This window comes from Magnolia sinica, chromosome 7, assembly GCF_029962835.1.
Source record: "Magnolia sinica isolate HGM2019 chromosome 7, MsV1, whole genome shotgun sequence".
In the NCBI taxonomy this organism is placed as follows: Eukaryota; Viridiplantae; Streptophyta; class Magnoliopsida; order Magnoliales; family Magnoliaceae; genus Magnolia; species Magnolia sinica.
Genome location: NC_080579.1, coordinates 61591873 through 61736051, shown reverse-complemented (window position 1 = coordinate 61736051; position 144179 = coordinate 61591873). Strand labels below are relative to the sequence as shown.

General features: G+C 38.4%; 1 long non-coding RNA gene, 1 other non-coding gene and 1 pseudogene across 3 annotated transcripts; 2 read left to right on the top strand and 1 right to left on the bottom strand.

Moving 5' to 3' along the window:
• Positions 1-43084: 43084 nt before the first annotated feature.
• LOC131252399 (small nucleolar RNA R71) lies at positions 43085-43191 on the top strand. The gene has a single exon (XR_009174421.1). It is a non-coding gene; the product is annotated as a small nucleolar RNA R71 (small nucleolar RNA).
• A 3003-nt stretch (positions 43192-46194) lies between these two features.
• Positions 46195-120322, bottom strand: LOC131250644 (phosphoinositide phosphatase SAC3-like; annotated as a pseudogene).
• On the top strand, positions 105672-109362 carry LOC131251375 (uncharacterized). 2 transcript variants are annotated; one of them, XR_009173789.1, is made up of 4 exons: positions 105672-107368; positions 107978-108110; positions 109118-109170; positions 109284-109362. It is a non-coding gene; the product is annotated as an uncharacterized LOC131251375 (long non-coding RNA). The 2 variants fall into 2 exon arrangements; XR_009173790.1 differs by lacking the exons at positions 109118-109170; positions 109284-109362 and adding an exon at positions 108845-108943.
• Positions 120323-144179: the final 23857 nt, after the last annotated feature.

The following is a 144179-nucleotide window of genomic DNA, read 5'->3' as shown; positions in this document are numbered from 1 at the left end:
GTGAGAGAAAGAGAGGACCGAGAGAGACAAAGAGAGAGAGGGGATGCACGAGAGAGAGAGAGAGAGCACCGAGAGAGACAGAGAGACAGAGAGAGAGGGCGCAATGGAGAGAGGATAGAGAGTGAGAGAGTGAGAGAGGGCGCGAGAGCGAGAGAGAGAGGACAGAGCGAGAGAGACTTCAAGTCTCTCTCACGGTCTCACGAGCGGGTCACGTGGTTAGTGCTCTGTGGGCCCCACCATGATGTATGTGTTTCATCATTGCCATCCATCTATTTTTACATTTCATTTTACGGTATGAGACAAAAAATGAGGTATATCCCAATCTCAACTAGACCACATTATAGGAAACGGTGTTGAAGAAGCATCGACCATTAAAAACCTTTTGGGGGGTGAAAACCAATCTTCGCGATCTTGTGCATTTCTGCCACCCAAGCATAGGTTGTTGCTGCCCCATGGGACACATTGGTTGGTCCAGATCATGAAAAGTGATGATGTGTGGGGCCCACTGTTAAAACCTAGTAGTAAGCACGTTCGTCACTAGACGTTTTTCACCAGAAGGGAACTGTTTGGATGCTTTCTTCAAAAAATAGGTAGGGCCTACTTCTGATGATATTCTCGGGGATCTACTCCATTCATCATTTTCTCAGTAATGTGTAAGCGCATGGGTCAAAGTATGAACTATATCTGAACTCTATGTGGGCCACACTATCCACCTGTGATGAGGCACTACCCACCATTGAAGTAACCGTATGTTATCCTTTATGTGCATGCATATGGAATGGAATTTTGTTTATTTACAACTTTGCCACTCCCCCTGTTAGAATAGTCTATTGTTCATTCCTCCCTACTGCACCGTCCAAAAGAAGTGAAATTTGGCAAATATCCACCGTTTTTCATGCTCTTTCCATCAGTTTAGTTTGGGTCCCAATCGCCCAAGGATGTCCAAGATGCTTTCTTAATGGTTATTATCTGATCTTGCCCATTGGGTCACTTATGCACTGATCTAAGAGATGAATTTTGACGTGTACGGTTAATTTATGGTCCTCGGGCCATATATATAGTTTCAAGTCAAACGGATGGTGGGAACCTTATGATCTTATGTACTGGATGACTTTAAGGCCTCTTTAATGTGAACGACTTGATTTCCTAGGATATCTGACGTGTAAATCCTTCGATCTTAGTCCCCTAGGATCTATCCCTTTCCTTTGGTGTCATCAGAGTGTTAAATCCATGCTTTAAGCATCCTTTTCAGTCCTACGCTTGTGAATGCACCTTGTATCACAAACACGATTAAATAGGGCATTAAACAGTATCATGTTCGTAAAATATAAGTAATAACTAGGGTCTAATATGCAATATTCGACCCTCAACAGGGGGCCATATAAAGTTTTGGATCAATCTGATATTTTTTCCCTTCATCTGGGCCTATATGACATAATCAACAGATTGGATGTCAAATAAAAAGTACAATGGGCCTTAGGAGTGTTTTAATGGTGGATATCCAATCACTATTGTTTTCATGTGGTGTGGTCCACCTGAGATTTATATCCCTCTCATTTTTGGCATCAAGCCCTAATATGATTTGTAAAAATGGATGGACGGCATGGATGAAACACATACGTCATGGTGGGACCCATAGAGCACCGACCAACATCCACCAAATTTTGTGGGCCCTACTATGATGTATTTGTTATATCCACACTGTCCATCCATTTTAAGATATCATTTTACGTCATGAGCTAAAAAATGAGGCAAATAAAAATTTGTAGTGGACCTCACCACATAAATCTTAGGTGCACCACACCACATGAAATCAATAGTAATTGAATATCCATCATTAAAATCCTCGTAAGGCTTACTGCACTGTTTATTTGACATCCAATATGTTGATTAGGTCATACAAGGCCAGATGAAGGGAAAAATAAAAAAAGCTTGATCCAAAACTTTTGTGGCCCCAAAATGGTATGACATCCAATATTGCACTGTTTATATTTTTTTAGATGTCTTCACATAGTTTTAGATGATAATCAACACCTGAGTTTCATATAAGAATGATTTTTGAGATATCTCATAAGCTAAAGGGGAGACATCAAATGCACGGTGTTGATGTTCGACACACATCATGATGGGCCCATTTTACATGTCTAGTCCATTCACTCTATTTTACTGAATCATTACCCTCAATTTGACTAGTTACTCGCCTCGATCAATTTTGATTTAAACATCTGACTTAAATGTAGTGGAGAAAGGTTTCCTTAAAACATTCATAATCATATATTGGGCCTGCCTAAATGTGATTCACATATCCAACCCACTCATTATGTGTGTCCCACTTGGACGAGGGGTCAAACCAAGTTTCAACCGCATCCAAAACTCATGTGGGCCCCACTAAGTGCTTTGATATTTTTTAAGATGTCTTCACATAGTTTTAAATGGTATGGCCCACTTGAGTTTCGTTTACCGATGATTTTTGAGATATCTCATAACCTAAAGGGGACAAATCAAATCCACGGTGTTAATGTTCAACACACATCATGATGGGGCCCACAAAACTTACTAACATCAATTCTTAGGTTCTCATGAGGTCAGTAAGTTGGGTCACAATTTTAACCAGAATATTTGGCACATTTTACATGTCTGGTCCATTCACTCTATTTAATGAGCAATACTGTCAATTTGACTGGTTACTCGCCTCAATCAGGCTACATATAAGAAAGATATTGTGAGACCCGACCCGAGTTCGCAGGTGTGCATATGTGTGTGTGAGTATGCATTCCGTCCATCTTGATCCCGCGATCCTACCGGTCAAATCCCGACGACCCGTAACCCTTGGATAGTGTTTGCGGTCATCCGTGAGCCTAGTCGTGAAGACCCGACTCGGATCGAGTTGATACCTATGCCATTGTGACCGCATCGTCGCCGCGGTTCCAACGATGCATCTTGTGTGTCCATCCGATGTGTGGATCATAAGTTATGTGCATCTCATTTGTAGCCTTTGAGCATGATCATGTGGCCCACCTAGTGTGGAGGGTACATTTTTCAAGGTGGCCACCCTCTTTTGTGCAAATGCCAACACACACTACCCATACACTACCTAAACCCCCAAATCCTACACCAACCACCACCCACACACTACCCATCCCTACTCTAGCCTAGCAACATAGTTTATATCACCATAGGCTATGATGATTTTTCTCTTATCTAGGAGAGAGAGTGATGATTACTTTTCCTCTCTCTCTTTTCTAGTAAATTTTCATACTCTCCCTCTCATTTCTCTCTACTCTCTTCTCTCTTTCTTTCTCTCTTAGAAAAAAATCCAGCCCCATTTTCTCTCTTCTCCAGCCCCTTCTCCCTCAAATCCCCTCCCATCTAACCTTCAATAATCTATCTCACTCATTGAAACATGTCCCTTGGAGCATAAAGAGAAGATTGATGTAACTTTGGAGTGGGATCCATTAAGGTGGGTGATTGTAATTGCTGATCTTCTTTTCTACCATTTGATCTTATTTTTATTTCTAGATGGATCATATGAGACCCACCAATCAATGGTGGGGATCCCATTTGATCCCATGGATGTGGCCCTTTGGCCCATCCTACGTGTATGTAATGATCCATGATGGGGCAATTCTCTATGGACCCCATCATGATGTATTTAATGATCCACTCCATCTTAAGGTCATCTAGACCCTAAAGATCATGTTGGAATGGCATCCCAACTATCCATAGCAATTATAGATCATGCATATAGTGATTTTATGTTGTATGTACAATTAATGTAGTTGTATGGGTATGATTCACTCTTGGGAGGGCCCACTAGTGGCGGGGCCCTACCCCCATGGCCGGATTACTCTCTTTCTTTCTTCTCTTTTCTCTGATGTATGGATTATAATGTGTGTATGGCCCATTTATAATGGGCCTTGGATGTCCCAAAATAAATAAAAATAAAAATCCAGCAAGGTGGGATGCTCTTACCACCTAACTCTATGATCATTGGACACCTTAATCAATGCATGCAAGTGTCCTAGTCCTAGTATGTGATTTGGACTTATGTGGGGCTCACTGAGGAAGGCCACACACCCTTTTTATGGCTGAGATTATTGAGATATAGGCTGATGTGTCCAGCCATATATTGCTGTCCAAAAACCTGGACTGTTGCATGGACTGTCATTTCAATCTTTGGCATGGATTTTTGGATCATGATTGCCATTATTTTCTTTATAATTATGGGGTATAATGAGAAGGTGTGGACCCCACCGTGAGGTGTGATGTTCATACCTCAGATGGCCTATGAAATGGTACCCAAAAAGGAGGCCCATAGGAGTGGGCGGTCCACTTTGTTAGGCTGTCCAGCCCACATGTATGGAAGGAAAACATACACTTCAGCTTGGTTTCTCTGAGGGATGGGCCACTTTTATGGACCCCACCTTACTTTATTTTATGAATAAAATACTAAACCTCCGTTTTCCCCCTCTTGGATGAAGGTTGGGCCCACCTTATTGGGTAAACAATGCATGGACAGCAACATCTCTTCCTGGTCAGATTGAAATTCCTAATTTAATTAAAATATTTATGAGTATTCAAAAATTATAAAATTTTTTAGAGAGGTGTTTCACTCATGCTAGGACCTACCTACAAAATTTTGGGGCCAATGGACACCTGTACATACCATGGTGGTGGCTGGACTGGCCCATTACAATATGGTGTCCAGATCAGTCCGAATTTCTGGACAGTCTGTGTCATTTAAATAAATTAAAATATTTTTAAATGTTTAAAAATTCTAAAATTTTGTGGGAGTGTGACTCACCTATAGAAGTGTCACTCTGCAAAATTTTAGGCCCAACGGACAATCGAGCTGACTGTGGTACGGCCTGCAAATTTGGGTTAGTTTGGGCCAAATACCCAGGCCCATATGGGACGCCCCATGTGGGCTACCTGCTGGACTTTGGTCTAGCAGTGTGGCCCACCTACTCCCTTCTGTAGTATGATATAACCCTATGTGGTGGGGCCCTCTGACTTGATAACTGGATCACTTGGGCTGATGTCCTAATCAAATGAAACAATTACTGGACTCCAATAAGCCCATAAACCTGTTGGGTTAAAAAAAATTCAGCAACTTGTTATAATTATGATTGGCCTTTGGGCTGAAATTTTGAGGAGTGGGGCCCACCACATTGTGAAGATCTTAGAGAGAATAATTTATACCTTTGGTTCCTTAAATGTTGGGCTTGATAAATGCACTTTTGAGGCCCACCACAGTTGAATTTAATCGGGTCCATGAATGTAGCTAGTTGTTGAACTCTTTAGGCCCAATTAGGCTAGAACTTTCCAGATAGGCTCATTGAACTCTTGGGCCATTTTTACCATACTATTGTGTTGGATTAGTGGGCCGGATTACACAAGTATATGGGCCCTTGGTTGCCCACCAAATCAACTTTAATACTTGGGCCGGGTTGTAGGCCCAACTTACTTGACTAAGAGCATGACATTTGCCCATGTGGTTTGAGCAATGGGCTGCCCACTAGGCCATCACAATATATGGGATCAGTGGCCTTTATGTTGGGCCCTAACCTTTCCCTTATGGGCCCATAGCGGTATATATGGGTTGGGCTATGTGTGTTTCCCTTGGACCCATGTTGTAGATAGGCCTTGGGCCGCCTTTCTGAAGCCCAACATGAGTATTTGTGATATGATTATGGCTGCCCGTTTCTTATTTCTGATGTTGCGTGGGCCTTGGGCCTTGATCCATGATCAATTAGAGATGAGCTAACTCTTGGGGACCAATTGTGGTTGGATGTCCACATTGGTGGCTCTACGGTAGGCCTATGGGCTTCTATAGGTAGTAAAAGACCCACCATAGACCCTTGCTAGGCCTGTTTCATCTATTTAGGCCTATGCCATTAGTCTCGTGGTCCTTAGTCTAGGTCCTTAGTCTCGTGGGCTACCTCAGGTATATGGGCCCCCACTAGAGGTTGTATTCCTTATGAGGAATTGGTTAAGTACCTAGACCCTTCATAGTTAGGAAGAGAGTTCATCTTCACTTCATCGGCACTCCTATTCATCTTCATGGGCCACTCCCATACGCATCATATGCATGCTTGGTTGAGGTATGATTGGCCATGGCTGTGTTATTGTGTAGGACATGTTGCTATCTCCCCAAGAGATGGATGCTTGGAATTGATGCATGGGTGATTGTGTGATTCATGCATCTGGCATTGCATAGCTTGTGGATATCCGCCCTTACTTCATCAGGGCCTTGCCTCCACAGGGGTATTCGTGGATGGCCGTATGTCTGGACACCGAAAATATTAGTTGAGCATACCGGGTGCATAGGATGCCCATGGGTGAAATTTCTAAAACTTCCATGGTACCAAGGATCTGCTCCAACGCCGTGACCGGGTGGAATACATGAGCGCACGAGGGCCTTGTACCGTTAAGCCGCGACTCCCACTGTCGTGTAGTCGGTTGGATAGGGGTGTGGCCTTACCTGCCTGGTGTGAGGAGGCATTGCTAGGCTGAGTCTGACTAGCTCGTAAATGGGTCCGCTACCTTCAGGCCTTGTTAGTGATTGGTTGTCCACAAGCGGGTAGTGAGGTCTCTTACGCTCGTTTGACTGTGCGGGGTCTGCAGAGCGGCAGTCATTCAGCAGTGTAATGGACCTTGGTAATTTCCTTATGATTGAAAATGTACTTGACTTATGGCTTGGATATGAGCACTGACATTACTTGCATCGCATTAGCATTGGCTGTACAAGCCTCCCGTTCATACATTGCCTTGGTATGGCACCCATTACTTATTGCATCGCATTCATGGTAAGCCTTGGTAAGACTAGTGATATGTTCATTGATCATGCTTCTCTCCTTATACCTCTTACTATTCTTCTATGCACCATTGTCACACACTTACACCACCCTCTAAGCTTCTATAAGCTTATGCACGATTGATGCATGCAAGAGACTCTAGGTAGGAGCTATAGCAGTAGAGCGTGGAGTAGAGTTGAACAGTGAGGACTCCAGTGTTGCTGATTTCTCTCTTTTCCTTTTATTCTCATGTATGTCCTTTTGGACCTTTTGGATGATTGTAAAAGTTCAAATTTTTAGTAGATTTTGTGATGTGTGCCTTTGTTATTCTCAGATGTACTTGTTGTGATCTTGGGTATGCTCGCATTGGAAGTGATTATACTGTTATGAAAATCCTCCTTGTAGGATCCCAGGATCGGAACCTACCTCAAGAGCCGAGAATGGGGTACTACGGAGGCTGTTGCGGCCAAAACCGGCCATTGGGTTCCTTGTGAGTCCGATTACCGAGTCTGGGGCGTGACAGATATTGGGCATACAAGATTGATCAACAATTTCAGTGAAATTTGATTTAAACATTTGAAGTTATATACTCTTCAATTTGAACTGATTAGATTGTCCAAAAATGATTAAAGGTTCAATTAGTGGATGTGCCTAATAATTTAGTAATTTTACTTTTCACAAATAAATTTAACATTTTTTATTCAAAATGTATATTTTTTTTACTCTTTTAACTAAATATCATTTTTATTATAAATAAATTTAACATTTTTTCTACAAAATCTAGTTTTGTTTTTTTCACAATTTTGTTTAATTTCTTAAATTTTCTTTTTCAAAATATCATTTTTTAATCTCACTTTTATTATATAACTTTTCAATTTTTCTTGTTAAAATACAAAATCTAGTTTTCTTTTTTTAAAAATATATATTTTTTTTCAATTTGTCAATTTTTTCACAATTTTGTTTAATTTTTTAAATTTTCTTTTTCAAAATATCAATTTTTTATCGAAATCTTTTTTTTTTTCAAAATTATGAACAGTTTTTTTTTTTTTCAAAATTTAAATTTTTCTTAAACATTGTTAATTATTTTTCTAAGCTTCTCAAATATTTTCTTTTTTCGAAATTCATAATTTTTTTGAGCTTCTTAATTTTTGACCAGAGCATTAGAGACGGTGTAGGACTGTCTCTAATAGAGACGGTCTATGACAGGGCTATAAGACGGCTAAGGACTATCTCTAATAGAGACGGTCTTTGACAGTCTCAGATTACAAGTAAAAGATGGTCAATAACAGTCTCTAATGCGAATGGCCAATAACTGTCTCAAATGATCGCATATAAGATAGTCAAAGACCGTCTCTAATGTGGACGGTCTTTGACCGTCTTAGATGACTGCATATAAGATGGTCTTCGACCGTCTTAAATGATCTGTGGACGCTCAACATTTCAAGACAATATTAGGGATGGTCAAGAGCCGTCTAAAATTTTAGAGACGGCTTACGGCTGTCTCTAAACTATCTTTAAACTAAGAAATTTTAGAGACGATCCTGGACCGTCTCAAAATCCATCCTTTTTCTTTTCCATTTTTCATGTAGTGTATCTAACCATATGAAAACTCTAGATGCAAATCTCCACTATAGCTACCCAACTCAAATTCAATGAACAACATCCTTCTCAATATCTAGTTTTCATAAATTATAGTCCAACATATCAGACAGTCGCTATGGGGTAGTTGTCCATCAACCTTAACTAATTTCTCATTTCCGCTCCCATTGTCATCAAAATTACATTCCATATACTATGTTTGCTACAGTTAGCACACAGTAAGCACATGTAAGCGAGGAAGGGTGACTTTTCTCAAAATTAGTCATAGACAATATTTCATTTTCTGTGGCACTCGACATTAAGGTACTAACCTAGGCTGAGACAAGTATCCACACTTCTACTCATGGAGAGGAGTCATACTTCTAGTCAGACTCATAAACATCCACCTCAACTCCATTCAAGAAGCCAGTCATATTCCAAAATCTTTCCCTTGAATTCAAGAAGGGAAGAATACTTTTGATGAAATTGTGAACCATATCCATAGCTTCCTACGAAGCTCAAGGACATCCCCATCAACCCCATTCAGGATGCTCATTAGATTCCCAAGGCTACTTATCTTGCGGTGCCTTTAGTTTCAACAACATGTAATGTTTCAAAACCACAATTCCCATGATGAGTACATAGTGTGGGTGCCTTCTCTTATGAAATGAGATCATTCTCAATCCAAATATCATTCTAAAATTGTGACCAAGATATGGATACTCCCACTCATTAGTACTTCCACCCTTTCAAAATCCCATAATGAGGAATCTAATTTGCTTATATCCAAATGATAAACCCTCTGCCTTGAGAAGCCATTTACAAAAACTAATCCCTATCTGCGTAGACATATTTTTCAACATTAGCTGATGAGGAGTTTACTTCTCTTCGTTGAACCTATGCCACCATTTGCTTAGAAGTGCCTAATCCTTTCCTTCCAATTACGATCCCCAATTCCCTTCCTCTTTGGTTTTCAATCATCAAAGATTTAATAATCGAATTGCATGAGTAACTCACTCTATACAGGAAAGGGAATGACAGAAATTAGCATCTGTGATTAGGTTATTATAGAGAAATATCTGGACAGAGTAGGTAGGCTAGAGAAAATGTCGTTGCATACAATGGTAATTCATATAAATTTTGTGCCTATAGAAACTTTTTAGGGTGATCTTTAATCATAAGCATATTGAGAGATTTATTAACCCCCAATTTGGACATAAATCAAAACGAGAACTCTCTTAGACTAAGACCTAAAAGACAACCTTATAAATAAGATATTTACACTTTCCAATAATGGTCATTCCTTAAACATTTAGATTGATCGGACTACGGAATTACGGAAGTATACATCTGCGAAGTATTCGCGGCTTGACCCAATTCTCAATCCTGGATGACTACCAATGGACTCACTGCTTTGACCAAGCAGAAGACCAGGATCCACCGGGATGAAGGAGGGATACGATGAGCCTTCTACCCTGGTCAGGTAGATGATCGACGTATCGGGTTCAAGCCCACTACAACCGTCTCTCCGTATTGGTCTAACATTGAAAACAAATATTTTTACTCTAAATAGAGGAAAATCGTCGTCATGAATCCAAATCTTTAAAAATAATAGGTAATTAAATAAATTGTAGTAAAACATCAGGGTGAAGACTTTTAAGGGGAGTAAATCATGATGAGCTAGGTTAGCGTATTTATTATGTACCCTAAAACGTATATAAACCCAAAACCAACAAAACTTAAGCAAATGAAATGATAATATCTTTACTTATTACCCTTAGGCAATTTCGGGGATGAAATTATTTTTAAGGGGGGTAGATTGTAACATCCTGGATTTTTACTATTTTGGATTTCGAAAAATCCTTGAAATTTTTTTTATTAATTAACTTATAATATCACTTAATGACCATTAGCACTCAATGTTAGTTTATACAGTGGTGGTACCAGCAAAAAACCTCACAAGTCGGTTTAATCAGCTGTAGGAAGCCAATGAATCCGCCCGATCACTTGAACAACAGGTGTAACCTCATGATTTACTTGCATAGGACCCAAATCTAACCGACCCATTGCTAACTAATCAAGACAAGTATAACTAAATTAAAGATCTAACCGAGGCTGAGTCAGATAGGGCCCGGATCTTAACTAATAGACTAAATCAACCCCGTTGCTCTTTTAGCCTAAAACCGATGATTTAGAGTAATTATGACCAAATCTCCACTTTCACTAGTTATAAATAGGCCACACTATGAACATAGTTAATACAAACCCTAATCATTGCCCATGAGAAATCTTAATACTAATTCATTTCAGAAATGTCCCGATTTCCTAAACAAGCTCAAGACCGCTCGTTGGTGGGCCCAAGGGAACCCAATCTTATAACTCCCTACCTCTCCTCCAAGAAGAAACCCTACACCACGATTGCCCGTTCTTTCCATTGATCATTTAGGTAAAAGCCCCCATCCCTTTTCTTGAAACCCTTGAGTTGAGAAAGGTTTTGCATGGAATTCTAACATGCGAATGGTTGTTTTAGGTATTCCGGCTGTTCGACTCCAAAAATCCAAATTCCTAGATCATTTTCCATGCCTCCAATGATCAATAGGTGTGGACTATTATCCTTAGGTGGCCTAGCACCAATTGTAGTATGAGTATAATGATTTTGATTGTTTGGATGATGCATTTGGAGAATCTAGAGAAAAACTTAGGAATTGTTGGTTTGTTTGGAATTGTTTGGAATTGTATGTCTTATTTGAGTTTCTCATATGATGTTGTTCTTGCCTCTCACATGATTTGGTACAAATTGATGATCGCATGTTTGTATTGTTTAATTTATCATATGATGTTGCCGTATAGCATGTATGCCTTATTAATCCTTGTGCAAATTGGCTCTATGAGATGTAGGAAGTGCTTAACTTTCACACTAACCCACACAACACACATGCACCTTTATTCATGATATTGTTAGTCTCTCCTGCTAGGAGATTCTGAATTGTATGTTGAGGAGTATGAGAACATGATGTTGTTTATGCTAGTTGATAATCTTGTTAGTTGGCATGCTATGAATCACCACCCACACCCTTGGGTTGGTCAGGAATACGAGGAGAGTGAAGGCAGCCCCATTGGTAGGACCATCTTAAGGCTAAACCCATAGATTTGGGCAAGTGTGTGTGGGCGACAGGAGTTAGACTACATGGGTCACTTGTACCCGATGTGGTTCCGCCACGTACTTGCCTGAACTCATGCAGCCTAGTCTACTGGTTGACCAGCCTTATTTTGTTAACCTTATTTTCTCATACATGTATGGAACCTAGCACACCCTACAACCGTTGTAGCCCATCGATAACCACCTGAAGCAGATCCATCGTCTTGTGGGCTAGGCATGGTGGAACGCGACATTGTGTTCAAGCTGTCGGCCTAGGCTGGGGTGACAAACCTCCCTGTAGTGACTGCGAGCGATCCCAGTTCTTAGCACTCCCCATGTGCTTGAAGTCAGAGATGGGAAACCCAATGGGATCAAGGATCGCAGTGCCCTGGCCTTGCGTGTTGAGGGGCCTTGGCATCACAACTAGTTGAGGCATTGATATGTGGGGTGTATCAGATTCCCCAACCTGTTGGATGAATGGACTTAACTAAAAACTTGGCTAACACGATCATTGCATTGCACTAGTTAGCGTGGTGACTCGGCAGTCGAGGTCGCTCTGAGGGAGTGTTGGTCATATGCGATCGTTAGATGGAGTCGCTCGAGAGAGTGTTGTGGCAAGGGCATACATCATATCATCCATCATGCATGCACATTAATAAGATTAGTTAGGTGTTTATGACGCGATCGTTAGATGGAGTTGCTCAAGGGAGTGTTGTGGCGAGGGCATACATCATATCATCCATCATGCATGCGCATTAATAAGATTAGTTAGGTGTTTATGAATGATTGTTTTTCGTTAAATTCATAATATAATTGATGCTTATTACAACTTAAGACTAATAGCACCCGCTAAGTTGATCACTCACTCCCACTTTGGAACGGTGTTTTAAAATGCCAACCAGACTCTCCCGTAGATGCAGGTGATGCAGAGTATGAGAAGCCTAATGTCGCGAGCCTCGACGAGGAGAATGAGCTGTCTTACTTCCAGCTAACGGGCGGCTCTCCATCGGCTTGACAGGCAGGACTTGGATCGCTGAGCAGTGGGCTCAACTCTATTCTTTTTGGACATATCAATCTTTTTGTGGTTTTTGTTGGGCAACGCCTTGTGTGACCCATTTATATTTTTAGACTTGTATATATACTAGATCTCTTTCATTTCAGTAGACTGGTATGGTTGTGCTTCATGTTTCAGGAAATTCCAGGCAGCGCAATTAAACCTGATTAAACGCAAAATAATAAAAATCGGATATAAGTGATGTCCTAGAACTTAGGAGTCGAGCCTATGCATGACCCCTAATTTCTAGGTCGTTACAACTTTGAATCCGTAAGAGAATAAGAAACCAAAATATTTTAGTAAAGTCCACTTTGAATATGAAGTCATAGAGTCTTAAGTAATGAAACTAAACCCTACTTAAGAAGTCTAATTCGTTTATGTTATAAATTATTTTAAATAATAAAATATACTAAAAATAAGAATTTAATTTAATTACCCAGGATAATTCCTAGGATCCTTGAAAGAAATTCTTAATTATACTTTGAATCCTAAAACTCTATTATGAAGGAGATACATCTAGTCCATTGACAACTTTTAGTTGTAGAAACTTTCGGTTTCAATACATCTTTTGTTCATAATGTATTTATCACTTCTAATTAATGGATATTTTTTTTATAATTTTTATGATAATTCATCATTAATTTAACCCTTTTCATACAAACTTTTAATCTATTTAAAGTTCCATAAAAAATTAAAAAATAAAATAAAATTTAGAAGCATAAGTTATTCGGAACTAACGATTTTCTGTAAGATACTAAAACGTCTCTAATTCTTGTAACATTTCTTATAGTTTTAGTAATTGAATTATTTTTAAAATATTTACAATAATTTATCATTAAGTTTAAAGCCATCCTACAAAATTTCATCTTATTTGGAGTTGTAGATAAATTATTAAAATTCTAGAAGTAACCACTGCCTGATGATTTTTGGACCATTGTCAAATCACCCTAAATTTAACTATATTATCATTTTTATTTTATTTTTTAATTATTTTCATATGAAACTAAAGTTATTAAGTTTCAATCTAGCTTTTAAATCACCCCAATCGGAGTTATATTGAAGGAGATATGACCTTTTGAAGCTGGTCTAAAAAGGCATAAAAAAATCACAGAAAATCTAGCGAGCTGGGGTAGCCGGCAGCGCACCGCCAACTGGGCGGTTGCACCACCCCTTTTGGTGTTAGAACGGTGTGCCACCGATCTTGTGGTGCCACTGTGGTCCTCTGAAGGTTCTGGCGGCGGTGCGCTGCCGGTTTGACGGTGGCTTTACCACTCAATATTTGAAATCGATGTATTTCTCAATCTAAAATGAGTAACACGACGTGCCATATATGAATTTGGGGAAGGAGAATCTTTTAAATCCATATAGCCTAATTATTTTATGAAATTACATAATTTTAATGGTCAGAATTCTATTTTATTTATATTTTTACTAATTATAGTAAATTTTAGTTTAATTATAACTCTTTATCCATTAAGCTTTAGGATTTGTGTCTAATATAAAAGTACTTAGAAAGATTTAAAGAATAAAGTGGTTAAGCAAGATACGACACTATAAATAAGAAATTTACTATTTATATTAAGTTATGAATTTTAGGGACTTTGAGTTGGAGTTTGATTTTGAAACTTCTTACAAGGTTTGGTATGACTATTTAAAGGGTTGTAAATTTATTTTTATTATCTACCAATGGGATTTCAAATTTTTAAGAATTTATTTCTATTTCCTTATTTTTCCTAGTGGATTCTAGGTATCTCTGTAAGGAGTATAGAGAAGCTCCGTGGATGCAGAGTAGTTGTCTCCTTGTGGAAGACGGTGATCGGCCTCATTACTTGTCACGCCTCGAAATCTAGCACCTGGGTATATCCGACCCCGATTCTGTACCCTCAGGCATGACTTATGTTTTGTATGTTTACATTTCATATTCCACACATATATTGACAAAATAATCTCATTCATAAAATATAACAATCCAAAAATTAAATAATTAAACATTTATTTAAAGAAAAATATCAATGTTTCGACTATTCAAGATTATCATCAAACACATGTAATCGTAATGTTGTCATACTAAATGTTCATTACACTTATTTAGAAAATGGTAAAGAAACAAAAATAAATAAAAGAAAATCTCTTTAAGCTCCTTTATGTGATCCCGATCCTGAAATTTTAAAATCCCAATAGGGTAAGCTACGAAGCCTAGTGAGTAATCTCAACACAGGTTTCAAAATAATCTCATGTAATATGAATAAAAATATACAAAAAATACAATACATATTTAGGAAAAATAATAAATGAGGATATTTAATAAACAAAATTTTTCAATGTAAATTTCAAAGAAAAATGGATGAATGAAATCAACATATGTTATACTCCATAATAACATGTGCGGTTTATTCTTTTTAACACCAGGGCCAGTTTACATTGGTTGGCCAACACCCGTGCCAATACAACACCTAGCTTGGCAATGGGAACCTCTTGCATGATATGCTCACTCATCCAAAGGGTACTTGGTGAGGGACCCATTTGTACGTTAACTGGTCAGACTACTATCCTACCGAACCTAGCAGTGGAAACCTTTTGCAATCCTGACATGCTCACCCACTCAAAGGGTACAGTAGAGGTTCCAAGAGGTACTAGTTGGGTTTCTGGGACTTTCAACCCAAGGGTTTTGATCGCCCCACCTATTTATGCTTTAGGGATTTTCAACCCAGAGGACTTGATCGCCCCACCTATTTTCAGGTGTTCCAAAAATTGTTCGCAGGATATATAATTTTAATATTTCATGAGCAAAATATTTCTAAAGATAAATTATTGTTAATCATTGTAGACTATTCATACCTGATTTAAAGTTCTACGTAAAAATATATTTATGCAATGCAATCCATTAGATCTGATCCGATAGTCTGGAAAAGTATATTGAACTTGAAGTTTCTAAAAAGATGCTCTAAATTCTGATTACAAAAAATAATAATAATAAAAGAATTATTAATACGTGGGTAAATAATAATCTAAATTTAAAGTTGATTCAAGGCTTACTAGCTAAAAGAAAGAGAACTATAAGAAAAAATCATGTTAAATAAACACAACAACTATGAATCAAATGAATAAATTAATAAGAGAAAAATGCACCATTAATGAATTATGTGCATAATAATAAAAATAAAAGGAAGAAAAGTGGAATTTATTATAAGAAAATTAAATAAACAAATAAAAATATCAAGTGAGAGAAACTCTCTTCCTTTTTCTCTCTCCTCTTTTCTTTCTTCCTTTTTCTCTCTCTTCTCTCTCTCCCTCTCTTTCCAACGTGAATGTCCAACAATACTTTTTTTTTCTTTCTCTCTCTCTCTCCTTACTCTTCTCACGTCACAGCACCTCACCTCACCTCACCTCACGTTTCACCACCTACCACCCTACTCCTATTTATAGTGATTCATTTCACTGGCTATTAAACACGTGGGGAGAAGGCAACGGTTGTTGCTTCGGTTTTCATCTCATTTGGTCACATTTTTTCTTTTCTTTTCTTTTAGATTTAAACAACGTGCACCATTAATATAGTGTAAGGTGCCATGCATGCCACGTGTGTGGCACATGTGTCACATGTGTGTGGTCCATGTATGTGATGTATATAATGCATGTATGCCACGTGTGAAAGGTATGTGTGCATGCTGTGTTTGGTCCATTGTGTGTGGTTGTGATGTATTTGATGATACATGGATGATGTAGATGGATGGATGGATCAATGTATAATAGATGGACGGATGGATGTATGGATAGATGGATGGATAAATGAATGGCTAGATGAGATCGGGGAGTAGACTTTGTGATGTACCTGTGGATTAGTGGTGAGATGGACGGTCAGTTTAGATAGATGGACAAGTATTCCGATGGTTTCAGTATATGGACGGTTTGATGGTTGTATCGTTGGATGAATTTATTAGTTAATGAACGGTTGAATCGGATATGTCCAAATCAATGGTTGAAATTGAACCAATTGATCACGTAGATCGATGGTCACATCGGACTAATTGGGTACATCGATCATTGGTTAAAATTCGAAGGTCAATATTTATTTGGGTTATTACATTCTACCCTCCTTAAAAGAAATTTCGTCCTCGAAATTTACGTACCTATAATGCGAACAGGTGAGGGTATTTCTCTTGGATCTCGACCTCTCGTTCCCAAGAAGCCTCTTCCTCGATATGGTTACTCCACTAAACCTTGACTAATGGTATAACTCTCGATCGTAGCACTTGGTCTTTCCGATCAAGAATACATACTGGTTGTTCGATATTTGAAGTGCCTTCCCGGATCTCTAATGGTTGCCAGTCTATAACATGAGAAACGTCCTGCTCATATTTTCTTAATATCGACACATGGAAAACATCATGAATACTAGACAATTAAGGCGGTAAAGCAAGCCTATACGCGACAACACCAACCCTCTCTAGAATCTCAAACGGACCTATATACCTTGGAGCCAACTTTCTCTTTTTACCGAACCTCATAATGCCCTTCATAGGAGAAATCTTTAAGAAGACGTGATCTCCAACTGCAAACTCTAGATCTCTTCTGCGATTGTTTGCATAACTCTTCTGACGACTTTGGGCTACGCGCAAATAGTTTCTAATGATAAAAATCTTCTCCATTGTCTCTTGCACAATCTCTAGTCCAAGCAAACTACCTTCTCCAACTTCTGTCCAACAATTTGGAGATCTACAAGGCCTCCCGTACAAAGCCTCATATGGCGCCATGCCAATACTTGTCTGGTAGCTATTATTATAAGAAAACTCGATCAATGGTAAATGATCATCCCAACTCCCTTTGAAATTAAGCACGCAAGCTCGGAGCATGTCTTCAAGGATCTGATTCACTCTTTCAGTCTGTCCGTCAGTCTAAGGGTGAAAAGCGGTGCTAAAATCAAGAGTGGTTCCCAGTGCCTTCTGTAAACTTCTCCAAAAATGAGACGTAAACCTAGAATCCTGATCGGATACGATAGACACAGGCACTTCGTGCAGTCTAACTATTTCTTTAATATGTAGTTTACATAATTCCACTAGGGGATAGGCAGCACGTATAGGAAGAAAATACGTGGACTTAGTTAACCGGTCGACGACGACCCAAACTGCATCATGATTATAACGTGTCCATGGCAATCCCATAATGAAATCCATGGATATGTGCTCCCACTTCCACTCGAAAATCGGTAGTGGCTGTAACATCCCTAATGGCTTTTGATGCTCTGCTTTCACCTGTTGACATGTGAGACATTTGGCCACAAAATCAGTGATCTCCCTCTTTATATTATTCCACCAATATTGCCTACACATATCATGATATATCTTTGTACCTCCAGGGTGGATTGTGAATTTAGTGCGGTGTGCCTCGTCCATAATTTTCTTCTTTAATTCAGCCACATTTGGTATACATAATCTTCCTTGGAACCTTAATCCACCATCAGTACCAAATTTTCATTCCAACTTACCACCTTTTTCAGCTTCTATTACCTTAGCTTGTATCCATGAATCTTGTTGTTGAGCTTCTATAACCTTACTAATTAAGGAAGGTTGAATGGCTAGGTTAAAGAGACAAGCTACAGACGTTTGCAGATTCAATTGGATGTTAAAATCCTTCACTATATCTAACATTTTCCATCGCTGAATCATGAGGTGAGCGATTACTCCGTGTGGCTTACGACTTAAGGCATCTGCTACTACATTGGCTTTACCTGGATGATATTGAAGTGTGAAGTCATAGTCCTTCAAGAATTCCATCCACCGACGCTGCCTCATATTCAATTTTTTCTGAGAGAAAAGATACTTCAGATTCTTATGGTCTGAAAATAGCTCGAACTTCTCCCCATATAGATAATGCCTCCATACTTTTAGAGCAAAAACCACAGCTGCTAACTCCAAGTCATGAGTAGGGTAATTCTGCTCATGTACTGTTGAGGGTTAAATTTTGCATATCAGACCCAGTTATTGCATGAATTTACAAGCATGATACCGTTTAATGGCCTGATTTAATTGTATTTGTGATGCAGAGTGTATTTACAAGCATGAACTGAAAAAGGGTGTTTAAACCATGGATTTAACGCTCTGATAACACCCAAGGCAAGGGACGGACTCCAGGGGATGAAGATCGATGGAATTATGCATCAAGGATCCGAGGAAATCAGGCCATTCACGTTAAAGAGGCCCGAAATTGGTGAAAAATGCAAGATCACATAGTTCTTGCCATCTGATTGGCTCAAAACTTCATACATGGCCTGAGGGCCATAAATTAACCATACATATCAAATTTCAGCCCTCGGATCACTATGGAAGTGCCCCAACTGACAGATCAGCCCATAAACCGTTGATTCTGGGCCCACCTGATATCTGGAACTATCCAACTTTGGTCTTGACGGTTTAAATAAGATGGGAAAATGAATGGATGGATCAGATTGTTGAAACACATCACAGTGGGGCCCATATGTGATGTGCATGTGCACAGCACACGTAGACCCGAGCCGCACCGAGCCAACAAACGCGGGTCAGCGCTGCTGACCCGCTTCTTCTTCCTAAAACGGCAACTGCCATATTGGCACAGGAAACGGACGGACGCTGTCCGTTTTGCGGACGCTTCTGGGCCCCACACATTATCCTAGTGGACAATCCAAACCGTCCATCTTGTAGAGGGCCATGAAATCTTTAAACCCATGCTGAAATTTTAGACCCATGCAATCACACGTGCGCGATACAGAGGCCACAAACAGGCGGTCCTGCGACGTTCAAAACGATTTTTGAGGTGATTTCTTCTCTGGGCCGCGTCAATGGACATTCAAAACCACCCATTCTTGACCGAAATTTCGTTCTGAATCCAATGGATGGGGTGGATTTTCCAGAAAATACCTCTGTTGGGCCCACCGATCACGTCAGCGCCGGACATACGAAAGGCTACGCACGTCCGCGAAATCGGACTTTCCATGCAGTTGTGGCCCACCATCTTTGATCATATGGTAGATCTGAACCGTCCATCGTGTAGGCCAGCCAAAACACTTCCAAGAGACGCTGATTTTATAGAAATAATGCAAGGAACGCGAGAGTTATGAAGCCCCGAACTTGGTTGCGAAAAGGCTTTCGCTGCGCGTGCGATAGCTTCCCAAATCCGATTTCCACCACTCCAAAAGGTATAAAAAGAGTTCCAAACGTGGAGAAGAGGTCATGCTTGAATAGGGGACGTCAGATAGAGAGAGAGAGAGGTAACAGGAGGGCTCGTTTTGGAAGGCTTCAACGTGGGATGTTCGACAGGGAGCTAGGAAAGTAATTTTTATTTTTTTTTCTTTTTTCTATTCTTTTCTTTCTATTGTATTTGTTTTGGATCCAGCCCATTCATGTTGGGCTGAACCTCTTAGCTAGGGCTAAGAGGTGAAGCTTGCAGTGTGATGGGGGACCTTTTTGCTTGTGCCTTTTGTTTAGACTGAACTGATGTTGATTTTAGTTGATTATTAAAGGAATATTTTTCTTAGTCTTTAATAGTCTGTTGTGACTGAAATTACAATGGGTCTGCAATGGCTTTGAATATTTCTTTTCCCCTTTTAATGTTTATGACGTCAGGAAGCCCTGTTGTTCACCATCGTCTCATGGGCATGGTCGGATGGCGATACCCTTCCTAATCTTCATACATTATTGATTGGTTGGTAATTAGTTTAATCCTGTTGTTTGCTTTGTCTCCTGGGCATGGTTAGATGATGGAATCCATTCTAATTCATATACCTTTCATCTTGTGAAGACTAGATCAAGTAGGTTCAGTTTGATTTCCATGATTCTTGATGCAGGCAAAAGATCTCCCTGATCCCTACAAGTGGATCCTCTGAATCCCTAGTTTCTTTCCTTTAAATTCCTTAAAGTTTTAGATAATTATTCCACAATTATTCCTTAAAATTCCATTTGGTTAGATCGCATCTTAGTCTAGTTCTAGTTCTACTTGGTTTCAGATAACGTACAGGTATCAGTCCCTGTGGATTCGACCTCGGTCTTACCGAGTTTATTACTACATCACAACCCTATACTTGGGGAGTGAACAAGTTTTTGGCGCCGTTGCCGGGGACTGATGGTTACGTTTTTCTGAAATTAATTAGTTTTAGAATTAGGATAAGATTAGGATTTTACTAACTTTAGGTTAAATGTTTTTATTTTATTTTATTTTTAGAAACTATTATTTTATTTTTAGAAACTAACCTGTTTTCCTGTTTTGTAGGATCCTGAAATAACTTCTAAACTGGTAATCCCTTTCTAATTCCTGTACTTTTCTATTTTTAGAATTAGGATTTGAGTTTTGAAAATTTTCTATTTTCTAGTATTTTTTTATTTTTAGGAAGTAGTTTATTTTTAAACTTTCATCTTTTGTTTTTAGAAACTAGGTTAATTATTGCCCTTTTTAGAAATTCTTTCTAATTTTAGAAACTAACTCATCTTTCATTTATTTTATTTTTAGGCTTCGATTTTCTATTTTAGAAACTTTCTAATTCTAGGTCTCCTTTTTAGAAACTAACTTTTCTATTGTTTTCTTTTACAGGATCTTAACATAGGAACTTCTCATTTGGTACCTTCTTTCTAACTTCTCCTCTTACTTTATGTATTGCTGTAGGATTCTTCTTTTTCTAGGATTAGACTCAGAGTTAGGGTTCTACCATGGAAGCGTGGTTACGTGCATATGCCGAGATGGATAAGAGATATTGGGGAATGCCTGAGGGTTGTGGAATTCAACGTATACCTCAAGATTTTTCTCCATCAAGAACAGACATTGAGAACCGACTAAAACGTTATGTTCCATCTGTTAATAGGGCCGTATATGATCGTAATTATGGAAACGAGGATTATTATCAACCATCATATTTTCCCATGTATGATCAGTATGACTATTACCAGGGGAAACATCAAAATTTGGAAGATGAACCAACTATATGTTATAATGATTACCCTCTTGGATACCCTACCATTGATATCCAACCAGAAACAATCCAAGAGGATTTAGCTCAGCGTAGCCTGGCCTATCTCATGGAAATGAGAAAATCGTTGGAAGCGCTTAATTCACGCCTTGATAAGATATAGGAGGCTCGGTTATCTCAACCACAATTCATTCTAGAAATACAATGCGAGAAAAGTGATCCTAACTCGCTTTGGAAGAACTCTGGAATTACAAATGAGGAGTTGGATTCTATCAATGAGCATATGGTTCAATTTCCCGATGAGTTGATCTCGATGACTGTTCAAAGGAATGGTCAAGATGCGTGGGTATCTTTCAAATACAGTGATGATGATCATGAATACATAGCCCAAAGTCCCCTAGAATCAATCTCAAGTTTGGTCCAGGTCAATGATCAAGATGTACATGAAGTGGTCGGTCATAATGAGCCACTCCCCTCACCTGACATGTCTGATTTTAAGGTAGAGGATGAACCCCTTACAATCGACCCTTCTAACTCTTGTGAAACATGTTTGGACCACTCCTCTGAATTAAATGATGATGTGATTCGGGAGAAGGATGAGTTGCTCGCTACGACCTTGGAAATTGAAACCACTAAGTTGAGGCCACCATCTGAGCTGTACACATTTGACAATTCAACACCTCGATTGAGTAGTTTCAATGAACAAAGAGATCACATCGATGCTTCCCCTATTTATTTTCAATCTATCTGTGTAGGGCTGGAGCAAGAGAGCACACCTCCGTTTACCTTTAAAGACAATGGATTCCTTGGGCAAATCATCACAAGCTTTAATGTGGAAAATGAGTCACCCTCAGCTGAATGTCCCAACTCTTTTGATGATTGTTTGGCACACTTTGCAGATTCAAATGATCCCATGATAAGAGACATAGTGAATGCCTTGCAAGACGACATCTCGGTAGTCATCACTGACCGAGTGAACCCTTACTCTGAAGCCCCTTCTTCCACAGACCCTGAATGTTTACCATTAGGGGAGGGAGAGCTGACAATTGAACCGAAGTCTAAAACTTTAGAATGTGTTGAGACTACATCTTTCACTGAGAATTTTTCTGAATTCTATCTACTTGTAGTCTCTGATTCACCATGAAATACTAACATTGGAACTTTTTCTGTCATAGGTGAATCATATATACTTTGGATACCTCAAGCGATTCAACAATAATTTTTTACTGAGGTACATAAGTTTCTCTGGACATTCGTGCTCCAGGGCATCCAAGCCTATTGCAAAAAAGGGCTTTTGGATGATCTTGTTGAGAAACTTACTGAGAAATTTATCACGATACTGGCCAGAAGAAGAACCTTACGACATGATCGAGTAGTTTTTCCCTGCTTTCATAGGACTAGGGTAGTTGCTTTATTTGTCTGGCTGAAGACGGTAAACTTAGCGCTCCTGGGAGGCAACCCAGCTCTTCATTTCATTTCATTTTTATCATTAGTTAGTTCAATGTTTGTGGGTAACATCACTGCAAACCCTCACGAGACTACAACTCGTCCACTAGGGGTAACCTAGGGGTTTAAAGGCTTGTTGCATATGCTAAATGCAATCGAGAGCACCTGCGAAAGTGGTACAGGTAGGGTTTCATTTTTGTTATTTTTATTTTACTTCTGTTGGTTTCTCTCTTGTGCTGACCCGATCTTATGTAGATATCTTTGGAAAGCCTTTTGATTCTTTCGTCCAGGTACTATCTTTCCATCACTCCTCTTATATTTTTGTTGTCCCATGTGCATTGCATGCTTATTTCTTTTACATTGAGGACAATGTGGATTTTAGGTTAGGGGTGGGAGATTAGGGTTCCTAATCAGTGTTTTCTTGGTCTTGAGCAAAAATTGTGAAATTTTTTTTTTTAATTTGTCTGGATTTTCTTGTGAATTCGAAGGGATTTTGACGGCCATCTAGGGCACTTGGAATTACAAGATGAGTGATCGATGTTGGTAATTTATGACTCTTAGATTCAGTTATTTATTATATTAGATTTCACAGTTAAGTTTAAAGTGTTAATCTCTGATTAGAAGTTGTAAATATTGATTGAGTTATGATCTCACATGTCACATCTCGCTTTCACATTAAGGTTTCAGTTTGATATTGAAGGATTTACTTGGTACTCACTAAGCTTGAAGGGAACCAACCTGAGAAATTGAAAGGATTGGGCGAATGGTCTACACCATAGGTTTGCTCCCTATAGGTGTAGATTTAATTCCCTATGAATGATATGAAAAAAAAATTGGGTGTACAGTCTTCATCATAGGTTTGCTCCCTGTAGGTGAGGATTTGATTCCCCTTCTTGGTGTTACTTTTAATGAAAAAATCAAAAGCTGAAGGAATGAAAAGATGATCTGTGAGGCAAGTTTTGGTTATCATGAATCTTCTTATTGGTTACCAGTGATATCCTGAAATAGAGAAGTGAATTTTAATGACGATAAGCTGAGATTACACTGTATACTCATAGATCTCAATGATTAGAATTTTTCTAATTAATGGAATAATACTTTGAACTTGACTATGAAGTTTACCATGCGCTTGAGTCTAGGAGGAAGTAATATCCAACATTCATGAATCTGGGAATTCTCACATCTGGATTATTCTACAAAAATCACGCGAGTTTATAGAAATTGTTCTGTAATTCTCAACTTACTTTTCGCATATTTTGCTCGGGACTAGCAAAATGCTAGTTGGGGGTTGTGTTGAGGGTTAAATATTGCATATCAGACCCAGTTATTGCATTAATTTACAAGCATGATACCGTTTAATGGCCTGATTTAATTGTATTTGTGATGCAGAGTGTATTTACAAGCATGAACTGAAAAAGGGTGCTTAAACCATGGATTTAACGCTCTGATGACACCCAAGGCAAGGGACGGACTCCAAGGGACGAAGATCGATGGAATTATGCATCAAGGATCTGAGGAAATCAGGCCATTCACGTTAAAGAGGCCCGAAATTGGTGAAAAATGCAAGATCACATAGTTCTTGCCATCTGATTGGCTCAAAACTTCATACATGGCCTGAGGGCCATAAATTAACCGTACATATCAAATTTCAGCCCTCGGATCACTATGGAAGTGCCCCAACTAACAGATCAGCCCATAAACCGTTGATTTTGGGCCCACCTGATATCTGGAACTATCCAACTTTGGTCTCGACGGTTTAAATAAGATGGGAAAATGAATGGATGGATCAGATTGTTGAAACACATCACAGTGAGGCCCATATGTGATGTGCGTGTGCACAACACACGTAGACCCGAGCCGCACCGAGCCAACAAACGCGGGTCAGTGCTGCTGACCCGCTTCTTCTTCCTAAAACGGCAACTGCCGTATTGGCACAGGAAACGGACGGACGCTGTCCGTTTTGCGGACGCTTCTGGGCCCCACACATTATCCTAGTGGACAATCCAAACCGTCCATCTTGTAGAGGGCCATGAAATCTTTAAACCCATGCTGAAATTTTAGACCCATGCAATCACACGTGCGCGATACAGAGGCCACAAACAGGTGGTCCTGCGACGTTCAAAACGATTTTTGAGGTGATTTCTTCTCTGGGCCGCGTCAATGGACATTCAAAACCACCCATTCTTGACCGAAATTTCGTTCTGAATCCAATGGATGGGGTGGATTTTCCAGAAAATACCTCTGTGGGGCCCACCGATCACGTCAGCGCCGGACATGCGAAAGGCTACGCACGTCCGCGAAATCGGACTTTCCATGCAGTTGTGGCCCACCATCTTTGATCATATGGTAGATCTGAACCGTCCATCGTGTAGGCCAGCCAAAACACTTCCAAGAGACGCTGATTTTATAGAAATAATGCAAGGAACGCGAGAGTTATGAAGCCCCAAACTTGGTTGCGAAAAGGCTTTCGCTGCGCGTGCGATAGCTTCCCAAATCCGATTTCCACCACTCCAAAAGGTATAAAAAGAGTTCCAAACGTGGAGAAGAGGTCATGCTTGAATAGGGGACGTCAGATAGAGAGAGAGAGAGGCAACAGGAGGGCTCGTTTTGGAAGGCTTCAACGTGGGATGTTCGACAGGGAGCTAGGAAAGTAATTTTTATTTTTATTTTCTTTTTTCTATTCTTTTCTTTCTATTGTATTTGTTTTGGATCCAGCCCATTCATGTTGGGCTGAACCTCTTAGCTAGGGCTAAGAGGTGAAGCTTGCAGTGTGATGGTGGACCTTTTTGCTTGTGCCTTTTGTTTAGACTGAACTGATGTTGATTTTAGTTGATTATTAAAGGAATATTTTTCTTAGTCTTTAATGGTCTATTGTGACTGAAATTACAATGGGTCTGCAATGGCTTTGAATATTTCTTTTCCCCTTTTAATGTTTATGACGTCAGGAAGCCCTGTTGTTCACCCTCGTCTCATGGGCATGGTCGGATGGCGATACCCTTCCTAATCTTCATACATTATTGATTGGTTGGTAATTAGTTTAATCCTGTTGTTTGCTTTGTCTCCTGGGCATGGTTAGATGATGGAATCCATTCTAATTCATATACCTTTCATCTTGTGAAGACTAGATCAAGTAGGTTCAGTTTGATTTCCATGATTCTTGATGCAGGTAAAAGATCTCCCTGATCCCTACAAGTGGATCCTCTGAATCCCTAGTTTCTTTCCTTTAAATTCCTTAAAGTTTTAGATAATTATTCCACAATTATTCCTTAAAATTCCATTTGGTTAGATCGCATCTTAGTCTAGTTCTAGTTCTACTTGGTTTCAGATAACGTACAGGTATCAGTCCCTGTGGATTCGACCTCGGTCTTACCGAGTTTATTACTACATCACAACCCTATACTTGGGGAGTGAACATGCACTTTTAGTTGCCTAGAGGCGTAAGCTACAACCTTACCTTGTTGCATAAGGACGCAACCTAAACCTCTATATGAAGCATCACTGAAGATTACAAACTTTTCACCACTCGAAGGAATGGTGAGGACAGGCACTGTCATCAACCTAATCTTTAACTCTGAAAATGCTTGATCACAAGTATCATCCCAAATGAACTTTACACCCTTCCTGGTCAATCAAGTTAACAGAGAAGTCTTTGATAAATCTTTGATAATACCCCGCTAAACCAAGAAAACTACGTATTTCGGTCACACTCGTGGGCTGTTCCCACTTCAGTACTACTTCTACCTTTGATGGGTCTATTGACACGCCCTTCTTCGAAAGTACATGGCCCAAAAATTTCACTTCCTCCTTCCAAAAGTCACACTTTTCAAATTTAGCATATAATCAGTGTTCTTGCAGGGTTTGAAGAGTGACTCTAAGATGTTGCTCATGTTCTTCCTGGGTCTTAGAATATATAAGAATATCATCTATGAATACTATGACAAAACAATCTAGGTGTGGCTTAAATACTTTGTTCATCAGGTCCATAAATACTGCTGGTGCATTTATTAGTCCAAACGGCATCACAAGAAACTCCCAGTGGCCATAATGAGTCCTAAAGGCCGTCTTTGCTATGTCCACTTCTTTAATTCTAAGCTGGTGATATCCTGACCGCAAATCTATTTTGGAGAAAAACTTGACTTCTTTCAACTGATCGAAAAGGTCATCTATCTTAGGAAGTGGGTATTTGTTTTTAATGGTAACCTTGTTTAGTTGGCGATAATTAATACATAATCTCATTGACCCATCCTTCTTCCTTACAAATAAGACTAGTGCACCCCACGGTGATGTACTCGGCCGAATTAAACCCTGCTCTAATAACTTTTGAATCTACTCCTTCAGTTCCTTCAACTCTACTGGTGTCATACGGTACGGTGCCATGGAGATTAGTGAGACTTCGGGCATAAGATCTATACCAAATTCGATCTCTCTTCTTGGGGGCAACCCTGGTATGTCTTGAAATACATCAGAAAACTCACATGCGATTGGAATTTGATCGATACCTACTTCATGTGGTTCTTCCTCCAAAAGTACTAAGAAATCGCAAAACGGTCCATTCTTTTACTTTCCAAGAAACTGGAGTCTCGGTCGCCTAGGAATAGAGAATGTCACGGTCTTCTCAAAACAATCCAACTTTGCAAACCAATCCATTCCCAGAATAACATCGAACTCTTGCATGTCTAATACGATAAGGTCAACTAACAATACGGAATCTCCAACCATGACAGAGCAAGATCTACATATCTGATTTAACACTACAAAGCTTCCTATTGGAGTAGCATTTACTAAATTCTTATCTAGGAGTTCAGGAGATAAACTCAATGTATGCACGAAAGGAGTCGAAATAACAGAATGTGTAGCTCCTAAATCAAATAAAACTTGAGCGGGCGAGGAATAGATAATTATGGTACCTTCCACCACTGCTCCATTAGCATTTGCGTCTGATGGTACTATAGCAAACACACAACCCTAGCCTGGTTGTCGAGAAGCCTGACCTTCCTGCCTCATCTGGTAGTGTTGTTGCTGTGGACGTTGCTGCTGTTGAGGGGGTCTTTGTTGCGGATGTCTCTGATACTGTTCTGGTAATTGATGATATGGGGGTCTCTGGTACTATGGTTGAGGTGCTTGAAATTGTGGCTGAGGTCTCGGGTGTATCTGCGGGGGCGCCTAATAATGTGGTTGCTGAGGTGGTTGTTTACAAAAACGCGCGGAGTGACCCTCCATTCCGCAGTTATAACATTTATCCGTAAATCGGTTCATTGGCTGAGCAAGAGTTGAGGTGTTTGTTACCATCATCTTTAGTTTCTTGGAAGCATCACACTGTGTTTGAGATGTATTTGATGCAGCCCTAGCATTGCTCTTCGCTTCTTTCTTCTGGTTACGACTTTTTTAGAATTCTTCGTTGTCTCGCTCTATCATTAGAGCCCGTTCTACTACATCAGCATATAATCTAAGCTTAACTGGAGTCAACTTGTTATGAATTGACCCTCTTAGACCTCGCTCAAACTTCTTAACTTTGCGAGCTTCATCCTGAATCATAAATGGGGCAAAACAGGATAATTCAGTAAATTTAGACTCATACTGGCCTACAGTCATCTCCCCCTGTTCTAAGCTTATGAATTCCTCTGCTTTCTGCTCCCGTACACACTTAGGAAAGTATTTCTCATTGAACTTCTCACATAACAAATCCCATGTCCATGCGGTATCTTCTTCAATTGTTCTAGCAATTGTCTCCCACCAGTGGTTAGCCTCTCCCTCTAACATGAAAACCACAAGTGTAACCTTCTTCTCCTCATCACATCTTAAAACAGTGAATATCTTCTCTATTTTCTTTTTCCACTTTTCTGCCTCCATAGGGTCCGACAAACCCTCAAAAGTAGGTGGCTTCAATCTTTTAAGTTTCTCTATTAAGCTCCTAATGCCATCCTGCACAACTTGGGTGTCTCCTCTATTATCACAACGAATGTGTTGTCCAAGAATGGTTGTCATGTTGTCTAAAGCATGAAAGACCCCATCCAGTGATTGACCACTTTCGGTGGTCCCCGGTGTGGCTGCCATAGGATTGGCTTTACCTCTACCTCTATTTCCATGTCGGCTCCCAGACATGTTCTAAATCAAACAAAAAGCTTTAAATATCACATAAGGATGGATCACTAAAAGACAATATTACTAGTTAAGTTTTGATCACAACAACACTGGCAGGGGATATATCTTAATTTTCAAAGTGACTAAGTTTTCAAGTAAAACCCTAGGTCCTCAATGATTCTAAGCTTAATCTCTGATGTTAATCTGTCACACCCCGAAATCCAACACCTGGGTATATCCGACCCCAATTCTGTACCCGCAGGCATGACTTATGTTTTGTATATTTACATTTCATATTCCACACATATATTGACAAAATAACCTCATTCATAAAATAAAACAATCCAAAAATTAAATAATTAAACATTTATTTAAAGAAAAATATCAATGTTTCGACTATTCAAGATTATCATCAAACACATGTCATCGTAATGTTGTCATACTAAATGTTCATTACACTTATTTAGAAAATGTTAAAGAAACAAAAATAAATAAAAGAAAATCTCTTTAAGCTCCTTCATGTGATCCCGATCCTGAAATTTTAAAATCCCAACAGGGTAAGCTACGAAGCCTAGTGAGTAATCTTAACACAGGTTTCAAAATAATCTCATGTAATATGAATAAAAATGTATAAAAAATAGAATACATATTTAGGCAAAACAACAAATGAGGAGATTTAATAAACAAAATGTTTCAATGTAAATTTCAAAGAAAAATGGATGAATGAAATCAACATATGTTATACTCCATAATAACATGTGCGGTTTATTCTTTTTAACACCAGGGCCAGTTTACATTGGTTGGCCAACACCCGTGCTAATACAACACCTAGCCTGGTAATGGGAACATCTTGCATGATATGCTCACCCATCCAAACGGCACTTGGTGAGGGACCTATTTGTACATTAGCTGGTCAGACTACTACCCTACCGAACCTGGTAGTGGGAACCTTTTGCAATCCTGACTTGCTCACCCACAAAGGGTATGATAGAGGTTCCAAAAGGTACCAATTGGGTTTCTGGGACTTTCAACCCAAGGGTCTTGATCGCCCCACCTATTTATGCTTTAGGGATTTTCAACCTAGAGGACTTGATCGCCCCACCTATTTTCTAGTGTTCCAAAAACTGTTCGAAGGATATACAATTTTAATATTTCATGAGCAAAATATTTCTAAAGATAAATTACTGTTAATCATTGTAGACTTTTCATACCTGATTTAAAGTTCTACGTAAAAATATATTTATGCAATGCAATCCATTAGATCTGATCCGATAGTCTAGAAAAGTATATTGAACTTGAAGTTTCTAAAAAGATGCTCTAAATTCTGATTACAAAAATTAATAATAATAAAAGAATTATTAATACATGGGTAAATAATAATCTAAATTTAAATTTGATTAAAGGTTTGCTAGCTAAAATAAAGAGAACTATAAGAAAAAAATCATGTCAAATAAACACAATAACTATGAATCAAATGAATAAATTAATAAGAGAAAAATGCACCATTATTGAATTATGTGCATAATAATAAAAATAAAAGGAAGAAAAGTGGAATTTATTATAAGAAAATTAAATAGACAAATAAAAATATCAAGTGAGAGAAACTCATTTTTTCTTAAAAATATTTTCTTTTCTTTTCTTTTTCTTCCTCTCTCTTCCTTTTTCTCTCTCCTCTTTTCTTTCTTCCTTTTTCTCTCTCTTCTCTCTCTCCCTCTCTTTCCAATGTGAATGTCTAGCAATACTTTTTTTTCTCTCTCTCCTCTCTCTCTCTCTCCTCACTCTTCTCACGTCACAGCACCTCACCTCACCTCACCTCATGTTTCACCACCTACCACCCTACTCCTATTTATAGTGATTCATTTCACTAGCTATTAAACACGTGGGGAGAAGGCAACGGTTGTTGCTTTAGTTTTCATCTCATTTGGTCACATTTTTTCTTTTCTTTTCTTTTAGATTTAAACAACGTGCACCATTAATATAGTGTAAGGTGCCATGCATGCCACGTGTGTGGCACATGTGTCACATATGTGTGGTCCATGTATGTGATGTATATAATGCATGTATGCCACGTGTGAAAGGTATGTGTGCATGCTGTGTTTGGTCCATTGTGAGTGGTTGTGATGCATTTGATGGTACATGGATGATGTAGATGGATGGATGGATCAATGCATAATAGATGGACGGATGGATGTATGGATAGATGGATGGATAAATAAACAACTGGATGAGATCGGGGAGTAGACTTCGTGATGTACCTATGGATTAGTGGTGAGATGGACGGTTAGTTTAGATGGATGGACAAGTTTTCTGATGATTCCAGTATATGGACAGTTTGATGGTTGTATTGTTGGATGGATTTATTAGTTAATGAACAGTTGAATCGGATATGTCCAAATCAATGGTTGAGATTGAACCAGTTGATCATGTAGATCGATGGTCACATCAGACTAATTGGGTACATCGATCAATGGTTAAAATTTGACGGTCAAGATTTATTTGGGTTATTACATTACCCCATTCATTTTCTCTGTTTTGTAGGCCTTTCATTTTCTTAAGGGCTCCTTTGGGAGCGTGGATTTGGAACCCTTTGGGCTTGGAACCTCATGGATTTGAAATCCTCTTATTGTGTATGAAACCATTGATTTAGAATCAACTTTAATCCAAAAGTAGTTATACATGGTATATTTAAAAGGGTTTGAATTTAATTACTAAATCAACTTTATTATCTCTAATTAGTGAATGTATGTAATGTTTGGCGTAATAGTTGTAATAAGCCCATTGAAACATCTACTTTACTCAAAAATGATGAAATTCCAAGTATTAGAGAGGCCATAAGCACAAGATCATGTCCGAGGGACTAACAAACAACTTTTAACCATTGATTTACATGGACAATGTTTGGATGGCACTGATCATTATATTAAAGTAATTATAGTGATGCAATTGAAAATCTAGTTGTTTTAGGATATTATTAGTGGGTCATGTGTCCAATGGTTTAATAGTCTAGTGACACACATATTACACATGCAACTCTTGGAAGAAATTTAGATGTAATCAAATCTTTCACCGATGATTTCAAACCTCCTCTTTGAAGGGATTTGAAACTCTCAATTACTTTATGGTGCTAAATAACCAGGGTTGTCCTAAGTTTCTGATTTCTAAGTTAAAGTTCAAAAACATTACAAAATCGGGGATTTGATCCTATTATTCATTACTTCTATGTTCAAATTCAAAACCAACAACACAATATGAAGTTAAATCCTAGACTCTAATTTCTGAGTTTCAAGTTTCAAACCATAGCAAACTGGGAGTTTGGTCCTAGGGTTCATAATCTCTAATTTATTAGATTTTCTACATTAATGGATACTCCTAAAATCAGGAATATCCACTACCAGACCAACCTCTAATCATAAGTGTCTCAACCCTAATTATTGTGGTTTGTATAATCCGCATTCCCAAGATCCAGGTTATCTCAATACCCCGCTTTGATACCAACTTGTAATGCCCCGAAAATCGACACTCGAGTACATAGACTCCGATCCCAAGTTTTCAGGTGTTAACCAAATGAAAATGCACATGTGTCCTTATTCAGATTCAAATTTATTTCACACACAGATAATCAAAGTAACGCAATTCGAATTACCGGATCCATAGTGAGGTAGAAATAACAATAGATTTAGAAATATAGGGCTAAGAGTTAAAGATACAATTTCAATTGTGATGATCGCCTAAAATGGGATTATACAAGCCACAATAATTGAAATAGGAACAAAAGAACAACTACCAAGTGGGAAAAAGCTAGAGATCTACTGGGCGCCCCGAGCGCACCACTGAATGGTCCTATTATTGAGTTATCTGCATATGTCGAATAGAACGCGTCAAATGCCAACATAGTGAAGAAATATCTCCAAGATTATTACTCGGGACATTTTAGTGATTAGCAGGTTCACAACAATTACATATTGATATATATTATACACTCAAGCATGTTATCTTTAATGCATAATTATTAAACAAGTTACACATGTTACCAACACAATCAATATAGTTAATGATAAATAAGAAATCAAACAATTCCTAAATACTTTTGTTAAATGTACATATGAAGATATGACATGATGCATGCCCTTTCCAAACAACACTCCCTCACATGGCACTCCAAACGCCTGGTTCGCGAATGACAACACTCCCTCATCACGCGACAACCATGCTTATTTCACCATATTTTATGCTAATGTAATGCGGTGAATGATTATGTGTTAGCCAAGCAATTATTAAATTCAATTCATCCAACATATTGGCGAAGCTAGGATACTGACATTATATCATGAGTACTTATCCAGATCACATGGTTCGTTGCCACACGCAGCGACTCCTTAGTAGTGTCCCTTGATCTAAATTTAAGTGTCACCAATTTTTCTCACAAATCAATAATTCCAAAGGTATGGTATGATACCTAAATGTATAAGGAACAACCTGGTATAGGTCACCACCTAAACCGAGTATGATCACTCAGTTCCGAGGTTTGGGCTTTTCATATAAAACCAAAACACATAAGGAAAGGGCCTATCACCCAATTTCATTCATGCCCGGGTCGTTCGAATGGTGCTCTAGCACACAAACGCCAGCTGTGTAATTTGACAGGGGCCGTTCGAATAATGGTCTATCACCTCTATCAGTGCTTACCAGTCACTATGGGGAAGCTCGTCATCCCATCGTAGGCCGATAGTTCAGACATGGTGTCCCATACCACCATGCCCAGTTCATGAGTCTTGGGATCGTATCAGTACGATTATGAGTAGACTAAATCAATGGTAACGGTGGTATCCCAGATTTTATTGAATGTTATACAATCACCTAGAACAAGAATGATCGATCTTCCATTCGATTGATGCGATCGACTATGGAAGACCCTCGGGCAAACCGGCATTGGGTGCAAAGCATCCCACGTAGCTCCAACTACTGATGATCATCCGTGTTTAACTTCGGTCAGCCATATAAGCCTGAGGTAGCCTCCCTAAAGTGGGCTATCAACATATTTACATAATTTGCAGAGCTCGATCCACCGTAACAACACAATTCAATCATCCTAATATTTCTAAGCATTCAACATTCAAGAGTTTTTATAATATTAAGAGTTTCATGTCATCCAAGCATTTCATCAAGCATGTTACCAATCAAAAAGAAAATAAATATATTTAATAAGTCTAAAATGCCAAGTAAAAGCTTGGGGGTAGATCTTCACCTTTGAGTTAAAATCCTAGACTCGGATGTGGCCCTAGCGTCATGAATATTGGGAAAAATGCTCAAAACCTAAATTAAAGTATAAGATTATCATTAATGACACAGATTTAGTCCTAATTAATTATTAAACATTGAATTATGACTTAACTAAATTAATTTGGTTGATCCATCAACTTAGTTCGACAAATCGGGACTCATAATCGGTGAATAATCGAAACTGTAATGGAATAGGGGGAATACGGCTCAAATATGGTTCCATCAAGAGTATAGACCACTTTAATTGGTAATTATAACTTAAAGCCCTAACATAATACTAATATTAGGGTTTGTAAGAATCGACGAAACAAAATGGGGTTTCTAACCCTAATGGCTCAAAATGAAAGAAATGAAAGAAAGAGATTGAAAGACATGTAGGGAAATCTCTTACCTAGCAAGTGAGTGGAGAATCCAACCTAAAATCTTTACATTTTATCCATAGAAGACATAAGATCAGGAGTAGATATGAGGTCTTGCACGAATCCGAAGAGCACAGGGATTGGATGGCGTGATCCGGCCGCCGGGGTGCATGCAAGGTGGTGGCTCCCACTTTCTCTCTCCTCTCTCTCTCACTCTCCCTCTTAGTTACTAGAAATGGTTGAGAGAGAGAAGGGTTGGAGATTTTATATGGGTGAAATTATTTCAGTTGGTCCCAAGGTTTGAAAAATCCCAAAAATGGCCAAATGGGGCTTGATTTGGATTATAGGGATTGGTCTGATGGACCCCTGGATGATCTAAGCCATTGGAAAGATGCCTCATGGCCTGATGAAGTGTTGGGTGAAGTTTGATAAAAAATGGAAGCGGGGTTTTATCGTAATGGCCCGATTTGTGATCAAATAGCCCTATTGGACAGCCCTTTTCGACTACTGAGGTTGCCCTGATGCCCCCTGGCCATGAAATTTATAGGATAGGTAGTCCATGGCCCGATGAAGGGCTGTATAAAGCTTGACGGTAAATGGATGTGGAGATTTGTCGGAATGACACGGTTTGTGATCAACATCAATGTTACTCGATCAGGGACCAGATTTGGTGGATGAGTGTAAAGAATTATTTTCAGCCTTTGATGTAAATTTGGAAGAGATCTGACGGTTGAAATGCTCTGATTCCCTATTCTAAGCGAGGGCCATTGATTTAAAATTTCAAGCCTTAGGCCAAGGACAGGGCGAGTCGCACTTTACAAGTGCTGACTTGACAACATGAATCATCTATTTATGGGCGTCGTCTGAGTCTATCATCCATGATGAACCACAAGCCCAGTGGGATGGACATTACTCTATAATTTCGGAACTAGTGGCCCACTAACGAGCAATCTAGAGCTTGTTCAGGTAATCAGGGCATTTCTGTAATAAATTGGGTAGGGGGATTTCTTGGGCGCAGTTGTTGAGGTATGGATTAACTAAGTTCATAGTATGACCTATTCAAAATTACTAAAAGTAGAGATTTGGTCATGATTACTCTAAACCATCAGTTTTAGGCTAAAAGTGTAATGGGGTTGATTTGGTCTATTAGTCAAGATCCGGACCTTATCTGACTCTGCTTTGGGTAGATCTTTTAATTTAGTTACGATTGTCTTGATTAATCAGTGGTAGGTCGGTTAGATTTGGGCCCTATGTGAACATATCATGGGGATAAACTCGATACTTACTGATCGGGCGGATTCATTGGCTTTCTACCGTTGATTTATTAAATTTGTATAGTTCTTTACTGGTACCACCCATGTATAAACTAACATTGAGTATTAATGGCTAGTAAGTGATAATATAAGTTAATTATATAAAAAAATTTAGGGATTTTTGAAAATCCAAAATAGCAAAAATCGAGGATGTTATGTGGGGCATCAATTTCATGGGACCATTCCTCCAATCCTTTGAGAATTTATACATTCTACTAGTAGTAGACTGTGTCACTGAATGGGTTGAAGCGATCCCATGCCGAAATAATGACCGTCAAACGGTCATTAGATTCTTGAAAGAAAACATCCTTTCCCGATTCAGAATGCCACGAGTCATTATTAGTGATGGAGATTCACATTTCTGTAATAGGCCATTTGTAAATGTAATGAAGAAATATGACATCTCTCATAAGGTGAGCACTCCATACCACCCGCAGACAAGTAGGCAAGCTGAGATTTCTAATAGGGAGATTAAACATATTCTGGAGAAAATGGTTAATCCTGATCGCAAGGATTGGTCAATCCGTTTGACCGATGCGTTATGGGCATATCGTACAACTTTTAAGACTCCTATTGGAATGTCTCCCTTTAGACTCATCTATGTGAAGGCTTACCAGTTTCCAGTAGAGTTAGAAAATAAAGACTACTGGGCTATTAAAAATCTAAACTTTAATATGGACAATGATGGCTCGCGGCGTAAACTTCAACTGACTAAACTTGAGGAAATCCAGAATGACCCATACAAAAACTCGAGAATTTATAAGGACAGAATGAAGGTGTTCCATGACAGAAACATCCTTTGGAAATCATTCATGACTGGTCAAAAAGTCCGTTTATATAATCCCCAGTTACATATTTTTTCGGGTAAACTTTGATCTCGTTAGACCAGCCCTTTCACTGTTACAAATGTCTATCCTCATGGGGCCATCGAGATTCAAAATCTAATGAATGACAAGGTTTTCAAAGGTAATGGACATTGTTTAAAGCCACCTGTTGAGAAATTTGATTAAGAGGACATGTTTAAAACTCTAATTGATCATGTTTACTAGGATTAACCTCCTAGTCTGATGAGGGTGTAGTTAGGTTTATTGCTTTCATAAATTTTAGGATTATGATAGTTTGCTTTCCATTTGTTTAGTCTTTATGCTAACTCATCTTCACGTTGAGACCTTTGGAAACAACGTAAACTTTCTTTCTTCAAGTACTATCTTTCCATCACTTCTCCTTTCTTTTCGTTTACTCTTTTGCATTACATGCTTATGTCTTTTACATTAAGGACAATGTAGATTTTAGGTTGGAGGTGTGGATTAGGTAAACTAAGCAGTATTCTTTGAGCAAAAATGTTAAAAATTTTCAATTTCTCAAACCAAAAACCTATTTGGAAGGCAAAAGTTCATGCTCTTAAGAATGTTTTGAGTATGATAATAAGATAGAGATTGAATTTTGAAATGTTGGAGTTTGATAAACTAAGTAGCTTATCACTTACGGCTCTTGCACTCAATTGATTAAGAGGAAGATTTAAATATCAGGTTGATCTAAATCACATGGCACATTAAATTTACTTTCTGTGAGATATGCTAGAATTTCTAATGATTAATATGTGAATCACTGTTAGATGTTGAGAATTCAGTATGGAGAATTTTATCTACCTTAAAAGATGAATAGAACTAGTTAAAAAATGAGAGATCAACAAAAAGGTCATATATGATGAAAAGACTGGAAAGAGTTTGAAAAAGAATGAAAATTTCTATAAAAAAATCTGAAAAGAATGAATAATAAAAAATAAGACCGTCGATATAAAATCAAAAACTGGAAAAAGAAGGAAAAAGGGATAAGTTCGGAATCAGAACTCAAGTTTTCAATTATTCTTGATATGATGAGCATGGTTGACATTATGAAACAATAGTATTCTTATGATAAGTAAGTTGACTTTCACTGAGCACATTAAAAAATGTGATATAGGAACTTATGCTTGGAAGAAATTGATAAAGAACCCATTTGATTGACTACTTATATGATTCAGATCTAGGTTTTCAAAGCACTACTCTCTTATCTTAATTTTACTCATTCATACTCAATTACACAAAGGATTGTTTTCTGAAAAGGATTGAACACTGAGAATTGAGATTCACTTCATGCATATTTTGCTTGGGACTAGCAAAATGCTATAGGGGAGTGTGTTGAGTGTCAAATATTGCATATTCTCCCCTATTTATATCTTGGTTTTATGAACATTATTTTTCTTAAAGGTATATTTTATACATGTTTGTGTTGTAAGGTGTATATGAGAGCTTGGATTGAAAAGAATGCTAAAAGCATGGATTTAATGCTCAAGAATCACTAAGGCAAAAGATGGATCTTAGGAGACCAAGAATGAAGAATTCACATGCCAAAGATCCTAGGAAACAGAGTACAAAGATGAAGAAAGGACTTGAAAGAATGCAAAACCCACAATAAAAAACAGGACATTTCGGTTCTACGTGAGCCAACTTCAGTCCGACCAAAATTACAAAAGACTGTCCAGTAAGAAATCAGGATAATTCGGTCCAACCTGAGCCAACTTTAGTCCGACTGAAGTAATTCAGTTGGAGTCAGTCCGACCTAAATTTGATAGATTTTCTGCACAAGATTTTTCAGCATTAACTTCGGTCCGACCAAAATCGCGCAAAATTGTCCAGCGAGAAAGTGCGATTTTCAATCTTAATTCACTCCGACCAAACCTAACTTCTGTTCGACCGAAGTGTAACACGGAAAAGCTGTAGACTGCATAAATTGAGGCGGTTTCGGAACGGATTGCGAAAAATCCAAGTTAGTGCGTAAGGTGGAGCTTCACAACTATAAATAGGAGTACCTAAGATGTTCCTAGGCATCATCTAGGGTTTAAGAAGTGGATCAAAAGGGTGGAGAGTTGCCGTTAAGAGTTTTTCTTCTTCTTCTTTGTTTGTTTTTATGCTTCTCTTAAGAGTTCTTAGTTCAATCATATCTATGGTTAGCTAAAGCTCTTAGATAAGGCTAAGAGGTGAAGCTTGTAATGTGATTGAGATGTTTACTTTTCTTTGATTCATGTTTATGTTGAACTTCATTTATTTCTAGTTAATTTTAAGGAATATTTTCAGTTTTCAATAGTTTGTTGTTATTCAAATTATAGTAGGTCTGCAATAACTTTAAAAATTGAGATTGATGGATTGGTAAATCCTATTGTTCGCCATTATCTCCGGGGCATGGTTGGGTGATGGAATCCCTTCCAATATCCACAATCCTCTTTCTTTGAGGCTAGATCAATGAGAAGTTTAGAGACTTGATCATCTCTCTTTCCAATTGGATAAGATAGGACTCTGATTCCGGTTGGATCTATTGAATCAAGTAAGGTAGCATCCCAACAGCTACAAGTGGAATCTTGGGACCCTAATTCCCACCTTGAAATTTATAAGTTTCAATTACCTTATTCAAAATTACTCTCTCAAATATTTTAGATTTAGATTTACATCTTCTTTTAGTTTTATTTCTAGTTACTTTTTAGAAATGTACGAGTTTAGTCCCTGTAGATTCGACCTCAGTCTTACCGAGATTATTACTACATCACGACCCTACACTTGGGGTTGTGAACAACAAACATGAATAGTGGTTCGATTTTCTTATTCTACTCTTGGTGGACGCACTGAACTAGTCTTTTCATTCTACATAACCTTATTGTCGATCTTCTATTTTTTAACTAGTTCTTTTCATCTTTTTAAGGTGGATAAAATTCTTCAAACTCAATTCTCAATATCTTTCAAAGATGCACATGCTAACCATTAGAAAATCTAGCATTATCCACATAAAGCAAATTAAATGCGTCTTCGTGATTTAGATCAACATGATATTCAAACTTCCTCTTAATCAATTGAGTGTAAGAACTTAGGTAATAGTTTACTTGGTTGATCAAACCAAACTCCAAAAATTCAAAATTCAATCTTCATCTTATCATCCTACTCAAGGCATTCTTAATTGCACAAATTATTACTTTCCAAATAGGTTATGAATTTGAACAATTGAAAATTTTCAAAGTTTTTACTTAAAAAATCAGAAAAATACTGATTAGTTACCAAATCCACACCCCCAACCTAAAATCTACATTGTCCTCGATGTAAAAGATGTAAGTATTCAATGCATATGAGGCAACAAAAAGAAAGGAGAAGTGATGGAGAGGTAGCACTTGAAGAAGGAGAATTGAAGTTTTTCCAAGGATCTTAATATGTAAATGGGTTAGCCTGAAAACTAAACTTATTGAAAAACAAACCTGTGAAAGCAATAAACCTAATCCAAAACTGGGAAAGCAAGGGAAAGCTACTTAATCATGCAACAAGGTTCCTCCTCTGGCTAGTATCTTGATAAATTTCTTAGTAGGTTTCTCAACAAGATCATCCAAGAGCCCTTTTTGCAATAGGCTTGGATGCTTTGAAACATGAATTTTTGGAGAAATTTATGGACCTCAATAAAAAATTATCGTTGACTCGCTTGAGGTATCCAAAGTAAATATGATTCACCTGTGATAGACAAATTGTCAAAGTTAGTACAATATAGTGAATTGGAGACTACAAGTAGGTGAAATTCAGAGGAATTCAACACATTCTGAAGTTTAAGACTTCCCATAGTTAGTATCAATTAATGAGGTATTATCTCACAAGGTATTCATTATGTTTTGTATCATGAGATCGTTTGAATTTGCAAAGTGCGCCAAGCATTCTTTAAGAGATTTGAGAGATTCAATTGAAAGAGGTTCATTTTCCACATTGAGGTCAGTAATGATATGCCAAAGGGTCCCTTCCACTTCTTTTAGAATAATGGGGAATATGCTCTCTTGCTCTTCGCCTTGGTGAGAGTCAATCATCACTGGATGCATCTTGCCTTGCCCTGCATAAATAAATTGAGAATCAGTAGGTGAAGATCTAAGGTGAAGACTGGGTTCCTTTATACTAATTAGTAGAGGCTTTGTATTGTCGAGGGATGACTGTTTAAATGGTGGGCTCCACTGGGTAGTTTCAAATACCGAAGTCATATCAAGTAAGTCATCCATCTCAATAATCAAATTATCATTGAAATCAGGGGAGTGGGTCGAGAATGCCTCAAAAGAGTCATGCGATCCAATTAGAAGGAACTCATCCTCCACATTTAAATAAAACATGTCAGATCGGTGGAGTAGGTCATTATGGTCGACAACTTCTTGAACCTCGTGATCATTTTCCTAGACCATAATTGAAATAGATTTCAGGGAATTTTGGGTTGTAAACTCATGATTGTCATCCCACTCTTCATCATTGTCTAATTCAATACAGTTCACAAGTGAGTTGAGATCACTTTCCTGACACTGTGTTTCTATGTTGGGTTAAGGCTCAAATAAACTAGCCTCTTCTTCCTTATCGAGATTAAGGACATCCAAATCAGGGGAGTGGGTAAAGCACATCTCCAGAGGATCAGAGTATGGATTTAGGATTGATCTATTTTCCATGAAAGAGTAGATCATGTTAATGTCGTGAATATTGTCAGCATCTTCTGACTGTTTGCTCATGTTGAAAAAGATATTAAGCTCCAATGTCATGTTTCCGGAAGATAAACTCATAACTCCATTCTACAATTAATTATGACATTTGACGTAGCTAGAAATGGATGACCAAGGATGACAGGGATCTGCGTGCTCCTATCTATAATGAGTTGAGTATCCAAGATGATAAAATCTACCGGATAGTAAAATTTATCAACCTTGACTAGTACATCCTCGATTATCCCTCTCGCTACACGAACTGAATGATCAGGAAGTTATAATGTGGTCCAGGTGAGTTTTAATTCACCTAGACCCAATTTTTCGTATACCGACAAAGGAATCAAATTAATGCTTTCTCCCAGGTCAAGAAGTGCATGCTCTATCTGGTGATTGCCAATTATACAAGTGATAGTTGGGCTACCAGAATCTCATATTTTTTATGGCACATCTTGCTTGAGGATGGCACTCACCTTTTTCGTCAATTTTTTTTTTCTTTTAAATAGTTTACAATCTCTTGGTTGTACATAAATCCTTTAAAAATTTAGCATATGAAGGTATTTGTTTAACGGCATCCAATAGAGGCATGTTGACCTTCACTTGTTTAAGCACCTCTAAAATATATGAGAGTTAGAGAGAGGTTTTAGTGCAATCAACCCTTGAGGGAATGGCGCACTCATCTTACTTTGAGGTTCCAGTTCTAACCCATGTGGAGCATTGCTAGGTCTATCATTATCATCTACTTCCAGGTCCTTAGACTTTTCAGCCCTTATTGGAATGGATTTGTCAATTGTCTTCCCACTCCTAAGAGTGGTGATAGACTTAACTTGCTCCATTTGATTCGAAGATCTTGGGTCACTTATTTCATATTGCTATTTTGGGTTGTGGAGAGGCTGAGCCGGAAGGATCCCTTTCTCCTCAATTGATTTTTTGGTCTTAAGCCCTTGTATGGCCTTTGTAAGGTATTGAAAGGCTCATAGAACACCCTGATTGAAAAGCTCTTGATTTGAATATGTTTTAATACCAGATCCTCTTGATGTTTCCCTTGATTCAAGAATTGGTTAGAGATTCCTTGAGGAGTAGTAGTTTGTCCATTCCTCCAACTGAACTTTAGATGTTTCTCTAACTAGAATTTTACGCATTTTAGGTGGGTCCACTGAAAAGTCTTTAGTAGTTGTTCACGGCATTCGATTGCTCATTCGGAATTCCTTGAAAAGCATGTATTGTTGGACAATTTTTAGTTGTATGAACATTGCAAGCACAAATACCACAAATAACTTCTTAGCCTTATTCTTCTTGAGTTCCATGACCTCAATTTTTCTTGTGAGATTAGCTAATTTAGCATTTATATCATCTTCCTCTCTTAGCATATATATTCCATCCCTCTCCTTTGACTGAGAAAACTTAGAAGGGGTGCTAGGTTTTGGGGAGATGTCATATGATTGTGCGTTTTTAGCAAGTTTGTTAAAGTAATCCTGCACATCATCAACATCTTTGTTCACGAATTCCCCATTGCACATCATCTTAACGAATTGGCCCATGGAAGATGTCAGTCCATCTTAGAAGAAATTTGTTATGCGCAACGTTTCGAAGCCACGTTGTGGGCATGAATAGACAAGATCCTTGAATCGCTCCCAATATTGGAAGAATGTCTCATCTTCCTTTTGAGCGAAGTTCATGATTAACTTCCTGGTGGTGGTCATCTTATGTATGAGAAGAATTTCTGTATGAATTCCCTTGTCATGTCGTTCCATCCACCAATGGATCGTGGACATAGTGAGTGAACCACATCTTAGCTTTTTCTTTCAAAGAGAAGGGAAAACGTTTTAGCGTGACCGTGTCCTCAGACACATTGGGAAAGTGTAAAGTGGCTATTATCTCATCAATCTCTTTCATGTGTAGATATGGACTTTCAGATTCAAGTTCATGGAACTTTGGAAGGAGTTGGATCACTCCTGGATTAATATCCATATTTCCTATATTGTCTGGAAAAACCATACAAGGTGTGCTCACCTCTGCCGATTGTAAATAATCTCGTAAGGTACAAGGCGGGAGGTACATTGTGCACCTCATTCTCATCTTGAATTTCCTTAACTAAAGGTTGAGGTTGGTTTACAGGTTGATTTGCATACATCACTTCAATTGACTCTGAGGATCTCAAGTGGTGTCAAGTTTCGTGATGGATAGACAGCCCCTCAACTAATCCTCCTTCACTCAAGAGACGTAGAGTGTTATCACAGACCCACTTAGGCATGAAATACTCTGCCTTCAAATTCAAAATCTAACCTATGATCTAAGAATTGAAAACTAAAGTAAATAAGAAATCTAAAAGAGAGTTAAAACGAGGTTACCAAATAAGAGTTGTTAGGTTAGGATCCTACAAAACAGGGAATAAAGTAAGTTTCCAAAATCAACTTCAGAAAAAATCCTATCCTAAAAACCTAACAAAAAACTAAACCCTTATCTTAACCTAATTCTAATACCAATAAATCTTAGAAAAACGTAGTTGTAGTCCCTGGCAACAGCGCTAAAAACTTATTTACAACCTTAAGTGTAGGGTTGCGATGTAGTAATAATCTCGGTGAGACCGAGGTCGAATCCACATGGACTAACTTGTACATTCACTACCCAAAAAATAGAGAAACACCGACATTTAAAAACCATCAGCAATGACCTTTCCCGATGAATTTTAGCCATCGTAAGGTTTGTCAGTAAAGGGTGCATTGGCGTTGCTCGCTAACGGATTAAAATCGTCAGTGTTTCCGATGGTAAGGACGACGGTCAAAACCATCAGTGTTTCCGACGGCTAAAACCATTGGCATTTTCGATGGTAAGAGTGACAACCAAAACCGTCAGTGTTTACGACAGTTTTTAGCCATCGACAATTCTCATTAATTAAAAAAATAAAAATTAATTGAATTTGAATGATATATTTGATTTTTGATTTATTCCATATCTATTGTATAGACTTTACCTTCTCATATAGGTTGGTTCATTCAGGGCTTTGCAGAAATAGGTATATCTAGTTTTAGATGTGTGCATTCATTATCAACGCGCACATCGAAAACTAGATACACCCATTTCTCCAAAGCCCTGAACAAACCAACCTATTTGAGAAGAGAATGAAGTCTACACAATAGAAAAGGAAGAAATCAAAATCAAATATCTCATCCAAATTCCAAATATTTGGATTGGACATATGCTTTAAAAAGAAAAACAATAAAGATATAGAAGCTTTGGATATCATAGAAAGCCATGCAAAAAATTTAAAGTCATGCCAAAGCGGCAATATCTACCCCACTTAGATTTTCACATGCCTTGCTCTATCCAATGGCATCCAAATCCACATCAACAGCAAGAGGCTTCTTTTGAGCATGGGCTTGTAAAACCAATCCATGTCCATTGTTAAATCTGCTAGTCTAATAGTTGGGCTACACAACTATAAAGGAATAAAATATGTGTACATAAAATAGGTGTTTGTTTGTGTGTGTGTGTGTGGGCACCCGTGTGTTTGACATGTTATAAATGAAACTATTGTAGCCTTTAGATGGCTAATTATGGGTGGGCTGGGATCAATCAAGGGCCCCAAATCAACTGTGCTATGAAGCTTGACTCTAGCACATGTTATAATGAAGCTACTCTAGCCTTTACAAGGCTAATTTTTGCCCATCCACCACATGAAGTCTTTTAAGTATAAGACAAAAGACAATTCTAATTTTGCATAAAGGGAAAAGCAAAACGTGGGGTGATCTGGGCAATTAATCTTGTAGGCCACCACATAGATGGGCCATAGACTAAATATCCTAGTTATTGGTTGAATCCATCCAACAGAATGTTATGAGATTTGCCTGTGGAATGTGGACTGGTTCTCCTTTTTTAGTCAGCCATCATTTTCATCATTGAAGTCTAACCATCCTTTTTGTTTTTTTGGGGACAATTATTTCGATGACTGCCACAGTTTGATCACCATTCCATCTAGGTTATGGCCCACCAAATCAAAGTTCCTGATTAATACACAACATCGCAACATGTAGACCGTAGTAGATGTTTTGGAGTGCACTTCATGAAACCAAAGAAAGTACCAAAATTGAAAATATAAATGGGATAAAATGCTTGATGAGGCATGAGTTTCAGTAGCATAAATGTTTCTTCATCGTATTAGCCTGAGAAATCTAATGAATGACTCTTCATACTTATAAAAGTGTGTCTAAGGAAATGCATGAACATCTAAGCTTACCTCAGCTGTCCATGCAAATGACCAAACAGTAATGACATCCATTTTCTACTAGTTGTGTTTGAGAGGACTCTGTGAGATACTGATGTCGCTGCCTATTATACATGAAAGAAAATGCACAATCAACCTTTGAATTTCTCAAGTGGTGGAGAAAGAATTCATATGAATTTATCCAAAGTTCACCATTATTTAGTAATATTTAGTACTGGGATTGTGTATTTGATTTACATGGTGTGACACTTTTTGCCAAATTATTTTAATGCTTTAGATTGGATAACTTAACCAGTTCTTTTTTTTTTTGAGCAACATAATTAACTGCATTTTCTCATGTTTCTATTTGAATTTTTATAGGGGAGGGAATAGTGGTTATTTCAGTGACCAAAAGAAAGTGTTGGCCAGACAGTGACAAGACTTTGATAGTGAATAAAAATTATTGTATCAATACCTTGCATTTCCATCACAAAAGTTACACCCCCCAACATTGAAGTGCTAGTTTACCATCTTGAGGTTGGAAATACCCTAGAAACCTACTTGTTCAAAAAGCCAAATGTGCACAACATGGCTAGACATTTGATAGGACCGTTGTAGTACTTTGCGCCTTGTTTTTCAACATCCATGTAAGCATTTTTGTAGTACTGCTAAAGTGTTCTGAAGAACTCTTGGGACTGGGTGGCAGCTTTCCATTGACCCCTTCTTTCAGAGAATATCTGGGAAACATCATGGCATGATGATTAATAGATATTAGAGTGCTATTAATTAATTGCGACTGGCTATTGCAAGTGTTTAAGGAGATAAGAAAATGTAAACCATTTATTCCTCAATTGCCCATGGGTCTCTAATCTCCAACATTTGGTGGTGGTTTAGCAGAAAGTAAAACATAAATGTTACTAGACTATTAGATAGCGCTTGATTGTAATCAACCTATGTAATAGTCTATCACATTGCACCTGTGGGCATTTTGTGCTCTCACTTCCATCCCAAGCATAGATAAAGGAGTGGGGGTTGTGTAAGGATGGCAACCAGTGTAAAACTTATACCATAACTTCCATCAAGAGACTGACTTAGATCAGTGTAGAAGTACCTTGTTGTGGGCAGTAAAACCACCATATTGGTGTGCAAGCGTGTCACCCATTGTCTCATAAAACCCCATCAAAGCATTAGACAAAGGGGCATCTAGATCAATTTTTGGGACATCTATGAAGCCCAAGGCTTGCAGCTGATTTCCTGGAGCAACCAAACCATGGGCATATTGTGCTACATTCGTTCGATCCAAGAAGTCTATGCAATTAGTTCTAAGGACACTGCTGCTTGTCACTAGCATCACTGTTCCTGTAACACATAGGTCCACCAAAAAAGAAAGGAAGAAGAAGAAGTAGAATCAATTGACTAAGAGCAACAATAAAAAAAAGTATGTCCAAATATGGTTTTAGCTCACTGTAGTATCAGGACTAAAAGTAGAGGATGATGAATTTAACATTTTTGAATCTTTATCAAGTACTAAATAGAATTAATGCATATATGAAAACAGTTTATACCTTAAGGGAGGATGTCACGCCCCAAACTCGGAAACTAGGCTCACAAAATTCTCGATCACCGAATCCGGTGCCAACAGTCTCCGTAGTACCCCATTCTCGGCTCCCAGCATTCATACGCTATATTTTGATCCTGGGATCCTGCAAGGAGGATTTTCCAACATACTTTTATCTCGTAATAAGTATAACCACAAGTTTACCCAAATCACAAAGGCAACATCATCATCACATATCCACTAATATAAACATTTGAATACATTGCTGAAAGGAAAATACATATATCGAAATCAAAGCTCCAAAAGTCAGCTATATGATCCAAGCTCAATGCTGCTGCAACCTAACATCACCTGCACGCATCTATCGTGCATAAGCTTATAAAAAGCTTAGAGGATGGTGCAAGTGTGTGCATAAGGTGAGTGCCAAGTATTCAATACAATGTCGAAAATACTGGCAAGATCATGGATCATATGATATTAGAGTAAGTGGAAATATACTAGTAAGTCCATGAGTCATGCAATGCAGATCGGCTATGCAAATGCAAAATTATAGAGAGCCAAATATCTGATGCTGATGATGCAATGCAATATGTAAATATTGAAGAGTTACAAATACCATCAACCTCATCTAGACCATATAAGTGAAGAAAACATAGCAAGCCAAAATACCATATGCCACAGATATAATGCACTATGCGGTGCGAATGAAATGACCAAGCTGGAGTGTGAAGTCGGGATGATAGTACATAGTATCGCAGGCTATGGGGTCCATCACAAGGGACTTATATCCAAACCAGTCTCATACCTAAATTTGGATAGCCTAACTCAATGTCGTAGACTCCTGATCACAGGTTAGTCGCGCGCCCGAACCGAAATCCTTACCATTACGAAGGTACACAACAAGTAGTTGTGCACCACCAGCCCGAGTGGATAGTGAATGAATGAATGAATGAGTATGCAACTCCTGCTCAATAAGTCCACATATCAGTACTGTACATCTTTGGGATCATCACCAGGGTCTACTACACTCTAAACTAGATTGTTGCCCCATCGCGCGTAACCAGGTGAGTGGAAGAGACCTCATATCTGCCTGGCTAGTAGTCAGCTAATACTTACCCAGCATGTTAATAGCGGACCCATTTATGAGCTAGTTAATGTCGACCTACTTTTGTTTACTATGAATCGAGCGGATAAGGCCACACCCCTTCTAACTGACCATGACACAGTGGGAGATGTGGCCTATTGGTATTCGGCACTCGGGCGCTCATATATCCACTCGGTCCAGACGTTGGGGGGTCTCCTAGCCACGGAGATTTAGGAACTTTCACCCACGGACATTTAAAGTCCCCACATGCTCGAACCAAACATTTTTGGTGTCCCATCTAGCCATCCACGACATGCCTATAGAGGCACGACCCTGATGTCGCTAGGGCATACAGTAATCACAACACATAATACAAGATGCATGAATCATACAATCCAGTCATGCATCAATCCTGCACAATCTGTGTGCTCATGTGAGACAATCTCCGCCTATCAGGGAGTCTCATAACAACCTGCCCAATGACATATGCAATAGTCAACCACATCCCATAATAAACATGTAGATGATGCATATGGACATGTATCATAATGCTATGTTGTCACATACTCATAGTCGATATCAACAATTGGCACCGATAATCACATTGATAATCGACCTATACAATCAGCATCAATAATCGACCTATACAATCGGCCTGATAATTGGCCTCGACAATTGGCCTCGGCTATGAGACCTATATCATAGCCCGTACTATTCCTTACGCTTCTGCGGTCCTCTTGGTTGAATTCTAGTGACCCGCGATGCCTAGATAGCAGTTGCGTGTGACCCTTAGTCATATATCGTATTATAGAGTCACCTCGACCTGAGACTTGTACCCTTGCGAACGTGCCGTCACCACGGTTCCGACACTGCATCTCGTGCACTGAGGTGATACCCATGCTAGGAGATGTGGGCCCGCATTCAATTCGAGAAAAAATGCCACACATTTGCTAAACCCAAGAGAATGTCTCATCAATCAAGTACACATCAATCAATCAATCAAATCAAGTCAAGTACAAGTAACCATCCCCCTCTTACACCATCCTTACCTAAAGTCAACTCTCTCTCTCTCTCCACCCATCCCTCTCTCACCGAAAATTCAACCTAACCCATCCCTTACACCCATCCCATCTCTTTTCATCCATCACTTTTCTCTCTCTCATTATCTCTTTTCACTCTCAAGCTTCCAAGGGAGTAATTGTCCATGACCTTCCAAAGGAGAGGAGAGAAGCTAGTGTGGCCCACCTTCCTACCACCCAATTCCACCCTCCATGCCTTATGTCAACCATTAGATCACATTCTTTGGAGCTATAGAACACGTTGATGGAAGAAGGAATAAGAGATCTTGAGGTGGGTGATCAACTGTTGATTTTTTTATTTGAGGGACCACTTGTTGTGGGACTCATTTTGATGCATGTGTTGTAATCTATGAGGGGCCCGTAGTGGTGGGGTCCCTCCATCACACCACATCTCTCTCTCTCTCTCTCTCCCTCTCTTTCATTTTTTTTATGATGATGAGACCTTGTGGCCCACCCGGATGGACCCCACCATGAAGTATGTATTTTACCCATGCCGTCCACTAAGTAGGCCCACATAGGTGGTGAAATTCAACCACAGTGTGAGTGTGGAGGTGTCTGGACGCTACAACAAGTAGCGTCCCAACTTTTAAATGGGGGAGTGTGGGACCCACGACTGGCCCCACCCATGAAGCATGTATTTAATCCACACTGTCCACTCAATCTCTCAGCTCATTTTAGTCCTTAAGCGAAAAAAATGAAGTCAATCCAAATCTCCAAGGGGCCACATCATAGAAAATAATGATATTTACTGTTAAAGTCTGTTAGGGCCCACTTTAATGTTTCTACATACCAAAACATATTGAATATTGGGCTTGTTAGACCCATCATGAGCCATAGAACTTAGCCGGTGGACTAAATTGTCCTGATGTGGACCCCACATATGAAATTCCTTAGAAAAATAAAAAAAAAGTGTTTAACAACCTTGGACGCTGTTGTTGCCAGCATCCAGAGGACGCTGCAGCAAGCAGCGTCCTAGTACTTGGAAACGGGCAGGGTCAGTGGGCCTCACCTCAGGCCCTACCGTAATGCGTGTTGATCATCAACACTATGCATTTGATGGGTCCCCTTTGGAAATTGGGATCCCCCAAAAATCAGCCACTCATGGGACTCAGGTGGTCCACACTTCAAAGTAACAGGGGTTAAATGTCTACCATTGAAACCCTTTTTGGGTCCCAGAAGTTTTAGATATATATGATATCTGTTTTTCCTCTTTATTCAGGTCTTTGTGAACTTATAAACATATTGGATGGAAAAAATCAACGTTTTGGTGGACCCCGCATGGGACCTACCTACAGTGGAAATGGATTGGCTGGGCTACCACGCATAGCGAGCTCTGTAGGCTGGTGTGATGTATGTGTCTTGTACACACCGTCCGTCCATTTTTCTTTTTGGACATGGACCCCCCTCTTCACGTGGCCCACCTGGATGATGTGTTGTACATCCACACCATCCATCCGTGGGCCCCCTCATGATACATGTGTTTATTCCAGCCATCCATCTGTTTAGATGATGGTGGGTGAGGCCACCATGATATATGTATTTTATCCCTGCTACCCACCCATTTGGCACACGTGTGGGGCTCACCCCACACATGTTTCATGTGTGGGGCCCACCCCACACATGTTGCACATGTGGGATGGGAGCCACCTTGATGTATGTAATCTATATGCACACCGTCCATCTGCTTATGGACGGTAGGGCTCCCTATTGTGTATGTGTTTTATACACACCGTCCGTCAGCGTTTGGGGTGCACCATGATGAATGTGTTCCAACCATGTTGTCCATTTATTTTATAGGATGAGGCCCACCTTAATGTATGCGTTATACATCAGCACAGTCTATTTGGATGGTGGGGACCACCTTGATATATGTGTTGTATATCCATGCTGCTTATCTAGTGGGCCCATTTGGAGGTGTAGGCCCACCTACTATATGTGTAGGGCCACCTTGATGTATTTGTGGCCCATTCCGTTAAGGCCCACCTTGATTTGTTTGTGGCCCATTTGAAATGTGTAGGGCCCACCTTAATGTAATGAAATTATGGCCCATTGTGATGTATTTTTGACCCATTTAGTAAGGCCCATTGTGATGTATTTCTGGCCCAATTGGTAAGGCTTAATGAGACGTATTTTTCGGCCCATATATTACGGCCCATTTGTCATATATGGGGCCCATGTATTGCAGCCCATTGTGATGTACATGAGGTCCATGAGCAAGGCCCAATGTGAAGCATATGTAGTCCTTGAATGAGGCCCATTGCGATGTATATTAGGCCTTTGTGTGAGGCCATGGGCCCACTTTATATTTGGCCCTATGTGGGCCACTACTTGGGAGCAATGTTAGTTGAATGTCCACATTGATGGGCAATGATGGTTTAATGTCCACATTGTGATCTTCCCTTGGGCCCTTTGTTGGGCCGATTCCGATTGTCAAGGCCGATTCCGATTGTTGAGGTCGATCATCGAGGCCAATTCTGATTATCAAGGTCGATTCTGATTATTGAGGCTGATTCTGATTGTCGAGGCCAATTCCAATTATCAAGGCCGATTTCGATTGTCGAGGCTGATTCCGATTGTCAAGGTCGATTCCGATTGTTGAGGATGATTCAGATTGTTGAGGCCGATTCTGATTATCAAGGTCAATTCTGATTATTGAGGTCGATTCTGATTATCGAGGTCGATTTCGATTGTCAAGGCTGATTCTGATTGTTGAGGCCAATCATCAAGGCCGATTCCGATTGTCAAGGCCGATTCTGATTATTGAGGCCGATTTCGATTGTCGAGGTTGATTTCGATTGTTGATGCCAATTATGATTGTCGAGCCGATTCTGATTATCGAGGCCGATTCTGATTGTCAAGACCGATTCGGGTTGTTGAGGCCGATCATCGAGACTGATTCTGATTATCGAGGCCAATTCTGATTGCAAGGCCGATTCCTATTGTCGAGGGCTAATGTAATGTATATGAGGCCCGTATTTAAGGCTCATTGTGATGTGTATTTAGCCTATGTTGATGGCACAATGTAATGTATATGAGGCCTATGTAATGAGTCCCATTGTGGTGCATGTGAGGGACAGGCGATGAAGCCCATTGTGATATACATTAGGCTCATGTGAGAGGCCCACCGTGATGTGTATTAAGCTCTTGAGTGAGGCCCATGGTGTTGTATATTAAGCCCTTGTGCGAGGTCATGTGTCCATTATATGTTAGGCTCTATGTGGGTCATTCCTTGGGGGAAATGTTAGTAAAATGTCTACATTGTCGAGGCCGATTGTTGATGCCGGTTATTGATACCGATTATAAGTATGTGACAGCATAGCACCATAAAACATGCCCATACGCATCATCTGCATGTTTATTATGAGATGTGGTTAACCATTGCATATGTCATTGGACAGGTTGTTATGAGACTCCCTAATAGGCAGAGGTTATTTCTCATGAGCGCACGGTATGCGCAAGATTGATGCATGACTGGATTGTTATTGTACGACTCATGCATCTTGCATTTTGTGTTGTAATTACTGTACACCCTAGCGACATCAGAGTTGTAGCCTCCACAGGCATATCGTGGATGGCCAAATGGGACACCAGAAATATGTTATTAGCATCAGGCTACCATAAATGGCCCTAGGTGAAAATTCATAAACCTCCGAGGCCAAAAGACACCCCAACGTCGAGACTGAGTGGATATATGAGTGCATGAGGGCCGTATGCCAGTAGGCCGCATCTCCCACTATTTCATGGTCTGTTGGGAGGGGGTGTGACCTTACCCGTGAAAGGGTAGGGTGCATAGCTAGGCTGAGTTTGACCAGCTCGTGATTTGGTTCGTTATCGATGTGCCAGGTAGATATTGGCTGACTACTGACGAGGCGGATAATGAGGTCTCTTCCACTTGCATGGTTGCACATCTAATGGGTGACAATTGCATGTAGAGTGTACTAGACCCCGGTGATGATCCCAGAGATGTACAGTACTGATTTGTGGAGTAATTGTAAACTTATCCATTCACTATCCACTCGGGCTAGTGGTGCGCAACTATTTGTTTCGTGTACCTTCGCAATGGCCAGGATTTCGGTTGGGACGTGCGACTAACCTGAGATCAGGAGTTTACTACATTGAGTTTGATTATCTAAATTAGGTATGTGACTAGTTTGGATAGAAGTCCCTTGTGATGAACCCCATAGCCTGCAATACTACGTACTATCATCTCGACTTCACACTTATGCATGGTCATTTGCACCACATATTGCATTACATCCTCGATATCTAATACTTGACTCTTTATGACTACTCATTTGCATAGCTGATTTGTATTGCGTACTCTGATATTGTATGACTCATGAACTTGTCAGTATTTTTGCTTACTCCAATATCGTATGATTCATGATCTTACCAGTATTTTCGATATTATATGATTATGGCATTTTATTGAATACTTGACACTTATCTTATGCATACACTTACACCACCCTCTAAGCTTTCTATAAGCTTATGAATGATAGATGCATGCAGGCGATGTTAGGTTGTAACAGCATAGAAGTTGGAGCATGTAGTTGACTTCTGGAGCTTTGATTTTAACATATGTATTTCCCTTTCAGCATTGTATTCAAATGTGTATATTAGTGGATATATGATGATGTTGCCTTTGTGATATGGGTAAACTTGTGGTTATGCTTATTATGAGTAAATGTACATTGAAAAATTCTCCTTGTAGGATCTTAGCATCGGAATCTAGCATATGGACACTAGGAGCCAAGAATGGGGTAATACGGAGGCTATCGACACCAGATTTGGTGATCGGAAATTTTGTGAGCCTGGTTTTCGAGTTTGGGGCGTGACATCAGCAATCAGAATCGGCCTCGACAATCAGTCTCAATAATCGAAATCAACCTCGACAATTGAAATCGACCTCGACAATCGGAATCGGCCTCAACAATCAGAATCGGCCTCGACAATTGAAATCGGCCTCAACAATCAGAATTAGCCTCGATAATCGGAATCGGCCTCGATAATTGGAATCGGCCTTGACAATTGGAATCGATAATTGACCTAATAAATGGCCTAAGGGAAGGTCACTATGTGGACATTTAACTATCATCGCCCATCAATGTGGACATTTTAACCATCATTGCTCCCATGAGTGGCCCTCATGGAGCCAAATGTATAGTGGGCTCATGGCCTCACATAATGGCCCAATATACATCATCTTGGGCCTCTCTCAAGGACCTAATACAGATCATGATGGGCCTCACTTATGGGCTACATATCTATCACATTAGGCCTCGCTCATGGACCTCATGTACATCATGATGGGCTGCAATACATGGGCCCCATATATGTCAAATGGGCCACAATATATGGGCCAGAAAATACATCTCATTGAGCCTTACCAAATGGGCTAGAAATACATCACATTAGGCCTTACCAAATTGGCCGGAAATACATCACAATGGGCCTTACCAAATGGGCCGAAAATACAACACTATGGGACGCTCACACGGGCTTAACACTCATCACTCTGGGCCGATTACATGGGCCCAACACACAACACTATGGGCCACTCACACAAGCCTAACACACATTACTATGAGCCCCATCATATGGGCCCAACACACATCACTATGGACCGCATCACATGGGACCAACACACATCACTATGGGCCTCATTATATGGGCCCAACACATCACTATGGGCCACATCACATGGGCCTCATCATATGGGGGCTTCAAATACAAACTAGGTGTGCCCCATCACATGGGCCAAAAGTACAAATAGGTGGGCCCCGCACATGGGGCAAAAATACATCATGATAGGCCTCATGGATGGGCTGCACCAATGGGCCATAAATAAGCAACAGGTGGGCCTTGCACATGGGCCTAAAACATATCACAATGGGCCTTACCCATAGGCCACGAATATATCACAATGGGCCTTGCCCATGTGCCTCAGATTCAAACAGGTGGGCCCCATCATATGTGCTTTAAATACAAGGCAGGTGGGCCCTATCACATGGGCCTCAAATACAAGGCAGAAAGGCCCCATGGATGGGCCGCACCAATGGGCCTCAAGTAGGCTTGGACCACACCAAAAATCATTTCAATAGTTAGTGGTGTAACATGTGTATCACTATCCACTATCAATCCATGGGGCACACGGCCCGCTAACGATGATGAGCACTGTCCAAACATTGTCCAGGTAAATCAACACCATCCAAACATTATCCATGCAAATCAACACCATCCAAACATCATCTATGTAAATTAGCACCATCCAAACATTTCCCATGTAAATCAGCACCATCCAAACATTTGACAGCACCGTTTAAACGCTGTCCAGCACTTTCAAACATAATCTGTATGGTGTGGATCTAGTCCATACATCACAGTGGGTTTCCACAGATGGATGGATGATACGAACATTAAAGTGGGCCATTGCATAGATAGTGCAGATGCGACATGCATCCTGGTGGGGCTATACATGGCACCGTCCAGATGGACGATGCAGATAAAACACATACATATATGGTGGGTCCCATGGAACTTGTTGACGTCTCACGTCAGTTGAATGACTGGAGTGAGATACACTAGCCAATCCCCTTTTCTTAGCAGGTGCGTCCCACGTGGGGCCCACCATATATATATATATAATATTATTATTATTATTTTATTTATTTATTTTTTGTATTATAGTTCTGCAATGTCCAGCGTCCAGTAATGGACGGCTAGATGAAAATTCATATGTCTAGTGGGTTTCACAAGAACCGCCCAAAGGGACGGTGCAGATATACAACAAATGCATGAACGTGGGTCCCACCTACCCACACATGTTGCACGTGTGGGGTGGGCCCACGATTCAAGCAGCTGGACGGTGTGTGTAAGACACACATCAAGGTGGATTTCCACCGTCCACTAGATGGCATGGAATGAAACATATACATCGTGTTGGGCTCCCACCTATCCAGTTCATGGACGGTGTAGATGGTGGGACCCACCACACTTGCTGATGTCATAACAGTGGGACTCACAGAGCTTGGTGGTTTCAATACACCAACTGGTGTGAGGTACCCAGCCAATCCATTTCCCCTTTCAAGTGAGCCTCACCGTCCAGATAAAACCCATAAATCATGGTGGTCCTCACGTAGGACGGCATGGACACACCATGCATCAGGGTGTGGTCAACGACAACGTGCCCACTAGCTCAGGATCATACCGATATTTGTATTTTTCCTTCATCAGATCTATCCCAAAAAAATGGGCAGCAACATGGTGGGCCTCAAGATCGGATGGTGAGGATAATATATCAAGCTAGGCCATGCTATCAAGGAAAAGAGAGGGAAAGAGAGAGAGAGAGAGAGAGAGAGAGAGAGAGAGAGAGAGGGAGGGACCCCGCCACTATGGGCCCTCCCTAAACAATGCATACATCAAGATGGGTCCCACCATATGTGGGCCCTACATCAAAATCAAATACTATGAACACTCACCTTTGATCTCCTCTTCCTTCTTCCGCTTATAGCCTCTACAGCTCCAAGGGATCGATTTCAACGGTCAAGATGATCTTTGGATGGTGGAGATGGTAGGTAGGAAGGTGGGCCACACCAAGCTTCTCCTCTCATGGAGCATGGACATTGGACTCTCATGGGGTTGCTTGGGAGTAATGAGGGAGAGATGAGAGAAGGAGTAATGTAAGAGAAGTGATGGGAGAGAGGAATGGGTGAAAAGTGATGGAATGATGGGTGTACTTGACATGTATGTGTTATAAGAGCGAGAGTTGACTTTGGGGATGCTCTTGTACTTAACATGATAGGATGAAGTACTTGACATTTGATGTGATTGATGAGACATTCTCTCTTGGGATTAGAAAAAGCGGTGCTTTCCTCAAACTGAATGCGGGCTCACATCTCCTGACTCGGGTATCGCATCGGCGTACGAGACCTGGCGTCGGAACTGCAGCGACGGTGGTCACAAGGGTACAAATCTCGAGTCATGCTGACTCAGGAATATGGGATACGACTCAGGGTCACATGCAACTGCTGATAATAGATCGCAGGTCACCATAATTGGACCGAGAGGACTGCGGACGCGTACTGAACGAAACGGGCTAGGATACCGGTCTTATAGCTCTCTCCACCTAATAAAAATTTCATGCTCGAAATTTACAGAATAGACAATGGAAGATGAAACATCATCAATTATATATGACAAGGCACAATTAATCTACGAAAAGATGAAGATAACGCTCTCTAATCTCAACCTTGCCCTCCCAAGGCGCATCATCAACACTATAACGATCCTCGAATTCTGGATCAGAAACGATCAAAACCAGAATACCTTATAGCCTCACCATCTCATCAATGACTAATCTAATAAGATGGTCCTAATGCCTGGTCGTGCGAATTGTCAGCGACTCCTGATGACTGAGGGTCTTGCTGAGCTATATAAAACTTGCGCTAGGCCTGCTGGGGAGGTGTATATCCACCCCTAAAGAGGTCGTTGTTGTTGAAAATGGGGGCACTCATACTTAGGATGCTATGTCTTACCACATCTAAAGCAAACGCCCGTGAACGGTCTCTGTGGTAGTGCTGAAGGTGTTGTTGGTGCTCGGAAGGATGGACGGTTCTTATGCCTCTACGGCCGTCAACGATGTTGCTGCTAAAAACTACTAGAGGGGGTCTTCCTCTTTCAATCTTCTCTGTGGTCACGGACCCTCTGCGAATCGTTCCATTCTGCCTCGTAAATCTGGGCCCTCTGAATTAACTGCTCAAAGGTCGGGAGTATGTGTCCGATGACACGACTCCTGAGGCCAAAATGTAAGTCGTTCTTAAAACGGCGGGCCTTTCGCTCCTCATCATCAACCAAATACGGTGCAAACCTCGATAGTACCACAAAATGAGGTGCATATTGCACCACAGACATGTCTACCTATACCAAGGTTTCAAAGTCTAACGCTCGCTACTGACAAATGTGGTCAGGGAAGTACTGCTAGTCGAATTGGTCTATGAAATCCTCCCATGTCTAGATGAAATTAGGCTCTAAAACACGGGTAACGGAGGTCCACCAGCGCTCAGCCTCACCCTGGAGAACAAATACGGCTAACTGGACCCGCTGCTGGGTTGTACATCCCATTGTATCAAAAATCTTCTCCACCTCGGAACGCCATCTCTCGGCTATGATCGGGTCTGGCTCGCCCTGGAAATGCAGGGGATCAAATTGTCGGAACTCTCAGAGAAGGGCGCTCGCGCGCTCCGGCTCCTCCTGGACTAGCGAAACAGCAGGTTGCTTACCTTGCCTCTAAAGGATGGCAGTCATGGCCCATATCATCTGTTGAAGTTGATCTGCACTCACAGGCACTGTTGGGGCTATAATAGACTCAGACAGAGGTTCATGAGTCTCAGGTAGGGGGACGAGAATCTTAGGCAGGGGAGTGAAAGTCGCTCGGGTCACTTGCTTAGGTGTCATGTCCTACAAGAAGGAACAAGAGCCTATTAACCTCGAACACTCTCGAATATACACATAATGGGGAGCTATATCAGAAAATCTCTAAGTTATTCGAACTCAAGGGTCTAATCATTCTAAGTTTTTAGCAATCATAGAGTGTAAGGTAGCTATTAGTATATATGTGATATTATCCTTAGGTATTCCCAGGTTATGCTCTGATATTAACTTCTGTGACATCTCAAACTCAAAAACTGGGCTCACAAAATTCTCGATCGCTAAAGCCAGTGCTGACAACCTCCGTAGTACCCCCTTCTTGGCTCTCAGTGTTCATACGCCAGATTTCGATCCTATGATCCTACAAGGAGGATTTTTCAACGTACTTTGATCTCGTCATAAGCATAACCACAAGTTTACCCAAATCATAAAGGCAAATCATAATCACATATCTATTAATATAACATTTGAATACAATGCTGAAAGGGAAATACATATATTGAAATCAAAGCTCCAGAAGTAAGCTACATGCTCCAAACACAACTCTGCTGCAACCTAATGCCACATGCATGCATCTATCGTGCATAAGCTTATAGAAAGCTTAGAGGGTAGTGAAAGTGTGTGCGCAAGGTGTGTGCCAAGTATTCAATATAATGCCATAATCATACAATGTCGAAAATACTGGCAAGATTATGAATCATACGATATTAGAGTAAGCGAAAACATACTATTAAGTCCATGAGTCATGCAATACAGATCAGCTATACAAATGTGGAATCGTAGAGATCCAAATATCCGATGCCGATGATGCAATGCAATATGCAAATCTTAAAGAGTTATGAATACCATCAACCTCGTCTAGGCCATATAAGTGTAGAAAACATAGCAACCCAAAATGCCACATGCCGCGGATGTAATGCACTATGCAGTGCGAATAAAATGACCAAGCTGGAGTGTGAAGTCGGGATGATAGTACATAATATCACAGGCTATGGGGTCCATCACAAGCGACTTCTATCCAAACTGGTCCCATACCTAAATTTGGATAGCCAGACTCAATGTAGTAGACTACTGATCTTAGGTTAGTTGCGCGCCCCAACTGAAATCCTTACCATTACAAAGGTATACAACAATTAGTTGTGCACCACCAGCCCAAGTGGATAGTGAATGAAGAAGTGAATGAGTATGTAACTCTTGCTCAATAAGTCCACATATCAGTACTGTACATCTCTGGGATCATCACAGGGTCTAATACACTTCAAACCAGATTGCCACCCCATCACGCGCAACCAGGTAAGTGGAAGAGACCTCACTATCTACCTAGCCAGTAGTCAGCCAATACCTACCTAGGACGTCGATAGTAGACTCATTTATGAGCTGGTCGAACTCAGCCTAGTTTTGCCCACTACGAATCGAGCAGATAAGGTCACACCCCCTCCCAAATGACGACGACATAGTAGGAGATGCAGCCTACTGGTATTAGGCACTCGGGCGCTCATGTATCCACTCGGTCTAGACATTAGGGCATCTCCTGGCCATAAAGGTTTAGGGACTTTCACCCACAGACATCCAAAGTGCACAGATGCTTGAACCAAACATTTTCGGTGTCCTATCTAGCCATCCATGACATGCATATAGCGGCTACAACCCTGATGTCCCTAGGGCGTACAGTAATCACAACACACAATGCAAGATGCATGAATCATATAATCCAGTCATGCATCAATCCTGCGCATACCGTGCGCTCATGTGAGACAATCTCCGCCTATCAGGGAGTCTCATAATAACCTGCCCAATGACATATGCAATAGTCAACCACATCTCATAATAAACATGCAAATGATGCGTATGGACATGTATCATAATGTTATTATAAGTGCTATGGTCTCATGCTCCTTTGATCGTCAAATTTTCTTATGCCGAAACCTCTATCTATGTCTTGTGTTTATATGTTGATATATATATGATCAAGACACTACATCACAATGGTTCAAGACATGTATGGTGCTCTGCTTTAAGAAATGTAAAGACATGTACTTTAAGCATCAATGTTCAGACCTACAACGATAAGAAGAGTACATTTCAAGACTCAAGTACAACTAAAGATGAAGTTTAAGTTCAAGCTTTCGAAGATCATAAGGTCAAGCTATATCAAGATAGAGATCTCAAGCTTCTTAAGGTTCAAAGGTCAACCTACATCTAAAAGGATGAAGTTCAGTGTTCATACTTCATGTCCCAGGTATGATAGACCTTAAATTGACCTTAGGGTAGGTCATTTTGTATGCATAATTCAAAATGAATCTATTTATATGAATTAGTCTGTTCTAAGACTAGTCATGGACCTTGTTCGACTAGTCCTAGCACTAGTTCGACCTGTCCAAGAAATTCCACGACCAATCCTAAGTTGTTGAAGATTTTTAGAATTTTTTGGTTACTCTACGACCAGTCCTAGAGATTGTTCGACCGGTCGTAGGGAGGTCACGACTTGACCTTCGACCAGTCCTAGAACTACGACTCAAACTCCATCAACCAAACATAGTTGTCTATGACCAGTCCTGGGTCTGCTACGACCAGTCGTAGAGTCCCTAAAACTAGTCATAGAACGGTTTTTAAGATTATGCTCAAAAATTTCAAAATGTCATTGGTTCTACGACCAGTCGAAGGGTTCCTAAGACCAGTCGTAGACGTGATCTTGTCATCTATAAATTGAACACGAATTTCAGAGTTTTTCATCGATTAAATTCAAGAAAATTCAAGCCTCCACTTTGAGATAAGTTTGTTCATTTTAAGCTAAGTTGTGTATATTTAATATTCTTTTTGTTAGCTTTTCTTATTTGATTTTATTCCTATATTCTAATCTTATTTGAAAAGAGGAATTGTTGTATTCCTTCTTCTTGGAATCAAAATCAAATAGAGCTACACCCATTTGATTTAATTTAAAATAAATTAGAACTTAGAACCATTATAAAGTGAGTTTTGGACATTGAACATTGATTCAAACATCTACTCCGATTGGTTCTACCGGGCTACTACAAAAAGGAGAAATTCAGGTATTATACTTTTATGTAATTTACATTCTTTTGGTTTTCTTTTGAGATTGAGCCAAAAAAATCTCATTAAGTTGGTTATCTGAGGAGAGCCAGAAAACTCAGAAAGTGTGGGTTTTTGGATTGTGTAAGCCCAAGTTAAAAAGACACAATTGTGAAGGTTTTAAGTGAACCTGTGAAACCTATTTTGATAGTGAACGCTAATATCCTCTGTGTGAGGATATTAGGAGTGGAGTAGCTGTGTGGCTGTTGTTTAACAGTTGGTGAACACACAGTCAAACCACTATAATTCCTTGTATTTTATGGTTTGAATGTTTACTTAAATTCCTATCTTTTATCATTCAAGTTTGTGGAATGTATGTGTGGATGTGAATGTTGCAATATTTGCATTTCAAGGAAAGTGGAAAATGTTGTAATAATTTAGATTTAAATTCTTACAATTTATCTCAATTCCTTGTTATTTATTTATTCCTTTTCGGTTTGAGTTTTTGATTCAAAGAACGTTCTAGAAATAAGGTTGTCCTGCCACAAACCCTTGGTTTTTATGGTGTAAGGTTGTCCTTAGAACTGCATTTGTTTCAATCTCTCAATACTTGATTATTGAGGTTGTTTTCCATTTAAGCATTGTGAATTGATTTCTTTTATTTGGCTATCACATTATTTAAATCCGCTATCATTATTTTCAATTTAGCATGGTCTTATTCACCCACACCCCCCCCCCTCTAGGACATATAGCTTCGCCTTTTCAAGTGGTTTCAGAGCCTAATAGCTCGTTTTTAAATTCTTTATTTTTGGATTCATTTCCTAAGCTAATGATCTATGTTATATTTAAGATGTAAAATTTTGATAGCCTTTCAGTCACTAGGCCTCCACCATTTGATGGCTCCAATTATGCCTATTGGAAAGGTAGGATGAGGATTTTCCTCAAATCAATGGATGAGAGCATGTGGCAAGCCACAGTGACTGAATGGACCCCTCCTACCATGGAAATAATTGGTGTCGATGGTTCAAAATCAATAAAAATTTCACCTTATTTCTCTTGGACCACACTTCAGAAAAGTGAGAGTAGTGTCAATGCAAAAGCACTAAACGCAATCACTTGCACATTATCACCGGATGAATTCAAAAGAATTATATCCTGCGATACTTCAAAGCAAGCTTGGGATATATTAGAAATGACACATGAGGGTACATCAATTGTAAAAAAATCTAAAGTCCAACTCCTCACAACCAAATTTGAAGAAATTCATATGGAGGAAAATGAAATGTTTATGGACTTTTATACAAGATTAAATGACATTGTAAACTCTATGTGGGGTCTTGGCGACAAAATCCCAAAAAGTAAAGTATGTGCAAAGATACTACGCTCACTTCCTGAACGGTTCAACTCTATGGTAACCACGATTTAGGAACTTCGTGATATGGACAATATGAGGGTAGAAGAACTAGTTGGTTCTTTACAAACCTATGAGTTAAACTTTAAAGATCGTAAAGGTAAATCTATCGCTCTTAAATCTTCTAAATGTATTTCTCAAGAAAACTCTAATTTAGAAAATTCTGAAGATGATATGGCTTTTTTAGCAAAAAAGTTTTACAAGATTTTCAAAAGTAAAAAGAAGGTAGACTTTCAAAAATCAAATGATAAGAGAAGATCTAAATCTAAAACTAAAACTTGGAAATCTTTGAAAGATAGTCAATGTTACAACTACTAAGAATATGGGCATTTAGCAAACAAATGTCCTAAAAAGGACAAATCTAAAAAGAAAGGAATGTTAGCTACTTGGGATGAATCTTCTGGCACTGAAGCCTCTTCTGAATCAGAAGATTCTGAAATTGAGTCGGGCAATGAAGTTAAAGCCCTTATGACTCTAGCCAAGTTCACTTTTTCAGATCATGATGATTCAACTAGTGAAGAAAATCTGAATAGTGATCATGAAAATGAAGAAGATCTTCAAGATGCTTACAATGCCTTATACAAGGAAAGTTGTAAAATTACCGTAAAACTGAAACTTCAAAAAGAAAAGTTTTTAAAACTCAAAGAAAATTTTGATTCACTTGTTTTAGAAAAATCCCTTATTTCAGATTGTTTTGAAAAGACAAAAAGTGATTTAGAATTTAAAACCCCCTAGATTGAAAATCTTAAATCTGAAAATGATAAACTTAAGCTTGAAAACTCTTCTATTTTGAGTTTAAAGGATACATGGAGGTATGCCCAAGGAGATCCAAAGTTTGAAAAACTTTTATCCAGATTTAGAAAATGTGGTGATAGATCTGGGTTGGGCTATGATAAGAATAGACCTTCTAAACAAAAAAAATACACCTCCTAAGTTTGTAAGAGGAGAAACCTCAAACTCAAAAGGGAGAAGTATTAATCAAAGTTTTTCTAAAAATAATAAATCTTTTCAAAAACCTAAAAGTAACTATGTCAATTATAAAAATCAAAACCAAAAAACCATTTAGTGGAAAAAATAGTTGATTTGCTTAAGGAGCTCTTAAAATCAACTCAGTGGGTCATTCTTACAATTATAAAAATAAAAAGACCAACTATACTCCTAAAACCAAAACAGTTATGAAATGGGTTCCTAAGGTTACTTGCTTGGTTGCCCACACCGCTTTCAAAGCAACAAGTCATTCAAAGTGGTACCTTGATAGCGGGTGCTCCAGGCATATGACAGGCGACAAGGCTTTTTTCACCGACCTTAAAGATATGACTGATGGATTAGTCACATTTGGTGATGGTAGCAACTGCAAAATTATTGGCCAAGGTACGGTTCAACTCTATAACCTCCCCTTATTTAAGAATGTTTTATATGTTGAGGGACTAAAACACAACCTGTTAAGCATATCTCAAATATGCGATAACAATCAGAGTGTGAAATTTTCTAATCAAGGTTGTGAAATCATAAACAAAAATGGTTCTGTAATATTAACTAGTCACAGAACTTCTGAAAATAGCTACATTGTATAAAATAACAGCTCATCTAATCAATCGTGCTACATAGTACATATCGATGAGACAGAATTATGGCATAAATGCCTTGGACATGTACACTACCATAATTTACACAGATTGAGCAAAGGAGAACTAATACGAGGTTTACATAAATTACAAAAAGTATATAAAATATGTGGTGAATGCCAGTATAGCAAGGAAACAAGGAGCTCTCACAAAAAGGTGAACTCCAATGCCACATCAAGACCACTTGAGCTACTCCACATGGATCTTATAGGACCTACAAGGATGAAGAGTCGAGGTGGCAAAAAATACATCCTGGTAATTGTGGATGATTTTACCAGATTCACTTGGGTAGCTTTCTTAAAAGATAAATCAGAAACCCTTGATGAAGTGAAAGGGATTATCAAATGGATCCAGACTGAACAAAGTTTTCAAGTCTATAAGATCCGTAGTGATCATGGATCTGAGTTCAAGAATAGCAGTTTTGAAAAATTCTGAAGCGATCAGGGAATATTAAATGAATTGTCTGCTCCCAAAACACCGCAACAAAATGAAATTGTGGAAAGGAAAAATAGAGTGCTTCAAGAAATGGGAAACATAATGTTAAATAGTATGAAAGCTCCTTAGAAATCTTTGGGCTGAAATAGTGAATACCGCCTGCTATATTATTAACCGAGTTTATACTTGTAAATCTAATAATAAAATGGCTTATGAACTTTGGTTTAATAAGAAGCCTACTATCAAATACTTTCGAGTTTTTAGTAGCAAGTGCTATATTTTACGTGACCGTGAAGATTTGGAAAAGTTTGACACTAAGAGTGATGAAAGGATCTTTTTAGGATACTCTTTAAACAGTCGGGCATATCGTGTACTGAACAACAGGACTGGTGTGATTCAAGAGTCCATTAATGTGGTCATTGATGATCACTCGAATACACCTGTCCCAAGTTCAGATAATGATGAAGTTCTTTTAATTGACAAACCAGATACTTCATCAAATCAAGAAAACTCTGAACTGAGGACTGTCAAAGATCATCTAACCACTCAAATTCTTGAAAACCCTCTCATTAGTGTGCACACTCATAGACAATTAGAAGACATATGTAATTACGTGTACTTTACTTCCCAGATAGAACCGGTGAACGTAAAAGAAGCGCTTTCTAACGAAAACTGGATAGTAGCTATGCAGGAAGAACTTAATCAATTTGTTCAAAATGATGTCTGGTATCTTGTTCCTAGACCTAAAGATAAACATATTATCGAAACAAAATGGATTTTCAAAAATAAGTTTGATGAACTTGGTAACATTATTCGAAACAAGGTAAGACTGGTTGTATAAGAGTACACTCAAACAGAAGGCATTGATTACGATGAAAATTTTGCCCCAGTTGCTCGTATTGAATCAATCAAAATTTTTATATCCATTGCATGCTTTAGAAAGTTTAAAATTTATCAAATGGATGTAAAGAGTGCTTTTTTGAATGGCGATTTACATGAAGAAGTATATGTTGAACAACCTACAGGGTTTGAAGACCCTAAGTTTACTGATCATGTACACCGTCTTAAAAAAGTTCTATATGGTTTAAAACAAGCTCCTAGAGCATGGTACAAAAAATTGACTAAGTTTTTAGTAAGTCATAATTTTCAAATGGGTAGTGTCAATAAGATGCTCTTTGTTAAGAAACATAATGATGATATCTTATTGGTTCAGATCTATGTGGATGGTATTATTTATGGATCAACATGTACCAACATGACTGTTGAGTTTGCAGATTTGATGAAATCTAGGTTTGAAATGAGCATGGTTGGGGAGTTAAACTATTTCCTAGGGTTGCAAGTAAAACAACAACCTGATGAAATTTTTATTTCTCAAACTAAGTATGCCTTGAACTTGATTAAAAGATTCAGATTTGAGAATGGTAAGAGTTTTGAGATTCCTATGAGTACAACTCGAAGACTCTCAAAGGACTCTACAGGTAAAGATGTGAATCCTAAATTGTATCTTAGCATGATTGGTAGTTTACTTTATTTATCGGCTAGTAGACCTGATATTGCTTTCAGTGTTGGTATTTGTGCTAGATATCAGGCTAATCCTAAAGAATCACATTTAACTGCTATTAAGTGGATTATTCGATATGTCACAAGTTCTGCTAATTTAGGTCTTTGGTATCCATATGATACTAGTGTTTAGTTGGCTGGGTACACTGATGATGATTGGGCTGGAAATATCGATGATAGAAAATCAACTAGTGGTAGTTGTTTTTATGTTGGAAATTGTTTAGTTTCTTGTTTTAGGAAGAAGCAAAGTTCTATATCACTCTCAACTACTGAGGCTGAATACATTGCGGCTGGAAATGGTTGTACTCAACTTGTTTGGATGAAACGTATGTTAAGTGATTATGGAATAGAACAAGATTCTATGGTCTTATATTATGATAATTTCAGTGCTATAAACATTTCTAAAAATCTAATCCAGCATTCATGTACCAAGCACATTGACATTAGGTATCATTACATTCATGAATTAGTGGAAAAAAAGATAATATCTTTGGAATATATACCAACCGAGACTCAACTTGCTGACATTTTCACTAAACCGCTTGACAAAAATAGGTTTAGTAAATTGAAATTTGATCTTGGTATGTGAAATTTAAATTGAATATTCTTGCATACTTGTATCATAGTGTATTTATATTTGATAATTTATGTGATCAAATTTTAAATTTTTATGAAAATTTCATATTTTAGTCGGTACACGACTAGTCGAGGATGTACTCGACCAGTCGTGGTATGACCGATCGAGGACATCTCAAGATCGATCGTAGAGTGCGTTGGGTCTTTTAAAATTTGGAGAAAATCTCATGTTCTTCATTTCCTTTTTCCTCTCTAACGAGCCGTGGCCTGACCAGGCGAACCCACCTTCATTGTTCTTCAAGGTTAGTGGTTCTTTTGCTTTTTTCTTGTAGATTCTTGTTAATAGTACTCCATTTTCACTCTTGGAGTAATCTATTTGATCTTTCATTACAATTTTGGGGCTTCCTTTTGAAAAATCCGTTTTATCAAAACTCCATTTCAAATCTATTGAATCTTCTTATTTCCATGTGTTTATTCTTAGAAATGGATGCTAGAGGGAAAAAGAAAACTTCTCGAGGTCTATTGTCCTCTAGATCAACTCCAATCACTCGGCACTATCTTCAGTCTCTCGAAGATGATCCCTCTGATGTGCAGGATTTGCGTATACGTAGTGTCATTGTTGAGAGACCAATATCCATTGAACACACTGCTCCTTTTGGTATATTTCCACTCTTCCAAGCTGTAGGATGGGATAACATTTTACATTGGGGTGGGCTTGTGTACCAATCTATTACACAGGTCATGATTGCATGTATCTTAGAATTCTCTTTTGAGAATTTAACTTTTAAAATTGATACTAGAGAAGGTCCATTTGAGGTTGATCGTCATCTAATTGCAGAGTTAATGGATATACTTGTTAACGAGGAGGGTATTTCTATTCATACTTTAGCTGAAAAGCCCTCAGAATCTGAAAAGCGTATGCTAACCCGAGATTTATGTAACATGAATGTGCAATGGACTCATAAAGGGAATACGCGCCCCTCAAGGTACTTGTTACCCAAATATGGGGTACTTCACAGGATTTTTATTTCTAATCTGTATCCTCATTCTAGTAATAAGACAGAATTAACTGCCTTTATGGTCTGTGTTTTGCACTCTGTCATTTCTGGTACTAAAATTTACCTTTCTTAATTGAAATGTCATTCCATTATTCAGTCTCGTCTCCATCCAGGTCATAGTGATATTCCTTTTGCCAATCTCATGACTGTTTTAGCTAATCACATACTAGTCGCTATGCCTGTTGGAGAGGCTCCCATCCATCGTCTTATTTTTAACAATTCGAATATTAACAAGATGAAATTGGAATTGGCTCGTGGCTAAGTGGATGTTGGTGGTGGAGGAGCTGAAGCTGGGAATGAAGAAGCTGGTAATCTTCCTTCTGTTGACGTGAATATGGATGATATTTTCGATGAACTTGATTCATATTCTGGAAATGATCCTGACTATGAGCCATATGAGTTTGATGCTCATCTTTGTGCTCTAGAGGAGAAGGTAGAGAATATGAATATTGCCCATGATCTTCAGTTTAAATATATGCGCAAGTATCTTAGGCGCTTGAACAACCATTCCTGCTCTATCTTCAGGATCTGATTGAGTGATTTTAATTCTTGGTCTGTATTATCTTTCATACTTATGTTGGATTGTGCACTTTAGTTGATTTGCTGACTTTTTAGTTAAACTGGTAAATGGATTGTGAACTTTTACTTGCTTATATATTGTCGATTAAATCCATCTATTACTCCATCTTTTAATCCTTTACATTGTTTCTTCCTTTGTCCTTTTGTGATAAAAAGGGGAAGAAGGCTTATGGAAGCTCTTTTGGATGCTTATGGTTTGATTGCTTATGGATATGAGTAGTACTATCACATATGTGTAGCAATCATTATAATTTTTTATATGTGTGCTACTACTTAGGGGGAGTAAGTATAGATGAATGTTGTGTGCTTGGTAGTTTATGACAACTGGTGCATGATTCTTTATTATGCATGTGGTGCTTCTCTTATTTTTATATGAGTGTGTTTTGTCACAAATTTGACAAAGGGGGAGATTGTAAGTGCTATGGTCTCATGCTCCTTTGATTATCAAATTTTGTTGTGCCAAAACCTCTATCTATGTCTTGTGTTTGTATGTTGATATATATATGATCAAGACACTACATCACAATGGTTCAAGACATGTATGGTGCTCTGCTTCAAGAAATGTAAAGACATGTACTTTAAGCATCAATGTTCAAAGCTACATCGATAAGAAGAGTACATTCCAAGACTCAAGTACATTTCAAGACTCAAGTACAACTAAAGATGAAGTTTAAGTTCAAGCTTTCAAAGATCTCAAGATCAAGCTATATCAAGATAGAGATCTCAAGCTTCATATGGTTCAAAGGTCAACCTACATCTGAAAGGATGAAGTTCAATGTTTATACTTCATGTCCCAGGTATGATAGACCTTAGATTGACCTTAGGGTAGGCCATTTTGTATAAATAATTCAAAATGAATCTATTTATATGAATTGGTCTATTCTAAGACTAGTCCTGGACCTTGTTCGACTACTCCTAGCACTAGTTCAACCTGTCTAAGAAATTCCACGACCAGTCCTAAGTTGTTGAAGATTTTCAGAATTTTTTGGTTACTCTAGAACTAGTCTTGGAGACTGTTCGACCGGTCCTAGGGAGGTCAGAACTCGACCTTTGACCAGTCCTAGAACTACGACTCAAACTCCAGCAACCAAACCTGGTTGTTTACGACCAATCCTGGGTCTGCTATGACCTATTGTAGGTGGTCTAAGACCAATCATAGACTCCCTAAGACTGGTGGTAGAACAGTTTTTAAGATCGCGCTCAAATTCAAAATGCCGTTGGTTTTATGACCAGTCGAAGGGTTCTTAAGACCAGTTGTAGACGTGATCTTTTCATCTATAAATTGAACACGAATTTTAGAGATTTTCATCAATTAAATTGAAGAAAATTCAAGCCTCCACTCTGAGATAAGTTTTTTCATTTTAAACTATGATGTGCATATTTAATATTCTTGCTATTAGCTTTTCTTATTTGATTTTATTCCTATATTCCAATCTTATTTGAAAAGAGGAATTACTGTATTCCTTCTTCTTGGAATCAAAATCAAATAGAGCTACGCCCATTTGATTTAATTTAAAATCAATTAAAACTTAGAACCATTGTAAAGTGAGTTTTGGACATTGAACGTTGATTCGAACATCTACTTCGATTGGTTCTACCGGGCTACTATAAAAAGGAGAAATCCAGGTATTTTACTTTTATGTAATTTACATTCTTTTGGTTTCTTTTGAGATTGAGCGAGAAAAATCTTATTATGTTGGTTATCTGAGGAGAGCCAGAAAACTCAGAAAGTGTGGGTTTTTGGATTGTGTAAACCCAAGTTAAAAAGACACAATTGTGAAGGTTTTAGGTGAACCTGTGAAACCTATTTTGATAGTGAACGCTAATATCCCCTGTGTGAGGATATTAGGAGTGGAGCAGCTGTGTGGCTGTTGTTTAACAGTTGGTGAACACACATGCGAACCATTTAATTCCTTGTGTTTTATGGTTTGAATGTTTGCTTAAATTCCCATCTTTTATCATTCAAGTTTGTGGAATGTATGTGTGGATGTGAATGTTGTAATATATGCATTTCAAGCAAAGTGGGGAATTTTGTAATAATTTAGATTTAAATTCTTAGAATTTTTCTCAATTCCTTGTTATTTATTTATTCCTTTTCGGTTTGAGTTTTTGATTCAAAAAACGTTCTAGAAATAAGGTTTTCCTACCATAAACCCTTGGTTTTTATGGTGTAAGGTTGTCCTTAAAATTGCATTTGTTTCAATCTCTCAATACTTGATTATTGAGGCTATTTTCCATTTAAGCATTGTGGATTGATTTTTTTTATTTGGCTATCACATTATTTAATTCCGTTGTCATTATTTTAAATTTGGCATAGTCCTATTCACCCTCCCCCCCTTCCTAGACATATAGCTTGGCCTTTTCAGTTATGTTGTCACATACTTATAATCGGTATTGACAATCGGCACCGATAATCGACCTCGATAATCGACCTATACAATCGTCCTGATAATCGGCCTTGGTAATCAAAATCGGCCATGACAATCGGCCTCGACAATTGAAATTGGCCTCAACAATCAGAATTGGCCTCGACAATCAGAATCAACCTCGATAATCAGAATTAGCCTCAACCATCAGAATCGGCCTCAACAATCGAAATCAGCCTCGACAATCGGAATCGGCCTCGACAATCGGCCTTAACAATTAGAATCGGTAATCGGCCTAACAAAGGGCCTAAGGGAAGGTCATAATGTGGACATTTAACCATCACCACCCATCAATGTGGACATTTAACTATCATTGCTCCCAAGAGTGGCCCTCATAGAGCCAAACGTATAGTGGGCCCATGCCTCACACAATGGCCTAATATACATCATCTTGGGCCTCTCTCAAGGGCCTAATACACATCATGATGAGCCTCACTTATGGGCTACATATGCATCTCATTGGGCCTCGCTCATGGACCTCATGTACATCACAATGGGCTACAATACATGGGCCCCATATATGTCAAATGGGCCACAATATATGGGCCAAAAAATACATCTCATTGGGCCTTACCAAATGGGCCGGAAATACATCACAATGGGCCTTACCAAATGGGTTGAAAATACATCACAATGGGCCTTACCAAATGAGCCAAAAACACATCACTATGGGCCACTCACATGGGCCTAACACTCGTCACTATGGGCCGCTTACATGGGCCCAACACACAACGCTATGGGCCGCTCACACGGGCCCAATACACATCACTATGGGCCGCATCACATGGGCCTCATCAATGGGCTTTAAATACAAAAGAGGTGGGCCCCATCACATGAGCTAAAAGTACAAATAGGTGGGCCCCGCACATGGATAAAAAATACATCATGATGGGCCTCATGGACGGGCCGCACCAATGGGCCATAAATACGCAACAGGTGGGCCCTGCACATGGGCCTTAAATACATAACATATAGGCCCAACACACAGGGGTCTCATAAGCATCAAATGGGCCACGTATTTGAGCCTCAAATACATCAGAAGGGCCATGTGTCATAGGTCAAATACATATCACAATGGGCCTTACCCATAGGCCATGAATACATCACAATGGGCCAGCCTCAGATTCAAGCAGGTGGGCCCCATCATATGGGCTTTAAATACAAGGCAAGTGGGTCCTAGCACATGGACCTCAAATACAAGGCAGATAGGCCCCTTGGATGGGCCACACCAATGGGCCTCAAGTGGGCTTGGACCACACTAAAAATCATTTCAATAGTTGTAAGTGTAACACGTGTATCACTGTACACAATCATTCCATGGGGCACATGGCCCACTAACGATGATCAACACTGTCCAAACATTGTCCAGGTAAATCAGCACCATCCAAACATTGTCTATGTAAATCAGCACCATCCAAACATTTCCCATGTAAATCAGCACCATCCAAACATTGGACAACACCATTCAAACACTGTCCAGCACCGTCCAGCATAATCTGGACGGTGTGGATATAGTCCATACATCACAGTGGGTTTCCACGGATGGATGGACGGTACGAACATCAAAGTAGGCCATTGCACAGATGGTGCAGATGCGACATGCATCCTGGTGGGACTGTATATGGCACTGTCCAGATGGACGGTGCAGATGAAACACATACATATATGGTGGGTCCCATGGAACTTGTTGACGTCTCAAGTCAATTGAATGGTTGGTGTGAGATACACCAGTCAATCACCTTCTCTCAGCAGGTGGGTCCCATATGGGGCCCACTAGATATATATATCTAATATATTATTATTGTTATTATTATTGTTATTATTGTTATTATTACTATTATTATTATTATTATTATTTGTATTGCAGTTTTGCAATGTGTAGCGTCCATTGATGGACGACTGGATGAAAATTCATACGTTTAGTGGGTTTCACAAGCACCGTCCAGAGGGATGGTGCAAATATACAACAAATACATCAACATGGGTCCCACCTACCCACACATGTCACACGTGTGGGGTGGGCCCACAATTCAAGCAGATGGATGGTGTGTGTAAGACACACATTAAGGTGGATTTCCACCGTCCACTGGATGGCATGGAATGAAACATATACATTATGTTGGGCTCCCACCTGTCCAGTCTATGGACTGTGTAGATGGTGGGACCCACCACACTTGCTAACGTCACAGTAGTGGGACCCATAGAGCTTAGTGGCGTCAATACACCAACTGGTGTGAGGTACCCAGCCAATTTGTTTCCCATTTCAAGTGGACCTCATCGTCCAGCAAGCTGGACGGTGTAATAAAACCCATAAATCATGGTGGTCCTCGCGCAGGATGGCATGGACACACCATGCATCAGGGTGGGGTCCACATTTATGTGGCCCACTAGTTTTAGATCAAACCAATATTTGTATTTTTCCTTCATGAGATCAGTCCCAAAAAAAAATAGGCAGCAACATGGTGGGCCTCAAGATCGAATGGTGAGAATAATACATCAAGGTGGGCCATGCAATCAAGTAAAAAGAGAGGGAAAGAGAGAGAGAGAGAGAGAGAGAGAGAGAGAGAGAGAGAGAGAGAGAGAGAGAGAGAAGGGGAGGGACCCTACCACTATGGGCCCTCCCTAAACAATACATACATCAAGATGGATCCCACTATATGTGGGCCCTACATCAAAATCAGATACTATGAACAACCACCTTTGATGTCCACTTCCTTCTTCCGCCTATAGCCTCTAGAGCTCCAAGGGATCGATTTCAACGGTCGAGATGATCTTTGGATGGTGGAGATGGGAGGTAGGAAGGTGGGCCACACCAAGCTTCTCCTTTCATGGAGCTTGGACGTTGGACTCTCATGGGGTTGGTTGGGAGTAATGAGAGAGAGATGAGAGAGGGAGTGATGTAAGAGAAGTGATGGGAGAGAGGGATGGGTGAAAAGTGGAGTGATGGGTGTACTTGACATGTATGGGTTGTAAGAAAGGGAGTTGACTTTCTGGTTGCTTTGTACTTGACATGATGGGATGGAGTACTTGACATTTGATATGATTGATGGGACATTCTCTTGGAACTACAAAATGCGGTGTTTTCCTCAAACTGAACGTGGGCCCACATCTCTTGGCCCGGGTATCGCATCCGTGTGCGAGACGCGGCGTCAGAACCGCGATGATAGCACGGTCGCAAGGGTACAAGTCTCGAGTTGAGCCAACTCAGGACTAAAGGTAGAGGATGATGAATTTAACATTTTCGAATCTTTAAAGTACTAAATAGAATTAATGCATATATGAAAACAGTTTATACCTTAAGGGAGGATTTGGTGAAATCAATACTACCTAAGTTATTAAGCATTAAATATCAATTTCACGTGGAACACCAGAACGAACACTACATGAAAAATGAAAAAAAAGGACTGATTTTGAGATGGTTATGGATTGTCTCTAAAATTCCTTTGTTTAAAGACGGTTTAGAGACGGCTGTAAACTGTCTCTAAAATTTTAGACAGCTCTTAACCGTCCCTAATATTGTCTTAAAATGTTGAAAGTCCACAAATCATTTAAGACAGTTAGGATCCATCATTAAGTGTGGAGAAAAGACGGCTATCGACCGTCTGGAATAAAAGACGGTCTTTGACCATTTTATATGTGGTCATCTGAGACGGTCAAAGACCGTCCGCAATAGAGATGGTCATTGGACGTCTTTTACTTGTAATCTGAGACTGTCAAGGACCGTCTACATTAGAGATGTTCATTGGCCGTCTTTTACTAGTAATCTGAGACTATCAAAGACCGTCTGCATTAGAGACGGTCCTTAGCCGTCTTATAGCCCTGTCAAAGACCGTCTACACTAATGCTCAGGTCAAAAATTAAGAAGTTCAAAAAAATTATGAATTAAAAAAAAAAAATAGTTCAGAAGCTTAGAAAAATAATTAACAATGTTTAAGAAAAATTTAAATTTTGACAAAAAAAACTGTGATTTTATAAAAATCTAGATTTTGAAAAAAAAAAATTAAGAACTTTAAATAATGTTGATAATTTTGATAAAAAAAGATTTCGATAAAAAAATGATATTTTGAAAAAGAAAATTTAAAAAATTAAATAAAATTGTGAAAAAACTAATAAATTGTAAAAAAAATATATTTTTTAAAAGAGAAAACTAGATTTTGTATTTTGATAAGAAAATTAAAAAGTTATATAACAAAAGTGAGATTTAAAAAATGATATTTTGAAAAAGAAAATTTAAAAAATTAAACAAAATTGTGAAAAAATTGACAAATTGTGAAAAAATATATATTTTAAAAAAGAAAACTAAATTTTGTATTTTAACAAGAAAAATTGAAAAGTTAGATATCAAAAGTGAGATTTTGATGATGTGTTGTATATCCTTGTCACCCCTATGTTTCTCCAACCCATTTTTGGGCTAGGTATAAAAAATTGTGTAGATTTAAATCTTAAGTGGACCACACCACTAGAAAGAATGATAATATAGTACCTCGCCATTAAAAATTGTAAAGAGCCCATCGTAAGGTTTTAGTAATGTTTATTTGCAATCCAACTTGTTGATAATGTAAAGAAGATCTAGATGAAGGTAAACTACAAAGATCAAATTGATCTAAAACTTTTGTGGCCTTCAAAAGGTTTTTAATAGTTATTCATCATTGTTTTGATTGGTATGGCCCACCTGAGATTATTGAGTTCTTATGATTTGAAATCACATCTTAAAATATGATGGAAAAATATATGGACGGTGTCGATATACATAAATATTTCAAGGTGGACCCTACACGGTTAGAGTAACACCCATGAAGGAGTTACATAAATAGTGAAATGGTACTATAAGGTCACCTCATGGGAACTTCCCATGAGGTTAATTTGTGTGCGCCCCACCATGATGTGTGTAGAACATCAACACCATGATGCATTTGATGTGTCCCCTTTAAGTCCTAAAATCAGTCATATATGAAACTCAGGTGGGCTGTAGCATCTAAAACTATGTGAAGACATCCCTAAAACATATAAAAGCATTTGGTGGGGCGCACATGAGTTTTGGATGTGTATGAAACTTGGTCTGACTCCTCATCCAAGTGGGACACATAATGAATGGGCTGGATCTATTAACCACATCTAGGTGGGCCCAATAAATGATTATGAATGTTTTAATGGGAGGGTAACCCTCTCAACTATAGTATGTGGTGTGGCCCACCCAAGTCATGGATTGACTTTATTTTTAAGCTCATGGCCCACCATGGAATGGTGCATCTGACTGACGAGGCAGATCCAAAGTTTAAGTGGACCCACCATAGAAAAGAGTGGGATAGTGACACCTACTATTAAAACCTTCTTAGGGCTCGCCGCGATGTTTATTTGAGATCCAACCTGTTTATAAGTTAATATAGACATGGAATAAGGGAAAACATATATATTATCTTGGTTGAAAACTACATAACATATTAACAATAGAAATTTATTTTTTATTATTTCTTATGGTGTGGTCCACTTAGACCTGTAATCTACATAATTTTTTGGCTCATCCACTGAAACTATATATCAGAATTGATGGGCGGTTTAGATCAAACACATATATTTCAATGGGCCCCATGAAGCCCCTCAAGGTGGGCCATACCATCTAAAATCATGTGAAGAAATGCCTAAAACATATAAAATCACTTGGTGGGGCCCACCTAAAATTTTGATGCATATGAAACTTGGTCCGACTCCTCATCCAAGTGGGACACACATAATGGATATACAATATATGAATCAAAGTAGGCCCAAGGTCAAGTCTGGCATCAGGTTGGTTAAGGTCAGGCCAAAGGAGCTGGGCAACAAAGAGCTTTGTTGGGGCTTGTATAACCTAATAAATAGATTGGATGTCAAATAAATAGTAAAGTGGACCTTAGGAGGATTTTAATGATGAATATCTAATCACTATTGTTTTCATGTGGTGTGGTCCACCTGAGATTTATATACCTCTCATTTTTGGGCCCCACCATGATGTATGTTTTGTATCCACACCTTCCATCCATCTGGAGAGATCACTTTAGGGCAATGTCCAAACAACGAGTTAAATCCAAAGTTCCAGTGGACCCCAACACAGAAAACAGTGGGACAGTAATGCTAGTGTGGTCCATTTAATAATTGTAAATTACTCATGTTTGGGATCATGATCTAAAATGATCTCTCCAAAGTGATGAACGGTGTAGATATGATAAATACATCATTGTGAGGCCCATTTAACTTTGATCTCCTTTAAACCGTTCGTGTAACTCGGAGCTCGAGGAGCGTCAACACTCTCTCTCCCTCTTGAAAACAGATTGGCAACTCCCCCTGCCACCAGCCATCTGTGGGCCCCACCATGATGTATGTATTTCATCCATTCCATTCATCCATTTTTACTGAAAATTTAGGGCTTGATCTAAAAAATTAGAGGGATAGAAATCTTAGGTGGACCACACCACATGAAAACAATAGTGATTGGATATCCACCATTAAAATCCTCCTAAGGCACACTGTACTATTTATTTGACATCCAATATGTGGATTAGGTCATACAGGCCTAGATTAAGGGAAAAAATAAAAATTAGCTTAATCTAAAACTTCTAGGGCCCCCAAAATGTTTTTAATGGTCGACACTCAATAGTGTTTTCTGATTGTGTAGTCCACCCAAGAATTATTTCAGGCTCATTTTTTGGAATCGTACACAAAATGATGTTATGAAATGTATGGATGGCATGGATGAAACAAATCGATCATGGCGGAGCCCATAGAGTGATACCAGGTCCAAAGTTCAAGTTAACGTTTTCAATCTACTGGTTTTTCATTGTGAGTCTTGCATTTTATGTAAAATGGTGTTGACTCATCCATAACAATAGTGGCTAAGATATAGAGTTATCCAGACCATCAAAATAATTGGTCTAGTTGTAAATAGTAAATATTTATAATTTTATTATGTAAATGGCCCCCAAAATGTTTTTAATCGTCAATGCTCAATAGTGTTTTCTAATTTTGTGGTCCATCCAAGATTTACTTCAGGCTCATTTTTTGGGATCATACACAAAATGATGTTATGAAATGTATGGACGGCGTAGATGAAACAAATCGATCATGGTGGGGCCCATAGAGCGATACCAGGTCCAAAGTTCAAGTTAACGTTTTCAATCCACTGGTTTTTCATTGTGAGACTTGCATTTTATGTAAAATGGTGTTGACTCGTCCATAACAATAATGGTTAAGATATAGAGTTATCCAGACCATTGAAATAATCAGTCTAGTTGTAAATAGTAAATATTTATAATTTTATTATGTAAAACGATCTTAACCATCCAGAAAATGGTCCCATGCATGTACGACCGTTAATAAAGTTGGTGTTATAAATAATGGTAAACTCACAATATACGGATTTGAAATTTTTATCTTCTTTAAAAAATGAAAACCATCAAACGCCTGCTCCTCTTTTCCTATTTTCCCTCTTTTCCTCATCTTCCATTGATGAGAAACCCTTCCAGGGCCATTTGAGCGTCATCTTCCATTGAGCATCACCTTTAAATGGAAGGCCCTACATTTTGTTTCACCTACACTAAGGTATACTTCCATTTCATCCCTCCCTCGAATTGTATTACAACAGATTTCTCTAATGCATCTCTTCCTTTTCTTCTCCTTACTATCCTTACCAAATATCATGTATGTATTTCCATCAAAATGCTGGAACGTTCATTCATCTTCTTTTTCATTTTTCTTTTTCATTTGATCTTGAAAAAGAATTAGATTTCCTCAAAAAGATAATAAATAAAAACAGAAATCCATGACTCAAAATCCATTTTACGGTGATGAACCATTAAAGGCCGTGGGTAAGGATGTCATTATCGACTAGAGTATTTTTAGCCATGGATATGACTATCCTGATGGATGGTGTGGATTTACTTCCACGGTTGCCATGTGTAAGGAACTGGGCATTGAATGCACGTTTTTGATCAACCGGCATCATAATTGGGTAAAACTTCCTGCTGAGTGAAGCAGGGTGGGGCCCACCATGATGTTTGAGATAAATCCCCACGTTCATCTAATTTTATAAATCATTTTAGGATACTATCCAAAAAATGATGCAAATCCAAAACTCAAGCAGGCCGTACGACAGAGGATCGAAAGCCTATAGTGGGTCACAGAAGTTTTAGATCTGGCTAATTTTTATGTTTTCAGTTCATCACAATAAAAATGACCATATTAACAGTATAGATGGCATATAAATATCAGTGGACTCAGGAAGGTTTTAATGGTAAGCATTTACTTACCAGCTTTTTCCTGTTGTGTGGCCCACTTGAGTTTTGGATTTGTATCATTTTTATGCCCGTGTACTAACATGATCTGGATAAATGGATTAGCGGGATAGATTCCCACAAACAACATGATGGGGCCCACCTTGCCCCTCTATCTAGAAGTTCCAATGAAAAGCTTTCTCTCTCTATATATATTGATTTTTTTTAATGTTTTTATGTTATTTCTGGTTGTGGATATTATAATCTCATTGAATAAGTTGGGTGTTTCTTAGAATTTCAGTACATGTAGGAAAAATCCTTATTTGGGTTTTCCTACATGTATACATGGTGGGCCCCATCGAACCCCTGTCGGGGATGAGTTACACAATGCAATCCGCACCATCGTGACATTCATGTATGGATGCAGATAAATTTGTCCTGGGACTGTTGTTGTGATGGTTGTACCTTTTATTTTGATTTTTATAGGAGGGGAGCTTTTCATTAGAACTTCCTACTATATATAGTGGATTCTTCAAACTTCTTGACCCGACTTAAATCCCTCCAAAAGGCATCCACAGTCATGCCAAACCATGATTTTCCTTTCAAAGAAGCCATATGTTCTCTCAATTACTTTGAAAAATTGTAGCTGATAAAGCCAAATTTTCAATTTTCTAGTGTTAATGTTTCTTTCTCTTGGTCTTTTGTTGTTGGAATAGGATCAAACTTGCATTCAGTGGAAACTTTGGTCAATGTTGATATTGAAGAACCCAGTTGGTGGGTATGGGTCACACATGACATGGTTCCTGGTAATACAAAAGAGCGTAGTGGAATTGATGACGAGAGTTATGTGATTATTACCGAGGAGCTACTGCTTGATGGGGTTGCTAACTTCATGGCTAGGTGCATTCTTGCAAACACAAAATATAAGGTATGGAATTCTATTTTCTTTTGTTTTATCTTTTATTTGTTTGAGTATCTATCATTAATTGGTTATCATTAAATTGCGGAGCTTAACACCAGAGGAACTGCAGAAAAGCAAGTCTACACATACATCTCTTCCTGTAATTGAGATGGATGGTAACATATGGTCCAACCATATGCAATTGAGACACTCTCTTATTTTTATATATCCTAAAAAAAGGCATAAATAACATTATTATTCCAAGTTGCCACGAAAAAAGAAAATCCTAAAGTGCCACAAATATGGATCTAGATATCTACCTTTCTTTGTTTTTCTTATGCTTATCTCTTTCTTATGTGATATATCCTATTAAAATTCCCTAAAGGCACGGATCTCCCAAAATAGAAGACTACTAATGACTTGCACATGACTAATTGCAGCATATCATATCAAAAAGCTTTTGTCACCAAGCATTTAGTGGTAGGTAGTATATATTATTTAATATAGGCTTGATGAGCAATGGTTTAACTGAGGATATGCTCCTTGATAGAGTGGAATGGCGTGAACGAGATTCATGTAGCTGACCCTAGTTTGTTGGGATAAGGTTTAGATTATGAAGATGATTATGATGATAGATTATGTTGGAGATTTTGTTTGAGTTTTAGTACATTTGAGGATGGAAAAGTTTCAAGTTCTTTTATCGGTAGTTCCACATGTTTAATATCAGTTGGTTTAGTTTAAAACAAAGAGACATGGTGATAACCCTCCTACCTATGAGTTGATAGTTTTGGAACTCAAAAGAGTTGTATGCATTTGGGGTCTAGTTAAAATTGCCAAGGCCACAGTAAAATTATTAGTCACCTTTGTTTCATGAACCAGGTCTCCAACATGCCTTACATGCATCGACTCGCAGATACATCTTGATTTTTAAGTTGGTATTGCAAAGGGTGAGCTAATGCAATACTGCGGGTTCCAAATACCTTAACTAAAGATCTTTTTTATTTTTAACCTCATCTGGGTTCCTAATAAAATTACAATGGTCAGGATAAAATGGTTAATCTACCTTACTCTTGTGAACCAATCTCCTCCATGTGTGACATTTGTCGACCTACAGCTGCATTTTATTTCTCAAGTTGGGTCCTGAGGGTGAGAAGGAGTCAATGTTGTGGGTACCACATGCCTTTAATTGTTTGTGTGTTAATGATCTGATTCTTATATATTCATGTGATGGATTTATGTGGATTATGTATTTTTTGGCCTCTCATTTGGTTATTCTTTAAAAGATTCTGTTTTTTCCTTCATGCTTGGTATTTGTTTTGTGCCATACATTTTCCATAGTAAGGTTTGGCATTTAACGTATATGAAAAGTAGACACATATTTGCAATCATGCTCGGTGATGGGGATTTCTTTAACATTTTGATTTTTTATCAATTTTATTTTGGTGGATATAGCTGGAACTTTTCTCACATGGTCATGATTACCTCATTCCACTTAATTTTGTGTGGCATGCCTTCCTTAATTGAACCAATGGTCATCAGTTTGGCTAGTTTATCTGACTATCATGATTGTTTGAGACTCTTGGCTTTATCCAGCAGAGAGGAATTTGGATTGTGTTTATGTTCAAGTTTGGTTTATGTGTTTATAAGATTGGCAGTAATGGTTTTTAAACTTCGAGAACTTGCAGCTGTGACAAAAGCCTTGGGCGACATGAGTAATTAGAGTAAAACGAGGAAAGTATGGCATGCCATCCAGCTCATTTATGCCCTCGCAATGTAGGGAATTACTTTGGCAGAGTGAGATTCTACTACTTTTCTTACCAATCTTTTTTTGTCCGCTCTTTTATGTGTATCTTTTGCCTGTCTCAATTTTCTTGGATGGATGATGAATGTATTTACAAATGTAAATGAAAATAAAGAATTTATAATATATATATATATATATATATGCCATCAATGGAGGATGCCTTATTTAGGGGGACATGAAATTCTTGTAGCTTATGGTATGGTGCCCCAATATTGGTTATATGTTACTAGTATGTAGTAGATAATACTAGGTTCAATAGTAGATAATACTACAGAATACCTAAACCTTAACCTATAACCTAACCTAAACCTAAACCTATAACCTATACATATAACCTAAACCTAAACCTATAACCTAAACCTAAACCTAAAACCTAAATGTATTCTCAAATCCCTAAACCTAAACCTACACCTAATCCTAATCTCAACTCCCTAACCTAAGCCTAAACCTAAACTTGAAAACTCAAACCTAAACCAGATCCCGAACCCGAACCCGATTTCCTAAACCTAAACCTTAACCTACACCTAATCCTAATCTCAACTCCTTAACCTAAACTTAAACTTGAAAACCCAAACCTAAACCCGATCCCAAACCCAAACCTGATTTCCTAAACCTAAACCTTAACCTATTCTCAATTCCCTAAACCTTAACCTATAACCTAACTTAAACCTAAACCTATAACCTACACTTATAACCTAAACCTAAACCTATAACGTAAAACTGTAACCTTAACCTAAACCTAAAACCTAAATGTATTCTCAAATCCCTAAATCCAAACCTAAACCTAAACCTATAACCTAAACCTATAACCTATAACATTAACCTAAACTTATAACCTACAACATTAACCTTAACCTAAACCTATACTTATAACCTAAACCTATTCTCAAATCCCAAAACCTATAACCTAAACCTAAACCTATAACCTAAATCTAAACCTTAACCTATAACCTAAACTAAATTCCCTAAACCTTAACCTATAACCTGACCTAAACCTAATCCTATAACCTAGACTTATAACCTAAACCTAATCCTTAACCTATAACCTAAACCTTAACCTATAACCTAAACCTATAACCTATAACCTAAACTCAATTCCCTAAACCTTAACCTATAAGCTAACCTAAACTTAAACCTATAACCTACACTTATAACCTAAACCTAAACCTAAAACTTAAATGTATTCTCAAATCCCTAAACCTATACCTAATCCTAATCTTAACTTCTACCTAAACCTAAAACTAAACTGGAAAACCCAAACCTAAACCCGATCCCGAACCCGAACCCGATTTCCTAAACCTAAACTTATAACCTTAACCTAAACCTATTCTCAAATCCCAAAACCTATAACTATAACCTAAACCTTAACTAAAAACATATAACCTATAACCTAAACTCAATTCCCTAAACCTTAACCAACACCCTAACCTAAACCTATACTTATAACCTAAGTCTATTCTCAAATCCCAAAACCTATAACCTAAACCGAAACCTATAACCTAAACCCGAACATAAACACAAACCCAAAACCTATAACCTTAACCTAAACATAAAACCTAAACCTAAATCTATACTTATAACTTAAACCTATTCTTATAACCTAAACCTATACTTATAACCTAAACCTATTCTCAAATCCCAAAAGCTATAACATAAACCTAAACCTTAACCTAAACCTAAACCTATAACCTAAACCTAAAATCTAAACCTAAACCTACACTTATAACTTATAACTTAAACCTATAACCTAAACCTAAACCTAAACCTAAAACCCTAAACCCATTCTCGAACCTGAACCCGATTTCCTAAACCTAAACCTTAACGTATTCTCAAATCCCTAAACCTAAACCTACACCTAATCATATTCTCAACTCCCTAACCTAAACCTAAACCTAAACTTGAGAACCCAAACTTAAACCCGAACTCGAACCCGATTTCCTAAACCTAAACTTATAACCTTAACCTAAACCTATTCTCAAATCCCAGAACCTATAACCTTAACCTAAACCTTAACCTTAACCTATAACCTAAACCTTAACCTATAACCTTAACCTGTAACCTAAACCTATAACCTAACCTATACCTAAGCCTATAACCTACACTTATAACCTAAACCTATAACCTATAACCTAAACCTAAACCTAAAACCTAAATATATTCTCAAATCCTTAAACCTAAACCTACACCTAATCCTTATCTCAACTCCTAAACCTAAACCTAAACTTGAAAACCCAAACCTAAACCCGATCCCGATTTCCTAAACCTAAACCTTAACATATTCTCAATTCCCTAAAGCAACCTATAACCTAAACCTAAACCTAAAACCTAAACGTAAACCTAAAACCTAAATGTATTCTCAAATCCCTAAACCTAAACCTACACCTAATCCCAATCTCAACTCCTTAACCTAAACCTAAACTTGAAAACCCAAACCTAAACCCGAACCTGAATTCAAACCCGATTTCCTAAACCTAAACCTTAACTTATTCTCAATTCCATAAACCATAACCTATAACCTAACCTAAAGCTAAACCTATAACCTGCACTTATAACCTAAACCTAAACCTATAACCCAAACCTATAACCACTTTTAATTTATAGCTTAGTTTCAATAAGATTGTACATATTCTGTTGCAAAGGAAAAGAAAAGGGCTTAGTTTTTGAGTTCTTTTAAGCTTCCTTATCATCTATGCATGTCACTGCAAACCTTTACTAAACTGTACATCTAATCGGAACTTTATATGCAATCTGATCAAGTGCATTAACATCTAATACTTTCCTATTCCTTTGCAGGATAACATTGTTGTATTTATGAGCCCTTGTGTTGCCATTCTTGTTCTTATCATCATTGGACTCTCATGCATGGGAATCGCAGATGTATCCCTTTAACACATGCCCCTTTTTACAAAGCTTTAAATTTTGTTGTTGTTTCTATTAACTTGAATTAAAACACTTTTTTGTATTATTTGCTTGCATTAGTTTTATTTTAATGATCGGTTTTGTTTTAAAAAAGTGTACCCACTTTTTTGGAAAAAAAAAAGTGAATGAAGTTTCTGCAATTCTTCATGATTCTGAATTATAATGTTTTGTTGGTTGAATTATTTTTTATTAGATGAAAGACACAAAAAGAAAATTGTTGTTGATTTTTTTCTTTTTTTAAAATTTATTTTTAATGCAAGAAATTTTCTGACAACTTTAGGCTGTCTGAGACGGTCCATAACCGTCCTTTTAAGGTTCATCAGAGACTGCTCATAACAGTCTTTTTTAAGGACGGTCCATAACCGTCCTCCAGAGACTTCATAACAGTCCTTTTTAAGGATGGTTATGGACCATCATTTTTAACGACGGTCCATGACCGTCCTTTTAAGGTTCATCAAGGATGGCTTATAACAGTCTTTTTTAAGGACGATCCATGACCGTCCTTTTAAGGTTCATTAGAGACTATATCTATTGACGGTCCATGACCGTCCTTCTTTACAGACAGTCCATAACTGTACTTTAAATGTCCAGATAAATGACGGTTCATGACCATCCTTTAAGTAATGCGATGCCCCAGAATAGGACGGCCCATGCGATGGTCTAAGACCGTCCTTTATTGTCTTTTGAGACGATTTTCAACCATCCTTTTTTCGTTGTTTTGGCATAGTGGAAATATGGACCTTTCATCTGTTGGGGCCTACCTTACCCTACAAATCACAACAGCTTGGTGAACCTAGCCATAAATTGGAGGATTTCGGTAGATTACCAGTGGTGTGATTACTAGTGGGCCTATCCTTGATAAGTTGCTTCAATTATCATTTAACAACTTGATTGTTTCTCATATGATATACTACAAGATTAGAAAATAACCAAAACCACTGAAATGATAAATGGTAAACTAGAGTTGAGGTGACCACTGTAACTAATATTATAAAGTTGAAACTGATCTTCTGTAGGGAAGTAGACAAAATGATAGGCTGTAGACGACCAATACAAGTATGAAAAATTAACATAGAAATAGAAAAGATGAGAAAGACAAAGCTTAATGACACGACTCTTTCTAGGTATTCAAAACCTGAAGGGGAAAAAAAATCCAAACACTAAAGCTTCAAGGCATGGTAAAGGTATATGAAATGAAGAATTGATTTAAACATTATTTGTATCCTTCATTAAATCTAAATGCTAAGTCAACACATGTTCAGACATATTGGATACTAAAGGACCCAAGAAAATACAAGCATGGAGCTTGAAGCTAATGCACTTAAGAACAAATACTTTAAGATTTTCCATGTAAGAGCTCCCTCTAGTCTTAAAGTTGGCACAACTTGACAATAAAAGATGCCCGTTAATTTCAGTGCATACGCTGATACTTTTCCTAAAAATACCAACACATTCATAGCTTGGCTGAAAATCAAATTATTATATTTTCGAGTTAGAAACAGATTTCCAGATAAAAATATTAGCATCCAAAAATATTACAGCCCACAAGTCAGGTACCTTCGAGAGTGTCTGTGTAGATCCCAATGAAGGAATTTTAGTTGGTTCTCCTCATCTAGATCTTTATTAATGCAGTCAATTACATTAGCAAACTCTGCACGGAGTATGGATTCTCAAGGCTTCTTCTCACGTGTCTGTTCATAACCAACAACAATAACGAAACAAGACAAAGAAGCCATCAGATATTTATAAAATCCAAATTGACTGATACACATCTATAAATAAGATGCGGTTCTTTATTATGTCGTAAAAACTGCCTTTATCAAATTTAGAATGATTGTCAGATGCCCATATCTCTTGACAAGATTTTCAAAATGAAGTCGGGTAGCGTCGTAATTTGAGTCCTTCTGCACTGAAAGAAGAAAGACAAACCATGTCAGTAAATAGACGATGTACACAACAAGTCCGTATTATGTTCATAGTTGCATAACATGCAACTTACATATGATATCAGGCTTAATATTCAGGCATGAAGTTTCCTGGGACCAATAAACGGGTATTGAGCCCCTATTCTGCACAATGGAACTTATTTGGGTTGGACATCCTTCAGGAATGTCTTCAAACATGATTTGTTCTATCTAAACAACATTAGCAACCTTACCCTTCTCATTTACACCTCGTTTCAGATACCTATCACAGAGAAGCAACCACTTAGGATGAGCAGTAGTTCAACTTCAAAATACAAGAAGAGCTATGAACTCGACCCACTGTATGCAGTGGCGTTTTGTTAAATGTATGAACTTATGACTCTAATGTAAGTCATTTAAAACCCAAAATATCCATTACAAGGCATAATTTATCTCAACCTGGGGCCAACATAGTGACGGGAGCTCCTTGCGATACGTGTCAAGTTAAAATCCTTTCCCGATATTGAAAGTTTGGCCTGAATTCACAAAGACATACAACTATCAGTAATCTTTTAATAGTCAAAACCTAAAAATAGAAAACACAAGAATCCATATAAGACAAAAAGACAAGTCATAAACACATTGTAACCAAGAGTGAGTGGAATAGAGAAAGTACTACATGGCTCATTGGACAAAGATTGCACCATGTCAATCCAGTATTGTATTTTTGTATTTATAGGGACATGAAGAGTATAATCTCACATGTTTTGAATTTCCGTTTAGCTTGTAAATGCATCATGCCACTAGCGCAATACCTTCTGAGATAAAACACACACACACACACACACACACACACACACACACAGAGAGAGAGAGAGAGAGAGAGAGAGAGAGAGAGAGAGAGAGAGAAGCTCACACACTAGTTGTACATCCAACTAGTTTTCATGAGGAGCTCACCATAGTGTTTATATGGCATCTCACCTAACCCATCATGGTCATCCCACCATGAAATTGAAACACCCTAAAAATCAGCCTAATCCAACCATTAGATGTACCACAAAAGAACGTGGAGATTTGTTAGTTGTTCAATGTTTTTGATGATGTGGACAACCTGATAATTAGATTGACTTGAATTTTTGGGGTCTCTCAATTTCATTATGGAAAAACCTAGCTAGATAGGTTGGATATTATACAAACACCATGATGAGCCCAAGTAGTTGTGTGTAAGCATTTCTCATGTGTGTGTGTAAGCATGGTTTTACTAACATCCCACCTTCATGGAGGCATTGGCAACCTCCCTAATTCACATTTAAATGGCACACACGGTAACCTAATGTCGATCTAAATAGTTCATTCATTCATAGAACTAGGATCAAGCCAAAATCATGTCAATCGGGTGATTCTAAGCTTCTAATTAGTAGCATGGAAATGGACAGTCAAGATTTGAGTGGAGAAACAAATAAGTCCAATCACCTTCTTAAAACATCTAGTAGATAGATTCCACTTTGTATTTCTAATGATTCTAAAGTAACACTCGAATTTGATGATTCTAACGATGTGATTTATAGCTCGTAAGTAATGGACGGTTCTAACAAATTGGCCCCATTTAGAGGGTTAGGATCATTCGATCATCATGATTCTTGCACCATGGCTTGCTCCAAGTTGTATGAATGAATGAATGGTTCATATCGACATTAGTGCTATTCAAAAGGTTTGGGGACATTAGCAAAACCCATGTGTGTGTGCGTGTTGTCATGCAACTTTTATTGATTGAACTTCTAGTACAATGCCATGCCACTTCCTGCAATAACAATGAACTTCCATCCTAACATACAATAGGAATTAAGTATAAAAATTTCTATCTAATCAAATCCCCATAAAGAATAAGTAAAATCCTAAAAATTAGCTAACAGACAGGTGAATGATAGAGTGGAGTGCCAGATTTGTAGGTCTTGTAGGGAGTTGAAGGCCACTTTCGTAGGAAAGGATGGGATCTTATATTGGTAGAAACATGCGTGAAACCCACAAGCTTGTTGTGGCTGCATCAGTATCACCCATTTATCATGGTATTCAAAATTTATCCTATTCTATATCAAATGAGTCCTTGCAATCATTTAAATCAAGGTGTTACTAATTTTGGGATTGATCATTTGCGATGCTGGAGATTATAAATGGAAGAGATGAATAGTGAAACATAGCTATAAAGGGAGAATATAACAATAATTTTTGTTCGCATTATCTATACTATGGTCATTATCTTCTAGTTATGTATTTTAAAGCATCTGAGAAGGCTTCAGATACAAGTCTGGGAGAGTTTTGGAGCATCCCCCAACCATGTTGTAGAACATCAGATCAATGTCTAGGTCGTCGAACAAAGGGCCCCACATGTATGGAGGAGGCATATTATCATGCAGTTTATGTCCCGATGCATCGGGATTATGCATATACCGCAAGTTTTACTCAATTTCATAAATGTTCACACCACTTCCCCATTTGTCAATGGCCCTTTGAATGTTTAATTGGGAAAGATTGGAAGGGCTGATTGAGAAAGTCTAGCAGAATATGCTTGTGGCTCTCTAGGTATAGGTTGCTTCCATTTCACAATTTCCATATATGATTGATTTAACACCCGAAACAAACAGCTGCCAAAATTGGTGAAATATAGATCTTAACGAGTTGAAAAACCTTTAATGATCTGAAAATGAATAAAATAACTACTATGTTGTAAGCCTACTGGTAAAAGTGTTTGCTTGATAGAAACAATCCTCTAAACTTTGATAGGTGCTCATTGGTGAACCCAGGCTAGGCAGGTGTAGGTGGAGTCATGATGGATGGCAGTATTAGGAATTCCGTTCTTGAATTTGCAGTCACTGTCAGTATATCTGATTCTATCTATGCATAAGCTTTCTCTTCACCTTGCCATAGGGAGTCCAATATGTAGTCAATTATCACTTCAACCACAAGCCAAGTCATTATCGAAGGTGATTCTGCCAATGTTATTGGGTGGGTCAAATCTGATTTGAGGTGGGGACTTTAACCTTAAAAACGTTAAGGAAATCCTTTTCACAACCTCTATACAGATGAATATCATCGTAATTTTTTGTTCATACGATGTTTAGTAGATGAATTATCTTAATGATTCTTTCTATAAATGATAATTATGTCTTCCAACATTAGTTCCTCTGATATCCAACCAGAACTGTATTAGTACCTTGCAGCATTTAAGAAAATATTCTTAGAAAACTCACTAATATGATGAAGTTACTCTTTCCAAACCACTTTACAGAATTTGAGAATAGTCCAGGTTCCAGGTCCCAATAGAAAATCCACAAAATGATGAATAAATAGTTTCTCATACTTAAAGGTCGCAACAAAAGAAGATATGCAGTCAGACTAACAACATACCAATGTTTATATAAAACATTGAAAGAGATGTGAAAATAATACTGTAAGTACAATGGTTATTTGTTCTCTTGATTGTCAAATTTTGTAGTGCCAAAACCACAATCTCTGTCTTGTGTAGCACGATGTTATATACATTCAAGGCAATGCATCTCATGCACAAGGACAATGCTTCTAGTCAAGTACAATGATTTACTTCAAGAACTGCAAGATCCAAGTACATTGTTCTCTTCTCTAAAGCTTCAGAGTTTTTAAACAACGAGATCTTGTTCAAGACTCAAGGTGAGGTACAACTCAAGAACTACGAGTTCAAGCTTCCAAAGACCTCTAAGTACAACTCAAGAACTACAAGCTTAAAATTTCAAGCTTCATCAAGCATCGAGATCTCAAGTCTCATGAACTTTAAAGATCACTAATTGACTGAATGTTCAATGTTCAAACTTCATGTCTTAGGTATGAAAGACCTTAGATTGACCTTAGGGTAGGTCATTTCGAAGACATTACTTATTTTATATGTGTTTTGGTCTGTTCTAAGACTAGTCTTGGACTATGTTCAACTAGTCCTAGCACTAGCTCGACCAGTCAAAGAAATTTCAAGATCAGTCTTAAGTTGTTGCAAATTTTTAGAATTTTTTGGTTCAGTCACGACTAGTCCTGGAGTCTGCTCAACCGGTCGTGTGAACAATGTTGACTCGTTCAAGACCAGTCCTGCAGATACAACTCAAACTATAGTAATAAATTCTAGTACCTCATGACCAGTCGTGGGCATGTTGCGACCAGTCGTGGAGGGTTCACGACCGGTCGTGGACAACCTACGACTGGTCATGGAATGGTTTTATCCGATCGCGCTCAAAATTTTAAAATGTTGTTGGTCCTATGACCAGTCATAGTGTCCAGAGGACCAGTCGTAGATGCAATTTCTGCAACTATAAATAGAGAACGATTTTCAAAGTTTGACAATCCAATTCAAGTTAAATTAAGGCATCACTCTAAGAGATAAGTTTGTATTTTTTAAAGCTACATTGTGCATATTTAATATTCTCTTTTGTTAGCCCTTTATATTTGATTTTGTTTCTGCATTCTAATCTGATTTGAAAGAGGAATTGGGATATTCCACTTTTTGGAATCAAAATCAAATAGAGCTAGCCTGACTTGATTTAATTTAAAATCGATTAGAACTTAGAACCATTTTAAAGTGAGTATTGGAAATTGAACTTCTATATTCGAACTTCTACTTCAACTTAGTTCTTCCGAGCTGCAACAAAAGGAGAAATCCAGGTATTTTACATTTGTGTAAATTTCCTTTATTTTGGTTTCTTTTGAGATTAAGGCAAAAAAAGCTCATTGTGTTGGTTATCATAGGAGAGTTAGAAAACTCAGAGTGTGGGGTTTTTGAATTATCTAAGTCCATTTGAAAGACACAATTGTGAGGGTTTTTAGGTGAACCAGAGAAAAACCTATTTTTCATAGTGAACGTTAATATCCCATGTGTGAGGATATTAGGAGTGGAGTAGTAAGCCGTGTGGCCATTGTTTAATAGTTGGTGTACACATATGTGAACCGCTATAATTCCTTGTGTCTTGTGATTTGAATGTTTGTTTAATTTCTATCTCTTTTATCATTCAAGTTTGTGGGATGTATGTGTGGATGTGAATGTTGTAATATTTACATTTCAAGCATTGTGGGGAATGTTGTAATAGCTTAGAATTTCTTTCTCACTATTTCCTTTATTTCCTTTACAGTTTGAGATTTTGTTTCTCTAATTGTTCTAGTAAGGTTGTCCTTGCCATAAAACCTTGGTTTTATAGTGAATGGTTATCCTTAGAACAACTAGAATTTGAGGTTGATTTTCATTCTATATTGTGGATTGTTATCTTTCTTTTATTTGGCTATTTATTATTTTATTCCGCTGTTAAAGTTTTAATTTGGCATAGTCCTATTCACCCCCCCCCCCTCTCTAGAACTCATAGCTAGGCCTTTTCAAGTGGCATCAAAGCCTAATAGCTCACTTTAATTGTTATATTTTTGGATTTATTTCTTGAGCTAATCGATTTAAGATATTTATAAGATGTCAAATTTTGATAGCCTTTCAGTCACTAGGCCTCCTCTATTTAATGGCTCTAATTATGCCTATTGGAAAGCCATGATGAGAATTTTCTTAAAATCCATGGATTAGAGCATGTGGCAAGCCACAGTGACTGAATGGACCCCTCCTACCACTGAAGTGACTGGTATCGATGGATCAAAATCTCTGAAAGTAACACCTTATTACTCATGGACCACTCTTCAGAAAAATGAGAGTAGTTCTAAATGCAATCACTTGTGCACTATCACTGGATGAATTCAAAAGAATTATATCCTATGATACTGCAAAGCAAGCTTGGGATATTTTAGAAATGACACACGAGGGTACATCAATTATTAAGAAATCTAAAGTCCAACTCTTCACAACTAAATTTGGGGAAATTCATATGGATGATAATAAATTGTTTATGGACTTTTATATAAGATTAAATGACATTATGAACTCTATGTAGGGTCTTGGTGATAAAATCCCAGAAAGTAAAGTGTGTGCAAAGATACTACACTCACTTCCTGAACAGTTCAATTCTAAAGTAACTGCGATCTTAGAACTTCGTGATACGAACAATATGAGGGTCGAAGAACTAGTTGGCTCTTTACAAACCTATGAGTTAAACTTTAAAGATCCTAAAGGTAAATCCATTGCTCTTAAGTCTTCTAAATGTATTTCCCAAGAAAATTCTGATTTAGAAAATTTTGAAGATGATATGGCCCTTTTAGTGAAAAAGTTTTATAAGATTTCAAAAGTAAGAAGAGGGTTAATTTTCAAAAATCAAATGATAAGAAAAGATCTAAATGTAAATCTAAAACTTGAAAATATTTAAAAGATAGTCAATGTTACAACTGCCAAGAATATGGGCATTTAGCAAACAAGTGTCCTAAAAAGGACAAACCTAAAAAGAAAGGAATGTTGGCTACTTAGGATGAATCTTCTTGCACTGAAGCCTCTTCTGAATTAGAAGATTCTGAAACCGAGTTGGCCAATGAAGTTAAAGCCCTCATGACTCTAGCCAAGTTCACCTTTTCAGATCATGATGATTCAACTAGTGAAGAAAATCTAAATAGTGATCATGAAAATAAAGAACATCTTCGAGATTCTTACAATGCCCTATACAAGGAAAGTTGTAAAATTTCCGTAAAACTAAAACTTCAACACGAAAAGGTTTTAAAATTGAAAGAAAATTTTGATTCTCTTATTTTAGAAAAATCCCACATTTCTGATTGTTTTGAAAAATCAAAATGCGATTTAGATTTCAAAACTTCCCTAATTGAAAATCTTAAATGTCAAAATGAAAAACTTAAACTTGAAGTCACTTCACTTTTGAGTTTAAAGGATACATGGAAGTATGCCCAAGGTGATCCAAAATTAGAAAAACTTTTATCTGGATCAAGAAAATGTGGCGACCGATCCAATTTGGGCTATGATAGAAATATTCCTCCTAAACAGAAGAATACTCCTCTTAAGTTTGTAAAAGGAGAGTCCTCAAACTCAAAGGAGAAAAGTTCTAATTAAAAGTTTTCTAAAAATACCAAAAAATTTCAATCTTTTAAACCTAAAAGTAACCATATCAACTATATAAATCAGAACCGAAACCCATTAGCTGAAAAAATAGTTGATTTGCTTAAGGAGCTCTTAAAATCTAACTCAGTGGGTCATTCTTGCAACAACTACAAACATAAGAAGACCAACTATACTCCTAAACCCAAAAAAATTATGAAATGGGTTCCTAAAGTTACTTGCTTGGTTGCCCACATGGCTTTCAAAGTCTCAAGTCATTCAAAGTGGTACTTAGATAGTGATGCTCAAGGCATATGACTGGTGATAAAGGACTATTCACCGATCTTAAAGATATGATAGATGGCTCAGTCACATTTAGTGATGGTAGCAACTGCAGGATTATTGGCCAAGGTACTATTTAATTTTCTAACCTCCTTTTATTTAAGAATGTTTTATATGTTGAAGGGTTAAAAAATAATCTATTAAGCATGTTTCAAATATGCGATAAAAATCATAGTGTTAAATTTTCTAACCTAGGTTGTGAAATTTTAAACAAAAATGGTTCAATAATATTAACTGGTCGTGAACTTCCGAATACTATTATATTGTTAGTGATTCCAGCTCATCTAGTCAATCATGTTACATGGTCCATACCGATGAGATTGAATTATGGCATAAACACCTTGGACATGTACACTACTGCAATCTATATAGATTGAGCAAAAGAGAACTAATATGAGGTCTACCTAAATTACAAAAAGTAGACAAAATATGTGGCGAATGGAAAATTGGCAAACAATCTAGGAGTGCTCACAAAAAGGTGGACTATAATGCCACATCTAAACCTCTCGAACTTCTCCACATGGATCTTATAGGACCAGCCAAGACAGAGAGTCGAGGTGGCAAAAAATACATACTAGCGATCGTGGATGATTATACCAGATTCACTTGGGTAACCTTCTTAAGGGATAAATAAGAAACCCTTGATGAAGTAAAACGAATTCTCAAATGAATCCAAACGAAAAAAAGTTCTCAAGTCTGTAAGATCCATAGCGATCATGGATCAGAATTTAAGAATAACAATTTTGAGAAATTTTGTTCCAATTAGGGAATACTGCATGAATTCTTTGCACCTAAAACATCACAACAAAATGGAATTCTTTAAAGAAAAAATAGAGTACTTCAAGAAATGGCTAATGTAATGTTGAATAGTATGAAGCTCCCTAAAAATCTTTGGGCTGAAGCCATAAATACTGCTTGCTATATAATCAACTAGGTTTATACAAGTAAAACTTATAATAAAACGGTTTATGAAATGTGGTTCGATAAGAAGCTTACTATCAAATACATTTGAGTTTTTAGCAGCAAGTGCTATATTTTATGTGACAGTGAAAATTTGGGCAAGTTTGACACTAAAAGTGATGAAGGGATCTTTTTAGGATATTCCTTGAACAGTCGAGTATATTAAGTACTGAACAAGAGGACTGGTGTTATTCAAGAGTCCATTAATGTGGTTATTAACGATCACTTTAATACACTTGTCTCAAGTTTTGATAATGATGAAGTTCTTTTAATTGAAAAACCAGATACTTCATAGAATCAAACTAACTCTGAACTAAGGACTGTTAAAGATTATCCAACCACTCAAATTCTTGCAAATCCTCTCACTGGTGTGCGATCTCATAGACAACTAGAAGATATATGTAACTACGTGTGCTTTACATCTCAGATTGAACTGGCAAACATAAAAGAAGCTCTTACTGACAAAAACTGGATAGCAGTGATGCAAGAAGAGCTTAACCAATTTGTGAGAAATAATGTTTGGTACCTAGTACCGAGACCTAAAGATAAACATATTATCAGAACTAAGTGGATTTTCAAAAATAAGTCTGATGAACTTGGTAATATGATTCGAAACAAGGCTAGACTGGTTGTTCAAGGGTACACTCAAATTGAAGGAATCGATTATGATGAAACCTTTGCCCCAGAAGCTCGTCATGAATCAATTGGACTATACATATCCATTGCTTACTTTAAAAAATTCAAAATTTATCAAATGGATGTAAAGAGTACTTTCTTAAATGGCGATCTGCATCAAGAAATTTATGTTAAACAACCAATGGGTTTTGAAGACCCTAAGAACGCTGATCATGTCTATCGCCTTAAAAAGGCTTTCTACGGTTTGAAACAAGCTCTCAGGGCATGGTATGAAAAATTGACTAAGTTTTTACTAGGTCATAATTTTCAAATAGGAAGTCTTAATAAGACTCTTTTTGTTAAGAAACATAACAATGATATATTAATGGTGTAGATCTATGTTGATGATATTATTTATGGATTTACCTATACTAACATGACCGTTAAGTTTGCAGATTTAACGAAATCTAAGTTCGAAATGAGCATGGTTGGGGAATTGAACTATTTCTTTAGGTTACAAGTAAAACAACAACCTAATGGTATTTTTATTTCTCAAACCAAATATGCTTTGAACTTAATCAAAAAATTACGATTTGAGAATGGTAAGAATTTTGATACTCCCATGAGTACAACCTTAAGACTCTCAAAGGACTCTACAGGTAAAAATGTGGATTCTAAATTATATCGCAGTATGATTGACAATTTACTTTATTTAACTGCTAGTAGACCTGATATTGCTTTGAGTGTTAGTATTTACATTAGATATCAATGTGATCCTAAAGAGTCACATTTAACTGCTGCTCAGCAGATTATGCAATATGTCGTAAGTACAGCTAAATTGGGTCTTTGGTATCCTCATGAGACTAGTGTTCAGTTTGCTGGGTACTCAGATGCTGATTGGGTTGGTAATATCGATGATAGAAAATCAACCAGTGGTGGTTGTTTCTATATCAAAAATTGTTTAGTTTCTTGGTTTAGCAAGAAGTAAAGTTCTGTATCGCTCTCAACTACTGAGGATGAATACATCGCAGCTGGAAATGCATGTACTCAGTTCGTATGGATGAATAGAATGTTAACCGATTATGGAATTGTTTAGGATTCAATGGTTTTATATTGTGAAAATTCCAGTGCAATAAATATTTCAAAAAAATCCAATCCAGCATTCACGTACCAAGCACATTCACGTTAGATTTCATTACATTCATGAATTAGTGGAAGAAAAGATGATATCTTTGGAATACATTCCAACTGAGACTCAACTTGCTGACATTTTTACTAAACTGCTCGACAAAAGCAGGTTTAATAAATTAAAATTTGATCTTGGTATGTGCATTCTAAATTGATTATTCATGCATGTTTGTATCATAGTGTATATATATTTGATAATTTATTGGTTTAAATTTTAAAATTTTATGAAAAATGCATGTTTTTGTTGGTACACGACCAGTTGAGGACGTGCTCGACCAGTCGTGGCACGACTGGTCGAGGACGTCCCACGAACAATCGTGTAGCGCTGGACATTTTTTTAATTTGGGGAAAAATTCTTCTTCCTCATTCCCTATTCCCTCTCCAATGAGCCGTGACCCAACAAGTCGTACCCAACCGTTTGATTCATCAAGGATAGTGCATTATTTCAGTTATTCTTGTAGATTCAAGCTCTAATCTCTTCATTTTCTTCCTTAGTGTGCTTGGGATTTTCTTCTCCAAATTCAGTTTTTGAGAAAACCCATTCCACTTTTTTTGTAACTTCTTGCTTCTTTATTTTTATTGTTGCAAATGAATACTAGAGGGAAAAAGAAAACTTCCCATGATGCTTCCTCATCTAGATCTACTCCTTTAATAAGGCGCCATCTTCGGTCACCCGAAGATGATCCCTCATATGTGCGAGATTTAAGAGTGCGCAATATTATTGTTGAGCGACCTATTAATCTTGATTACATTGCTCCTTTTGGTCTCCTTCCACTTCTCTAAGCTGTAGGTTGGGCTAACATCCTACATTGGGGTGGACCAGCATACTAGTCTATTGCACAGGCTATGTTTGCATGTATTTTTAAATTTTTGACTAAGAATTTAACTTTTAAAATTGCTACTAGAGAAGGCCCTTTTGATGTTGATCGACATTTAATTTTAGGCTTATTGGATATACCTGTTAATGATGAGGGTATTTCTATTCATACTTTAGTCGAGAAACCCTCAGAATCAGAAAAATACATGCTCACCAGAGCATTATGTAACATGGATGTGTAATGGACTCATAAAGGGAATGCACTTGCTTCCAAGTACTTGTTACCTAGATACAGGATTCTGCATCGAATATTTATTTCAAATTTGTATCTACGTTCTGGTAACAAAACAGAACTGACTTCCTTTATGGTTCAGGTTTTGCATTCCATTGTCTCTGGTACTTAAGTTTGTCTTCCATCTTTGATCTGTCATTCTATCATTCAATTTCGTCTCCATCTTGGACACAGTAATATTTCATTTGCCTATCTTATGACTGTGTTAGCTACTCACATGTTAGTTGTTATGCCTGTTGGCGAGGCACCTATTCATCATCTTATTTTTAATAATTCAAATATAAATAAGATGAAATTGGAATTGGCTCCTGGACAAGTGGATGTGGGTGGTGGTGGAGCTAAAGAAGGGAATGTAGAAGAAGGTGGCAATCTTCCTCCTGATGATATTAATATGGATGACATTTTTGATGAAATTGAATCAGACTCTACAAATGATCCTGACTATGAGTCATCCGATTTTGATGCTCGTCTACGTATGCTTGAGGAGAAGCTATAGAACATGAATGTTGCCCATGATTTACAATTTAAATATATGCGCAAGTATCTCAGGCGCTTAAACAAGGGCCTTCATCAACTTGATCCAACTATACCTGCTCCTTCTTCAGGATCTGATTAGGTGTTTTTATCCTATGGTCTGTAATAACTATTATACTAATTTTCTTTCTTTCAATTTGTGCGACTGAATTTAATTGACCTTGGTTTATGTTGGTTACTGATATGCGACCTTTGAATTTTCTTATATATATCTTTCATATCTTGCTTAGTTAACTCCTTTATTACTCTCCTGTAAGTCTTCCTATTCCATTTCTCCTTTGCTTCCTTTGTCATTTTGTGACAAAAAGGGGGAGGATATTTCAGGTTTTGGATTGATTGCTTATGGAATGGATATGGATTATGGGGTAGTACCATTTTTAGCGTATTTTTAGCATTTTTTTTAATGGATATATCTGTACTACTCAGGGGGAGTAAGTAAAGAGGAGTTTTGCCTACTTCATGATGATGTGTGCTAGTTGATGATAGCTGCTGCATGATTCTTTAACCAGGCTGTAATTGGTTTTCTATTATAACTGGTGCATGATTCTTTATTCATGTAATGCTACTCTTATTCTTAATGGAGTGTGTTTTGTCACAATTTTGACAAAGGGGAAGATTGTAAGTGCAATGCTTTATTTGTTCTCTTGATTGTCAAATTTGGTAGTGCCAAAACCACATTCTCTGTCTTGTGTACCATAATGTTATATATGATCAAGGTAATGCATCTCATGCACAAGGACAATGCTTCTAGTCAACACTACAAAAAATTATCAATATTAGGGGCATTTTTATCATAGGCGGGTACAACAAACCGCCATTGTAGATGGAAATCAGGGTCGTTTTCATGTGGCAGCCCGTGTACAATGAATCCACCGCTACTCCTTTCAAATAAAAAAACCTAAAATCTACTTTTCACCCCCAAATCAGGCGCCATCTCCAAATCGCGGTTCTTCTCTCCCAAAACCCTTCTCCCCTCTTCTCTCCCACCTCTTCTCTCGCAAAACCCTTCCCCCCTCATTTCTCCTCCCTTTAGTAACTGATCGAGACTCTCTCTCTCTCTCTCTTGTTTCAACAACTCGTGGTACCATTTTAAAATGTAGTCACCAACCCTTCCGCCATACATGGTGCCTACTCCGTGTAGGTCAGAATCACTCATCTTTAAGGCCCCCACCATGGACGGTCCGCCATGCTAGAATCACCCTGTTGGGTTGATGACTTTTCGCCTCTTGATGATGAATCTCCTACCATTTCATCGTCATCCGTCTATTTGCATAGGGTGTAAGGGTTGGACGAATCATATAATCCATGGTGCCTTTCATGATCTAGGACACTCAATTAACAACTCCAATCAAGTAGGGTGGCCACAATGTCTGCTGCATTAATTACTTCCCATAGATTACCATTTCAGGTGGTCCTACTGATGTGTACCTTTTTCTCCCATATTTGGGTCATTCTCAAAACCTCTGAAAATCAAAATTCCATTTCTTCCCCCCTTTCTAACTTGCAAGATCTCAAGAAGATCTAGTGTCATCAGCTCACCCAGCCCCAGCCTCGGTACTTCTCTCACTTCCATTTTTGATCCTCTTTTTATTTTATTTTTCTCCTGTTGATTTGTTGGATTCTTGAAGTTTCTGAAAAATGATTAGAATAAAACAGGAACGTCAAGTGAGTGGACAGGATGAGGTACCTACAAATGCACAGGCAGGTGTGTGTGTGTGTGTGTGTTTTTTTTTAATTATTATTATTATTTTATTTGTCTTTGTTGAGTTTTGATGGTGGATCGGTTTTGGAAGAGCAGGGCCTTCATTAGGGAGGATGTCGCGGAAGCCTCGCAAGTTCAGGCTAAGGATTGTGGCTCTTTGGGAGATAGGAAAGTATCAGAAATCCTGTGAGCTGTTGATACCCACATATCTTTTCATTCGATGTGTGGGTATCTATCTGTTCACCCATTGCTTTTGTTTGGATTGGATGGTTATGATTGTTTGATCAGCCATATGACACTGTTAGGACTGAATGGGCAGTTCAGATTGATGGATTTGACTATTTGAGCATTCAGTACATTTAGTGCCCATTTTGATTATTGTATTGGTCAATCCAGGATTGGCAATGCTTGCAGTTCAAACAAATATTTTGTGCCAATCCAATTTCAAATGCATGTATTGGTCCGTTTTGTATTGACCAATACAAGGTTCCAAATGGGCTATTGCAATGCTTGGCTTGAATGATTGTTGTTTTAGTTTTGGCGTGTATGTCTAGATATTTTGGCTATAGCTTCCTACCTGGACTCAACTTTTACAATGCTTAGCTTGAACTATTGATGTTTTAGTTTGGGTGAGAGTGCTTTGGCCTTAACTTCCTACTTGAATATAGAACTTGGGCTGTAAGCTCTTTTAATGCTCTAAAATAGGGTGATTTTCACACCCACATTTCTTTAAAAGGTCCCATGACAGTCTTCAAAAGTTGTGATTTGAAAGTCATAGGTTTGGTTGATTGGACCAATCGATTAATAGATTCCTACTTGGGAGGTTGTAATTGGGAAAGACTTGCTCTCTTAGAAAGGTTTTCCTACAACGTATATTCCATGTAATTGTAAAAGTTTCATCGGCAAGATCTTTGTAGTCTCCTGATCCAATTTTTAGGAAAGTAGATGCCTCCCTTGCTCTTTTGCTCATTGATGTGCTCTTGTGATTTGATTTTGTTCTCTATCTTGAGGTTTGGTTACTAATTCGGTCAACCTCAATCCAACTCAAAACAAAATCATAGTGAAACACAATTAAACTTCTTTGATACCATTTTACATGTCAGAAATATCAAAGCACAAGAACAATTTATATTAAAAGAACTTGAGAACTCTACAAAAGGTTAGAGCTCTGAGGTGCACAAACTGCTACAACATGGCTGGCTTATATAACTTACGGCCCCTGAAATCAACGAGTGTCTTTAGCTATTCTCTATGAATCTAATGGGGATTAAACAATAATGTAATAATATAAACACATACTAGGCAAATTTAGGAATATGTTATGTTTGTGTTCTCAATGAGCTTTTACTTTTTAACATTTTGCCTTTCTATTGCTGGGTGATTGTCATGCCCCAAACTCGAAAATCAGATTCACAGGAATCCCAATCGCCGAATCCATTGCCTCGCATATTGGTTTGGGTGTTGTTCTGATGTATGTGCTTTATGCACACTGTCCACGTATGGTGGAACCTATGATGTTTACGATGGGCTATGCCTTAGGAGCAATGTTAGTTTGACGTCCACATTACAAGTATAGTATTGGTTAAATGTCCGCATTATGACTCTCCCTAGGGCCCATCGCTAGGCTCGTACATGTAATGTGTAGGCCGTCTAAGCCCATCTTCGTTATGAACAACATCCATCCCATATAATATGTTTAGTTCCATGATTCATGATCATACGCATCATATGTATGCTTGATATGAGAAATGACTAATCATAGCATATGCCTTTGGGCAGATTGTTTAGGGCCTTCTGGATAGGGGGTGTTGCCCTACATGAGCGCACGATACGCGCAGGATTGCTGCATAACTGGATAGTGTGATTCATGCATTCACATTGTGTGATATGGTACTGTATGCCCTAACAACATCAGGGCCGTAGCCTTCACAGGCGTATCGTGGTTGGCAGGATTGGATACCGGAAATCTTGTTCTACATGGGGTGCTATAGATATCCCTAGGTGAAAGTTCCTAAACCCTTATGGTATTAGGAGGTTGCTCCAATGTCTAGACTGAGTGGGTACATGAGTGCCGAGTGCTGAGTACCAGAAGGCTGTGCTTTCCACTGTGTTGTGGTCGGTTGGAAGGGGGTGCGGCCTTACCCGCCCGAGTGGAGGGGGTAAAGCTAGGTTGAGTTTAACTAGCTCGAGGAATGGGTCCGCCATCGACGAGTTAAGCCCAATACTGGCAGATGGATAGTGAGGTCTATTCCACTCACCTTATTGCACGCGATGGGGCGGCAGTTTGGCTTGGAGTGTACTAGACCCCGGTGATATCCCAGAGTTGAGCTGTATTAATCTATGAACTTAAATGAGGATTCGTATGCTTGAGTTGCATCTTGCATCGCATGGCCTTGGTATGACCGTCATCATTCATACCTTGCATCGCATAGCTTTGGTATGGCTACTAATATTCATGGATTCATCAGCATATTCCGCATCACTCTGTTACTGCAAAAACTGTATTACTACCTTGAGCACACACTTTCACCCTCTAAGCTTTCTATAAGCTTATGCACGACCGTTGCATGCAGGTGACATTGGCTCACAACAGCACTGAGGAAGGAGCACATAGCAGATCATTTTGGAGTTTTTGTTCATCATCATTATATTTTCCTTTATGGTCATTGTACTTGTAAAGTTTTTGATCATAGTGAAAATGTGATGGAGTTTCTGGTTGTTGTTTGTAGGTTATACCTTTGGTTATGCTTATTACGAATCAAACTGATGTTGAAAATCATCCTCGTAGCATCCCAAGATCGGAACCTGGCGAATGGGCGCTTGGAGCCGAGAATGGGGTTCTACGAAGGTTGTCGGTGCCGGATTCGGCGATCGAAAATTTTGTGAGCCCGGTTTCCGAGTTTGGGGCGTGACAGTGATCCTTGCTTTTAAGAAATTTATATGGATTTTCATACATTGAAGAGTCTTAATATTTGCACATGTATTAGTCTCATGGTCCTTTTTTTTTTTTTCTTTTTTTTTTCTTTTTTAAGGTAAGGGAGCTAATTGCTTTCTATTCTAGGGGAGTTATTGTTGGATGGCTGAAGCTTTAGTAGCAATCCAAGAGGTATGGGAACTACAAAATATTGTTAGGAGAATGGATGACCAATCTGTCATTATTATTTATTATTTATTATTTATTTTTATTTTTATTTTTTTGCAGCTAAAAACTATTTGAAGTCTATGTTTCCTTTCCAATGGTTGATTGTTCAACTTACGGTCCTGAGTTTCTTTGCGGTTTCAAGTTAAGTAGTTATGCTTCCAACTCAAGGTATCCCTAGTAATGGTGGTAACCGTCCCTCGTTATGGTGTCATAACGGTTGTTATGCAAAAATTGACCTCAGAATTGTCTTGTAATGACCTGTAAGTGTAACAGTCCTGGCTACAATGGCCCCTTATGGGGCCAAAATAGTCTTTTTCTTTTTAAATAAATTTGTATTAAGCATAATCGCCATTACGGCCACTGTTGCCATTATGGAATACCTTGTTCCAACTAAACTTGATGCTAAATACTCTAATGTAGTTTTAAATTTTTTCAACATTCTTCATTCATTCATTTATTTATTTTTGCATCATTTACCTTAAATGATGGGTAGTAAACTTTTGTTTGGAGCAAATGCCTATGTTATATGACTTATGAATTATATGAACCCATTTGTTTCCCAATTTGTTTGGGGGAAATCTTTTTTCATACTTGTATTATATGACTTATGAATTCTATGAATTCATTTTTGATATAATTGCATCGCTTCTATTAGGCAGCACATTTTCTATACAAAGGATATGTGTTGGGCATACTTGTTTTGTGATCTTTTCACTTGTGTGTAATCATTTCTTTCCCAATGTTTCCCTTAAACAGTGATACATCTGATATTTGTCATGTGATGTTGATATGTTTCCCTATCCTATGGGTGTGATACGTGCATCCATACCATTATTTAATTCACTACTTATGATCTAGTGGGCTAAGTGCATGTAAACCTTCTCGTGCACATGGTTGCATTTGGACTTTTTGGCATTCATATCACCTACCTAAACCAGTCATTAGGTCCAGTCCCCTCATTGTGTTACTGGGAAAAAAAATTGACAGCAATCAGATGGCTCTATACATCCGTGACTGGGCCTATCTTCTATGAACAATCTTGTACATCTATTTTGTATGCCACTAACTGGTTGTTTGGATCATCTGACCAGTACGTATTTTTCAAGGTGGCTTATGAAGAGTGAACTAGACCTAATGGATGGTCCAAATAGGTGATATGGATGCCACTGAGTCCAAATGAAACTATGTGCACAGAAATGTAGTGGGAAATTTTTATGGTGCGTTTATATATCATGGAATTTAAATACAATTGAACTAACCGATTAGGTATTGTGTATTCATGTTGTAATCTGAACAAATCTGACATGTGCTCTTTACTTCTAAAGAATTCGTTGCAACAATGGGCAATTTTCCATTCATTTTTCCTTTCTTCTATATCAATCAATGGAATATATGGGCAAGTATGCTGTCCAGCATCCATGTTAGATGCATGTCAGACACACATCAACATTTCTATTTGGAAAAACCGTAGTTTACCTTTCTTCATGTGTTTTAGTGTTATTTGTATGGTTGCGTCCCAGGTCCTTGTGTGTTTTTGGTTATGTACATGCGTGTCTTTGTCTTATGCATATACACAGTAATATCTATGTAACAGTCAATATCATTATGTATTCAAGTTGGGGCGTTCTCTGAAAGCGGCACACTCAATTGGAACTCGGGTGCAGTGAGAAATGTGCAAGGCCCTTGATAGAGTGGAATGTTGGAACATGATTCATGTAGCGAACCCAGTTTGTTGGGATACGGCTTAGATGATGATAATGATGATTATGAATTCATACAGATGTCTTAGAATGTTGGATTTTTCTTGGTCCCCATGTTTGCTACCATGTGTTAATATCCAACACTTAGTTGCACAATCTTTCTCAATAGGTGCCACTCCTGTTCCGAGTCATGCTTTGTATGCACACTCCTGCTCTAATTTCCTAGAAGTTGATACTTGGTAACATTTTGAAGTATGTGCTTCCACGCTCGCACACCTGAATTTGTTGCCCCTGGCTGTCCTCATGCAACCATAGTCCAACACCTATACGTGTTTGTGACCAGGTTGCACAAACAGGAAATGATGTGAAACATGTTCTTGTCTTTCTGTAAATGACTGTCATTGCCTTGCAGGATGGAGCAATTTGCATCTTAGTTGGCCGATCCGCTATAATATTTTCTTGGGGACAGCAAGAGGTCTGACTTATCTTCACGAGGAGTCGAGACCCCATATCACACAGGGATGTCAAGGCCAATAATATTCTGATCGATGCAGATCTCAATCCAAAAATTTCAGATTTTGGTCTGGCCAAGCTGTATGATGAGAACGAGACCCACATTAGGACACACGTCGCAGGGATGACGTAAGCACTGGTGGACCCTTTCCTTGATTTGATCCACTACAAAAGCAGTACCATACATGTAATCCAATCCAGACCACCCAAATCACACACCCTAATGTGGTGAAAGCAAAACTTAGTTAAATTGTGCCCTAAAAATCGACATGTCATTGAAAGTTACAAGATAATTGCCATATTGCTGTTGTAGAACACTGTAGAAAGTTATGTGAAGGCTCTCCATGTAAAATTATTTCATTGTAACAGTTCTGCGGATGACATGTCTGTCAATTCAAAATCATGTCGTTTGAGACTATGGGTGGCCCTTGATTGAGTGGAATGGTGGAACAGGATTCATGTAGCCAACCCTAATTAATTGGGATGAGGCTTTGTCATATGATATCATGGATTATTGTAAATTTAAAATCACATAATTTCTTTGTTATGTCTCTAAGCATACCTATACATGCATACCAGCGTCTACTAGCATATCTAGCTATCCAAGAATTTGGCTTGAACCAAGAGGCTTAACGGGTAGTTGCCACTTCAGTTTTTGATGGTTTGCTTTTCAATTTTTACAAGGACGTGGAACTGTTGTCACAGCCTGTGTTGAACAAGGGACTATTAAAGTTAGAGAAGATGTAGAGATTTTAGATTTAATGCAGGTTTGGGCCAAAATTCCATTTCTCAAATTATTTCACCATTTTGAAGCAGGTCTGCTGATTTTCTTGCACCTCTGTTTGGTTGTTTTCAAGTTGGACAAGTACAGGCAACTTGTACTGCAAAGGAACTATGTGAAATTTTTGGTAGTTTTCACTTGTCCTTTACTTTGCATTGTGACTAAAAAATTAGTTTGTTTAACTATCAGGTAGGCCACATGTACAAAAAAAAGGATGGTATAGAGAGAGCTTGCAAGTTTTTTAAGATTGTCCATTTGTTTTCTTACATGTGTCCTATGATTAAACAACCTGATTTTTTGGCCAAATTATCTACTGCCAGGTAGTTCCCACCCAATACATGATTTGGATGTTTAATTAACATGGGAAGGTGGCACTTGTCAATGCATGTGGAGGGGCATGCTTGTGGAGCTATATATCTCTTTGGAGAAATGCAACAAGAAAGGGTTGAAGAGGATGAATATAGAAAATAAGACATGTCAGGTAATCTATTTATGATTCTTGCTGTTTGATTATGGACTGCTATGGTCTATCCTCATGGTGGCCTATCAGAAGGATGGTGTAGGTCCCTAGTTCAAAAACCTGAAACTTCGTACTTGATGTTCAACGGGTCATGTTTTATACCCACTCTGCCCATCCATTGCACTAGCTAATGTTAAGACATGAGCCAAAAGTTGTTTGCTAAAAGATACTCCATGAATATTTTTGTTTTTCGGTGAATTTAGATATCGTATTGCATTTATGTATTTTGTTATAAAGGACACGAAGATGGAGCAGGAATTCTAACAAGTTCACTTGCAGGATTGTCCATTTTAGCTTTAGTAGTCTTACCCAAATGGTCCAACCATTGATCATAGAAATTAAATAAACTTGTTGGAATTAATTGCTAAAATTTCACCATCACTTTTATTTATTTTTTTATTTATTTTTCAAGGGAAACCGAGGAAGATACAAGCACTGAGAAACTTCAGGTGATCCCACGAGCCATCTAAAAACACGGCTTGGGACCACCTATCGTAAGGAAAATTTACAAAGGAAATTTCACCATTACTTATACTTTTGTGATTAAATACTCCGATTTTCATATTTCAGTATTGGAAATTCATAATGATATGTCCTGCTTGGAGCAAATCAATATCATAAGTACAACCTGAAAAAGCAACCTAGTTGAATCCTTGGAGGAGCTTGCACCTGCTTGCACATTAGATGTGAATTTTCCTCCATGGTAATATCACCCTGAAACAACTTGTTTCATCATTACAAATGAATTTTATTTTGCCCCGGTTATAGATTTAAGAATTCTTAGAGCAGCTTGCATCTACCTGCACATTAGATGTGATTCAGTCCTTCTAAATCCACATTAGGTGGAATTTAAAGATTTAAATTGGTGAAATGCTTTGAAATTGTACAAATCATCTCAGATAGATTAAAAAATTCAGATAATTGTACAGATCATCTCAGCACGTGCATATTTTGATTTGATGTTATCTTTCTAGCCTTTTGAAATTCCAATGTTCTTTTAGTTTACTAGCATTACATGTGCAAATTCCTTCCAAATTACTGTGAATGGAATCAATAGATTACCTTGTCAAATTGCACGCCCAAGGCCAACTACACCCGATCTTTGGGCATGAGATGCACCATCCCCAAGTTTGTATGGAAAGAAAACACATTCTAAAGATTTCATTGTTATGTCATTCTTTGTAATCTGGCTTTCTAAAGTTTGTTGTTTGTTCTTACATTTCTCTTGAGAGTATTTTGGCTTTGGTTGAAGTATATGTTTCCAAATGTTTGTAATGAGGAAGTAGCCTTCAAATTGCAATTATGTTCTTTATAGGTCCAACTTGGAACTTGGAAGTAATGTGACTGCAATTTGAAGCCTTGATGCACTGTATGAATGCTAAAGAAGGAAACAACAACATGCCAATACGTTGGCTGATACTGTTACCTAATACCTAGGTACATGGAAACAAATTGGAGATACCTTGGCTTCTTATAACTTCCTAAAATCTGGTTGCTTGGGTGGTCACGTGTTGTGGGTCCTAGCTTCAAGTATGGTTCATGAAAAGATCTAGCATTCTTGTGGGCCATGGCAAGGCGCACATTCTTATTTATGATCGTAGGGACTCTTGCTTCCATTCACACCAAACTTCCACTTAGGCGCTTCATCTTCATTATAGTAAATGTGAGGTTCAAAATGAAGACTCGTAAAATTGCCCAATGGCTATGCAGATGCAGTTCAAATATATGCAGTTCAAAATGAAGAATCATAAAATTGCCCAATGGTGTGTTTTCTCATCTGCTTCCTGATACACATGTATACATTTGTTTGTATGTGGTGGTTATTCGGAGTCTCATTATTTCTTTCTGCCTTTCTTTATTATTATTATTTTTTCAGTTGGGTGCTACAGAGTTTCTTCAGAAACCTCTATCTGGAGACAAACTAAGAAACATATGGTAGCACGTGGTTCATAAGGTGGGCTTATTTTTCGGGTGTCTCACATGAACTAAGAATAATAAGGACATGTTTGGATGCACAATCTAATTGAATTGAAACCCAATAAAGTTGAAATGACCAAATCACAATTCAAGTTAGACATAGAAGGAATGCAACTGCAATGTGATCATTTACTCTCCCTTGAACAAACAATTGCAATTCATTTCAATAGTTCATTAAAACGCAACCTAGATGCTGCATTATGATTATTTTTAGTCATTTTGATTCCTTAAGAAACACAATTGTATTAGCATTAATTAAAAGCTATGGGACCTACTATTTTACTATCTATATTTTTTTATTCAATGAAGGGCAGTGCCGGGAGTAATAGCCTATTGATTTTAAACTTAAGGGTAATTTTCTCAATGGTAAGATTTTCTTTTCAATTATATCTTGCAGTCAGGGCATATGTTATAAAAGGTAAAGAGATAATATTTCTCATTAAAGATTAGTAGGCCTATTGGACACTTGCAACAAGGATCAATTCAAACGTCTAGACCAGAAAATTCAAACCTCAAGCCCATCCATATCAATGTGCCATAAACACTATAAGAAAGTAATGCTGGTCAGGTAAAAGATGCATGTGAAGCTTGCACTTCAATATTTGTATTGTATGCCACATTAGATGATTTGGACATGCATTACATATAGTTGCCAATGGGCAATGTAAATCTTTTACTTGTAGGAGAAGGGGATTGTATTTGCTCTATCACAGGTTGCATATGGAGCTTGTTTGTTCTTAGGCTACTGGGGTTATTTCCTTCTCTTTCGCATTGTTAGAAGTTCTCATCTTTTCCCATTCAGGTATATTCTCTTTTGCATTGGTACTTCAAGAAGGAGAAAAACTGGTTCTTGTCTGGTTTGATTCACCTTACAACCAGGCTGTATACGGCCTTGTAGACAAATTAGGTAGTTTTTTTTCCCCTAATATTATGAGGCTTAGAATATAACAAACTACTATAACTTCTTGGGTAGGAGCTGTTATGATACTTTGGTGGATGTTAAGTTCTTAGTTGCTAGTTTTCTCTGAGGTGACTAATCCCTATGCGTTGTCACTACAATCACCTCAACAAGCCCATAATCTCTCGTTTATTGCCACTGGTATGTATTTAAAGCTTTTCTTTCATCATTATGTGTTTTTACACCTTATAGATTTGTTGAACTTTAACCATTTTTGCTTTTAGCCCCGTTTGAGGGATACCATCCCGATGATAAAAATACAATTGCCAAAGTAATTTTCAGTCTGTCCAGATACATAAGGATCCATCAGAGGGATGTTTCAGATCATCAAAATATACAATCATGTGTGCTTGGCTTGTCCATAATTGCTTGAGCCAAGAAATGGACCTCAACCACTAATTATCCTTATATCGAATGCTTACATAGATGCATTGAGGTCGGAAAGCCTCGAGCTTGTGCAACCCAGCTCTCTTACAATCCAACACAAACCTGGATAGAAGGTGTGCAATATCCAAGCTTTCCATCAGGTGGTTCCCCACTTCTTGATGCCACGGTCCAAAAATCAGGCAAGTCCACTCCACATAAGGATCACCAAAAGTAAGGGCCCCACACCCTTGGCTTATTAATATTATTTTTATTTTTCTTACCAATCTTCATTGCTTCAATATAATGAAGGGTTTCCATAATGTTTGACTTGTATTATGTATTTATCTTTGGTTGTAAGATGCTTATTCAAAGTGGAAGTAACTATATAGAGTGTAGGCTCAGGGGTCCACAATGCTTACATGGATACATGATCAAAGCTGCTGAATTCAAGTCCATCCATATTGAGTTGCATGCTAGTTAATGCTTTTGTAAAAAAGGCTCATATTGAGTTGCATGCTATGATGCTTATGATGCAGTTTTATCCTTGAAGAAAAAGGGAAGAAAAATCTGTCCACATATTTATATAAAAAAAATTCCATAACTATTCTCCTCCATCTGCTAGTTACAGGTATTTATTGGTTCCTTTTATTTTATATCAAATTTGTTTTTTGGTTATTTTATTTTGTTTTGTAAACTTTTGTCTTTGCATTGGTAATTGAAGGTGGAGCATTTGTAACAGAGGGGGGCTTTGCTGCTTCATATGGGGATGGATATGGACTTCATTCGGTGTGGTTGTTTTTGAAGGAAATATTTATGGCTGAAAATTTAATTTTAGATAGTGCAACTCATATTATGATTATACATACAATTTTATTACCTGACCTCTATGCATGGCGGGGTGGTGCTGACAAAGGTCCTCTATATGGTATGAGTTCTGGTTCTTGGGGTGCATTTGAGAAGTCTCGCCTCGGGCGTCGGTGAAGTCCGTTGCTTTTTTTTTTTCCTTCTGCTTTTCCTTGTGTCTCAATTCTATAAATGTTCTATCCATTATGTAACCTTTCATTCTCAGGCCCCCTGTAAATGAGGCTGGTTGTAAATGATTTATAGGTTGTGTTTGAATGCTAATTTAAGCCTGTAAAGGTCTTTTGATTTAGAAGATTTAGCCTAGTAGAATTTTTAGTTATTTTTATTATTTTTTCTTTTACACTGTAAATGATTTACCGGTGTTTTTAACAAATTTTACCGGCATTTTAATCTCTCATTAGCATTGTTACAACTTTTTAGCGGTGTTTGTTGTTACTTTATCAGCGTTTTAAAAGTTTTTACAGGTGTTTTCATATAGCTTTTCCGATGCTTCATACTGCTTTTACCGACGCTTTTATAGTTTTTACCGGTGCTTTTACAGTTTTTACCGGCTGTCAGCATAGTCATCTGTAAATGATAATAAGCACCGGTAGAGGCCAACTTTTAGTGGCGCCCGCTAAAAATGCCGCTAAAAATGGCTGAACGCAGGTAAACGATACAGCGATGCCCCCCTTTTGCGGCAGCCGCCCAACCGCAGGTAAATCTTATACCGACAGTTTTTTGGACTTTTAGGGGCGGTTTTGGCCGCTGATAATGCCTATTTTTCTTATAGTGCAAGTACAATGATCTACTTCAAGAACTGTAAGATCAAGTACATTGTTCTCTTCTCTAAAGCTTCAGAGTTTTTAAACTATGAGATCTTGTTCAACACTCAAGGTGAAGTATAACTCAAGAACTACAAGTTCAAGCTTCCAAAGATCTCTAAGTACAACTCAAGAACTACAAGCTCAAACTTTCAAGCTTCATCAAGCATCGAGATCTTAAGTCCCATGAACTTCAAAGATCACTAATCAACTGAATGTTTAATGTTTATACTTCATGTCTTAGGTATGAAAGACCTTAGATTGACCTTAGGGTAGGTCATTTAGGATGCATAAGTCAATTGCTTATTTTATATGTGTTTTGGTCTGTTTTAAGACTAGTCCTGGACTCTGTTCGACTAGTCATAGCATCGGCTCAACCATTTTAAGAAATTCCAAGACCAGTCCTAAGTTGTTGTAAATTTTTAGAATTTTTTGGTTTAGCCACGACCAGCCCTAGAGTCTGCTCGATTGGTCGTGTGAATAGTGTCGACTCGTTCAAGACCAGTCTTTCAGCTATGACTCAAACTACAACAACGAATTCTGGTTCTTCACGACCAGTCGTGGAGGGTTCACGACCGGTCATGGACAGCCTACAACCAGTCGTGGAATGGTTTTATCCAATCGCGCTGAAAATTTCTAAATGTTGTTAGTCCTACGACCAGTCATAGTGTCCACAGGACCAGTCATAGATGCGGTTTCTACATCTATAAATAGAGAACGATTTTCAGAGTTTGACAATCCAATTCAAGTAAAATCAAGGCATCACTCTAAGAGATAAGTTTGTGTTCTTTTTAAGCTACATTATGCATATTTAATATTCTCTTTTGTTAGCCCTTTATATTTGATTTTGTTTTTGCATTCTAATCTGATTTGAAAGAGGAATTGGAATATTCCATTTTTTGGAATCAAAATCAAATAGAGCTAGCCCGACTTGATTTAATTTAAAATCAATTAGAACTTAGAACCATTTTAAAGTGAGTATTGGACATTGAACTTCTATATTCGAACTTTTACTTCAACTTGGTTCTTTTGGACTGCAACAAAAGGAGGAATCCAGGTATTTTACATTTGTGTAAATTTCCTTTATTTTGGTTTCTTTTGATATTAAGCCAGAAAAATCTCATTGTATTGGTTATCGGAGGAGAGCCAGAAAACTCAGAGTGTGGGGTTTTTGAATTGTGTAAGCCCATTTGAAAGATACAATTGTGAGGGTTTTTAGGTGAACCTAAGAAAAACCTATTTTTCATAATAAACGTTAATATTCCGTGTGTGAGGATATTAGGAGTGGAGTAGCAAGTTGTGTGGCTGTTGTTTAATAGTTGGTGTACACACAGGTGAATCACTATAATTCCTTGTGTCTTGTGATTTGAATGTTTGTTTAATTTCTATATCCTTTCTCATTCAAGTTTGTGGGATGTATGTGTGGATGTGAATGTTGTAATATTTACATTTCAAGCATTGTGGGGAATGTTGTAATAGCTTAGAATTTCTTTCTCATTATTTTCTTTATTTCCTTTGCAGTTTGAGATTTTGTTTCTCTAATTGTTCTAGTAAGTTTGTCCTTGCCATAAACCCTTGATTTTTATTGTGAAAAGTTGTCCTTAGAACAACTAGAAGGTTGCTTTCATTCTGTATTGTGGATTGTTATCTTTCTTTTACTTGGTTATCTTATTGTTTTATTCCACTGTTAAAGTTTTAATTTGGCATAGTCCTATTCAACCCCCCCTCCCCCCTCCCCCCTAGGACTCATAGCTAGGCCTTTTCAAGTACATAGATGTATACATGTAGTTTCCTAATGTCTTTTTATTAATACCATAGAAACATTCTTTTCTAGAACATTACCTATCTAAAGAAGCCATATACCAATGCAACTGTCCAGAGAGTATTCTTGAGGTTATTTCAAATTCAACGCATCAAAAACTCATTCCAAACGAACATTGTTTCATAGAGAACTTGTCCTGTCACATCATCACATAAGTTCTTTTGAAGACTATTGCATAACATGGTATGAATAGTTGAAAAAGAAGTCCTTAGTAAGATCCACTATGCACAAGAGCTTCTTGTATCTATGCCAAGAAAATAAAAACACAAAAATACATGAATGAATGTCCATTGAAGATCTAAATGAAACTAAAAAGAAACATGAGAAAGTTGTAGAAGAATGGACAAATAAATTTTCAGAAAGTGGGATTGCATATTTAATTTACATGGTATGGATCTCACACACATGTGCTGCATTAGAATGTGTTGTGCTTGTGCCTAGTTTTTATAGATGTACATCTGAAAGTAGCATGCTGCTCATCACAAGAAGAAACAGATGGAAGGGATTCTGGAATAAAAACAACAAGAAGAGGATCAAACGGCAAGGAAAATAAGGGATTTCGAGAGAAGCTCACCTATTTGAGATGAATCTGCACAGCATTTGGAAATCCCCTAGCAAGAAGAGGAAATTATTTAAGGAATCAAAGCTCGGGCGAGGAAGCTTGCGCTATTTGGAAATCTCATCTAAAATTTGAAAGAGGGCAGTGCCTTGCGTTTGGAAATCCCTCATCTAAAATGAGAAGATACTTTCAAATTCGATAATTGCGCATTTACCACATTTATAACATACACCATATTAACAACCGTACATGTAAGGGCCTATTTACTGAATGGTTAAGATAATTTTATATAAGAAAATATATACATGTTACCCATCTACAACTAGAATCATTATTTGGTTGTTCTGGATAACCCTATATCATTACCACTATTTCTATAAATGAGTCACCACAATTTTACAGAAAATACAAAACTTACAAACATTTACAAAAAAAAAAAGAAAAAAAAAAAGAAAAGGCTACTATGAGCATTGGATCTGGTAGGGCTCTATGGGGTCCACCATGATGTTTGTGTTAAATCCAAGTCATACATAAATTTTTAAACATTCTTTGATGAATGATACCAAAAAATGAGAACGAAATAAATCTCGGGTGAACCACACCACAGGAAAATAGCAGCGATTGGATGTCCACTGTTAAAAAAAGGCCCTTTAGCTATGGATAAATTGGTTTTAGCTACGGATTTTAGTCGTCGGTAATGCCGACGGCTTTTAGCCGTAGCCAAAAGCACCCCACATCCGTCATCTTTGGCCGGTTTTTTGTTAGTGGTTTCTGAAAATAATTAAAACTAGGACTAGAAGAAGATCTAAATTTGAATTCTGGAATAGTTGGAAGTAATTTTGATTGAAACTTGTGAATTTAAAGGTGAGAACTAGTGTGCCAAGGATCCACTTGTAGTTATTAAGATGCTACCTTACTTGATTCAAGAGATCTAACTGGAATCAGATTCCTATCTTATCCAATTGGAAGAAGAGATGATCAAATCTTTGAACTTTTCATTGATCCAGCCTCAATGGAAGAGAATTGTGAAGATTTGCAAAGGATTCCATCGCCCAACCATGTCGAGGAGACTATGAAAAACAATGGGATTTACCAATCCCACAATCTCAAATAAAAAGAAGAAGATATTCAAAGCTATCACAGTGTCTATTTTAATTTGAGCCGCAACAAACCATAGAAAACCAAAAATATTCTTTAAAATCGACCAGAAATCAATGAAGTTCAACATAAACATGAATCAAAGTAAAGTAAACATCTCAATCCGGCTACAAGCTTCACCACTTAGCCCTAGCTAAGAGATTTAACCAACCATAGACATGATTGAACTAAGAACTCTTAAATAAAACATGAAAATAAGTAAGAAAGAAGAAGAAAGACTCTTGGTGGTGGCTCTCCACCCTTTTTCTCCACTCCTTAAACCTTAGAAGATACCTAGGAACGTCCTAGGGACTCCTATTTATATTTGTGAATCCTCATCTTATGTAACTCCTTGAAATTTTCAAAAACCGTCTTGAATTTATGCACTCCACATAAGTCCCATGCTACGCTTTGGTTGGATTGAAATTGGGTTCGGTCGGACCGAATTAAGACTGAAAGTCACACTTTCTTGCTTGACAATTCTGCACGATTTCTATCGAACTGAAGTTGACTTCACTTCGACCGAAGTTGACTTCAATCGGACCGAAGTTGATGCTGAAAAATCTTGTGCAGAAAATTTGTTAAATTTAGGTAAGACCGACTCCAACCAAAGCTTCGGTCGAATCGAAGTTGGATCAGGTCATACCGAATTATTCTTCTTTTGACTTAGACTGTTTTCTGCGATTTCTGTCGGACCGAAGTTGGCTCAAGTCGGATCGATATGTCCTATTCTTTTGTTGTGGATTCGGCATTCTTTTAAGTCCTTTATTCATCCTTTGTACTTGGTTTACTTAGATCTTTGGCATGTGAATTCTCCATTCTTAGTCTCCTAAGATTAATCTTTTTCCTTGGTGATTCTTGAGCATTAAATCCATGTTTTTAGCATTCTTTTTCATCCAAGCTCTCAGATTCTCCTTGCAACACAAACACGTATAAAATATACCATTGCGCCTTATCATGTTCATAAAACGAAGATATAAATAGGGGAAAATGTGCAATATTTAACACTCAACATTGGTTAATATTAGTTTACATCTCATAATATAGGTTGGTGTAAGCTAAATTGGCAAATCTGTGTTGATAGACTATTTCTATGCCACAAGTTTGACTCAATGAGCTCGGCGGCTTCTGGGGTTTATGCTGAGATACACATACTTCTTGTTGGTTGAGCTTTTGCAGTGTGCGGCTCGGGGTGCAAAGGAGATGGGCGGGATAGCTTGGTTGTTGCTTCCAACTCTGGATGTTGATCAGCGGGAGCTACGTGTTTCCTTTTTAGCAATCTCATGATGAGTTCAATGTTGCTAGTCAGAGCTCCTACCTAGTTTTCGTGGGACATGAACCAACTTCCTCAGTTCTGAGATCTTTATGCAATTACCGGTGATGGTTGCTGAGACTGGGGAGCCGACTCCGAGGTCTGAGGATTTTCAGGCTGCTACTCCTTCACGGGCTCAACCGCGGCTAGCATCCTTCCCTTCTTCTTAGTCATTCAGGTAGTAGTGGGCAAGAAATGGCACTTAGATTGGGGAATTTTAATGGACTTGTTATCGTTCCCACATACGATGCTAAAATATCATTGCTCAAATCTGGACAGGCAGGGGCCACACCTCTGGGTGTGCAAGTACCTACACCACGAATATATAAAAGATAACGGGGGGATCGGTTATGGCTGGGGAACCTCCGAAGCCTAAGTCAAGTGTATGGACTTATGGTATAAATGAAACTTTAGCTAGGGTTCTTTTTTCTGACCTTCTTCAATGGTAGTGGATGTATTTATAGGATGCTTAGGCAGCTTATGAGATAGTGTGTCTCACCAAAATACTTTGGATCCTCGTATCCTAGTGGGATATGATAGATATGCCAAGGGGTCCGTATTTAAATGAGGATCTGCCTCCGGAGATATCATCGAGATGACCTCATCTAGCATGATATGTATATGGTCTTGCGAAATATTTCCTCTCTTATCATGAGGCAGGATTCTCTCTAGAGATCCCACTTCATAGGTTGGCCTTAATAAAGTTAGCTTAAGGGGTGAGTCATGTACAAGGCTCGACTCAATGTTGGCCCTTTAATTAGGTTGGCTTATCTCATAGTTGATACATCCTAAGGAGTTCGTTTGGGTAACCCTTGTCAATGTTGCCCTAAGATTCTCCCTATATGACTAGTTGCACATCTTATATAACAGGTCGGTTCGAGTTTCCCCATAGCATAACAGTCGTCATCCCCACTGTTTCCTGTGGTGTAGTCCACTTAAGCATTTGATAAGCTTAGATTTTAAGCTCATGCCCTAAAAGGAGCTGGTAAAATGGATGGATGGCATGGATAAGACACATTCATCAAAGTGGGTCCCACAGAGTTTACTCGGTATGCTGCAACATACTAAATTACTCAATATGCTATCTGCTTCCATTGATCTACCGAATTTGATTATGACTGCCAAATTTGAACAGAACTACATTTTTGGTAACTCCACCTAAGACCGAAGTTCGAGGATACACCTGATGCTTTAGGTAGCAATGACATGGCCCCGTTGAGAATGTCACAAAGTTAAAAAGTCTCAATGAATGAAATATCACAACCAATGGAAATGCTAGAAATTGGATTTTGATCATTTGTTGGTTAAATTTTGGTTGTATGGTTTAGATGGTGCATGAGTTTCAACATGAGGTCATGGGTTCAAGTACCCATTGGGATGAAAATTCTCGGTGGTGTGAGTGTTTGGGTGTGTGTGTGGTGTGACTGCATTAAAAAAATGATATGAACTACAATGAATTGTAGGCTTTTTCGACATGCACTTCTCCTGCTAAGTACATATCAAAGCACATGAAAATGCAATTTATTTCTTTAGCTTTAGTACAAGTGTTATGGAGAAAATGTTTTGACCTACTGTCAACAGGCCAAGTCAAGTGTTCTAATGGCAATAGGTGTGACCCAACGGTCCAAGCACCCTCACCACTCGTCCAATGAGGAAGAAGATCCCATCTCCCACCATCGAGTCGAGCTCGACCTTAGCATATATGTCGGGCTTGACCTCGGTGAATATACTGAGTCCAATCCCATCAGACCAAAGATCAACTAAGAAGAGCTCGGCCTCTCACCATCATGTCGAGCTCGGCCCCCGCGTTAGACTAAGCCTGACCTAATTGACATTGTTGTTCGTCCGCGATTTGCACTAAAGACCATGGAGACCATCTCCAACACGGCTCTTCTCACTGAAGAACATCTCCAAACTCATAATCCTACTAGGATTCTATCCTTGCCCAAGCAGGAGCGACCGTGCCCTATGCCCCCACATCTTCCCATCTATAAATAAGAAGATCCCTAGAGGGAAGAGGTACGCACAATCTCTAGCCTTATACTCTTGACACTCAATTAGACCTAGATTCTTAACTTTGGTATCGGAGGGTCCCTGACACAAGCTAGGGTCCACTTATTTTCTTTTTATGTAGGTTCACAAGTCCAGGGATGGTTGGCCATATTTCTACATCAACGGTTTGGTGCTTTCTGTGGGAACGACATTCGAAAGCCATTCTTACTCCATCACAGTCCAGTGGAAAAAAGAAAGGCTCGGCCACCCCAGGCACACTTAACCTGGTACATTTGAAGCAGTCAGCTAGCCATGGAGGTTCCTCTTCACTGATACAAGCCGATTTCATAACCTCGGGTCCGGAGTAACAATCCTGCGGACTGGAGGTCGGATTATGTCCCTTGAACACAAGTCGAGGCATTAAATAACAACATGAGCTTTATGAAGCAGTTAGTGGAGCAATTGCAATCCTGACCAACCCAAGGGGCTGAGCATGATTCGGGATGGATGGTCCTAAAGACTCGTGGCGCATCTGAGGCAACCACCTGCTCCCATGCTAGACGAGACAATGCCGCCAAGCTTGTACCTTCCCATGTCTCTAGTACTGCCGCCCTAGTATAGACCGATCTACTCCATGAGTTGGAAAAAAAGAAGCGCGAGAAGGCTTCCAGGGCTGCGGACAAAGAGATAGTTAAAAGCGAGAGCGCCTGGGAAGCCAAGCTCAAAAATTTGCAAGGTTAAATAGGCGACATGCGGTAAACTTATTGACCAAGCGCCCCTAACCCAATAGAGGTGGTGCTTGAGGAAACAAAGCCTCCCTTTATTGCCGACATAATGATCACGTAGATCCCATTCGATGTATCGAATGCCCCCAATCACCTTGTACTTCGGGACTACTGATCTCGCTAAACACCTAAAGTCGTTCAGACCATAGATGGAACTACACTGTGCACCAATTGTGGTTATGTGCCGAGCATTCCCAATAACTCTAACTAGGCCAGCTCAAATGTGGTTTCAACAGTTAAAGCCACAATCAATCAGCTCATTCATATAACTTAGCAAAGCCTTCATCACCAACTTCATCGGAGAAAACAGAGCCTCAAATCTGTATCCCACCTTCTCCATGTCGTCTAGAACGATGGAGAACTACTAAAAGATTACATCAAGTGTTTCAAGTTATAGGCACTATGAGTGCAAACGCACTGAGAGGAGATCGCCCTAACTGCAATGATGGAAGGCCTACGAGATGGAAAATTTCTCTTCTCACTCGACAAAAATCCCCCTACAATTATGGTCGCCCTCCTCAACAGAGCTCAGAGGTACTCGAATGCCGAGGAGACTGCCACCCTTCGGCAGGTTGCTCAGCAGAAGGGAAGCTCGGCCAAGGAGAAGCGGCTAAAAGAAGAGTCAGCTTCAATTGACGGGAACAAAATGATGAAAAAGGATGAGTAGGTTCAAGTCATATACCCCTCTCAACACGACGCCCGAGCAGGTCTTTATGGAAGTTCGGGAAAAGTGTTTTATGAGGTGGTCGAACAATATGAAAGTCGATGCTTACCGGCGAGATAAAATAAAGTATTGCTCTTTCCATCATAACCACCACCACTCAATGGGTGACTGCTTCTACCTAAAGGAAGAGATCGAGACCCTTATCCCTTATCCGCAATGGACACCTACGCGAATACATCACCAAGAGGGAAGAATGAGTGGACTCCAAGGATAAGTGACCAATTAACAATGAGCCTAAGGGGAAATCCGCACTATCTTCGGTGGACCCACTGGCGGGGTGATTCCAACAGAGCTCAGAGGGGCCATGCTCATAGTATCGGCCAATATGTTCCAAAATACTAAGTACATGTCGCCAGCAGTCCTCTAAAAGAGCAGAGATGACTCCCTATGACCTGACCTTTACGAGGAGGATGACAGAGCTGTCCACCACCCCAATGACGACGCATTAGTGGTGACTATGACCATAGCCAACCACAGAGTGTTTTGAATTTTAGTGGACACCAGTAGCTCTGCAGATATCCTCTTAGTCGAAGCATTTAACAAGATGTCGGTCGTGAGAGACCGACTTCGACCTATCAAGACACCTCCGTTCGGGTTCATAGGAGACAAGGTCACCTTAGACTGATCAATCCAACTCCCAGTCACTATTGGGGAAGGATAAAACAAAGCGATAATGATGATAAACTTCTTGGTAGTTGATTACCCCTCTGTATTACCCCTCCGTCTACAATGTGATCAATCATCACTCAACACCCTACGAGCAGTTGTATCTACATATCATCTGGCGATGAAGTTCACCATCGAGCACAACACTGGATTAGTCAAAGGCAATCAACAAGAGTCTCTACAATGTTATTCCTTACCATTAAGGAAGCACCAAGTGATGAACCTCACTTCCCTCGATCCCCATGAAGAATTTGATGAGAGAGGATGCCCGATGGAGGACCTCATGTCTGTCCCCCTCAACGAATTTGATCCCGTTCATATAGTTCAGGTCAAATCATCCTTAGCCCTAGCACTACAAGATGAAATCATGACTCCCCTTCAGCAACATTCTGATATATTCGCCTGGTTGCACCAAGATATGCTCGGCATCAACACGAAAGTGATGATACATAAACTTAACGTCGATCCCAACCACAGCTAGTCATGAAAAAGAGGAGAGCATTCAAAGAAGAACGATACATATTAATTAGAGAGGAGGTCGAGAAAATCCTCAAGGCAAGTTTCATGGAAGAGATATACTATTTGAACTGGCTAGCCAACATTGTCCTAATGAAGAAATCCAATGGGAAGTGGCGGGTCTGTGTTGATTACACTAATCTAAACAAAGTCTACCCCAAGGATAGTTTCCCTCTCCATCGAATCGACTGGCTCGTCGACTGCACAACTAGACATGAGCTCCTGAGCTTCATGGACACATTCAGGTTACAACCAAATCACGATGCACCCCCATGGCAAGCAGAAGACGAGCTTCTTCATTAACAAAGGACTCTACTGCTACAAGGCCATGCCCTTTGTGCTGAAGAATGTTAGTGCTACATATTAAAGGCTTGTAAACAAAATGTTTGCTCAGCAAATCGGGCGATCTATGGAGGTCTACATCTACGATATGCTGGTCAAAAGCATCAATGCTGCAAACCACCCGTCTGACCTCGAGGAAATGTTTGTGATCTTAAGGAAATATTAGATGAAGCTTAACCCAAGTAAATGCACCTTTGGTGTTAGCTCGAGAAAGTTCCTCATATTCCTAGTAAGCCAAAGGGGAATAAGAGTAAATCTAGATAAGATCTGAGCCCTGCTCGATGTGATCTTACCAAAGACAAGAGAGGAAATCCAATGCCTTACAGGAAGAGTGGCCTCATGAAATTTCTATGTTGAAAACCCTAAGTTTAGTCAAATTTGTGGTGTGCCAAACCAATACGAGTTTGTATCATGCTTATGTGTTTTATGTATCAAGTGTGTGCTTTGATTTTCTTTAAACCTTCGACGATTGTACTGAATCAATCTTGCTGTGTATGAGTTTCAAGTGTTGGTTGAAGACTCTAATTTCAAGAACCCAATCGCAACATTATGGTTCAAGTTCTATATCCAGAAACGTCCAAGAACTCAAGTCCTAGTTAAAGACTAAGTTCGATACGTCAAGTTCAAGGTTCAAATATCACAAGAATTAAAGTTGCCGATGTGATCGATTGTTTGATAGTTCACATGTTTTATCTCACAAGTACGGTATGAATGACCTAGATTGACCTTAGGGCTTGTTACATTCATTTCATACTTAGTATTGGCCATTTTATAGGTTAATAGGTTATTTTTTTGACTAGCCTAAGCACTGGCTCGACCAGTCCTAGTACTTTCTCGACCAGTCCAGGATTTGTTACAATCTTTTAAAATTTTTCTATTGGTCCTCGACAAGTCCTGGAAATTGTTCGACCAGTCGAGTGAATAGGGCTCGACCGATCGTGCATGGCTCGACTTAAATTACAACAAGCATTCTGGGCCCACTCAGCCAATCGAGCAGGCCACTCGACCAGTCGTGGGATCCACAAGGCCAGTCGAGCACTTGTCAAATCTTATCGTGTCAGAATTTTTGAAAATCTTTTGGACCTAAGGCTAGTCGAGTGAACAGATTTTTCTCCTATAAATAGCACTTGAATTTCAGAGTTTTCTATTCAATTCTAATTATTCTTAAGCAATCGCTCTGAGATTATTTTGTGTTCATTCTAAGCTATTTTGTGCATATTTTAGATGTTTTATAAGTAGCTCTTATGATTTAATTTTAGATCTCTGTTCCAATCTGATTTTGAAAAGGGCCATTTGATTTACCCTTTCTTGAGATCGAAATCAAATCAAGCTAGCCCAGGTTGATTTAAATTAAAAATCATCTAGACCTAGAACCATATACACTTGTGAGACTGAACGTTGAAAATCTACGTCATCATCAAGTTGGTTCTACCGGGCTACTTCAGAATATTCATACAAATAAGTGTTTCCTTTTCTGTAATTCCATTTTATTTAGTTCATGAGATAAGCCAGAAAATCTCATTTGGTTTTTTCTGAGATCAGCTAGAAAATCTTGGAGTGTGGGTTTGTGATTGTGTGAGCCCACTTAAAATATAATTGTGAAGGTATTAGGTGAACCATGAAAAACCCATCTGATTAGTGAACACTAATATCCCGAGGGAGTGGACATTAGGAGTGGAGTAGTTGTGTGGTTGTTTTCAGACAGTTGGGGTACACACATGAACCACTATAATTCTCGGGTGTTTGATTTATTTCTTTATCATTTTATGGTTTGAGATCGTGGGATGTATTTGTGGATGTGAATGTTGTAATCTTTATTTTTCAAGCATTGTGTGGTGAATGTTGTAATAGATTAGTTCTTATTTCTTTCACCTCCATTTGAGTTTGAGTTTTTGATACTCACCCACGTTCTAGTAAGGTTGTCATAAACCATAGGTGTTTTATGTCAGGTTGTCCTTAGAACAAAGTTTGTATCAACCTCTCAATACTTGATTTTAGAGGTTTCTTTCTACTGTGCTATCAACTTCTTATTAAGTATTTATTTCTGCACTTGATTTTTAAATTTGGTATTGTCCTATTCATCCCCCCCCCCCCCTTTAGGACATTTAGCTTGGCCTTTTCAAAAACGAATTACGTACTAGTTCTAAGATGTACTAAATTGAAGAAACTAAGTTTCTTGACCCATTCTTATTGAGAATCAGTACTACTTGTGAATATTTAAAGGATTCCACCATTTGATGGCTACAATTATGCCTATTAGAAAGCCAAAATGAGGATTTTTTTTAAAAAATCCATGGATGAGAGTGTATGGCAAGCCACAGGGACCAATTGGACCCCTCCTACCACTGAAGTGACTAGTACTAATGGATCTATAACTGTAAAAGTTTCACCTTATTTTTCTTAGACCACTCTTCAGAAGAGTGAGAGTAGTGCCAATCTAAAGGCTTTAAATGCTATTACTTGTGCACTATCACCGGATGAATTTCAAGAGAATTATATCCTGTGATACTGTATAGCAAGCCTAAGATATTTTAGAAATGATACACGAGGGTATAACAATTGTCAAGAAATCTAAAGTTCAAATCCTCACAACCAAATTTGAGAAAATACATATGGAAGAAAGTAAAACTTTTATGGACTTCTATACAAGATTGAATGACATTGTCAACTTTATGTGGGGTCTTAGTGATAGGATCCTAAAAAATAAAGTTTGTGCAAAGATACTGCGCTCGTTGCCTAATCAGTTCAATTCAAAAGTGACCGCGATCCAGAAACTTCGTGATACGGATAATATGAGGGTAGAAGAGTTAGTTGGGTCTCTTCAAACCTACGAGTTAAATTTTAAGGCCCTTAAAGGTAAGTCAATTGCCCACAAGACTTCTAAAATTATTTCTCATGGAAATAGTAATAATTCTGATTTAGAAAGTTCTGAAGATGATATAGCTCTTTTAACCAAAAAGTTTTACAAGATTTTCAAGAGTAAAAAGAGGGTTGATTTGCTAAAGCCTATTAAAATGAAAAAATTTAGATCTAAAAATTGGAAATCTCTAAAAGACGGCCAATGTTGCAACTGCCATGAATATGGGCATTTAGCAAAAAAATGTCCTAAGAAGGACAAGTCTAAAAAGAAAGGTATGTTGGCTACATGAGATGAATCTTCTTGCTCTGAAGTCTCTTTTGAGTCAGAAGATTCTGAAACTGAGTCAGCTAATGATGTTAAAGCCCTAATGACTCTATCCAAGTTCACTTTCTCAGATAATGATGATTTAACCAGTGAAGAAAATTTGGGTAGTGACCATGAAAATGAAGAAGACCTTCAAGATGCTTATGATGCCCTATATAGGGAAAGTTGCAAAATAGCTATAAAGTTAAAACTTCAAAAAGAAAATTTTTCAAAACTAAAAGAGAATTTTGATAATCTAGTCTTAGAAAAATCACATTTTCATATTGCTTTGAAAAAAAACTAAGTGCGACTTAGATTTCAAAACGTCCCAAGTTGAAAACTTAAAATCTAAAAATGAAAAGTTAAAACTAGATGTCTCTTCACTTTTGAGTTAGAAGGTATGCCTAAGGTGAACCTAAATTAGAAAAACTTTTATCCAGATCCAGAAAATGTAGTGATCGATCTGGATTGGGCTATGATAAAAGTATTCCTCCCAAATATAAGAATACTCTACCTAAATTTGTTAAAGGGGAGTCTTCTAAGTCAAAAGGGAAAAGTCTAAATCAAAATAATTCCAAAAATACTAAAACTTTTCAGACTTTAAAACCTAAAAGCAACCATATCAACTATAAAAATCAGAATCATTATCCTTTAGCTGAGAAAATTGTAGACTTGCTTAAGGAGCTCTTAAAATCTAACTCAGTGGGTGGGACTTATAATGACTATAAACATAAGAAGACCAACGATGCTCCTAAACTCAAAACTGTAATGAAATGGGTCCCTAAGGTTACTTGTTTGGTTGCCCACACTGCTTTCAAGGCTTCGAGCCATTCAAAGTGGTACCTAGATAGTAGTTTCTCCAGACATATGACAAGTGACAAAGGACTGTTCACCAGTCTTAAAGACATGACTAATGGTTCAGTAACATTCGGTGATGGTAGCAACTGCAGAATTGTTGGCCAAGGTATGGTTCAACTCTTTAACCTCCCTCTATTTGAGAATGTTTTATACGTAGAATGTTGAAAACATAATCTATTAAGCATCTCTTAAATATGCGATAATAATCATAGTGTAAAATTTACCAAACAAGGGTGTAAAATTTTAAATAAGAATGGTTCTGTAATATTTACTAGTCACAAAACTTCTGAGAACTGCGACATAGTCAGTGACTCAAGCTCATTTAAGCTATCATGTTACATGGTCCAAACCGATGAGACTGAATTATGGAATAAGAGCCTAGGACATGTACACTACCACAGCTTATATAGATTGAGAAAAAGTGAATTCGTAAGAGGTCTACCCAAAATAAAGAAAGTGGATAAAATATGTGGCGAGTGCCAGATTGGTAAACAAACTAGGAGTGCTCACAAAAAGGTGAACTCCAATGCTACATTTAAACCACTCGAACTTCTTCACATGGATCTCATTGGACCAACTAGAACGGAGAGTTGAGGTGGCAAAAAGTATGTTCTGGTCACTGTAAATGACTTTACTAGGTATACTTGGGTAATCTTCTTGAGAGAGAAATAAAAAACTCTCGACAAAGTATAAAGGGTACTTAAACGTATCCAAACTAAAAAAGAATTACAAGTCACTAAGATCCATAGTGATCATGGTTCTAAGTTTGAAAACAGCAGTTTTGAGAAATTTTACAGTGACCAGAGAATATCACATGAATATTCTACACCCAAAACACCACAACAAAATGAGGTAGTGGAAAGAAAAATTAGAGTGCTTCAAGAAATGGCAAACGTAATGTTAAATAGTACGAAGCTTCCTAAAAATCTTTGGGTTGAAGCCATAAATACTACTTGTTATATAATTAACCGCATTTATACTAGAAAATTAAATAGTAAAATGGCTTATGAAATGTGGTTTGATAAGAAGCCTGCTTTCAAATACTTTCGAGTTTTTGGCAACAAGTTATTGGAGCATAAAAATAATAAAGAACAAAAATAATAGAGAACGATTGAAAGGGTAGAAGATCAGAAGGGAGTTAGAAGAATGAAGAAGAAAGAAGAAAATCAAATACTTAAGTAGTTGCGTGGGTCGCGCAAACTAGCAGTTTATTGTGCAGATAGCGCAAACCACCTAATTCATTTTACTAGCCGCGCAAAGGGTTTCCTCCATTGAGTTGATCATTCAACTGATTTCTCTATTGTGCGGGTCACGAAACTAAGATCAAAAATAAATTAGTATGGGAGTGAGTTCTTAAATGGCAATTTGCATGAAGAAGTGTATATTGAACAACCAGAGGTTTTGAAGACCCTAAGCATGCTAATCTTGTCTATCGCCTGAAAAAGGCACTCTATGGTTTGAAACAGGCTCCCAGGACATGGTACGAGAAATTGACTAAATTCTTGTTAAGTCATTACTTTGTTATGGGGAGTGTTGATAAAACATTATTTGTTAAGAAACATAAAGATTATATACTAATAGTACAAATCTATGTTGATGACATTATCTGTGGATCTACCTATGCTAACATGACTGTTGAGTTTGTAGATCTTATGAAATCTAAATTTGAAATGAGCATGGTTGAAGAACTAAACCATTTCTTAGGGTTGCAAGTCAAACAGATACTTGATGGATTCTTTATCTCACAAACCAAATATACTCTAAAATTAGTTAAAAAGTTCAGATTTGAAAGTGTGAAAATTTTTAATACTCCAATAAGTACTACTCTAAAACTCTCTAAGGATTAAACAGGTAAGAGTGATCTAAAGTTATATCATAATATGATAGGTAGTTTACTTTATTTTATTGTAAGATGACCTGATATTGCTTTTAACATAGGAATTTGTGCTAGATATCAATCAGACCCTAAAGAGTCCCACCTGATTACTGTTAAGTGCATGTTGTGATATGTTGCTGGTTAATCTTGGTCTCTGGTATCCACATGATACTAGTGTGCAATTAGTTGGTTACATGGATCCTGATTGGGCTGGTAACATTGATGATCGTAAATCAACCAGCAGTAGTTGTTTCTATGTCTGGAACTATTTGGTTTCTTGGCTAAGTAAGAAATAAAGTTATGTATCACTCTCCACAGCTGAGGCTGAATATATTGCTGCTGGTAATGCATGCACTCAACTTGTGTCAATGAAGAGAATGCTAAGCGATTACAAAATTGTGTAAGAATCTATGATTTTATATTGTGACAATTCAAGCGTAAATAATATTTCTAAAAATCTAATTCAACATTCACAAACCAAGCATATTGACATTAAATATCATTATATTCGTGAATTAGTGGAAGACTATAATTTCATTGGAATATATTCAAACCGAGAATCAACTTGCAGACATATTCACAAAACCACTCGACAAAAAAAGGTTTACAAAATTAAAATTTGATCTTGGTATGTGCAATATGAATTGATGATTTGTGCCTATTTGTATTATAATGTATATATTTATTATTTTAAAAGTTTTAAAATTGAAATTGATACAAAATTACAAATTTTCAGTGGTGCATGACCAGTTGAGTACACACTTGACCAGTCGAGTATGTACACGACCAGTCGTGGAACTCTGGTTTTGCCTTTTATTTGGAAAAAACACCTTTTTCTTCACTTGGTTCTTCTTCTCCAACAAGCCCTACCACGACCGGTCGAACCCATCTTCGATTCCTCTTCGGTTAGTACTTCATTTTCAAATTCCTTGTAGATTTGAGTTCATTGATTCTCCTTTAACTTCATTTTACAACTTGTTTCAAGTTTTATGGTGGTTTAAAAGGGTTTCTACACAAAAATCTAATTTTCGTGGAATCCTTTCTCTCCTTTTTGGAATCCTTATTTTCCTTGAGTTATTATTACTATAAAAGGGCAAAGTACGAAGAGAACTGTTTGTGGTCCCTCTTCATCTCGTTCTGCACCCATTTCAGTGCGTCATCTTTAGTCACTCAAAGAGGACCCCGAGCATGTGTGGGATATCCGACATAGGAAATTCATTTGTGAGCGTATTGCTAATGTTGATCATATTGTACACTTCAACATCGTCTGCCTCTTTCAAGTTGTAGGATGGGAGAACATATTATCTTGGGGCGGTTCGGCATACTGGTCCATTGTGCAGGCTATGTATGCTTGTATTACTGACTTTTCTCTAGAGAATTTGACATTTATTGTGTCAACTAGAGAAGGTTCGATCGAAGTAGACCATCATTTGATTTCTTTTATCATGAATTACCTATTGTTGATGACAGAGTTTCCATATCTACTTTGACCTCTAAACCTTCTGAGAATGCAAAACGTTTGATTGCAAGAGTTCGTTGCAACATGGATGCAGAGTCAATTTATGTTACCCAGATACAGGGTCTTTCATCGCATTTTTATTTCAAATGTGTATCCTTGCTTAGGTAACAAGACTGAGTTGACTTCTTTCGTGGCCCGTATTATGCATTCTGTTGTGTCTGGTATCCATATATGTCTTTCTTCTCTTATTTGTCATCTTATCATTCAATCCCATCTCCATCCCAGTCATAGCGATATTCCTTTTGCTTATCTTATGATTGTCCTAGCTACCCATGCTTTAGTAGCTATGCCTATTGGAGAAGGTTCCATTAATCTTCGTCCCTTCAATAATTCAAATATCAACAAGATGAACTTGGACCTGGTACCCAATCAAGTTGTTAGGGATGCTGGAGGAGGTGAAGAAGCTGAAGAAGGTGATGCTTTGCCACAAGAAGATGTAAACATGGATGATTTGTTTAATGAGTTAGATTCAGATTCTGAGGCTGATTCTAATTATCAGCCTTCTGATTTTGATGAGTGACTACGTAGTCTTAAGGAATAGGTGGCTCAAATTCATGTAACCTAATAATCACATTTCAAATATATGTGCAAATATATGAGGCGCATCAATAGGGGTTTACATAAGAATGATCCATCTATTCCTACTCCTTCATCAGGATCTAACTAGTTGTTTTGTCTGCTTCGGTTCTATATTAATAACTCTTAAATCTCTTTACTGTCTATGAGTTTGGATGATAACTACTTGAACTACTTACCTCTTATGACATAATGCTTGATGGTTATCCAATATTTATCTTTTTATCATGTTCTTTTCTATCTTATTTACTCTCTTGTTATCTACATTTATCATTGATCATCTATTTCTTTCCTTTGTCATGTTGTGACAAAATGGGGGAGAATATTGTGTGGAATAAGCTTAATTTGATAAGGTTGATTTGATATGATGATGTGGCTGAGAAGTTTAATTGTATATTTTTTTCCTACAATTTACTTCTCCTAGTTTAAAGGGAGTAATGGATTAAGGGGGAGAGTTGCTTGGTGTGCACAGATGGTGCCTGATTCTTTATTGATCATATGTTATTGATCAATTGTTGTCTAAATGGTGCATGATTCTTTATTGAGCATGTATTCTTATTGAATATCTATTGCATGACTCGTATTTTTTTGTCACAAATTTGACAAAGGGGGAGATTGAAATTGCTTTGTTGGAAACCCTAAGTTTAGTCAAATTTGTGGTGTGCCAAACCAATATGAGTTTAAGTCATGCTTATTTGTTTTATGTATCAAGCGTGTGCTTTGATATTCCTTGAATCTTCGACGATCGTGCTGAATCAATGTTGCCGATATCTATGACGAACTTGTCGAGATCTTCAAATTGAAGAAAGTTTTGAGTTTCAAGTGTTGGTTGCAGACTATAATTTTAAGAATCCAATCGCAATATTGCGGTTTAAGTTCTATATCCGGAAACGTCTAAGAACTCAAGTCCTAATTGAAGACTAAGTTCAATACATCGAGTTCAAGCTTCGAATATTGCAAGAATTAAAGTTATCGATGTGATTGATAGTTTAATGGTTCAAATGTTCTATCTCACAAGGTATGAATGACCTAGATTGACCTTAGGGCATGTTACGTTCATTTTGTACTTGGTATCAATCATTTTATAAGTTAATAGGTTATTTTTTTCGACTAGCCCTAGCACTGGCTCAACCAGTCCTAGTATTTTCTCAACCAGTCTAGGATTTGTTACAATTTTTTAAAATTTTCTGTTGGTCCTTGACCAGTCCTGGAAACTGCTCGACCAGTTGAGTGAACAGTGCTCGACCGGTCATGTAGGGCTTGTCTCAAATTACAACAAGCATTCTGGCCCCACTCGACCAATTGTGTATAATCCACGACTAGTCAAGCAGGCCACTTGACCAATCGTAGGACCCGAAAGGCCAGTTGAACACTTGCTAAATCTTATCGCGCCAGAATTTTTGAAAATCTATTGGACCTAAGGCCAGTTGAAGCGAACCCAAGGCCAATCGAGTGAACGGATTTTTCTCCTGTAAATAGTACTCAAATTTTAGAGTTTTCGAATCAATTCTAATTATTGTTAAGCAATCAGTTTGAGATTATTTTGTGTTTTTAAGCTATTTTGTGTTTATTTTAGATTCTTTATAAGTAACACTTGATATTTGATTTTAGATCTCTGATCAAATCTGACTTTGAAAAGGGACATTTGATTTACCCTTTCTCAAGATCAAAATCAAATTATGCTATCCCATGTTGATTTAAATTAAAAATCATCTAGACCTAGAACCCTATACACTTGTGGGACTGAATGTTGAACATCTACGTCATCCTTAAGTTGGTTCCACCGGGCTACTTCAGAATCTTCATACAAATAAGTGTTTCCTTTTCTGTAATTCCATTTTGTTTAGTTTACGAGATAAGCCAAAAAATCTCATTTGGTTTTTTCTAAGATCAGTTAAAAAAATCTCAGAGTGTGGGGTTGTGATTATGTGAGCCCACTAAAAATACAATTGTGAAGGTTTTAGGTGAACCTTGAAAAACCTATATGATTAGTGAATGTTAATATCCCGAGGGAGTGGATATTAAGAGTGGAGTAGTTGTGTGGCTGTTTTCAGACAGTTGGTGTACACACACGAACCACTATAATTCTCAGGTGTTTGGTAGGTGTTTGATTTATTTCTTTATCATTTTATGGGTTGAGATTGTGGGATGTATTTGTGGATGCGAATGTTGTAATCTTTATTTTTCAAGCATTGTGTGGTGAATGTTGTAATAGTTTAGTTCTTATTTCTTTCACCTCCATTTGAGTTTGAGTTTTTAATACTCACCCACGTTCTAGTAAGGTTGTCCTGCCATAAACTGTAGGCTTTTGGTGTCAGGTTGTCCTTAGAACCAAGTTTGTATCAACCTCTCAATACTTCATTTTAGAGGTTGTTTTCTATTATGCTATCAACTGCTTATTAAGTCTTTATTTCTGCACTTTATTTTTCAAATTGGCTTTGTCCTTTTCACCCCCCCCCCTCTTGGGCATTTAGCTCGGCCTTTTCACCTCGCTAAGTCGATTTGTTTCCCGAGCTATAGATAATGCATGCCCTTATACAAACACCACAAAGGAAACCAAAAGGTAGTAAGATAGAGGAGTGTGAGCTTGCCCTCTAGGAGCTCAAGCAGTACATGGGGACCCCACCACTACTCTCAAAGCTCAAACAAGGAGAACCACTCTTATTATATCTTGTAGTGCCGTCAGCTATGGTCATCTCGGTCCTTATTAGAGAACAAGGGGGAAAGAAATTTCCCATGTACTACCTCAACAAGGACCTAGTCTAAGTAGAAACCAGGTATCCAAATATCGAGAAGCTCGCCCTAACCCTAATTATCTCCACATGGCATCTCCGACCCTACTTCCAAGTCCACACCATTGTGGTCCCAATAGACTAACCCCTTCGCCAAGTGCTCCAAAAGCCCAAACTATTACGAAGACTCGTGAAGTGGGTAGTCAAGCTTAACGACTTCGATATCGGCTACCACCCCTGCACTACTGTCAAGGGACATGCAGTGACCGACTTCCTTATTGAACTTGTGCCCGGGGGCGACTCGTCGGAATCTTCATCCAACATCTAAGTTGATTAGCTTAGAAGACAAATAACTGAACCATAGATGCGAATGTGGATGCTATATGTAGATGGTTTATCCAATTCTAAAGGCAGTGGGGCCGATATAGTACTAGAAGCACCATACCAAACCTGTGGACAATATGCCTTGAGATTCAAATTCCAAGCGTCGAACAATGTAGCAGAATATGAGGCCTTCTTGGTCGGACTAAGGCTGGCATCGACAATAGGAGCTTATAACTTAAAGGTTCGCAATGATTTACAACTTGTCATCAGCCAAATAACTAGTGAATACCAGGTAGAAGGAGAAAGAATGAAGGCCTACTTATAAAAAGCTCGAGAACTGATCAGCAAGTTTCCAAGGTGTAACATCAGCCTGATCCCCAGGTTAGAAAACTCCAAAGAGGATATGCTGGCCAAGTTGGCCACGATGGCCGAAGATGATATCCCAAAACTGAGTCTAATCTCATCGCAGTGCTTCCCATAAATCTAAGTCTAATCTGTATGGATCCGATAGTCGACTATCTTAAGGAAGGTAAACTACTCAAAGATAGGCTAGAAGTACACAGACTTTGCTCTAGAGCAACTTGCTATACCATGCTTAGGGACATCTTGTACAAAAAGGGGTTCTCCTCCCTTACCTCAAATGCATACGACTTGACAAAGATGAGTATGTCCTGAAAGAAACTCATGAAGGAATTTGTGGCAACCAATCAGGGAGTTGAGCGCTTGCCCAAAAATTCCTCTGACAAGGTTATTTCTGACCAATGATCTAGTTAGACGCGGGACAATATACCTAAAAATGCAATAAGTGTTAGCGATTCGCAATGATACCTTAGCAGCCGCCCAAGCTGCTAACTCTCATGAGCAGATCGTGGCTATTCTGCCCCTTGCCAACTGGTAAAGGGCAAAGCAAGTTCGCAGTCGTCATTGTCGACTACATCACCAAGTGGGAAGAGGTCGAACCCTGGCCATGATCACTGAGCAGAAGATTACAGACTTCATGTGGAAGAATATAATATGTCGGTACAAGGTTCCTCACATGATCATCTCCTATAATGGGAAATAGTTCAACAACAATTGATTTCAAAGTATATACAAAAATCTTGGAATTCAAAATGTCTATTCATCACCTCGGCATCCCTAAGAAAATGGACAAGTCGAGGCAATCAACAAGATTATCAAGAGCCACCTCCAAACAAAGATCGAAAAAGCTAAAGGGGCTTGTGCGGAAGAACTCCCCCTCGCCCTCTGAGCATACAAGACTATGACTTGCGCGGCCACGGGAGAAACCCCTTTCTCCCTCACCTTCGTCACTAATGTGGTGGTCCTAGTAGAGGTCGGCCTCTCATTTGCATGAACCCAGTCCTATGATGAGGATTAAAACACCGAACTAATGATGCTTGACCTAGATCTACTCGAAGAGAGAAGAGAACAAGCCCGATTGAGAGCCATAGCTTGGCAATGACAGGTCATGCACTTCTACAATTCCAAAGTGAAAGTCAGAAGATTCTGAACCAGGGACTTGGTCCTCTATAAGACATTCAAGAACACTAAGGAGCTTGGCTCTGGTACCTTGGGTCTAAACTGGGAAGGCCCCTACACGGTGACTACTACAAGTTCAAGGAACGTATCGACTCGGGCTTTGCCTCACATATGGCACGCCGAGCACCTGAAATTATATCATGCCAAAGTCTATCTAATGCAATCTCAAGTCCTACTTTTCTATCTACATTATCTACGAATTACTTACCTTTTTAAAGAGTTATAACAATAATCCCAGTTCAAGGGAGTTCGTTCTATCTACATTTTTGAGTCCCGATTCTCGACCTGCAAAATCTGTAAACAGACTCCCCTTGCGAGGGAGATAAACTCCCTTATTAAAGGAACCTGGTCTATAAAAAAGGGAGCTGGAGCCTATCGACAAGATGACTGAAAGGACGAGTTATAACTGTCTTAGAGAGGGGGGGGGGGGGGGTGAATAGGACTATGCCAAATATTTTATCCAATGTAGAATAATAAATCAAATAAACTCAATTGTTTAGAGTATTGAATTCTTGATATCAAATAGTTTGTAGGACAACCTTCACATAAAGAATTTAGGCAGGACAACCTTATTTCACGACGTATTTGAAATCAAAATATCAAACTATAAAAAGAGAAAATGAAACACAAGATGGGCATACAAGTAATAAAAAGTAATACAGTGAATAAAAGAATTATAAGGGTCGGTGCATAAACGCAACCTACTCCACTCCCAAAATTACTACTCACACAATTTTGGCTTTCGTTATCTCAAGATTTTCCCAGGGTCACTTTAACAACCTGATACAATTATTGCGATTTTCACAGGCTATCACAATTAAGCCCACTTTGTGATTTTCACAGGATCACCACAAACACACCCGTTGAGATTTTCAAGCTATCTCAAAAAATCCAAATTGAAATGAAAGTAAAACAATACTTATCTTTGATTGGTGAGTCGAAGGCGTATTTAAAGCTTGAATGCAGCGATCTTCTTTCTTGGGATATAGATGAAGTTGTGTATGTTTTTAACCCAAAACGAATGTAGGGATCTAATACATTTTTAATGAAATGAATAATACCCTAGTGCTGCAAATTTAATTCTCTATTTCTCAAGTAGAGTATGGATTACTCTATTAAAATAGTTTAAACAAACTTGAGAAGGAGAATAGAATTAGCTAAATCAAATATAAAAAATTACTATGTAAATAGTTTAAGGAGGCATGAACTTTCACTCATTTCTAAAATAGATGGATCTGTATTTTTCATGTGCTAAAAGAGTAAGAGAAAGCCTCTATTTATAGCTAAAGTCATAGGGAATTCAACTGGCCCAATATTAGGTTCGGCTAGCCAAATTCCTCACTTATGCTCCAACGGATCTTTGTATTTTGCATGATAAGATCTTTGAAAAAATCGGCTAGCCTAAGCCCAAGTTCGATTGGCTGAACCTCATGTTCGGCTGGCCGACCATAGGGTTCAGATAGCCCAATATGCCTAAAATTTAAAACCTTGTTACTGCTGGAAACTTGATTGAACAAGTTCAGGCAGGCTGAACATGCCACGAAAAATCTTCTTAGATCTGTCTTTTTACCTGAATCATGTAGGGTTAGCCGAAGGAGTTAGGCTGGCCGAACCAGACGTCAGGCTAGCCTAACTTGAGTGTATTTTTATATAAAAGATGATCATTATAATGCATATGTGAAATACACCTAACTTATGGTCAATTTAAGATTATACCACCTGATGTTTGACTCATACAAAGTGATTCGATCTTCGAACCATGTGCATTCGTGTCTTGAGATGTTTTGTTTTCCTTGAGATGCTTGATCAAGTCGATAACATATCTTCATGAGTTGTTAAAGAGTATCTTCATGAGATCTTACGATCCTTTCAGGACTATAAAATTTGACAAACTTAATTATGCTTGAGTATAAGCACGTACAATCTCCCCCTTTGTCAATTTCGTGACAAAACTCACTCATACAAATATACAACTCTTCATAACAAATTACAACATCTCTATAACTCATCATATACACTGTAAGACTCGTATCCTAGTCCGTACTGTTCTGTCGACTCTCGAGATCCTTTCCGACGAAGTCTAGCAATCCGCGACCTATAATCGATATTTGCACGCGACCTTAAGTAGTATCCTATAGATTTGAGTCAGCTTAATTCGAGACTTGTACCATTGCGACTGCACCATCGCCGCGGCTCCAACGCCACGTCTTGCATACCGATCTGATACCCAAGCTGGAAGGTGTGGGTCGGTGTTGATTTTGAAGAAAAAATCGCACGGTTGCAATCTCGAGAGAATCTCTATAGCATGTCCCATCAATCAATCAATCAATCACTTCATGTAAAGTACACATCACCTTTCACCCCATCTCCAAGCAACCACCAAGTCAACTCTTTCTCACCCTCTCTCTTACACGACCATATATGTCGAGTACACATCACACATCACTCACCCTTTCACCCATCACACCCATCCATCAGCACTCCTTACAACCACCTTTCTCTCTCTCCCTTTCTCCTCACATTTTCCAAGCCATTTCAAGCAACCAAAAACCTCACGTCCAAGCTCTCTTCCATGTGAGAGAGTGCATGTGTGTGGCCCACCTTCCCATCCCAAAAACCTTCATCCTAACCATTCATTCCTCATCTTCCACCATTAAAGTGAAGCACAAGGAGATCGGCTTTCCAACGGACCGAGAAGATCGAATGGTGGGTGCTTCTATAGGCTAGTTTTCATATTTTTATGATGGGCCAAGTGAGGCCTACCGATCGATGGTATGGATCTCACTTTGGACCCTAAGATGTGGCCGATGGCCCACCTTGATTATCAATATCATTCCATGATGAGGCCATTCTCCATGGATCTCATCATGATGTTTACTTTCTAGTTTGAAAAGGGGTCATCTAGACCTTCTATTTCGGTGAAGAAAGGATCTCCACCGTTGCTTTTCGATTTGATGGGCCCACGTGTAATGGGACCCACTTGATGTATGATTGAATGCAAGTGAGGGCCCATAGTGTCGGGGTCCCTTCATCACACATGTCTCGATCTCTCTCTTTCTCTCTCTCCCTCTTTTTTTCTTTTTGTGTGATGAAATGGCCATGTGGCCCACCCGGATGGACCCCACCATGAAGCATGTATTAGATCTAATCCATTTGTAAGTGGGGCCCACTTTATATGTGTGGATGTTCCACACCATCCTGCCATGTGGTGGCCCACCTAAGCAGGGCCCACCTTAATGTTATTTGTATGCCCAAACAAACGAAAAAAAAAGAGTCCAGCGTCTCTGGACGTGAACCTAGAAACACAAATATTAGCATGGGTTTAAAATTTTGGGGTGGGTCACTTGTATAGGCCCCACATGGATGTATAAATTCAATCCACACCGTCTATTCCCTTCCACGGCTCATTTTAGGCGTTGAACCAAAAAATGAAGCTGATCCAATTTTCTGGCGGGCCATACCTTTGAAAATAGTGACTTTAACCATTTAAATTCACTTGATTTTTTTCTACACGCTGAAACATGTCGGATATGGGGCTCATTTGATCTGTCTTGAGCCGTAGAGAGAAATGGATGGAGTGGATTCATCAAATGGGGACCCCACGCATGGAAATCCGTGAAGAAACTCGTTAAAAAAAGATTTTTAAGCAGGCAGCGCTTGCTGCTGCGTGTAGCGGGTGAATGGCAGGGACCCACGGTCCCATCTGTGGGGCCCACCATGATGTGTGTTTTCCATCAAAACTGTTCATTTGGTGGGCCACCTCCTGAAGTGGGCCCCCTCCAAAAATCGGCCTGATTTGAAACTCAGATGGCCCACATCATAGGAAACAATGGGAATGAATGTCTGCCCTTGAAACCCCTTTTGGGTGTCATGGAAGTTTTGGATGATTATGAAATTTATTTTTCCTATTCATTCAGGGTCCGTGTGACCTTATTAACGGGCTGGATTGCTTGTAAGCATTATGGTGGGCCCCACATGGGACCCACAATGATGCATGTGTTTTATTCATACCGTCCATAGGCAGTGGACGGTTGGACCCACATGAATGTATATGTTATATACCACACAGTCCACGGACGGTGGAACCCCACTTTGTACGCGTTTTGTACATGTCGTCCAGCCATGGGCCGCTGGACGGTCAGTGGAACCCGCCTTTGATGTATGGGTTCCTTCCAAACCGTCCATCCTGATGGCGGGCTAGCCTTAAGGCTTGAGACTAATGAGGCAGATTTACCTATCAAGTGGACCACATAACAAAAGGTAATGGAGGATTGAACGTCTGCCCTTGGAACCTCCCTGGTTCCACAAGTCTTGATAAATATAATATTTATTTATTATTTATTTTTGGTCTATGTGACCTTATTAAATAGATTGGATGGTAGATACATGTTATGGTGAGCCCCACATGGGACCATTGATGTATGTTTTGTAATCCACACCTTCCATTAATGTGAACTCCACCATGAGGTATGTACTTCATCTATGTTGTCCATACCTATGGGACCAACCGTGATGCATGTGTTGTATCCAAACCGTCCAACCATTTGGCAAGGCCCATTTTGATGTATTAGGGCCCATGGGTTGAGGCCCATTGTGACGTATAAGGGCTCATGGGTTGAGGCCCATTGTGATGTATTCAAGGCCAGTTATTGAGTCCTACCTTGATATGCATGAGGGCCCGTTACTGAGGCGCACCTTGATGTGTATGAGGGCTCGTTATTGAGGCCCACCTTGATGTATATGAGGGCCCATTATTGAGGCCCACCTTGATGTGTATGAGGGCCCATTATTGAGGCCCACCTTGATGTGTATGAGGGCCTGTTATTGAGGCCCACCGTCATGTGTATGAGGCTTGTTGTTGAGGCCACCTTAACATATATGAGGACCATGTGATTAAGCCCATTTTGATGTATTCTAGGGCCCATGGGTTGAGGCCCATTATGATGTATTAGGGCCCATGGGTTGAGACCCATTGTGATGTATAAAGGCCCGTGGCTTAAGACCCACTGTGATGTGTACAGGGCCCATGGGTTGAGGCCCATTGTGATGTATTTAGAGCCCATGGGTTGGGGCCCATTGTAATGTGATTCCACCATTGGTTATGTAATGACATCTATGGTGGGCCATGCCTTGGGAGCAATGTTGGTTTAACATCTACATTGTAAAAATAATGTTGGTTAAATGTTTGCATTATAACTCTCCCTAGAGCCCATTGATAAGCTCATACTTGTTGTGTGTAGGCCATCAAGGCCCATCTTCGTTGTGAGGATAGTTCATCACCATATAAAATGCTCTCCATGATTCATGCCCATATGCATCATATGTATGCCTGATATGAGGAATGTTTGATCATAGCGTATGCCATTGGGTAGACTATTTACGGGACTCCTTATGAGATGGAGTGCCCACACTATCGCGTCGTACATGCAAAATTACTGCATGACTGGATAGTGTGATTCATGTATCTCGCATATATGTAACTTGATCATTGTACGCCCTAGCGACATTAGGGTCGTGGCCTCCACAGACACATCGTAGATGGCCAAATGGGACACCGAAAATGTTTGGTTCTAGCATTGTGGGCACGTAGGATGTCCTTGGGTGAAAATTTCAGAACCTCCTTGGTACCAAGAGATGCTCCAATGTCTAGACCAAGTGGAATATGAGCGTCAGTGCCTATACTATAAGGTCGTGTCTCCCACTGTGTCTGGTCGGTTGGAAGGGGGTGTGGCCTTATCTGCCCAAGTGAGGGGGCTATAAGCTAGGCTGAATATGACCAGCTCATAAATGGGTCCGATATCAATGAACCGTACCCGATATTGGCAGGCGGATAGTGAGGTCTCTTCCACTTGCTTGGCTATGCAGCTAGGGAGGAGGCAGTCAGTGTGGAGTGTAATAGACCCCTGTGATTTTTTCAGAGAGTAACTGTACTGATATGTGGACTCATTAAGCAGAAATTGCATATTCATTCATTCATTCATTCACTATCTACTCGGGCTGGTGGTGCATAACTATTTGTTATGTGTACCTTCACATGGCCAGGATTTTGGTTGGGCGCGTGACTAACCTGAGATCAGGAGTTTACCACATTAAGTCGGACTATCCAAATTTAGGTATGGGATTGGTTTAGATAGAAGTCCCTTGTGATGGACCCTGTAGCCTGCGATACTACGTACTATCATCCTGACATTACATTCCAGCATGGTCATTTCATTTGCACCACATATTACATTGCATCTACAGTACTTAGCATTTTGGGTTACTATGTTTTTGTACTTATATAGCCTAGATGAGGTTGATGGTATTCATGGCTCGTCAGGATTTACATATTGCATTGCATCCTCAACAGCTATTATTATCTTTTTATGTTTCGCATTGCATGGCCTTGGTATGGCCAATAGCATTCATGCCTTGCATCACATAGCTTTGGTATAGCTGATAGCATTCATAGACTTACTGCATATTTTCGCATTACTTTGATATTGTATGATTCATGATCTTGTCAGTATTTTCGCTTATTCCGATGATGTATGATTTATGGGCTTTATTGTATACTTGGTACTTACCTTGCACACACTTTCACCACCCTCTAAGCTTTCTATAAGCTTATGCACGATAGATACGTGCAGGTGGAGTTAGGTTGCATCAACGTTGAGCTTGGAGCGTGCAGTGGTCTTCTGAAGTTTTGATTTTCGACATATGTATTTCCCTTTCAACATTGTATTCAAATATTTATATTAGTGGACATGTAATGATGATGTTGCCTTTGTGATTTGGGTAACTTGTGGTTGTGCTACATACAAAAAAAATCATATTGAAAATCCTCCTTGTAGGATCCCAAGATCAGAATCTGGCGCATGCGCGCTGGGAGCCGAGAATGGGGTACTATGGAGGCTGTCAGTACTAGATTCGGCGATCGGGAATTTTGTGAGCCCGGTTTCTGAGTTTGGGGCGTGACATACATACAATTTGTGATTCAAAAGAGCATTTGAGAAATCATCAGAGATATCTTAGATCTTATTACTGCCCCTTAGATCATGCATATGAAACTCTAGCTGAGCACTTAGTCACATAATCACATGCAACCAAAATATATATAATTCTATAGAATGCATGCAAGTGTAGGTGTTGATATGTGTATTCAATGTGAGAGAGATGTCATGACCATATCCACATATTATCCATATATTTGCTCCCCCTTTTGGTCAGAAGTTGACAAAGGAAGAAATAAAATAAATGAAGAATTTAAGTAGATAATTAAGGATAAGAGTAACATGAAATTGCGGTAATGACCGCTCTAGTAGAAGTAGGAATAGGTGAAAGTGTCCTAGAGGGGGGTGAATAGGACTTTATAAAATTTTATAATAATTTAAAATTCTATTACCATTATCTTGATCTAATATAATAATTATCAAGATATCTTTAATTAAACCCTAATGGCATCCAAGCCAAATAGAGGATCCAATCATAATAATATTCAATATCTAAATAATATATAAAGTTAGTCTATGATGGATGAACTGAGTGACCGTGTGTGAGATGTGGTACTTATTAGTTCTAAATAATCATGCATCATGTGATCATTCAGAGTAAACATAATAAGAGAATATGCAAACAACAATCTCAAACACAGTCGATTTATAGTGGTTTGGCTATATGCCTACTCCACTCCCGACGGACGCACTTAACCCTTGAGTGTACTGGATTTCACTAATGAAGGTTTCAAATCAGTTTTACCTCAAACCACTATAACCTACACAAGGCTAACTCTAGGACCTACACAAGGTACCTAACATGCCTACATAGAGACATAAGTATATGCCCTACACAAGAGCAAAGGTCAACACAAAGCACCTAGATTTTATGCCCTACACAAGAGCAAAGGATCCACTCAAGGAACCTACCTTTTAGACCACACAAGTCAAGGATCCACACAAGGAACCTAACTTTTAGACCACGCAGGTCAAGGACCTAACTTTTAGACCACACAGGTTAATGACCTACACAAAGACCTAAGATTATGCCCTACACAATAACAAGGGTCAACACCAAGTACCCATATGTACTCTCCTGTTGGAGGCCTCTTGTGAGGGCTTGAAAGGGGTTAGAATCACCTATGACCCAATCCCACAAAAGGAATGATCAACAGGGTCTCTGTACTTTAATGACTTATAGATAAGTAGATGAGCCCCATTATGCATGTTGATGAAGATCTCCTCCTTAATGATGAAGATTCTTCAGTTCCCTTAAAATGTAGCACTTGATGATGTTCCAATAAATGCGATGGGTTGGGTCAAGGTTATGTTAGAATCCTACTCTATTAAATGATCTCTTATTTTAGAGGAGTGATTCCAAGCATTCAAGCATTCAAGGTATCCCAGCTCAATGATTTGCCATTAAGATAGTAGATGGAGGATCCTTAAATGAGAAAGTTCATTCCTCAATCCACTCAATTGAATATCAATGATGAGGGTGGATTAAAGGATGAACTTTCATCAGAAAATGAGCTTAGGGTAGATAGTATGCAAAACTCTCTCAAATCTCTCTCTGTTTTTCTCACCAGCAAGCAAGAGCAAGTTTCCTATATATAGGAACCGTAATAAATATGTCAAGTCTAACTGAGTTCGATCTCGTCGGTCCTGACTCGATGTCATCGAACGTATACTTTCAATTCCATTGAGTCAGGGTTTGATGATGCAAACTCAGCTGAAGTAGATACCCGAAACTTTTTTACTGAAGATTGATGACATTGAACATGCGTCAATGTTATCAAATTTTGAATTCCAATATCATCAATAGAGGTATCAATTCATCGATCTTTTCAATGAATGTTTTAAGAAAGCTTGCTAGACACTTTTTGACCCAATTCGATCATATCGATCCCATATCGATTTCATCGATATTTGAATTACGATCATATTAAGACAATATCGATTCATCGATCATTCACATAAGATTTTCCTTTTTAAGTTTCGTAGAATAATTTTGTCCGGATTCAATCGTGTTGAGTCTATATCGATATCATCATGATTTGAATTTCGATGATATCAATGTGGGTTTCAATTCCTCGAACATTTAGATGTTTTTCTTTCAAAAACTCATTGGACATAACTTGTCCCATTTCAATGTCATCGATACTGTGTTGATATTATTGAGATTTGAATTTCAATGATGTTGATTGTCCTACGATTCCTCGAGTAATATCAAGAATATTTTCCAAGCCTTTGCTGGATAGAGCTTTGAGTCTTTCGATATCATCGACTGTCCTTTGATATCGTCAATATTTGAAGTTCGATGTTATCGAAGGTACTTTCAATTTATCAAATATTTTGTCTAAAATTCTTTGTGGTTAATGGACATAA